The 131975-nt window shown below is 37.5% G+C and overlaps 12 protein-coding genes and 1 long non-coding RNA gene across 18 annotated transcripts in view; 2 read left to right on the forward strand and 11 right to left on the reverse strand.

Annotated features, from left to right (window-relative positions):
* The window catches only part of LOC110860942 (serine/threonine-protein kinase ppk34), a 2626-nt gene extending 2521 nt beyond the window's left edge, over positions 1-105 (reverse strand). Inside the window, exon 1 of the mRNA XM_022110057.2 lies at positions 1-105. This exon is cut by the window's left edge and continues 461 nt beyond it. The gene's annotated coding sequence lies outside the window, so the exon portion shown is untranslated.
* A 29436-nt stretch (positions 106-29541) lies between these two features.
* Positions 29542-30286, reverse strand: LOC118439438. Its single transcript, XR_004837423.1, has 2 exons — positions 30054-30286; positions 29542-29998 (listed from the first exon to the last, which is right to left on the reverse strand). It is a non-coding gene; the product is annotated as an uncharacterized LOC118439438 (long non-coding RNA).
* A 596-nt stretch (positions 30287-30882) lies between these two features.
* On the reverse strand, positions 30883-34994 carry LOC118439444. The gene is made up of 3 exons (XM_035860750.1): positions 34827-34994; positions 34645-34745; positions 30883-33033 (listed from the first exon to the last, which is right to left on the reverse strand). The coding sequence occupies exons 2-3, from the start codon at positions 34696-34698 to the stop codon at positions 31729-31731; spliced, it is 1359 nt and encodes a 452-aa protein (XP_035716643.1). The 5' UTR covers positions 34699-34745; positions 34827-34994; the 3' UTR covers positions 30883-31728.
* A 1100-nt stretch (positions 34995-36094) lies between these two features.
* On the reverse strand, positions 36095-39215 carry LOC118439468. Of its 2 annotated transcripts, none has more exons than XM_035860791.1 (3): positions 39082-39215; positions 38621-38739; positions 36095-37860 (listed from the first exon to the last, which is right to left on the reverse strand). In XM_035860791.1, exons 2-3 carry the CDS (start codon positions 38678-38680, stop codon positions 36580-36582), a joined length of 1341 nt encoding a protein of 446 aa, XP_035716684.1. In that variant the 5' UTR covers positions 38681-38739; positions 39082-39215; the 3' UTR covers positions 36095-36579. The 2 variants fall into 2 exon arrangements, with proteins under 2 accessions (XP_035716684.1, XP_035716683.1); XM_035860790.1 differs by having other exon boundaries at positions 38939-39215.
* A 1235-nt stretch (positions 39216-40450) lies between these two features.
* Positions 40451-46231, reverse strand: LOC118439421. Its single transcript, XM_035860722.1, has 3 exons — positions 45671-46231; positions 45334-45378; positions 40451-41422 (listed from the first exon to the last, which is right to left on the reverse strand). The coding sequence occupies exons 1-3, from the start codon at positions 45785-45787 to the stop codon at positions 41255-41257; spliced, it is 330 nt and encodes a 109-aa protein (XP_035716615.1). The 5' UTR covers positions 45788-46231; the 3' UTR covers positions 40451-41254.
* Positions 46232-64848: 18617 nt separating this feature from the next.
* On the reverse strand, positions 64849-66512 carry LOC118439455. Of its 4 annotated transcripts, XR_004837435.1 has the most exons (6): positions 66402-66512; positions 66109-66174; positions 65866-66045; positions 65538-65591; positions 65016-65124; positions 64889-64926 (listed from the first exon to the last, which is right to left on the reverse strand). XR_004837435.1 is itself a non-coding variant. In XM_035860771.1 (5 exons), exons 1-5 carry the CDS (start codon positions 66468-66470, stop codon positions 64869-64871), a joined length of 618 nt encoding a protein of 205 aa, XP_035716664.1. In that variant the 5' UTR covers positions 66471-66512; the 3' UTR covers positions 64849-64868. The 4 variants fall into 4 exon arrangements, 3 of the variants coding, with proteins under 3 accessions (XP_035716664.1, XP_035716666.1, XP_035716665.1); XM_035860771.1 differs by having other exon boundaries at positions 64849-65117; XM_035860773.1 differs by having other exon boundaries at positions 64849-65124.
* A 1780-nt stretch (positions 66513-68292) lies between these two features.
* On the reverse strand, positions 68293-71628 carry LOC110860964. The gene is made up of 7 exons (XM_022110086.2): positions 71516-71628; positions 70883-70986; positions 70141-70278; positions 70007-70042; positions 69455-69575; positions 69071-69165; positions 68293-68559 (listed from the first exon to the last, which is right to left on the reverse strand). The coding sequence occupies exons 2-7, from the start codon at positions 70970-70972 to the stop codon at positions 68533-68535; spliced, it is 507 nt and encodes a 168-aa protein (XP_021965778.1). The 5' UTR covers positions 70973-70986; positions 71516-71628; the 3' UTR covers positions 68293-68532.
* An 841-nt stretch (positions 71629-72469) lies between these two features.
* Positions 72470-76854, reverse strand: LOC118439441 (thyroid hormone receptor beta-A-like). Its single transcript, XM_035860746.1, has 5 exons — positions 76618-76854; positions 76064-76551; positions 75460-75643; positions 74779-75048; positions 72470-73308 (listed from the first exon to the last, which is right to left on the reverse strand). The coding sequence occupies exons 1-5, from the start codon at positions 76729-76731 to the stop codon at positions 72829-72831; spliced, it is 1536 nt and encodes a 511-aa protein (XP_035716639.1). The 5' UTR covers positions 76732-76854; the 3' UTR covers positions 72470-72828.
* Positions 76855-78629: 1775 nt separating this feature from the next.
* Positions 78630-81972, reverse strand: LOC110860960 (zinc finger protein 268). Of its 2 annotated transcripts, none has more exons than XM_022110082.2 (8): positions 81794-81972; positions 81574-81642; positions 81466-81498; positions 81139-81390; positions 80979-81059; positions 80231-80534; positions 79493-79825; positions 78630-78954 (listed from the first exon to the last, which is right to left on the reverse strand). In XM_022110082.2, exons 2-8 carry the CDS (start codon positions 81611-81613, stop codon positions 78831-78833), a joined length of 1167 nt encoding a protein of 388 aa, XP_021965774.1. In that variant the 5' UTR covers positions 81614-81642; positions 81794-81972; the 3' UTR covers positions 78630-78830. The 2 variants fall into 2 exon arrangements, 1 of the variants encoding a protein (XP_021965774.1); XR_004837437.1 differs by having other exon boundaries at positions 78822-78954; positions 79415-79825.
* A 1769-nt stretch (positions 81973-83741) lies between these two features.
* On the reverse strand, positions 83742-85161 carry LOC118439471. Its single transcript, XM_035860795.1, has 2 exons — positions 84603-85161; positions 83742-84314 (listed from the first exon to the last, which is right to left on the reverse strand). Exons 1-2 carry the CDS (start codon positions 85030-85032, stop codon positions 83968-83970), a joined length of 777 nt encoding a protein of 258 aa, XP_035716688.1. The 5' UTR covers positions 85033-85161; the 3' UTR covers positions 83742-83967.
* A 2432-nt stretch (positions 85162-87593) lies between these two features.
* LOC110860974 lies at positions 87594-89581 on the reverse strand. The gene is made up of 2 exons (XM_022110094.2): positions 88817-89581; positions 87594-88270 (listed from the first exon to the last, which is right to left on the reverse strand). The coding sequence occupies exons 1-2, from the start codon at positions 89145-89147 to the stop codon at positions 87924-87926; spliced, it is 678 nt and encodes a 225-aa protein (XP_021965786.1). The 5' UTR covers positions 89148-89581; the 3' UTR covers positions 87594-87923.
* Positions 89582-100888: 11307 nt separating this feature from the next.
* On the forward strand, positions 100889-102893 carry LOC110860955. The gene is made up of 5 exons (XM_022110076.2): positions 100889-101159; positions 101239-101356; positions 101685-102055; positions 102152-102269; positions 102513-102893. The coding sequence occupies exons 1-5, from the start codon at positions 101034-101036 to the stop codon at positions 102725-102727; spliced, it is 948 nt and encodes a 315-aa protein (XP_021965768.1). The 5' UTR covers positions 100889-101033; the 3' UTR covers positions 102728-102893.
* Positions 102894-104642: 1749 nt separating this feature from the next.
* On the forward strand, positions 104643-106110 carry LOC110860962. The gene is made up of 2 exons (XM_022110084.1): positions 104643-104908; positions 105537-106110. The coding sequence occupies exons 1-2, from the start codon at positions 104828-104830 to the stop codon at positions 105837-105839; spliced, it is 384 nt and encodes a 127-aa protein (XP_021965776.1). The 5' UTR covers positions 104643-104827; the 3' UTR covers positions 105840-106110.
* Positions 106111-131975: the final 25865 nt, after the last annotated feature.

A 131975-nucleotide genomic window follows, 5' to 3' on the forward strand; every position in this document is an offset into this window, starting at 1 on the left:
TACACACGTTGACAACTCAACTTATAACCTAACTGGACCCACTCCCATTTTAGGATAAGAAATATTCACCAATTTTTTGAATCAGTTCACTGAACTCGAACTAGGGAAGAGAAATGTTGCAAACTGCGCAATAAAGTGATATAATAATCATAGTCAAAGTCTGTGCAGGTATATATGCATGTGTGTATGTATCTACTGGTGGCGACAAGATAGATAAGCTAGCTCGAAGATAAGGGCACGATAAGCTTCGGAATGCTTGGCAGCGTTTGATTTTCACAGAGTGGACACCATCCACATCACTGTTTAACAGTATGCATGTATATTCAAGCATAATATTATGTTCACAGAACATTGCAAATAAATCTCTGAATGCAAATATTAATCAAAATACTGTGCTCATTTCTTCATACTGTATACGTCACTCAATGTTCAATATATTTGCACAGTGTCAAATCGTTTAGCGTAGAAACTAATTGTACTAGAGCTTGTTTATTCATTAGTCGGGCTTCAATTTACTAAAAGAGCGAAATATTTATTTTATTATTTTTTTGGGTTTGCTTCATTGCTTATCATAATTTTTAGTGTTTTAAGGGGCTTGAAGGTATTAAATTTCATTTGTCCTTCGTTCCGCTTGCTTATCAAACATTTAATTTCCTTTTATTTAGTTTGCATATAATTAATTTATCTAAGCTCAATTACATAAATTTCTCCGCCTTTCGGACAATAGTTTTCTCCTCAAAAAATAGTGTCCCATTCGTAGGATCGGACTATGTATGAAATATTTTGCCTTACTGCTAGCATACAAAAATGCTTGGAATTTATCATTATTAAAAAATTAATAATAAGTTTAACCCACGAGTCGTGCACTGATGAGAGCTTCACCAACTGCCCGTCTCAGATCTCGATGTCCTTTGGATATGTGGTAGGGTCCTATGAGTATACTAAGACCCTGAAGTGGTTTGACTCCATGGCAGTACCCTCAATTGGGGAGGGCAACCGGGGCAATTGCCCAGGGCGCCAAATTCTGAGGGACCCGAAAAGCGCCCTAAGAATTTCAGTAGATTTCTTGTTATTCACAAATATACCAAAAAAATTATAACGCAATTTACGAGCAGTGCAATTGTTACACAATAATAAACAAACCATCAATAGAGATGCTCAAATATGGCAAACATCGAATCGCGCTTGTAGCTGAGCTTCAGGAACCAATCTCCGTGCCAATTATTTACCTTGTCTAGCTGATTCCATTTGTTCTGCCTGTTTTATGCTAATCTTTTCAGAAAGATTGAAAATATTTAAGCTGAGTGGAAGGACAAGGCGTAGAATGCGGATCTGCGACCAAGATTTATTTTTAATTTATTTTTATTATCATTTTTTACTTTTTAATTTTAAAGATAATTATGGTATAAGAATAACTCGTAAGTATGCTAGAATTGAAAAAAATTACCCCCAATAACTTTCGTAGGCCAAAAACTTAAAATTTCGCCATGTCATTTTTTGCCACCTTAAGAGGTCATTATCTCCAAACCGGCTGGTATCTGAAGACAATCAATTCGAGAAATGATGGTACTTGTACATATTAGGTTGCTAAAACATCATGTACGAAGCTATAATCATTCAAACCAGCTCCAAAAAATTCGACATCGTAAATACCTGTAATTTAAATTATTTGTATACTAGCCTATAAGCCCGTCCTAAAGACGGGCCGCATGAAATTTTAGAACGTTGGTAAGGATTTTTTTGATGTTGCTAAAGAAATTTATTTATAATCACAATGATAATGATAATCATAATCATAATTATAATCAGAATCATAATTATAATCATAATCATTAATCACAATCATAATCATAATCGTAACCATAATTCGTATCTGTTCCATGATTAGTGAAGCAGGAATGTCAACAGCCAATCAGAATGCAGGAATGTCATGGGAAATTTCACGGGACAGACTTTTCGAAATTATAATATAGATATTTTGCTCATTAGACGTAGATTAAACTGTAGCTCGAGTAAATTTTTTATAGGTAATTTTTTTAAGTCGTAACTTATTTTTTATCATCTTCAAAATTAAAAAATAACAACCCTTGGTAATAAAGGCCAAAAATGGCCCCAGATCGGCATTCTGCGCCTTGTCGTTCAGTGAAATCCCTGGACGATTCATATTTTACGTTAATGGCTCAGGTTGAGAATCATCTTTTAAATATACGAAGCTGAATAAATATAAGATATCACCACAGGTAATCCATAGGTAACATATTTTGGGGTGTTTTCTAATCCTTGAAAAATTCGTTCAAAAGTCTTTAATTCGAAAACTTATTTAGTATCCTAAATTAAATTAAGGATTCTAACCTATTCGAACCTTTTCAGGATTAATCCGCACGAAGCATCTCTAAATACAATTAAATGTTATGTCTTGTATGGGTGAGGGGCTACACTTGTGGTCAAGCATATCGTGTACCATTAATTGTTCTGGGATGATTTAAGGCGTTGTCAATGTATTAACTAAATCACCGAAGGAAGTGGGTTAAAATTTCTACAAATTTCTGTAAATTTCTCACAATTACTCCTTGTGAGAAAACTGAATTTTTCGTCATTTTCTGGCAATTTTGTGTTTACGTAATTATTAGAATTTGGCAAAAGGTCACAAAATGAACGAAGAATGCTTGAAAATGTTCCAAAAATCGAAAATATGAACAATTTGAGAAAATATGCCTTGACAAACGGGATCAACAAATTCTTTGAAAGACATTATGGGTTCCTACTTTCGATCCCTCGAATGCAAATACATATTGCACTTCAAATTCTTTAAAAAATATTTTATAGTGTACACATCTATGAAAGTTTAAATACTTAATGACATCGTTAATTTAGTAAATTTAATTAAACCAAATTGTCCAGCCCAAATTTACCTTACCAACTTGACCAGAGCGATTTATGCCAGACCAAAAATTCCATTCCAACTTGACCTCCCTAAGGACCAAAATTTATTTGTTGGGATTTCTATTTTGACAGTCTGAGTTCCAAATTTGATCAATGCTGAAGTTTGTAAAAGAATGCTTTCGAAATTTGTCATATCAAATAAACCGTCGCAAACGCGCATACGGAAGTAGCTTCAGTCACACTTCACCCCAACCATGCCTACGACAGCGCGGGAACACTTTATTTTGCTGTATTTCATCTATAGATTAAATTGCACTAAAAATCTCATTTTACCCCGACCACACCCCCTGGCCCCAGGGGGGCTGGTCCGGTTGCCCCAAAAAGTTGATGGGATGCTCCCCCTGGGGTCCTATGTAATGTCGCAAACCGATTTCGATTATCTTGATCCGTTCTCCGGTAATCCTGCTGACGGACACAGAGGCAGACGGACAAAGTCTTCACATAAAGTAGCTGAAGCTACTTAATAATTAGCATCCGACAGGAAGTTTTCAAAATACTTAAATACGAGTAATATAATAGCCTCGTGGTTGGTAGCCAGGTGATCGAATTTGTGTGACTGAAATCATGCATTTATCGATATTACTTAGTGGGGGCAGGCTAAGTGTTAATAGCTAATAACTTTAAAACCGCTGGAGATAATGAAAATCTGATAAGCGCATTGAATTCCTCGTGCGATTTTACATAAATACCTCACATGAGTTTTTAACAACTTGTAAAGAATGCCAGCAGGAAAAATACTGAAAGGAAGCAATAATTTTCCACTGAAAAATGGAAAAAGAAATAGCTAATTTGAGAAGTGTGATAGGAATCGAATGTGCACTTTAATTTAATCCAGCGGACTGTAAAAACGTTCATGGGGACCGGATCGACTAAGAACAGTCGAAGAAAATTTTTTGGAAAACCTACAAGGACCACACCCATCGTGAAGGCGCTGAAGGACAGAATCCGAAGAAATTCTCGAAATTCCAACGGAAAATAGCCTCACAGCTGACATTGTTGACGCAGATTGTCCAATGAGTACTCAAACTGAACCTTAGGTTTAAGGCTTTGAAATGTGGTACTTGCCACCTCTTGATGATATCCACAAACAAAGCCCTACTAAAGAAATGAAGGGCTCTCCTCAAGCGGTACGCGCCAAAAAAGTGAAGAGGATTCTATTTACAGATGAGGAGATTTTCACATTGGAAGAATCTTTTAACAAGCGAGTTGGCCTAATCTACGCAAAATCTGTCAAAGACATCCCCCAATACAGACAAAAGGTCAAAAACCCACATTTTCCGGGTTTTGTGATGATTTTGGCAGGTGAGAGTTAATTGGGGTAATTCCTCTACATTTTGTTGAAAATGGGGGGAAGGTGGGGGGATAAAATTTCTAAAAAAATGTTTTTTAGTCCGTGGTGCATCCACTAAGTGAGATCCAATTCATTGAAGTCGACTGGACCTTACAGTAGGACTAAGCATCAGCTTATAGTGCAAAAAATGACCCAAGCGTGGGTAAAAAACAAAATTCTGAATTTTACCTCCACTTGGAAATGGTAATTCTACTTTCTGGATTTGAATCTCCAGATTATGAAAAATGGTCAAAGTTAGGGGCAAACGTGTGTTCTAAGTCTAATAGAAGTGTAGAGGTCCGAAAAAATTTTTTGAGCACGGAATTGAACACTTTGTCCAGGAATTCAGTGCGTGCTTCAGCAAAGGACTGCAGGCGGCTTCTTCAGCGCTGCATTAATGCCGGGAGAAGAAATTTCGAAAACTAAAAATTGTTTTCTACTCAAAAATTAGCTGGCTTTCCAATAAAATTAACTAGAAATTTGTAGCACAAAAAGTGTTGAAGCTATGGCGTTTCATTCTATTAACACTTAGCCTGCCCCCACTAAGTAAGGTATGTACATACTACGACAATGTTAAAACCTACTCCAAGCAACTTTGCGGGGCCTTTTAAGATGGCATTAACCTTATAAAAACTAATTAATTTTGACCTGGATACCATTTAAAAACGGAATTAAAAATGGTTTCTATTGCATTTGGGGGCGGATTTACTGGGGGGCAGAATACCATTGAGACCGACTTGTGGGGCGGTGATAAAATCAGTTGGGGACTGAATTAATGCAAACCGATTTTGAATATTCTACTGATGCAGTTATGATTTATTAGAGACCTGGAACTGATTCGACAACAAAAATTAGAACATAATACATTTTTAACATGAAATTGCAACTGAACCAAATGAACACACGATATTAATTTTGATAAAAAGATCGGATTTGATTTTGATAGTACTACAAAAATAAACTAAACGAATAAATCGTCATCATTCATGTCATCAATTTGATGACACTGATTTTGGGATGCATTTTATATTTTAAACAAGTTATTAGCTATAATTTTGTCCTTCAGTGTTCTGTGACTTGTTCCGATCGGTGGTGACACTATTGCGAATATATTAGCTAAAGAGAACGTTGTGATAATTTTAAAAAAATATGAACTGTATCATATTTACAACATGATACAGGTCAGAGGTCAACGCCGACCAATTTATTAGCGGCGCCAATGTTGGATAATTTTTCTGGGGCGCGGCGTGACCTCTGATGCACTTCCTCCGAGTTCCTCCCCGCACTACAACTACAACTCTAAACTCTAAAAAAATTAGTTCAGGCTTGAAGAAAAACCAACGACAAATAAGGAGGAAAGAATGGAACTGAGAAAATTTTCTCGGTCATTTTATTTTTATTTTTTCCTACACCTTATTGATGTAGCCCGGTCTCAACGGAATTCTGTAACCATACACCTTATTGGTGGAATCCGTCGCCAACGAGAAAAATTTGGCCTACACCTTATTGGTGTAGTCCGTCGCTAAGGCGAAAAATTTGGCCTACACCTTATTGGTGTAGTCCGTCGCCAAGAGATCGAAATCGCCCTCCACCTTATTGGTGGAATCCGTTTTTAAAAGGTTAATACCATCTTGGTAGTTAATGGCAACACATTTGGGTGGAAAAAACCCCCACTGGCCAACTACTTGGCCGATCATGCCCATCTCCGAACTCATCATTACTTTTAACCCGAAGATCAAGTGTGCAAAATTTCAAGTCGATAGCATGTGTTTAAAGAGAGTTATCGTGCGCACAGACGGACGCACAGACGGACGGACAGACAGACATCTTGGTAAGTCTATAAGGCCATCTTAAAAGGCCTAAAAAATCTTTCTGTTTATTTAACTCATCAAGTATGTTAATTATGGGCATCGCTACAAGAAAAATTAATAATTACACGTTAAGACGATTCGTTAAAATTAATTAACCTTAAATTGTAACATTTAATTAAACACATTTAATTTAACTTAATGTACAAATTTTTACAGCTTTGGAATTGTATTGTGCTAAGTATGTTTGTAGGACAATTTTACAATTTTGTTAGGCTGGTCGAATTATCAATAAGATTCGCAGCATCTACGCGCTCTATGGTGCGGTCTTTCCCAATAATCTCAATAGCATTAGTGCACCTAATGTCTTTCAGAACATGTCCCGTTCCAGCGATGAATGCATTGTGCAAGTTAGCATTTTCAAGTGTACACGATTGGGTGGATTCTGTTAAATAAATGCATATCTGGCCATATTGTTGGGTAAAAGGTATCCAGCATTCCTTTTCTAGGCCCGGATAATTTTTAAAAGGGAATGATAAGCTCCGGAATGCTTGGTAGCGTTTGATTTCCACAGAGTGGACACCATCCACATCATTGTTTAACAGTATGCATGTATATTCAAGCATTTTATTATGTTCGCAGAACATTGCAAATAAATGCCTGAATGCAAATATTAATCAACATACTGTGCTCATTTCTTCATACTGTTTACGTTACTCAATGCTCAATATATTTGCACAGTGTCAAATTATTTGGCTTAGAAATTTATTGTATTCAATCTTGTTTAATCATCAAGATTACAGATATCTGTATGCATATGTTAAGTAAGTCATATGTACCAAATCCAGAGTACTACTGACTCAGAATTACTTTACCAAAAATTTGATTCCCGCTTCGTATCCCTACCATACTAATAGCGTGGGGAGGATACCAGCGCGGGATGGAAAAGAAAAACTGAGTTGATATTAGCGATGTCTTGTTTAAGAGTAAAGTTTACTCTGGACCCCGTATAGGTTATTTACTTAAGAATTGAGGGTGCATTTACGGTGCAAAAGTGTATCGTTATTTTTAAGAGTGTGAATACAAGTCTTAAAATAGTCTATAAGTACGGAAAGGCTGACCCTTTCGGATAAACATAAATAGATTCAAGCCAATGCCACTTTTTTAGGTGGTATATGGCGGATTCTTATAGAATTCGGTTTACTCTCAACTGGCAAGTGTATTTGATGGTCCAGAGGAATCTTAATTTCGATCAATATGTTCAAATGTCAGGAATGTGCAAAGTTATTTAGTACAATTTTAGAAATTAAGAACCACTTAAAATATATCCACGCTTATGGTCATCTCCACTTTAGTTCTACTGTGTGTCCTAGTGTCTCGTGCGATACAAATATTAATAGTTGGGATGGTTTATGGCGTCACTTGAAAGAATTTCATGAAGGAAATGATGATTCAATTAATATAAAGGAGGTTGAATTAGCAATAGGATGTAATAGCTCAAGCAAGTTAGCTAACTACAAAGAATTCGATTCCATAGAATCTGATCACTTAAAAATAGATGAAATATCTGTTGAATTTGGAATTAAGTTTTTGACGGGCTTACTTCACAATTTATGTTATCGTCTCCCATTCTTAGAGCAGTATAGTACCTACACCTGGAGATAATTTTGGTGACGATTTTGTTTAGAGTTTAGCCTGGGGACTTTTTATTACAAACCCATTGTAAATTTTATCGTCTTAAGATTAATTTTACTACGCATCCCCAGTGTACCAGGGTGTTTAGGCGTGCGGATTAAATTAAAAACTTGGAGTGAATGATTTTTTTTAATTAGTAATTAAAACAAACACTTTTAATGTCCATGGCAAAAAAGACTTACACTCTCAGCAAAATTGCCACCAAAATCGTCTCCTCGTGTAGGTACTATGCAACTCTACCGTAGGGTAATAATTTACCTCCGTCCGTTGACAAGTGTGTTTTGTCTCCCGAGCGGAGGTAAATATTATTGTCACCTACCGGGATACAATTTGTTACTGTCGATTACAGAATGCATTCAACGGAGGTAAGCTGTGTCTCCGATTGGAAATAATTTACCTACATGTGGTGACAATATGGGTGACAAGTTATCACCGTCTTGCGCATATATTTATCTCCTTGCGGTAATAGATTAGAACCCGGGGGAAGCAAATATAGTTTCTAAAATATGTATTTATTTATTTAAATACGATTTGGCTAGAGATTAAAGATCTTCCTCTGCATACTACATATATACATAATATAAATTAAATTGTACATGCTTATATATATGTACATATGTATATCACTTATAATGTTGGTGGAAATTGATTCTCGTACTAGCTGGCTCGAGTTTATTATTCTTCAGAAGATTTGCCTGGTATCTACATATAAATCAAATAAAATTAAAAATATTACCCTGCAGCACTCAAACTAAATAAATCGCTGCTTAACCGAAATAAAAATAAAATAAGCAAAATAAAATGAGGGCCCACCTGTTCATAATTTGACATTTCGACCACCTTTTTGAATTTGACGCACGGAAAGAATTTGGCCTAATTCTGGCCAAAATAAATGAAGTGTCAACTGTATAAATTTTAAGATCACACTCAAAGAGAAATTAAACTTATTTACTACTACTTTAAATTGAGTTTTATCTTACAATAGCAACACCTTCCACGAAGAGTTCCGTGGAACACGCAACGTTAGAGATGAAATTTTTTTTCCAGTAAAATAAGGAAAATATCTTCATCTCAATCTGAGCCATATTCATCTTTGAACGAAATTTTCGCATCCGGATCTAGGAAAAACTTGTTTTAGTGTAAATATTTAGGACAAAACACAATAAAATTACAGCGGAAGCATCATATGAACTATGAATTAAAATTATTTACCTGAAATGTAGAGTAATCCACAATTGGAACCTCTAATTACTAATTTTTTCTTCTGTTATTTTTTCTTGGATGCGAAACTCGAACAATTTTCGTTATTCTGCCAGGTGCGAGAATGATACGTTTGTGAGAGAAAACTTAACTGTCACTGAACTTTTAGTGACTAAACTTTGCGCTTGGCTTTAAGGAGACAAATTGTCACCTACAGAAAATGATTTTGGTAACGAAATTATTTCCACGAAGGAAATAAATTATTTCCGGATAGGATACACTGTTGGTCACTTACAATGTTGACAATTTTGGTGACAAATTTATTACCTAATGAAAGACAGAGGTTGTTACCTTGTCAGGGTAGTAAAAATGGTAATAATTTTTCTTCTAAATTATTGAGAGTGTACATGCGTATGTATGTAAGTATGAACTTGCAGATACAGTACGTAGTTTAAGTCCAAATATGATTTTTAATTTAATATTAAAATTCAATTGTCTCGGGAAAAGGAAGATATTTCAAAACTAGTTTTATTTCATTTACTAACAATACATACAGTTTTTGAAGGAATTGAGATAATAATTACGAAATAATCAATAAATCTACATAATATTAAGTTAAATACTGTACTTACAATAATGTATGTAGAAGTATTTTATTATTATAAGTGATAATTTGTTAACACAATAAGAGTATTCACACTTTGTTTCTCCTTAGTTTTGTAAAATACGAAGGTTACGAAGGAAAAACAAGGCGTCAAGCTTAATAAAAATCATAAGCTGTGGAACGCGACTTTTTACGACAAAATATTATACGCCGTTGATAAGATTTGGGAAAATTAAGTATTTGGCGATATGTTGAAATATTTAGAAGTGTGGATACGAATGAATACCCCTAATATTTTGTATCAATTGTTTTAAGAATGATTGAGATTGTTCTACATAATATCTAAAATTGAAATTTCTAAAACTAAAAATAGTATGGATTTTAGAGGTACCATAGGAGAAAGCATTTATGCAGTGGGCAGTCTCTTATTTCAAAAATCAAACTACAGTATACCAACTATAAAATTCTGAGATAATTTACTTTTCTGAAGAATTATGTAGATTATCATAACAAGAATAGTGCAAAGTTGTGTGTGTGTGTGTTACCTTTTGAACCAAGCGCTTTACTCGATGAGGTGTATCATATTACCCCATATTTATTTAAATTACTGGCCAACGCCACCTAGCGGCACTTTCAGGTACCAGGTTGCACTTCTTGCCGCTAGAGGGCGTTCTTCGCAGAAAGTGTCAAAACATTCTCAAAACGTTCTGAAAGCATTTCACTTGATGATGTGTATCATACTGCCCCATCTTTATTAAATTTGCTACGTAGCGGAACTTTTAGGTACAAGGTTTCTTTTTTTGACGCTAGAGGGCGTTTCCGCTGAAAGTATACAAGTTTCCAAAACGTTGTCTACCACTAGATTAAATAAGCACATCTGCAATTAGATGAGGCTTGGCTTTTGATGAGGGCACACATGTTACAGATTACACCTGAATTGTGATCCTCTAGAGTCGACATCTGAACTTTGAACCTGGGCACACCCTCAGAGTCGTCACGTGACCTTCTGACCTGGGCACACCCACAGAGTCGTCACGTGACCTCTTGACCTGGGCACACCCTCAGAGTCGTCACGTGACCTCTTGACCTGGGCACACCCTCAGAGTCGTCACGTGACCTCTTGACCTGGGCACACCCTCAGAGTCGTCACGTGACCTCTTGACCTGGGCACACTCTCAGAGTCGTCATGTATCTCATATTGGCTGATAGTTATTTAAATTACCGGATAATGTCACCTATCGGCGTCTTGAGAAAGTTTTTCGCCACTGAAAGGTGTTTGTCGCTGCAAAAGTGTAAAAACGTTCGTAAAACGTTAACAAGCCTGAAGTCAATTTGGTGGCGGCGCCAATTTTGAACGATTTTTCGGCGACGCGGCGCCCCGCTGTTATAGGAATATGAAATCAGATTTGTCAGCGGCGGCGGCGCGTAAAATGCTACTGACGTCTGGTGGCGCGGCGGCGTACGATCGGCGGCGTTTGTAGCACACCTGTGATCTGGACACACCCCTACAGTCTTGGTTTGACATTTCAACTGGCTGTGACTTGGGCACCTTAAAATGATCACGTGACCTGCGACGTCGGCACAGACACGTAGAGATGTAAAAAGTGTTCTAGGACTTCAACGCTTTCTGTCGTCACCTAACCTTGCTCTGGGCTTTCGTCCCTGCAGAGGTATAAGGTGGCTATCTCAGATTTTTACCTGAGTAATTGTAAATTGTAATGCCACACAAAATTCCATTATTTAAATGTCTGCTAAACAAATGAACAAAAAATGAACAAAATGCAATCAATTTAGAACAGAGAAGATATCTCAACAGAATTTAGATTGTTAACTTTGTAGTCAATTCTAATTCTACTGAACTAAAATTTGTGGAGTTGTATTAGGGATTAGGGATAAATTATTAAATTCTTAAACTTGGGATGCAAGATTAAGCTTAAGGACTAATTAATCCCAAATCTTAATGTCAATCCTTAACCGTCTATAATGCTAAGAGCCCGCATGGCGGGCTTCGGAGACTAGTTTTTAAGAATTCACTTCTTTCCTTCCTTCCCTTGCTTTTGCATATGTTAATATTTTCCCCGCCATCATTTTTTTTACCTAGCCCCCATGGCATGACATCTTTCCACATTTGGAAACATTGCTATCACCCTGTCCCAAAAGATGGAGGCCTCCTCTTTCTCAAGGAAGTCAAAAACATCCCCACACCTCCCACCCCCACCCGCCGGCGGGAACGGAATGTCCAGTTTTGTCACGGCTAAACCCTGCGAATTTCCATTGAGCAGAAACGAATCGTACAAAAAGGCCTTGCTCGTCGCAAAATATTCCTGCTCGGTTAACACCTGTTGCCCATAATTTGAAGAATTATTTTCCATTTTGGAAATCTTTATCGTTTCCAAAACAGGGAATTGTACAGCATAATCTAAAATCTTTTCCGGATTGTTATTCTCACCCCGTTTAAATTGTAATTGAATCCCTGGCACCTCTAGCGAGTTTTTGCGCAAGGAACTGTCAACTCGTGGATTTTGCGCAAGTTCGAAAATTTCCAATCTTTCCATTATTGGAAAGATGACGGGATGTTTGCCGAATTTGCCGAATCGCTCGGACGGAGCGGCATTTTCGGAAACGAAAATTTTAACATGGGTCAAAGTTCCCGCCGCTATTCGGAGCAATTTAGGCAAATCGGAAGGTCTTGCCCAACACTGGGAGAATTCTAGGCGGCTCAAATTTACAAGGTTGAGGCGCAGGGGATTCCGTAATTTTGCATTTTTCAACAATATGGAGATCAAAGTTGGGGCGAAGCTGAGAAAATGTTCCAGCACAGATTGCCCCCGTTCAATGCAGGATAGCGCGCGTAGATGGGGAAAGAGCGGGATCATTCGAGTTATCATGGCGTGCAAGTGAGGACATCCTTCCGGCACGCTGTACGAGGTGAATTCGAGATGTTTAAGTTTTGAGAAGGTAAATACTGGGTCAAGGGGGGGAATTGATTGAGGGGGAAAATTTGTAAGGTCTGATGGGGTTGGTAGGGAAATGAATAGTTTGAGAGAGGTCGAATTGGGAAAGGAGGTTGTCAAATTTGATAAATATTGAGGCCCCGTGGGATGTCGCAAGGTCAAATTTATCTAGAGTAATCGGATCTTGTGGCCGTGTTCGGAAGTGAAGGAAAGCCACGCGGGTTGCATACATATGGCGGGATTGTTTACGCGAAAGAAACCGATATTTCGGGGACAGGAACCCCGGGCAGTGACGACGTTTGTGTAATCCGTGATGTTTTCGGGGTCGACGGTAAGCCAGCTTTGGAAGAGGAGTCTCTTGCGGGCGGCTGCTTCCCACGTGGAGTTGATCTGTGTGCACGTGAGAAGGACGGAGGTGGGGAGGAAGGTCGGGATTCTTTGTACGATCTGAAAGTTTTATTAATTAAGATAGGCGACGCAAAATAGCAATCCCCTTGTTTGATGACGTAATATATGTACAGTATCTTTTAAGATTTTGGTAAACCAATTAAATTTATCAAATTATAGGTAACTTAATTAGTTGATACAGGTAGGTGTAAATGTTAGGCTATAATTAGGGCTGCCAAATCCGGATACTTCGAATTCGAAAAATTCGGATTTCGAATTAACCGAAATCCGGATTTCATTTTGGAATGAATCCGGATTTCCTTAATTTAAAAACTAATTTTCATTTGCACCGAAAAGAAGCAAATTGTTGGGAAAAGTATAACTTAAAAAAATTGTTCATGTTATTCATCCCAGGTACTTACTTTACCATATTTGATATCAAATTCATATTTTTTGAAATTTCACATTTTCTTAGTACATCAACTTAAAAATATACAAAGAAACTATGGTCGAAAAATTTTAAACCATGATGAAAATTTCAAAAAGACTTAAATTTGGATTGAATATGATAAAGAAGTATTCGACATATATCAAACTCGTTCAAATATCAAGGAAATTGATAAAAACAATAAATAATTTTAAAATCCGGATTTAAATCCACATCTGGGCCCAGACGAAACCGGATAATCCGAAATCCGGATTTGAAAATTTTGAACGGATTTACCAGCCCTAGCTATAATGGCAAATTTTGAAATTTAAAAAATCCTTAAATTTCCATTAGTTAGTAAAATTTTGTCTCCGAAATTCAACATTTTAGGAATTTTGGCATCAATGTTCCACCAGTTTTGATAATAATTAACAAAAATGTCAATCCCAAATCGTGTAACTAATAGAGATTTTATGGGCTTTTCCAATTGAAAAATTGCCCATTGTAGCGTGACATTTAAACCATCCTGTATATGCACATATGTTATTCATCAAATTTCAGAAGTTTTTTAAGAAACGTTATTTCTTACAAAATACATAAATATCTGCATCTGTCCAAACTTACTTCTGGCAGTAAAACGGCGAGATGTGGATTAGGATCACGAGAGTCGTGGGTACGGGCCATAGCAATTTTGATAAAAAATCCTGTCCAGTTATTGAAATAGCTCCAGGTGTACAGCAGTGCTAAAAAAATTACAATACACTGTAGATAATCTGGTAATAAACATTACCGAAAAGCACAAGTATGACTCTACCCAAGTGGTAATGATAAGTTGTACCGTGTGGTAATAAAGATTTACAATCATGGTAACGAATTTTTACTACGTGGCAAAATATATTACCAAATTTATTACCGAGAAATCATTACCTGCGTGACTTTACCGGATTATTAAGAGTGTATGTATTTATTTATCTTGAGTTAGTAAAATAATTAAGTTAAATACATATGTACGTAGTGAAGTACCCGAGTGAACAGACTTAATTATGCAGATAGTTTACTTAATTTTTTTTAATGTTTCTGAGAAGTTTTTCTAAAAACAACTGGCGAGAAAGTGAAAACACCACCACCGTGTGTGCCGGATGAAGTTTGTGCTACAAATGATGACTGAATGATTCATTCCTTCCCCTCCACACATCTAGGGTTGAGTCGGTTGTACACTTTTTCTGATCCAGCCGAACCGGATCCGAATATTTCGGGTACAATATCCGTTTGAACAGATGATGAGTATTTCGGATGAAGAATATCAATTCAAACCGAGACTGGATATTTCGGATGAAAAATATCCGTGAATATTTTTCGGATGGATCCGAACCTACTCTTAATATTTCGGATAAAAAATGTCCATCCGGCCGGAATCCTAATTTTTCGATAGAAGCATATGTATCCGATTATTTCGGTTGAAAACAATTTCTATCTGGACCAAATCCGAATCTTGGACGTAAATTATGTAGCAATCCCAACCGAATCCGATTTTTTTTCTGTAGGAAGTTTTGTACATATACATATGCACCCGGACCAAACCCGAATTTTTTAGTTGAATAAATATCCAACCCGAATGATTCCATTTGGATGGATAATTTATGCGAAAGTCTGAAACCCGACGCAACTCTAATGCATAAATTCTAGCACGGGGAAGGACTACATATTTACATACATATGTATTTACTGGTCATAAAATAAGGCACACAATTCGAGCCCCTTTCCTCCATAAATATCCATTCTGGTCAATCCTTCTTTGTTTGCTGCTACGCGGAGATTGGAGACAAGGGGCAATCCATACATAACGTCATAAAAATTTTCGCCTGTAGCACCCACTCACCCAACGTGTGCATTAAGAGATATGGAATTTTATCCTGGGAAGGATAGGAAGAACTAAACCCGCTAAAATTATGACGTAATACATGGACGTTCCCTTAATCACAATTGTAGCAGAGCAACCCTTTTTATCCTAAGATGCATATCTCAACCACGATTAAAGCAAACCTCTTTGTAAATATATAATCCATCCCAACGGAAATGTACATATCGTCGTACTAATTCCGAAACCACGTAAGTGCACTCGATGCTTAATTCCGAAACCACGTAAGTGCACTCGATACTTAATTCCGAAATAACGTAAGTGCACCTCATGCTTAATTCCGAAATAACGTAAGTGCACAGTAAAAACTAGTGAAAAGACATAAGTGCAATTTTAATATTAATATTAGTTAATTATTTGCGTGTAAATATGCCAATAATTTTAAATGTGATTACTTACCCTTTCCAATTATATTTAAATGTTTAAATAAATCTTACCCTGGTGCTGCAAATCATACTCAAACTTTTTCTCGAAATGCATACTCTTATTAAATTAGCATGGTAAAAATTGTTTGAAATATGCATCCTAATATGTTATACATCTGTTGCATGGGCTTTAACCGGGGCATAATAAGATGCGTCTGTGGCGGATTTATCACTTAAGTCATCTGTGGTCTTGAATTAATTTATAACAATTCGCATATTTTTGCTTGTATCTTTCTAAATTTGGTTAATCACAATTAGCGGCTATGTCAGATAGTGAAATTGAATCGGATTCGGATTCGAATTGCTCTTACCAGGGCACTACCGAGGAAGAAGAAAGCGAAAGCGACGAAATATTTTCGATCGATGAAGTCGTCGAAGCCTCGGGTGTTACGTTTGGTAAGTGTCTCATGGCTAAAAACAATTATATATGCTAATACTCTAATTTACTTTTCAGAAAGCCTTAGCAATTTGGACGAAACTGAATTTGAGCCGTCTAACGTAGCAACAATGGTATATTTTGCCTTGTACCGTTTTTATGTATTTCCGATTTATTGGTGATATTATTTACCTGATTATTGTATTATGTACGTATTGCGAGATTCAACTGGCGGACTAGTTGACTTAAAAATTAACATGAAATCAAATAAAACTTAAATGTTCTAGATTTCACCAGACGCAGCCTATTCCACGCAAGCTGAAACTTCGTCACAAATGAAGAAATGATTTTATCTTTTCATCACGTTTAAACTAAATTAATTTTAATAAATATTTCTTTACACCTTAGAATTCAAATTTGGACATTCCGAGTAACGAGTTCCACGGGGAGGCAATGCAGAACAGAAAAAGGTCCAAGAAATCAAACAAGGCTACATGGAAAGTTCTACAACAACGAATGAAGAGAATGAAGGGTGAATCCTATCTCGGCGTCGTTAAAAAGAACAACAATTCCTTGGCAGCCCAAAAACCCCCAAGATCGATTGGCCGAACCTGTGAATCACCGTTGTGTAAGAAAAGCAAGGCACGCCACTGTCATAAATTCTCGGAATCTCGTCGTTTGGATCTTTTCGAGGACTTCTGGAAGCATATGGATTGGGGCCAGAAACGTTCATATGTTTTATCTCTGGTTGATCAGATATCACCGAAACGGGAAGTAAAGAAAGGGGGAGGATCTCGTAGGTCACTTACTTATGTGTTTTACTTAAAACTGGATGGCGAGAAGCAACAAGTCTGTAAAAACATGTTTTTGAGTACGCTGGGAATTAGTCCAAATCAATTTCGAGGCTGGTTGAAGAAGAAAAAAACATGTCACAAAGAGAAGAAAAAAGGCCCGTTCAACAAAGTAGGAATTGAGAAAGATAAAGCTGCTCGGAAATTTTTGGATAGCCTTCCAAAACTGCCATCTCATTACTGCCGGCAATCTACTTCAAAATTATACCTTGAACCAGTATTTAGATCTAAATCCCAGCTTTACAAAGAATACTCAAGCCAGATCAAAATATGTAACAAGCAACAAGTGTCAATGCCCAAATTCTCCTCCATTTTGGATGACATGAATATCGGAATATTCTTACCGAAGAAAGATAAGTGCGACATCTGCTGTGCTCATGATGTTGGAAATGTTACTGACGAAACATGGAAAAAACATTTGCAGAAAAAGGACGACGCACGCGATGCGAAGGCCATAGATAAGCAAGCTGCCATAGAAGGAAGCTGTCATGTCTTGGTAATGGACGTACAAGCAGTGAAGATCGCACCACTTCTCACTGCCAGCGCCTGCTACTACAAAAACAAACTTGTGGTTCATAATTTTACTATTTATGATCTCAAAAGTCACGCTGCCAGGTGCTGTTTGTGGGACGAATCTGAAGGAGAATTGGTGGCGTCTGTTTTTGCGACCTGTTTAATCAAGTATATTCAAGACAAATTCAACGACGACCTACCAATTGTCATTTATAGTGATGGATGCACAAGTCAAAACAGGAACGCAATCATGGCGAATGCATTATTAGATTATGCAATTAAAAATAACAAAACTATTATTCAAAAATTTCTGGAAAAATTTCACACACAAATGGAAGTCGATTCGGTACATAGTGCTATTGAGTGCAACTTGAAGAAAAAAGATATTTATGTGCCAACGGACTACATCCAAATTTGCGTCGGGGCAGGGCCAAACCATTACCGTACGAGGTAATTTATTTGACCCACGACCACTTCTTGGACTATTCTTGTAACGAGATGCAGAGATACGTCAGTATTCGGCCAGGATCAAAAACAGGGGATCCATGTGTGACAAATCTTCGGCAGCTCAAGTACAATCCAACTGGAATCATCGAGTACAAACTTGACTACCGCTCGCCCTGGATGAATTTTCCAAGAAATCCACGATCGCTTCCAGATACTTCTTTCCCTCCACTATACCAATCGCGTCTAAAAATTCCAAAGAGGAAATATGACGACCTGCAGGACCTTCTAAAAGTGATTCCTGCACAATATCATCATTATTATTCCAATCTGCCCAAGTTTATGTAATTCAAAAAATAGTTCTAATCATTTAATAAATGAATTACTTCGAGATAATCATCGCAATTAATACTATTGCAAGAATGGCATAATAAATAGCCGTGCATATTTAGTGACCGAATTTAAAAGAAATATAAACAAGGTCTAACATAAGTATGTATTCAGAGACAAACACATATGTACATAACTACATATATCGGAGAATATATAATATCTTAATATTGTGAAATCATATTGATTTTGAGAATAAGTTGAGTTAAAAATGAAATTAAAACTTCCTTAATTTCTTTTATGAAAATAGCGTGAAATTAACTTTAGCATATAAAGGAGATAATAAGTCTACAGTCTGTATGTACAAATTATTGCCACCATGTATTTGCGTTCAGTTTGCATACAGATCTTGAACTAATAATTAATTCATTGTTGGAATTACACTTATGTCTTTTCACTAGTTTTTACTGTGCACTTACGTTATTTCGGAATTAAGCATGAGGTGCACTTACGTTATTTCGGAATTAAGTATCGAGTGGACTTACGTGGTTTCGGAATTAAGCATCGAGTGCACTTACGTGGTTTCGGAATTAGTACGACGAATATGTATTTTTGTAAGAAAAATACGCATCAATCATATGAGACTCTCTTATAATTCCGAGTTAAAAACAAATTTTTAGTACTCTTTTTTTAAACAAAATTGAAATTCACAAATTTTCCGGTTTATTATCACTCATTGAAAGCGTCTTGTGCTAAAATGCGATTACCTACATAAGTTAAAACGACGAATGGTTTGAATATTTATGATGAAAATAAAATAATTTTGAATAATTTTATGAAATACTTTAATAAAACGTGTATGAATAAAATACAGTATATATTTCTGCAGAAATAGTTTATTATATTTGAACATATTTATGTATCTAATTCAAGTTCATTCTAGTTTGTAACGCGATTTTCGATAACAAATCCTGCAACGCTTGCCAAATGTCGTAACTGGTGAGACATATTTTAAGATATTTAGAGTATTAAGGGTATTCATCCATACGACTAATATTTATTTATTTAATACCAATTGTGTCATCGACATGAAAGTTTGTAGTTTTTTAATAAGAACTGAGGTTTGGTTTATAAGGTTCCTTTTTTATATTTACATATTTATTTAGCACCCAGGTATGTTTGCTATACATACGTAAAACTAATGTGGATTAATGGGTGTATTGAATACGATCTCGTATCTTCAGATTGGAACATAATTTAGACAAGTTTTAAACTAAATATTTGTACTAGTAGTGAGATGCGCAATTCAAAAATTATTTTTTTTGCTTAATTTACTTCACGTGGTGACCTAAGTTTTTTTTGCTAATGCTATCAACTCGCCATGAATACCCCTAACAAATATACTCCAACTTTGTACATTATTTACTATCTATATAGTTTAAATCACACCGGTTGTGAGTCACTGATCTAGTAGTTGAAATATATCACGAAGTAAGTATTTGCATAATACGTACATACATCTATGTACACTCTTAAAAATAACCGTACCATTTTGAACAGCAACTGCAGTCTGAATTATGTGTGGAAATTAATTGCACTAAATCCAGAATAAACTTGGACCTTTCTTCAATTACGTATCGTTACTTTGGATTTCGCATAAATGCTTTACGAATTTAGAAGTCAGAATGTACTGAGTTTTCACTAGAGTAATTTTTAAGAGTGTATGTCATTCGATGGGGCGCCGTCCTATCAGAATTCAGGATCTGCATGGGTAACATATTTATTTATGCATTTATTTCCTACTTTGAAGAGAAGGATCGATCTCCAGTATTTTTCTGGTGAGGAGATAAATGCACTCGACGTGGTCGACGAAGGGGAGGTTGTAAAGTTTGTACGCGATCGCGGGGACATTTCCGGGTTCCAGTTTTCTCAGCAGGGCTTCCAGTTCTTTTTCGGGGTCCTGGAATGTATGCAAATATTTTTTTTTTGTAAATTGAAACTATTTATTTAACAAATTTGTAAGAATTTTCCTGCTGTGAAAGGAAAATCTACTTTCGTCACACTCTTAACAAAAATGTTACTCTTTCGGGCAGATTTTAAATCTAGTAAAGAATCATAAATCCAGAGGGACGCTAAGTCGATATCGTGAACGACTTATTTTACATGAAAATGCGTATGAGTATTTGCAAAAAATAATTCATTTGGCCAAAAAGTGTAAGGTTGTGTGGCAACATTTCCAGAAATGAGGAGAAAATTTCAAAAATTCGCCAAATGAAATTAAAATTTCACTTGGCGACGAGTTTGCAAAAAATAGTTTACGACGATAATAGATGATCTTTTGCTTCGCATGTTTCGTAAAAAAATTAAAAAAATCTGATTGGTTGTCGCGTCGCAACTCTTCGCAAACATCGCAAAGTTGCGAAGATATGTTGCGAAGCGACGTTTACGGCTGTTAAGAATTTGATGTGAATACCCACATTATATATACATATGATAGTATATTTCGAAGAATAATTTAGTATATTGGCGAAGTATATATGTTCAATATGCATTTTCATTTATCTATATTGCCCACCACTGCAAACTGGAATGAATATAGACATAATTTTCAAATTCTAGTCTTCTTGGATCCATGGTTTTTATCTACATACTGAGCCCACTGTAGCTGTACTTAGCGCTTATCTTTTCAACCGATGGAGATAATGAAAATCGGATAAATTCATTAGATTCCGCGAAAACTGTTGAAGTTATAGCGTTTCATTTAAAGTACAGTTTCAGTGGGCCACCCTGTATAAACTTGGCCCTCACGAGACCGTGGGGACAAATGCATTGACTGTCCCCACGGGGAAATTTCCGTGGGGACATTGTCCCCATGTCCCCACGCTTCCGCGGCCACTGATCCAAACCAGCAATCAATTCTGACTTTTGACCTACAACATATTTTTTACGAATTTTTTTAAAAAATCCTTTCCCCATTTGGTTAACATTGAGGCTACCTTCTGATTGGTATTTCCAAGCCTGTGATCGTGCAAAATGTCCACTTGCAACACAACTAACATTGTTTACTACTATTGTTTACTTTATGGCGATTTTTTCGAACAAAAAAAATTGTGTCATTCAGTGGGAGGAGTATTTAAGTCCGGAAACCGCGAAAACAGACCTTCCTACTCAAGTGGCATTTTCTTAGGCATGGTTAGTCTGACAATTCTGAAAATTTTACACAATATTCTCATAGATGTTAACAAACAATTGACACAAAAGTATTGTTCAAATTGGCTCCCGATCAGGTGGTGGAGCGCGGCAAACTTGAGTAAATAAGGATGGGCGGGCTATTGTATTGTTAGGTAATTGATAAAATATCACCAAATTATTTACATTGTAGACGAAATAATTTGCCGAAAAAGAAGTCAAATATCCCCCAAATTTGTTAAGCGATCGACGTCAGGGTTTTTGTCTTCACTTGATAGATCTACTTTTGCGTTTAGAATGCTTTCAAATCTTTTGTTATCCTCTAAAATTTGCAAATTTAGTTGTTCGATGGTTTTAGTTTGTCTCAGGATTATGTCGTCTTTAATGGCTAGATCATTTTCAAGTCTTCTAAGACGTTCCTTCGCCAAGATTCTGTTCTGTTGGGCTGCTGCCTCGTTAGAGATGGTTTTTGTGGTCGGCTCCTGGTCGGCCATCTTTATGCTGGGAACAATATTTGAGGTGGGTTCACTTCTTTTCCGTGGGCGGCCCCGCATCCTTTTCACAGGTGGTGGAGATGGTGGTGAGGGGAAGGGTGATAAGGGCTTATAAACCTGGTGGGACTGTTGTGATGATCCAGCCGGGGTATGGTACAGTGAGTTTACATTGACTTGCAATGATACGTATGGATTATCCGGTGTTAGTAAGGTTGCCTCCTCCATGGGAGGGATATTAAGTGATTCCATCCCCATAGTCGAGTCGCACCATGACCCTGAAATATTGTGAGTGTCGCTTGGCGCCCATTTATCCCATAGCGAGAGGTCAACTTCATCATGGTTTTCAAACGGATGGACGTGGACGGCACCTATGTTTTTAAATGGATAAACCGGATTCATTAATCCAGGAGAAAATGCTGAGATGTTAAATATTGTTAAGACCCTCATATAGAATAAGACAGTACATTAACTCTAAATAATGCAAACGCATCATTAGTTCATTCATTCGTGTCTGTCCTGCGACCAAGGATGATGATCATGATGATGTTATAAGTTCGTTAGTTTAACGATTGAGCAACTATGCGTACTCAGCGAAAAGAACACGCCACGCATAGATGGTCAACCTATCCCTTCGACACGGTAGGAGTGTGCGATAAGTGTGGACCATTTCACACGAAGAAATAAGTGATTCATCAGAAATCTATCCACCGCTCAGAAAATTCACCTGTATAATCTTTTTTAAAGGCAAAATGAGAAGGAAGAGCTGTCTGAAATGAATAACTTTCTCGTTAAAATTAAAAAGAAAAATAGCTCCAAATATATCAAAAATATGCATCCAGTCCAAGAAAAATTATTTAGTGATAAAACCCAGGAAACAAGTTACCCAAACAAGGATAAAACATGGCAATTTTAACTCCAAGCAGCAGCTTATACTTTCAAATTCATATTTATGATATACGAGCATTTAGTAATTAAGTTTTAATTTTGTAGGCTGACGAAGAAAAATAAATTACGAAACGTGTCGCGACTTTTGGTTGGAATTGCTTCCCCCGCATTTCGTTTTGATTCTGGATTTTAAAATTTTTCCGAATTTTATTAAAACCACTGAATTTCTCCTCCCACATTTTTTAAGGTCCCCGAATTAAGGATTTTTTTTGTTATAATTCATCATATTCCTTAAAGGATTAACGGCTGCAGTAGCGTTACTATACTGGCACGTCTCGGGGTTCAAAGGAGCGCGGAGCTCAAAGTTGTAAAAACCGTAAGGTCTATATTTAGCTTAAAGGTGGATCAAAGTTTTTGAATACGGATTCACCAGAAACCTAATTGGTTTATTTAACAACAACAGGGTTAGCCACCCCATCACAATGATTTTTAGGGACAATGATGACCATACATAGAAAGGAATTAAGCATGATCTTAGTAACACCTCCACATCCCCTTACAACATGGGCATCCAAAATTAATTGACAAAAAAGTATCCAAATGGTCATATTTACCTTGCAATTCCTGATTTGAATCAACCTCGGCTGATTTAGTTGCTGGATTTCTGGTCGTAAACATCTTGGCGCCCTCTTCGGTTAGTTTCCCATCTTTCACAAATCTGAACAAACTGGTAAACTGACTACTAATTTTGCCACCGTAAAGTTCTTCGTGCTTATTTATCAAATTTTGCATAATTTCCCACGATCCACCATGGTTGAACTGCTACGCCCACGTGGTCTGGCAGTCTTCCTTTCCATCCTTCCTATCCCCATTCCTTCACACTCACATTGGTTCTTCCCGTGAGCAGTCACCAAAAATTCTCCCTCCGGTCCTGAAGAAGAACGAAGGTTCGAAACGTTGACCATTGGCCCTTAAATCCGGATTCTACAATTTACAGTGAGTCTCATCCCCGTCCTTACTCCATATTTTAAATAAATCCTTACTTGTATCTCAAATTTTGCTGCATTTGTGGGCATCTAATTTCCATCGGAAGCATCGCTTAATTAGGTCATCGGTTTTCACCTTTCGTTCAAAATTAAGTTTATTACTTTCCTAATCAAATTTTCATCCGATTTTTTACGCATTTTAAATAATTTTTTAACAATTTTTAATATTTTAAGTTGATTCAATTATTAGCTCGTCCAGCGTAGCATGAGAGCTATTGAATTCCTCCTGTCCGTCTGTCTGTCTGTCTGTCTGTCTGTCCGTCTGTCTGTTAATGAGTTTTTTGCATCAATTGATGCTAATTAAATAGGCCCATGTCCAATTTTTAGGTAATTAATAGCACCATTCGTATCGAACAAGCGATAACACAAAATGGTGCCAAACAATTGGGAGAATTGATTCAATACGCACCAAAAGTGCAGAATAACCCACAGAAATACATCCCCACGAAAGGGGTCTAAAAAGTCGAAATCATGTCAAATTTCTGGGTATATTTTCCCCGCTTGTTCTCCACCATTGGTGCAAAACCCCACGAAAATTATGCATTTATTTTGTCCGCTTATTTTCTACCACCGGTGTAAAATTACATCAAAATCATGCATTTTTGTCGATTTATTTTGCACCATTGGTGCAGAAGTTTATGTACCAACTAGTGTTGTCACCGAAGTATTACAGGACGAGCTACTTCTAACGTTACTACGGTTTATTTAACTTCTTATCGCTGGGAATTATTATTATTATTAATTGGTCCAGAATGGTGGACTCGATTTTCTAATTTCTTTCACAATGTGTATTTTTATTTATAAACCTATTTGAAAACCAAATATACCTAGTATCAAATCAACCAGAAGGCTTTTAAAATAAATAGGCCCTTAAAAAATTAACATAATCAAAAACTTGTTTTTTAGAAAACTATATCATTTTCTTCACTTCAACGAGAATTGGTGTTCACCTCAAAGAATGATGCACACTGAATAAAATGGTTGAACAGACTTGCCACACCTATGCATATTATTTAAATCGTTCTAAATCGATTGTAAGGCCGTACATAATTACATCAAAAGAAAAGTAATTAGCAAATCTACAGATTTTGTCCAAATTACGAGAGAAGTCGCCCTATCAAAGAATTTCCCGTCGCCTAGAGTCATCTTTGAGGGTGGGCAAGACCTAACGAATCGCTTCGCCCATCTTGACACATTCATCTCTTGGAAAATCTTTAATATCTTGACCGACTTGACGAAGGGTTTGGCCATCATTTTAAATGGTCCAACAATCACCATAAACATTTGAATTGCTACAGTTCCCAATAACACCAACACTGGGACGGGAGCCACAGACGAAGATGTTATCAAAATGTACAACGTGCAGCTTTCACACACTATGACGCCTCCGAGCAGTGTTTGCATGATTGGTTGTCGCATGACGGAATTGTGCATGGCGGACAATATTTGCACGGTCCGATATGTGATGAGGTAGGAGGACGTGATTCGCCATCCGCTGAACCAATCACTGCAATTTTAAAGAACTTTTTAGAGTTGTATTTTGATAATTTTTGCCCAAATGCAAGGTGCAATAAGTCCAAAGATTTTAAATCTCACTCCCCCAATTCAATGTGCAAGTTTTTGAAATTGCCTTTGTTTAGGTTTCAAGCAAATGCAACTTATACGAAAAAAATTAGTTTTAGCTGCTACATAACTACAGATTTAAAAAAATTACGAATTGGTTTTTAAGGAAATTCATTGCGAAATTTATGGCAAATTAATTAGAATTTTTTCCATATAGTACTCGTCCTTAAAACTCGGTCACTTGGTATTTTAGCGGGGGAGGGGTCAAAAAATAAATTTAGAAATCTGAAATTTGTGTAGAATATGCTAAATATATCTAGTCATATAAATCCGCGACCAAACAAGACTTGATTCCATTGATCATCTCGTATTTAACTTTTTGTATCACCCCCGCCATTAGTGCTTGTCCGGAAGACTTTGCAACTTCATTCTTAATTTTCACAGACCGGAACTTAAATTTTCTTGAAGTATCGACTGTTTCACAAAGCTTGGACTACTTCTTCCTGGATAAATTCCAAATTCTGATTTTGGGGTGAAGATGATGGGCATTTGAGTGACTTTCATATTCCAACGCCAAACTGACATTTTTGTCAATTTCTTCATTCGCAGTTATTGCATGGTGGATCATCGCAAGGTCGGGCTAAAAAATTACATTTTTTGTTTTTGATACTCCTTGATGGAAGGAATCAGACGGTCTATCTCACATTTCTGAAAACAAACCTGTGCGCCCACACAGCCCTTGTGAACTTAAGGGTCCCAAAAATGCCCAAATTCGCCCAACTACGGAAAAATCTGGCATTTTTGAAAAAATTTTGAATTTTAATTTCTCTTCTGTTTTCAGTTGTGGGATATATTTCCCATAAAAAAATTTCCTTCCCGGAGTTTCTGACCTGTTTTAAAGGACGTAATACTCGTCATCAATGGACATATTTTTTGGTGAAATTTTGTTGTAAAGCTTGGGAGGTCTTGCGTTTACCATTTTTTGTTGACCTTCCGTATGTTTTAGTGCAGATTTTTTTGCATACGCTTTGACCCACAATTTATGGGCTTTAATATGATACAAGTGGTTTTTATTAATCTTTTACTTCTTGGCTGCATCAGGCACTGACGTGGAGTGGCATTTTCCAAAAATAAATTCACTTGTTTTTCACTGTTGAGGGGTCGATATGATGGGTTTTCCTCATGGTACGTATATAAGGTTGACATTTTCGGATTCTCCATACTTTTTTATGTAGGTCTTAAATTTTTGCATGCCCACCCCCTTCTCCGCTGAAATGTAGTGAGGCCTTCTCCGAGTCTGTCTCCAACAAATTCTGGTACTTACAAAAAACTGGTTTCACGAGTTCGTCGCTTTGAAATGGTGTACGAAACTTATTTTTCATTGAAAAGGTTTGAAATTTTGAGCGTATGTTATTAGATACATTTACCATATTCTATAAAAATTTCAGATTTCTAAATTTATTTTTTGACCCCTCCCCCAGTAAAATACCAAGCGACCGAGTTCTAAGGACGAGCACCTTATTACAGGTTTTGCAGTCCCAAACATTAACTTTACGTTGCACAAAGGAAAATTTAATTTATCTCAAAACTCTAAGTTCTTGATTTAGAAATTTGTGTAGAAAACAAATTAGTAGAAGTAGACCGAAATACAAATCTACCACGCATCAAATCTTTATTAAATGCGGCCTTTACCTTAGCATTTTCTCGAGAATTATTAGCTTCACAACGGTAGGATATATCAGCACTAAAGGAATAACGAAATCAACGATGGTCACAATTGTAGCTGAAAGCCAGGCTAATAAAATAGCCGAAAATATCCTGAAGAGGATCCCGATATCTCCCTCGTCCCGCCACGATTTACTACACTCCGAGACAAGCATACTCGTCAAAATCGGCGGCATGCAAGGTCGCACCATGGCAAACACGAAGCCAAAAATGGGCATAATGAATATCCCAATCTTAAAGATTGCGACGAAACCGACATAAAATATGTGTACGGTTTTTGTTTCTGCAAATACAGATACACTTATAAAATAATGTTGCTTCTTCGAACAGGGAAATGTAGTATGGATTATATATTATGTAAACTACATACACTAAATCCAGAGTAACGTTAACTTAAAAAAGAATAAATACTTATATGTAGTCAGGATTTAATATGGTTTACATAATATGGAATTCAGAAGGTATGTACTGTACAAAACGTACATTAGTAGCGGAATTTTTAAGAGTGATCAAACGTAACTAACAATTTATGCATCTATTTAGAAAAAACCTCACCTTTCGCGTTGACCTCTCGTTCCATCTGCATCGCAGAATTTAGTAACGCTATAGTCTCTTCTTTAAGGAATGCGAGGTGACCTATGAAAATCAAAACGGCGACATACAGCGTAATGCAGTAGTAAATGTAGACCAATTTCCAAGTTGATATGGGGGACTGATTGTCAGGGTACACCCACTGGCCTAGCCGCCATTTTAAAGTAACGGCTAAATGAAGCAGGATTACTAAAGTTGAAGATACACGTTGGTACCTTTTAGAATTCGTTGTGGCAAACTGGTTTTCATTTATTGAGAATAACAGCGGGTTTGGTAGGAGCAGTATGACTTTAGAAAGGGTAAGTACAGGTGTAACATTGGAACCGGGTATCAGTACGTCACGAAGCGAGGTAAACAACGGAGTCGCGTTGACCATTTTGATTGACTTGAGTGCGTTAGAAAAATGTCGCAAAACTTTCCCGTGGTAATTTTCCACCTAGAAATGTATTTAGAACAGGACCAAAAAATATGTATGTATGTACTCTCCATTCACACACAATTGAAAATTTTACAGAAACTGAAAATTCTTCATGGAAACTGTATATGCAAGTGTTAGTCTCAAATTTTCTCAAATCATGTGGACAGGGGAATTTAACACTGCCCACTTTCAAAATTTCCGTAAATTTCCTACTCTACATATATGTATGAGCGTAGTAGACGTTGCAAAGCCAAATTCAGTTTTAACTATGGCGAAGAATTTATAAATTGTGCTATTTTCTTGATTCTATCGACACTTTCTTATGGTTTTTTCTGCACTACGTACATTCGTACATATGTGAAAAGAAGCCAAATATATGTAGCTTGTCATAAAGTATATATATTTGGGTACATAGCTTTAGCTTAAAACATGCAAAGTAGATTTTCTATTTATATGCAAATATAGAGACATTCTGAAGGTTTAAATAATTTGACATTTAACTCGATACTTACTGCTTTGAAGAAATAGATATGCCTTCTGCACAGCCTAAATGAAAATTATGATGTAAGTTTTAAGTAGCTTATCGACCATGATATAAAATAAACAAGTAAAATTTATGCGTTTGATGGTTCAAACAGAATGTCTGCATTTGCATAAATATGTAAAATCCGTTACATACCTGAAGAGGGATTTCATTACAACGAAAATCGACCGCGCTTATATAACGAATGCCCGAAATGTGTTTCTTTATATCAATTTTATTTAACTAGTAGGAAGTAGCTCGGTAAACTTGAAGTTTTACAGAAGCGACATGATTTCGTTCGAGGAAGAATGCAAATTGAGGAAATTCTACTTTTAACCAATCCAACTTTGCATATGGAATGAATCAATTTGCGTAAAAATGAATTCGTCTGTGTATTTATATTCATTTGTCTTCTTGTATTTATTTTTTACAAGGACAAGGTTCAACCTTGTAAATAGATGCACGTACATACATATTTACATACTCAAGTCCATACCCATGAAATTATCTGTAAGTTGGTACGTTTTCGCTATAACAATGCATATTTCAGAAAACTTTAAAAAACGTCGTATATTAAAAACAACTGTATACATATACAAACATACGTCGGGAAGTATAAGAGAGAAATGTGGATTGTTATCTTGGTTGCGGTCCATGATAATTTTGATAAAGAAATTATGCGGTGGTACGACATTTATGTAACTGAATTTTATGCTACCCGACAAATATGTAACCCGACGAATATACACTGAAATACGTTTACATAAATGTCGTTACATGATTGTCGGTTACATATTTGTCTTTACATATTTGTCACCCCGTCCCTGCCTGCGGTGATACGACAAATATGTAAACGACAATTATGTAACGACATTTATGTTCGGATTGGTACTAATGATATGTATTGATAATAATTAAATTCACAAATGATGACTTTATTTTCTCTGATTAAATATGTATAATATTTAACTAATTACTGTAATGATTAAACTGGGAATTTAGAAAAAGTGGTAGATTTTATGGTAAAATCAATCAATAAAATTAATATTCAGATTACAATTTTGAAAAACACAATTTTTTTCACTGGACACAAGTCCAGTTTGAGACAGTTTAATCATATTTTGACTTAATATGAGGTGACGCAAATATGTAGATAGAAATTCCGGTCAGCGTTTTTGAACCAGAGGAAAATTTCACAAATTTGAGAAATTTCACCCAAGGTACACGTCTGTGATGTTTCCCACCCATCCTGTGACGTTTCTCAGTTCTTGACCCAGGTTTGAAACGTCGTCTCCCACAACCCCAACCACGTTGTTTAACAGACCGGAAAAGGTAGGGTTGTTCAATTTTAAAAAATCTCTTTAAAAAACTCTCTTTTTTAAGATTCAACATTATTACGTAATAAATTATTTACCTGCGCAGCAATAGCTAATTAAAGCCAGAGAGAGAATCAAGATAAGAGTTAGCTTTAACATGTCTGCAATATTTTTATTTAACGAAGTATTTTTTAGAAAATTAAAAAAAAACTTCGAGACGTTGATCGTAGATTGGGAGCAAAATTACGATTGAGCTTTGCTTTTGAGATGATCCAAGTGTAAGCGATCCCATTTCGTCCCAAGTAAGTTGCTTAACATGTCGGTCAGGGTTGTAGTAATAAATTATTTAATAAATAATACGAAAAATCTAAAAACTAAATTGAGTAATTATTTTGTTCAAATAAACTTGTAATTGGGGGATTTAATTTAGTCTTAAAGTAATTAATTAATGTTAAAAGTCTAGAATTTGAATAGGTATTATGCAACATATTGAATTGCGAGATCTATTTTAAACGATCGGGAGGATTAATTTTGTTCTTAAATAGATGTCCGGTATCAATTACATATTCACCTTTCCTTGGTTCGTTCTAGTTGGTCGAATACTGATTAATCAAAATTTTAATCTTTAATTACAACTCTTTAATACATTAGCCTTAATGGTTATACATACATATGTAGAAGTTTAATTAATTTTCAATTGGATAATTAAATAATATCCAATTACGTAAATTCATAAAAGTAAGTAAAGTAATTTATTTTTTAAAAAATCCCGATGATACAAGTGTAGTATTGAAAGCTTGGAATAAATATATCTGCATTAAAATAATCTATTTCTAATAGTAATTAATTTCTATATTGATGTAATTATTTAGTAACCGAGTAATTATGTAATTACTCAATTAATTAGTCTCGTCAGGAAACCGAAATTATTAATAAGTAATTATGTACATAGTCAATTAATTAAGCAACCCTGGTGTAGATTTAGATCCTTAATCATATTAAATTTTTAAGTTGCACTTGTGGCTTCATAAAATTTTTGCATAGGGCATTTGCACGCAATAATGGCACATCATTCCAGCCTTGTGTGTACATGCATGCATACACAAAGCATGCAAACACCGCATGGATCGCGAGTGAATAGCTATTCATCATCAATACCTACGTACACGTGTTTAATTTAGTCTAATTTAGTGTAATTCAAGTCGTAATTTAGCATGGGTTTGGTCGCCTGTTTTCATGCCAAAGTCCAAATTTTGGACTTTGGCAGGAGAGCCTAGGATGCCAGGATAAATTGAATTAAATTACATCAACCTTGATTGGAGGCCAAGTTCGAAGTTAGCGAGGAAAGTGTAATGTCCACCAATGATAGATACGTCCAAAATTAATGTAAAAATCCCAAAAATATGAACATAAAAATATATGTATTTTAATACATTGTCAACGAATTAAATCCGAATTTGGTCCGAAATCCAAAAATTATAAAATTCGGAACGGATTTTGCAGCTCTAAGCAAAATACAGATTATATATTTCTACATATCTATGTATATAAATATAAGTATAAATATACAAGTACGTATATTTATCTCAATATTTTCGACAACCGAAATATGTGATGCACTAATAACGAATTTTTAAAATGTAAAGTCAATGTTTAACTCAAGTTTACTCACTCACATAATCTAATCAACTCACGTTTTGGGAAAAATATGATGTTTTAAATTCTCATCCGGCTTCCCACCTCTTTACATCCCCAAAGTTAATTATCTTTTGTCTACCTTGCCCCCATCGCATGAAATCTCACCAAATTTGGAAAAATTGCTATCACCCTGTCCCAAAATTCGGAGATCTCCCCCGTCTCGATGCAGTCACAAAAGGCTAAACACCTCTCCCCGCCGATCCCTTTATTAAAACAGGGCGGGTACGGAATGTCCAATTTCTTAACGGTCAAACCCTTTGAATTACTTTCGTGGAGGAAATAATTGTACAAAAAGGCCTTGCTCGTCGCAAAATACTCCTGCTTCGTTAACACATTATTCCCAAAATTTGAAAAATGTGGGTCCAATTCCATTTTCGAAATGCGAATCGTCTCCAAAACTGGGAACTGGACTGGATAATCCAACCTTCTTTCCCCGCTATTCTGAAATTTAAATCTTATGGCGGGAGAAACTAAACAATTTCCATATATGTTCCGGTTCGTCACCTGACTTTGCACAATTTCAAAAATTTTTAATTTTTCCATTATCGGGAAATGGATAGAATGAATGCAGAATCGGTGGATTGGATCGCTCGGATCGGCATTTTCCGTCGCGTAAAGTTTCAAATGTTGCAAAGTTCCTGCCGTAATTAGGAGCAATTTAGGCAAATCAGAAGTTCGCGCCCAACACTGCGCAAATTCTAGGCGGGTTAAATTTGCCAGATTAAGTTTAACAGGGGAGGGTAATTTTGGGCTGTTCATGAAGACAGAGGTCAAAGTTGGTGCAAAATTGAGCAAGTGTTCAAGCACAGATTGCCCCCTTTCGAGCAGGAATAACCCGCGAATATTTGGAAGTAAGGGGACCAACTGGGTTAACATGGAGAGCAGGTGGGGACACCCTTCTGGCACGTGGTACACCTTGATGAAAAGATTGTTTACTTTTGGAAAGGAAATATTAGGATTGGGCGGGAATTTTGAAACTGTATCGTCACGTGGGTCTCGAGGTGAGAGGAATAACTTGAGAAAGGTTAAATTAGGGAAGGATTTTGATAAGTGGGATAAATAGTGGAGCCACGTGGGCACCTCGCCTAAGGCCAAACTTATCTGTAAACTTTCCATCTTGCGGCCATGTTCAGAAATGAAATTTTGCCAGAGCGGGAGGAGTAATGTGGCGGGATCATCGAACGGGAAGAACGAAATATTCGTGGGACAGGATCCCCGGGCGGTGACATGTTTTGTGTAAAGGTCAATTTTTTCTGGGTCAAGGGTTATCCGGCTGATAGAGAGGAGCTTCCTCCGGACGGCGGTTTCCCACGTGGAGTTGATCCGAGTGCATGTGAGCAGGTCGCACGTGGGGAGAAAGGCAGCAATTTTTTGGATAATCTACATGTAAGACGTGCATATTGTAAGTGTCAAGGTTCCCACTATTGGTTCAACCAATTAACAATTAATTTTGCATATGTAAAAAGCATGCAAATTGGCAAATTGCATAAGATTTCTAAAACGGAAAGCAGAATTTGATTATCTCTTTTCGTTAGAAAATGACAGCACAAAATGTAGAGGAGGTGAAAAAATGAGTTTGCCACTCGTGCGAAAAATTGATTTTCTCGAATCGGAAAATGGCTCATGACCATTTCATTTTTGAAGCTATGCCCCGGACGAAATTAGACATGCAGTAGAGATATCTAAGGATCGTAAAAATGCAAAATATAAAATTTCGCCGTCTCCACGTGTCCGCCTGAAGACCAATACACTGACGAGAAACTTGAAAAAATCTTTTAGAGGCTACCCCAACATATCCGTGAGGGTTGTACGCAGACAACTAAAAATTTCAAAAACCTATCTTCGCAAGATCGAAGCCAATAAGATAGGCTTCAAAACGTGCAACATTAAAACTGCACCAAAATACAAGGACGACGAAAAAGCTGGAGCTGAAACAAATGTTCCAAAACTTTTTGAGAAAATGTTAAAATCGATTCCCAGAATTTTCTCGTCGTGGATGATGAAAACTACTGCCTTGTTGACCTCGAAGCGTCAATTGTGTAAAGTTCTACTCATGTAGAAGTAAAAATGACGTTCGTTCGAAATATAAATTCAAACCCAAGCAAAATTTCCAATGAAATACATAAAATGGCCGGACATCGACCAAAATTGGAAGGTGTCAAATCCATTCGCTTCCACGAGGAATGTGAACTTTGAACTTTATTTTAAAGAGCGTATCTTCGAAAGATTGACTTCCTCTATCAAGAACAAAAGGGCGTTATTATGGCCTGACATGGATACGTGCTAGAATGCCAAAATAGTCACAGGGTACCTTCAAGGGGAAAAAACCGATTTCGTCTAGAAAAAAGACAACGCTCCAAACGTACCTCAGCGTAGACCCATTGAAAGATTTTGGGCATTAATTAAGAAACAATATACTCAGAAAAAATTAACACCAAAAAATTTGGAAGAATTTCAGCAGGGTATGGAGATAGTCATCATGGACGTTGGGAAAACGTGTGGCAAAGCCCTCAAGAGGGGTGTGCGACAAAGTCCTCTCTCCACCTGCATGGAAGATATATTTGGACCATTGAAGGACTTCAAAACCTCCGTATACTCATCATTAGTATAACACAAAAGTTTCATTACAATTGATTCGCGCATTCATTTTTGCTGATCTAAAACGTTCTGACACTTACAATATGCGGGCGCGTCTTACATTAAAATGACGAAAGATAGTTAAATTGGTGCAATTTTAGCGATTAAAATTTTCAGTTTTTTAGTAGATGCTTTTAAATGCGTTTAAAATATTGTTTAGCATACTAAACAATATTCTACACATAAAATTGCTAAGAGGGATACATGTTTTGGACAAAATTAAGAGCTTTTGATATAGATAAAATGCATTCTGTAATATTGGGAACCATGCTTTCACCATACCATAAAATACGACTTTTTATAAGTTTGAACCTTTTTACGTCGTACAAGTATTAGGCAAATGTGCAAACATACCTCGGGAAGGACAAGGGCGAGATGAGGAATACCGTTGTCTTGGTTACCGTCCATAATAATTTGAATTAAAAATCCAATTATTTAGCTCCAGTTGTGCGATACTTGTAAAAGCAAAATTAAAAGTTATACATCTTGTTTATGAAAATAAATTTCGTTTGAAAATTGATTCACCTATGGCCTACCTGTGTAATTACTTTTAGTTTTACTATTAGAGAATCGGTCACACAGTAAAATGCAAGTTTTATTAAATTTAGTTGAAAAAGTGACGTGGAAACAGTGGATTGTCAGAGATTAAAATTCCAAATGATGGGTCAATGTTCAGTTCTGTCCATTAAACACTTCTGTGCACAGAGAACAGCCGAACAGAATACAATTTAAAAAATATTGTTACCCTTTTAAAAAGCAAATGCACTAGCAATTCCGTATTCAGTAAACTATACTTACAATGCGATGGTGTGAAGTGTAACCCTCCGATTTGGATGAAATTTCTAAATTATGTCGTCCATGTCGATACAACCAACGTTTCTTCAGGCAGTTTGTGCGATGGTCAGAATTTGGCAAAATATTTGAGATTAAAGTTGAAAAATGTGTAATTTTTAGCACGGGAAGACAATCGAAGTTGCTCCGCCTGGTAAAAACCGCCTGGTAACCAGGCGGAGGAAGCAAACCACAACTTCTATTGTCTTCCCGTGCTAAAAATTACACATTTTTCAACTTTAACCTCAAATATTTTGCCAAATTCTGACCATCGCACAAACTGCCTGAAGAAACGTTGGTTGCATTAATATGGACCACTTAATTTCGAAATTTCAACCAAATCGGAGGGTTACACTTCATACCATCGCATTGTTAGTATTAAAATCTTGAGTAAACTTTAGGCATTACTAACCCAAGGATTAAGCGTAGTTTACCAGGCATAAAATTCAAAGTCCTTTTCAACACTTTTCAAAAGGGTAACACTAAATATTGTTAAGAGTGTAATCTTAAAATAGTTTAGAGAATTAGAACCCTTTCGATATATCTGGACTGAGGACATTCCTCCCTTATTTGTAACTAAATCCATACATGGAAATAGGAAACAATCGCATTCACATTCTCCTTCGTATTTAGTAAGCATACCCATAAAATCCCTCAACGAGGATCAGACAGGGTTCCACTGACTTAAGTATTGGAAATGTTTTGTAAATTTTTCCAAAATTAATTTTACTATGTATCCAAAGTGTATGCTTGCAGATGAAAAACTTGGAATAAATGTTTACTTAAAATTATCCGTAATTTATAAAAATCATTATTGTCCATAGAAAGAAAACTTACAAATTTATGCACTAATGCATGCATGTACTTGCAGATAAATGAACTTATGATGTAACTTATTTAAATCCAGATAAGATTTTAAATCTCAAATGAAAATTCAATTTACTCATGAACTGATAGATTTTTCAAAGCTGGTTTTACATATTTAATTTATTTAGTAACAACATGTAGGGTTATAAATTTTTGAAGGAATTGAAATAACAATTACGAAATAATTAATAAATTTAATATGAAGTTATCTATCTAAATGCACTGCGTATGTACAATTAAAAGTATTTTATTATATGTGATGATAATTCGTAAGCACACTGATCCTGAGTGTATTTGCACTCCAATTATCTTTAGTTTAGTAAAATACGAAGGTTACGAAGAAAAAAGACAAGGCGTCAAGCTGAGTAAAAATCATAACATTATACATAAGTTGATTTTGTACGACAAAATTTTACGCCGCTTACAATATGTCGGAAAAGTTAAATATTCTACGAATGAATACCCCTAAAATTTCGTATGTATTGTGTTGCGAGTGATTGCGATTTTTATAATTTATAAAATTAAGATTTCTAAAATTAGAATTTCTAAAATTAGCCTGAACATATTTACAAACTTTCCTCGCCATAATTTTTACCTCGTCCCCATGGCATGACATCTCTCCACATTTGGAAACATTGCTATCACCCTGTCCCAAAAGATGGAGGCCTCCTCTGTCTCAAGACAACCACAAGAACCCGGTGGGAACGGAATGTCCAACTTCGTCACGGTCAACCCCTGCGAATTTCCATTATACAGAAACGAATCGTACAGAAAGGCCTTGCCCGTCGCAAAATATTCCTGCTCGGTTAACCCGCGTTGCCCATAATTTGAGGAATTATTTTCCATTTTGGAAATTTTGATCTTTTCCAAAACCGGGAACTGTACGGCATAATCTAACCTCTTTTCCGGATCGTTATTCTCACCCTGTTTAAATTTTAACTGAATCCCTGGCGCCACTGGCGAGTTTTCGAGCAAGGAACTGTCGACCCGTGGACTTTGCGCAAGTTCGAAAATCGTCAATCTTTCCATTATCGGGAAGATGACGGGATGCCTGCCGAATCTGTCGAATCGGTGGGACGGATCGACATTTTCGGAAACATAAATTTTCACGTGAACCAAAGTTCCCGACCCAATTCGGAGCAACTTAGGCAAATCGGAAGGTCTTGACCAACACTGGGAAAATTCGAGGCGGGTCAAATTTGTAAGATTGAGGCGCAGTGGGTTCCTTAATTTTGCATTTTTTAATAATATCGAGGTCAAAGTTGGGGCAAAAGTGAGAAAATGTTCGAGCACAGATTGCCCCCGTTCGATGCAGGAAAGCGCGCGAAGGTTTGGAAAGAGCGGGATCATTCGAGTTATCATGGCGTGCAGGTGGGGACATCCTTCCGGCACGCTGTACGAGGTGAATTCGAGATGTTTAAGCTTCGGGAAGGTGAAGTTATCCAGGGGGGGATTTGATTGAGGGGGGGAATTTGTAAGGTCGGAATTGTTTGGGAGGGAAATGAATAGTTTGAGAGAGGTCAAATTGGGGAAGGAGGTTGCTAAATTTGATAAATATTGAGGCCACGTGGGATTTCGTAAGGTTAAATTTATCTGGAGGAGTTTAATTTTGTGGCCGTGTTCCGAAGTGAAGGAAAGCCAGGCGGGTTGGGAGCATATGGCGGGATTTTTGACGCGAAAGAAACCGATATTTCGGGGACAGGAACCCCGGGCAGTGACGACGTTTGTGTAATCCGTGATGTTTTCGGGGTCGACGGTAAGCCAGCTTTGGAAGAGGAGTCTCTTGCGGGCGGCTGCTTCCCACGTGGAGTTGATCTGTGTGCACGTGAGAAGGACGGAGGTGGGGAGGAAGGTCGGGATTCTTTGTACGATCTGAAAGTTTTATACATTAAGATAGGCAACGCAAAAATAGCAATCCCCCTTTTTCATGACGTAATATATGTACGTTCTCTTTTAAGCTATTGATAAACAAATTAAATATATAAATTTATTGGTATTTAGGAATCAAATCCGAAAATCCCTAATAATGCCAAAAAATGTTACCCAGCCGGGAATCGAACCAGGGCTCCCTTAAATTCATGTCAAGTGCTCTGACCACTGAGCTACTATTTATGGCAATTAATAACATTATTGGGGCTTTTACTGATCTTTGTCTGTGGCCTTTCGGCTGGGTATAAACTTTTGGATTTATTCGGGATTTTCGTATTTGATTCCTAAATAAATTCGGTTTCCACAAGGATAGAAGTAGTGTTAAATTTATAAAATTATGGGTACTTTAATTAGTAGATACAGGGAGGTGTCAGGCTACAATGGAAAATTTTGCAATGGGGAAAATCCTTAAATTTCCATTAGTTACTGAAAGTTCGTCTCTGAAATTGAACATTTTAAGAATTTTGGCATCAGTGTTCCACCAGTTTTGATAATAATTAGCACAAATGTCAATCCCAAATCGTGTAACTAATGGAGATTTGTGGGCTTTTCCCATTTGAAAAATTGCTCATTGTAGCGTAACGTTTAAACCACCCTGTATATGCACATTTGTTATTCATCAAATTTCAGAAGTTTTTTTTTATAAAAGTTAAGTATTTCTTGCAAAATACATAAATAAATATCTACATCTGTCCAAACTTACTTCTGGCAGTAAAACGGCGAGATGTGGATTATTATCACGGTAGTCGTTGGTACGGGCCATAGCAATTTTGATAAAAAATCCAATCCAGTTATTGAAATAGCTCCAGTTGTACAGCAGTCCTAAAAAAATTGCAGTTACACTGTAAATAATCTGGTAATAAACATTACCGAAAAGCACAACTATATGACTTTACCAAAGTGGTAATGATAAGTTGTACCGTGTGGTAGTGGTTTGGTAATAAAGTTTTACCATCATGGTAACGAATTTTTACTACCTGGTAAAATATTATTACCAAATTTATTACCGATAAATCATTACCTGTGTGACTTTACCGGATTATTAAGAGTGTACGTATTTATCTCGAGTTAGTAAAATAATTAAGTTGCATACATACGTAGTGAAGTCACCACCCGATAATTGTGAATTGTGAACAGATTTAATTATGCAGATGGTGTATGTACCCTTTTTTAATGTTTCCGAGAAGTTTTTCTAAAAACAACTGGGCGAGAAAGTTACGTGGGAACACCACCACCGTGTGTGCCGGATGAAGTTCATGCTACAAATGATGACTGAATGATTCATTCTTTCCCCTCCACACATACATACATATGTACTTATGTACTAGAGTAGAGTCGGTTCTACACTTTTTCTGATCCAGCCGAACCGGATCCGAATATTTGGGGTACAATATCCGTTTGAACAGATGATGAGAATTTCGGATGAAAAATATCAATTCAGACCGAGACTGGATATTTGGGATGAAAAATACCCATCCGAGCCGAGTCTTCATATTTTGGATGAAAAATATCCACGCATATTTTTCGGATGCGAACAGTCTGAAAAATATCAATTCAGACAGAGTCTTCATATTTCGGATGAAAAAATGTCGATCCGGCCCGAATCCCAATTTTTCGATTGGAGCATAGCTATCCGATTATTTTGGTTGAAAACAATTTCTCTCTGCACCAAATCCGAATATCTCGGGCGTAAATTAGCTATCCCAACCGAATCCGAGTTTTTTCTGTAGGAAGATACATATAAATATGCACCCGAACCAAACCCGAATTTTTTAGTTGAATACACACCCAACCCCGATGATTCGGATTCAATTTGGATGGATAATTTCTGGAAGTCGGATAGCCGACTCAACTCTAATGCATCAATTCTAGCAAGTACAAGGACAACATATTTACATACAAATGTATTTAATGGGGCACAAAATTCGAGCCCTTTTCCTCCATAAATATCTATTCAGGTCAATGCTCCTTTGTTTGCTGCTACGCGAAGATTGGAGACAAGGGACCATCCATACATAACGGCATACATAAAAAATTCTCGACTACAGCACCCAACGTGCACATTAAGAGATATGGAATTTTATCATGGGAAGGATAGGAAGAACTACTAAACCCGCTAGAATGATGACGTAATATATGGACGTTCCCTTAATCACAATTGTAGCGTAGTAACCCTTTTTATCCTAAAATGTATGTCTCAACCACGATCAAAGAAAACCTCTTTGTAAATATATAATCCATCCTGATGGAAATGTACACATTTTTGTTAGAAAATATGAAAATACGCATCAATTATCTCTCAATGAGACTCAATGCCGAGTTAAAAAACAATTTTTTTTTGTACTTTTTAAAAAAAATTTGAAATCTACAAATTTTTTGGTTTATCATCGCTCATGGAAAGCGTCTTGTGCTAAAATGTGATTACCTAGATAAGTTAAAACGACGAATGGTTTGAATATTTATGATGAAAACAATTGTGAAATATTTACTTTAATAAAACGAGTATGAATAAAAACGGCATAAATACAGTATATATTAATGCAGAAATATTTTATTATATTTGAACACACATATTTACATATTTATGTAATTCAATTACAGTAATTGTTCTTGTATCGTGAAATGGTGTAAGTACAAATTTTAGGGTTTGTTTGTTACACGATTTTCAATAATAAATCTTGCGACGCTTGCCAAATGTCGTAACTGGTGAGCCATATTTTAAGATATTTAGAGTATTAAGGGTATTCATTCATACGACTAATATTTATTTAGTACCAATTGTATCATCCATGTGAAATTTTGTAGTTTTTCTAACAAGTTCGCAAATTAATTTTTTTGCTTTTTTTTGCGACGTTGGAAATTTAGTTTTATTTGCTAATAAAAAATAATAATGCTACCAAATCGCCATGAGTACCCCCAAGATACTCGAATTTGTACATTGTTTACTATCTATGCAGTTTGTATCCGTAATAAATTGCACCATTTGTTAGTTACTAATCTGGTAGTTTAAATAGTTTACGAAGTTAATATTTGGATAATATATGTATATACATCTACACTCTTAAAAATAACTACCATTTTGAACAGCAAATACAGTCTGAATTATAAATTATTTGTGGAAATTAATTGCACTAAATTCAGGATAAGCTTTGACCTTTCTCCAATTACGTATCGTTACTTTGGATTTCGCATACTTTGCGAATATTGAATTCAGAGTGTGTTTACTACGTTTTCAAAAGAGTAATTTTTAAGAGTGTATCCATGATCATAGCCATGCTACGGAGCGACTTGCTGTAAGAATTCAGGATCTGCATGGATAACATATTTATTTATGCATTTATTTCCTATTTCGAAGAGAAGGATCGATCTCCAGTATTTTTCTGGTGAGGAGATAAATGCACTCGGAGTGGTCGACGAAGGGGAGGTTGTAAAGTTTGTACGCGATCGCGGGAACATTTCCGGGCCCCAGTTTTCTTAGCAGAGCTTCCAGCTCTTTCTCGGGGTCCTGGAATGTATGCAAATATTTTTTTTTGTAAATTGAAATTATTTATTGAACGAATTTGTAAGAATTTTCCTGCTGTGAATTTATATTACTTATTTACTAGCTACGCTCGCCCCCCGGCGCTCTGCGCCTCGCTAAGATATGAGATGGAGACCCATAACCCAAGAGCAATATCCGCCCTCATAATCAAATAGTACGATGTTCCAACTTCAAGTCCGAACGTACACATTTTGCCAATATTCCTAGTATTAATTAGTCGTTTTGCGAAATTATGGCAATTTTTCCGATTTGTTGATTTTTTCTTTCAAATTACGAATTAACCAATCATCATAAGCAAATAATAAGGGAAATGAAAATGTTTTTTAAAATTCAAATTAAAAAATATCAGAACTTATAACAGGCTCTTACACAGGGTTCGGAAAACCCCGGAGTTTTTCCAGAAACCCCCAACCCCGGGGGTTTTTCCGGGGTTATTGGGGTTTTTGTGGGTTTTTGTAGATTTTGGGGCAGGTTGAACCAAAATTCCAAAAATTATGTATTAGGGAAAAACTTATTTAATATACGAATTTATCCGGCATTTCTAATTTCCACCCCACCCACACCAAATCCACCCCCGAAGTGGGGGTGGATTTGGGTGGGGGTGGAATTATGTATAAATGCCGAAGTTATCGTGAAATTTTAATTAAGCATTATCATTTACTTGGACAGTCCAAGTTGGACTGTTGAATCGAAAATTCTTGTTTAACATGTAAATATGAAAATATGCAATGATACTTGGAAATTCAAGTAGCACATAAAAATTGCCAAAACTTCACGATGAATCTGACTATTTAGTTAGGATTGGTCTAACAAGGGAACCTTAAGTACTGTCATCACTCGATTTCCTTCCAAATAGCCTTAATCGACAGATAATTTAGTGAAACTAAAACTTTGTCATAGAACATGCGTTGCAAAATCGCGTTTTCGCGAAATATTTAGCGAGAGCTGCACCAAAACCTGGCATTTTCCCAATGCTTTTAATATAGCCAGCAGCTTTTTCATGAAGTTTATATGTAGAATATTGTTCAACCTGTGCGTACATACCTGTGCGCTTAATTTCAAAGCTGATCACGAATACTGATGTCATGTTTGCCAATTTTTGCAAACTTTTTTTTGCAAAATTTCGCAAATTAAAATTTTGTCATACTCACAAAATTTGCTCTTTTTTGCAAGGTTTTTTAAAAACTCATTTTACTAATTTCGAAAAATTTACGAACATTTGCAAAAATTGAAATTTACATTAAATTTACATCGTTCAAATTTTTCATGAAAACACTTAAAATAACTAATCCTTTTTAATTTTAAGCAATTTTAAAAATTATTTCCCATATTCATTTTTGCAAGTTGCAAAAAAATTGCAAATATTTGCAACATGAAAAATAAATTTTATCACTTACACATTTTGCAAAATTAAAAAAACAACCAAATTTAAAATTGCGAAATTTTGCAAAAAGTTTGCAACAAATGGCAAATATTTGCATCAGCTTATAGCATACTCGTGATCAGGCTTGAAATTACACGGACAGGTTTATAATTAATCAATATTCTATAAAGTTCGTTCGAAGGCTGGTGGCTATATTAAAAGCATCGGGAAAATGACACGTTTTGGTGCAGCTCTCGCAAAATATTTCGCGAAAACGTGATTTTGCACCGCATGTTCTATGACAAAGTTTTAGTTTCACTAAATTATCTGTCGATTAAGACTATTTGGAAGGAAATCGAGAGGTGACAGTACTTAAGGTTCCCTTGTAAGTCGTAGTTTAAGCGATTTTGTTCAATCTGCCTTAAAATCTTACAAAAACCCCGCAAAAACCCAGCAAAAACCCACAAAAACCCCGCGAAAACCCACAAAGACCCATTTTAACATTAGGGGTTTTCCGGAGATTTGATGCCCCCCAAACCCCCAAAAACCTGGGGTGGCGAACCCTGCTCTTACGTGGCGGATGTTTAGAAAAATCTAAAAGCCTTAATAGTTGGAAATTAAGTGTCGTAACCCAGTTACTTGAAGTATACTACCTGAAAGCAATTTTTAAAAATTAGGTGAACACAATTTTTGCTCTGAATTACTTCTATAAAATTACAAAAATTCATTTAAAACAATAATTTTATTTAAAAAAATTATTGGTTTTAGCATTTTAAAAAATTCAGAAATGGCATTAATATATCAAATTTTTAATTTTTTTTCAAATTTAAGGGAAGTTATTCTGAGCAAAAATTGGGTTTAACTTTTGAAATCGGATTAAAATTCGAAAAGTTACTGCGTTATTAAAAATTTGAATTTATAATTTTCTTGTCGAACAGCAGTGAAACAGAGCATCGAGTGTGTATAATTAATAATTAACTCAATGTGTGCATATGCATGCGTATGCACTCAATATAAAGTCTATATATATAGTCACGTAATATATGATGCACTCAATGCACTCATTGCGATGTTGCCGGTGCTAGTGACAGGGCGGTTGGCTGAGTCGGGGAGCGCATGGAGAGCGAGAGCATGTGGCAACCTCGCAGTCAACCAAGACCACGGGTTCTACCTTAATAGTAGAGATTAGAAGGAAAAGCTACTCTTAACAATAATGTTACCCTTTTGGGCAGATTTTATAAAGCATACTATGTAACTCCAGAGGAACGCTAAGTTACCAAGGAGCAAACTTTACTATGGATTTTGTCGTTTTTACTGATTGTTAGTTTTCGAAAAGATAACATTATTTTTAGCGTTGCCCCGGGTACCGGGTAGCTACCCGGTACCCGGCCGGGTATACTTAAGTACCCGGTCTACCCGGCCGGGTAATTTCAATATTCAATTTTCTTACTTAAAATGCGAAACCTTATAAAAAATTTAATCCAATGGATTTTATTCTAATTCTTGCTATAAAATAATACGTTCGGAAAGAATGGTCAACCTTGGCCAACACTTATTCGGAAATTATCATACGCAATTTAAAATTACTTTGAGCGCATTCATGTCAACGAATTATGAATCAGGTTCATTTATGCAATAAATGAAGGAATAAATAAATGTATCATGAGCCTGAGAAGTTGAAATTGATACCATATGTTTACTGGACAAAGATATAGGAAACAAGTTCGAAGATAGGCTACATCGGTCACCTAGATGACCTGTGGGGTTCGTATTGGACTGGGGGAGCAAAATGTAACCACAGTGAGTGTAACCATGGAGAAGGCGACCCATACTGTCCCATACCAATTTTTACCAAATATTACTTTGATCTGAAATTTTGTGTGGAGGTTAAATATGAAGTCTGCACTGCAGAAATTTAACTTGTAATTTTTAAAACTTATAAAATTGTTGCAAATTCTAGAAAAAGTAGAAAAATTCCCGTTATTTTTAATATATTAATATTACCCGGTACCCGGCCGGGTAGCCGGGTACCCGGCAAAGATTTTAGGCCGAATACCGGGTAGCCGGGTACCGGGTAGTAGCACTACCCGGGGCCATAGATCGGAGTACTCCGGGCTTGGAGTACGTACTCCGGCCTCCGGAGGCCGGAGTACGCAGCTTTTTCTGGAGGCCGGAGTACGCGGAGGCCGGAGTACACGTGGCCAGCCGGAGGCCGGAGTACGCATGGCCGGCCGGAGGCCAGAGTACGCAAAATTTCCGATCGCATAGATAGGAGAATTCCGGGCTTGGAGTACGTACTCCGGCCTCCGGAGGCCGGAGTACGCGACTTTTTCTGGAGGCCGGAGTACGCGGAGGCCGGAGTACGCGGAGGCCGGAGTACGCGAAATATCCGATCTATGCCCGGGGCAACCCTAATTATTTTTAAGAGTGCAAGGGAAAAGTATGCTTGGATTTTTGACAGATTTTAATAATCGATTTAATAAATATTATGTATTTATTGGGGAATACGTACCAGTTTTTCTGGAATTGGTGTAAACGGCCAATCGTTATCCTTATCCTGTGGTATTTAAATGAACATGGAAATTATGTAAATCGGTACCTCATTCACTCTAACGTTTATAACTTGGTAATTTTTGAACCTTATTAGAAAGATTCTTATTTCAATTTGTAGAAATGGACAATGATTTGATTGAAATTATGTTCATGTTTTATGCTTAAGCCGCATATCACTTTCCTAACTTTTTAGGATTTAAAAATTTACAAAGGTTGGCGTGAATTGTATACATACATACTCTGTTTACATACATGTACGTGCATACTTGTTTAATCTTAAGAATAAAAGTATGTACCTGTATGTTTGAGGCATCGTCAGATTTCAGGGACAATTCTGAGTGGGAGGAGGCAGTCGTTCTTTTTTTGAATTTCTTCTTACGCTTTCGAGTCTTTAATTTTTCCGTTTCGCTCATTTTCGAAATTTGAATTTTACATTTTTAAGTTTTCCTAACGTATTTACTCCTTTATGTATCGGAGTTTTAAACAATTCAATCAAACTGTATAATAAATGTGTTCTGTAGATCGTTAATTTCCCAAATTTTGCAATGTGCAAATAGAAATAATTAGTTTTGATTAGAACATGATTTCGTGACACTGGAACCTTTCACTTATTATTTTTTTAACTGTGAATTTATTTATGACATGCAATTTATTGAAAATTAATTTACTTTTAATAATGCATGAACTCTTTAGCAAGTAACAAAATGTTGTGAAACGTTTAAATCGGCTTTTCAATTGTGAACATAAAGTTTTGCCCAGTCTTCAAAATTTCATGGGTTTGACGCGTGTCTGCATTTTATTTTTTAAATATTTTAAGCAATTTTATTTTATTACGTGAACGATGCGTTGTGATTCTACTCGTGTTCAGCAGCTGTTTACTATAGCAGCCTACTCACGGGCCTTGTTACCCGGGTAACACAGTTATCCGGGTAGCAGGTTAAGAACGTGCGTACACACTCTTCGCATGTATGTAAATATGTAGAAATTTTATCCCGATATTTCCTTGCATCACGAGCTGTTAGTTTTTGCATGTGTGTGTCGCAAAAAAAGTTCCCGTTACGAATTTGCATATACCCGAACTTATGTATTACAATGTGCGTGAAAATAAATTTTGCGTACAAATGGATAATTAATGAAGCTTTAATTTTAATTGCGCAAGTTTTTTAAAAATTTGTCGATAAAATTTTTCAATTAATTAATATTTTACGCGTACATACATATGTACATATTTAAGAAATTGGGCTTAAATACAATCTAGTGGAAATTTGTCGACTCTAGAATAAGGTTATGATAACATAATTTTAAGTGCGTGGCTCCGAAACCTTATTTGGGGATGTCCCCATATTATGTCATTATTTTGGGTGGAGTGGTTGTTAAAATTCCAAATCCCTTAATATATTTATACGTTGGGTGTGTGGGTGCTAAAAGGGAGAATTTTTGAGGACGTAATGTATGGATGACCCCTTTCCCAACTTTCGCTTTTGATACGCATTTACATACATACACACGCTACTAAATACGTACTAATATTCGACGAGAAGATATTTGAAATATATTTGCGATAAAGAAATATTTTTTCTTTGTTAAATAATAATTGGATTTCAAAAACATATACTCATTATTCATTCATTCAAAATTTATTGATATATGTATTTATTTGTGCTACTTTTCATTTATAGTTTGAAGAAAAAACTAAATTAAATGAACAAACGCTACTGGATATAATTCCAAATGTAATTTTGGAGTAGTGTTTAGAATCTGGTATACCTATATGAATTTGGGCAAGGGATTGCCAAATTGTATAATTTTTGAAAATTTCTAATTGTAATTCCCGCTATATGTTACGTGTAAAATGGTGAATGATAAAGCTTAGAATTTTGTTAGAATATAGTATGTGCTTATGTAAAATTATGACTTACCGAACTTAAACCTTTGCCAGGGAACTTTTCGAGTAAATATGACTTTTTTAAGCTAGTATGTTGGTAACCTAGGCAGCAAGGCTTAGACAAGTTGGGGAGGCTTGCGAATCTTCATTTCAACTTTCTTATAGGAATAGTCAGAACCCTTCCAGTGGTGCCATAACACTCCTACCAAAGATTTCTGTACGATGCTCGAATTACGATATATCGAGTTCAGATTGGCCTATAAACAATATAAACAAATTCTGATAAAGAAACGGGCGCTGTTTTGATGGATAGTGTATAACTTACGCACATTAGAGCACGCATTATACCACCAGCCACTGCGGTACTCTTGGGCACAATTACGGTATTTGTATCCGTCGTTATCATTGTCACTTTTAGTGAACTGAGAACCATTATGGTAATTTAATGAATCGCCTGCAAAATACAGAATAGAAGTCAGACGTATGTAGATAACTTGTGCATATGGACCGGATGTGTTCACATTTGTGTACACATCCACATATTATACATGGTGGCGAAAAAAATATCTGACCAGTCTAGAAAAGCTCCCCATTTTATAGCTTATCGTGTTTTTAGGATCTAAAAGAGCTGAAGTGCTTTTTGGGATACCCGAAGGCAGATTGACTCTAATAAATGGATAATTGAGTGAAAGATTTTCTTCCCAATCGTTTAACTCTGCCAGTGACTAGGCTTTCCCACGGGACGGGATAATCCCGTCCCGTCCGGACGGGACGCGGGACGGGACTCGGGACGGGACAAGATTTTTCGTCCCGAAGAAACTCGGGACGGCACAAGATTTTTCGTCCCGAAGAAACTCGGGACGGGACGAGGTCATCCCGTCCCGGTTCATGCCGGAGTGTGCCAGAAATGGAGTGTTAATGGAGTGCCCCAGAAAAACAAACGGATGAAAACGCATGGAACGAAGGGGTGAATCCTTTGTGTGAAACTTCTACGTCGCTTTGGTGTGAAACTTCTAGCATTTATGACATGGGAGCTGGAAATCAATCACCTGCAGTTCCAGTGTATCCAGCAACCGTGAGTCTGTACTTATCTTGGGTACCCGTGACTTTGAAGACGTCGTACATCGCGTACCTCTTCTCCCCATTCCAATCTTCCAGATCCACCCGCAACTGTGTATACCCCTCCATTGTGAGTTCATGGATGGTTTTCAAACCTGGATTAGATAGGAGTCAACGCAAATTTGCATAATTTTCCACACTTAGCAAAATCAAATTGGTTTAACCTAGCCAAAAATCTCCTCCAAGGCTGCCAAACCCATTCTCGTAGACAATCCAAATTCTTTCGAAATTGGTCCTCTCCGTCCCTGGTGGGGTAGAGGTTCCTCTTCGTTGAACTATGACCCACTCCTTGTCACAGAATATCTATTTGCAAATATATTTATTATTAAATATTCACTACTCTAGAAAGTACCCAGATATCCAGAACACAAAAAATTCAGCACAACACAACAAGATATAATTAATATTACACGTTGATTCCGAAATGTTGAATCAGTAAGATTGTTGTCGTCACCGCAGGACTTTGGTGGTTCCTTGTAAAACTCCGGGTAAGTCTGGTAGATATTTATATAATAAAGTATTATACTATCAGTAATTAAAGAACTTCACTCAGACGTTGTTAAGTTCGTTAACCTCTTACATACATTGTTAATATGGTACTTCAAACTTTCAACTTCAGTCAAGATGGTGGCCACACCTTCAAATAAGTTGGAACTGGTTTTTCTTATCTCCTCCAAAGTTGTATCCTGATCCCTTTGAACAATTAATAGTTGCTCCACAAAGTTGCAGCTCTCATTAAAAGAAGACTAGAAAACGTGATAAGTTTCTAATTTCAGGGTAGCATATTTGATTTGAATTAGATTTTGTAAACATTACATTTTAATATTTAACTAAAAGAGCAAGTGAATCCCGAAATACGCAACTAAAACTTAGCCTGATCCAGAGAGTGATTCAAGATATGTACAAATCCCACTTTTATTTGTTTCATTAGAGCTTTATGACTCGTTGTATAATTTTGCTAATTGACTAAACATCTTGCCGTTTATTTAGTTTGTCTAACGAGATGCTATCGATTATTATACATCATTTTCACTCTTGACACTTTGTTGGACTAATTTTTTCCCACCTTTTCCCCATAGTCTGTTTAGAGCCTCAGCCTTCTGCTTGAAATCTCTATATCAAGCACCCGTATCCAAAATTAATTTAGAATGAAGTCAGGTAGCTCATCAAGAGTAACTTCATTTCCAAATTTCTTTCCGGAGAAGTGTTTTTTATACGGTTGTTTGCAATCTTTCGCTAACTCATCATCAATGCTTCATTCAATTCACCAATTCAATAGGGCAATTCATCTTTGGATAACTCACTTACAAGTACCTCGGATCAAGCCAGGGGACGTCTTGGTTCACAAAGCAAAGAGATTGGTGACTATGCAGTTTACTAACTGCTCCTTACCTAACTGAACCACACATGTAAATTTTAATGATCCCAGGCGTCTCTATCACTTGTTATATCAAAAAATATGTAAAAGTGAGTTTTGTATCTTGAATGACGCTCTAAATTATCATATGGATATGATTACAGCGTCTGATTGTCTACGTTGGCTGATACAAAGTACGCAAATAAAGTAGAATGTTAATTTCCGCAAAGGCGAAACACATTTACCTTTTGCTCTTCTGATACCAGCATATTCGATTCGTTGTCTTTAGAATAGTCTAAAACCTGAAAAGATAACACATAAATACATAATTCGAAATGCTGGTAATTAAATCCAGGTGCTTGCCCCGCACTGCTACGGGACCTTGATTAAATCCGGGGTACTAATTAAGCAAAAACTTATAGCTTTGCTTTATGTATCGATTTGTAACCCTCCAGTTAATTTTATATCGATGCAAATTTTCTATAATCATACGTCAATGGATCTCCGCCATGTTCGACTGGTAGTTTTGCCCTGGTCCATACCGGACGTGACAAGTGCTTCCGAAAAGACACGTTCGCTATAAACGCTTGTTATTTTAAAATGGTAAATTTTGAAGTGGACAAATAATAGAATAATACTTCTGTAAATATAAGGCTTGATGAGTTTCTAACTTCGTTGGTAAGCCAATTTATAGCCAAAATTGAATAAAAACTGATCTACCCGTACCCGTGCGGGTAGTTGTCACTACCCGCAGATAACGGGTACCCGCAAAAATCGTGCGGGTATGCGGGTAACGGGTACCCGACCCGTTACCCGCGGCAACCCTAGTAAAATGTGTGTTGTCCTTACGAAATCAACCTGGGACCGGGATTTCAAAGTCGTGTTTCAGCCTTGTAATGAATGCCACACCCTTCAAATTTGTGTTCCTACATCACGAATTTTGTGGATTGAATTTTGTGGATTGTCAATGCCATTAAATCTAGGTCTTATCTGTGAATGTGCGCTTATCGTCGCCTTCCGCAGGGGTCCAAATAGTCGAAAATCTATGCTTCTAACCAGTTTTGCGAAGTTTAACTCATATCACGTGGGTTAAAAAGCGTTTTATACTGACCCCTGTATGTCTGACGACCCTCCTTTGTCATGCTGGGTTAGTCCCAAAAGTGGTTATCAAAGTATTATCATTCTTATGAAAGTGTAGCGTTCATAGATGCGCGTTTGAGCTAGACACTGACACTTTGTCCACTGACACTCGGACAAAATCAGTGGCACTGACACTGTGTCCACCGACACTCGGCCACAGCGAGTGGCACTGACACTGTGTCCACCGACACTCTGCCACAGTGGCTGACACTGACACTTGTCCACCGACACGCGGCCATAATGAGTGACACTGACACTGTGGACGGCACCGAGTGTCCGCCACAGAGTGTCCGCGCATCTGTGGTAGCGTTGCGAGATTTAGGCTCGTTCAGATTTCATACTAAAACTTTGCGATTTCCTTAAAATTATTTATGTAAGTTAGCATTTTTTTGATGGTGAGAGTGTCCTCGAACTATCTAAACTGCGTTTGCGTTTAAAATATTGTTTATCTCTCCGCTATCTTAACATCTTTCAAATTTTCGGATTTTCACTTAAATCCATCCTCTGCATAGGATACTGCTAGGATACACATTTCCTTGTACATGGGAAAAGGCTTTACCTTTGGTATCGTATTGGAAAAATAATTGCACGACAAAACTCAAAGATGCAAAAACTAACAACAAAAACGGGCGAAAAATCCATAGGGAGAAACTTTCTGGACACCCTCTATTATCGACGTCTGATGTGCAATATAATATACATATATGACATTGGGGGACGTTGCGAACTTACGTATCCCTTCCATGTTAAAACCATTAGTCACTCCTACTTTCCTATCGTACAATGTTAAGCAAACCCCGCCCCCAAAATTGGGTAAGTTGAAACATGGGGAAAATGAGACATGAGGTAAGTTGAGATTCCAAAAAATTCTGGGGCAAATTGAGTCCGGGACATGTTGAGACTTCCGAGGTAATCTGAAATTTGAAACTTAGGTGTGACTAGCCTCTAGAGGCAAAATAAGACAATGATTCTTGAGAGGTAAAATGAGACTTGGTATACTATATGGTATACGCATACCATATAGAAGATTTACATTATAGTTGTTGTAATGAGATGTGAATTTTAAACTTCTAAGCAATTAAATCTGGAGAGAAGGTATTGATATAGGATACAGAAGAAAGTGGTTCCGGTAAGGAGGCGTTTTATTTAGTACAATATCCTGATAAACTTTGCCGAAGCACTCAAACTCGAACTTTTTATTCCCTCCCTCTCCGTTGATGGTCACCCTTAAAAAGTGAGGTTCACTGACTGAAAGCGATCAGTAAGCTTTTACCCTCTATACGCATCGCACACCAAGATCACTACCACTCTCCCTCTCTCTCTCACACACACACATGCACAAATAAAAATACAAATACACGCAGACCTGGTTGTCATCATCATCAACATGTCATCAGCATCAGCACCTGTGAAAAGAGATAATGGTGGAGAGGAGAAAGCGGCGAAACGTATAAAGAAAGTGCCAACCAAGTGCCAACCCACGGAATTTGTGAATTCGCGAAAAATGCTCTGGATCCAGGAGGAGAGTGACGGCCCATTGACTACCAATTCCAAAACCAACAAGCTAGATGTACTGAAGTTGAAGGTGATCATGAAAGAAAAAGAAGGGGGAGAAGGAGAAGAATTTTAAGAAGACGTTGAGGAAGGTGAAACGAAAGCTGGGAAAGTAAAAGCGAACAACCAAATGGAAGAGGAAGAAGAAGAAGAACAAGAGAGATGAATTTTAAAATTACATAGGCTTCCATGTGTTTATTAAAATCTACGGAGTGGACGAAAAAATATGGGACCAACGTACATAGAAAAATTCAGAAAAATTATCTTTATAAACAAATCAGCGTTTTTTCCCGATTTCGCCCTCCCTCCCCACAAGGTCGATGCGAAGTTTCGACCTGTTATGTAATGCATTTTGCAAAGCGAGAGAGAAGGTTGAGACTGAGGAGGGGAGCTTGCGAGGTTGATAATAACAGATCTTGATGCCCTTTGGATATGTGGTAGGGACCCATGAGTGTACTAAAACCCTGAAGTGGTTTGACTCCATGGCCACATTTACGCCCGGCACACCCACTCAAAAATGCCCAAAAACCGCTTTCACTCCAGTTTTCACTCACTCAAATCCACGCCAAAAATCCAATTTTATTCGGATTTTGAAATTTCTTTCACCAATATACTCCCCGATAGTTGCTTTCTTCAATCCAATATCAAACTCAATTTTGCTGATTATTATTTCGCAGGCATAATTTGCCTTGTTGATTGCTACAACAATGCTCATTCAGAAATTTAAATTTTAAAAATACTAAAAATTTCGAAAAAATTGAGTTTGATATTGGATTGAAGAAAGAAACTATCTGGGAGTATATTGGTGAAAGAAATTTCAAAATCCGAGTAAAATTGGATTTTTGGCGTGGATCTGAGTGAGTGAAAACTGGAGTGAAAGCGTTTTTTGGGCATTTTTGAGTGGGTGTGGCGGGCGTAAATGTGGCCATGGAGTCAAACCAATTCAGGGTTTTAGTACACTCATGGGTCCCTACCACATATCCAAAGGGCATCAAGATCTGTTATTATCAACCTCGCAAGCTCCCCTCCTGAGAGAATTTTGCCCCAACCCCGAATTCTCCTCCTCTTGTCAGACCCACGGCAAAATTTAGTTAGGTGGGGTTGTTAATTGAAGTTAATTGAAGTGAGGCCAGTTTTGGCCTCACGTCACCATGTCTCATCTCACGGGGATTAAAAAAAAACAGCGTAAGTTTCCGAGGACTTTTATCATGGCTTACATACGCACTGCTACAAAATTATAACGGGGGAATACCGTAAGAATAAGAATAAGAATACCGTAAGAATTTCGACGAAAACCCTAAATCCAGTGGTCGAATACGACCTGTAAGTAATTTCTAAAGTTATGTTCGACCAGTGTTAGAAAACTGGGGTGAATATGGAAGGAGGATTGGCAAATTGTTGAATATTTCAAAATAATTGCAGTTTTTGCATTACCTTAAATGTATAAAGCTTACAAGGGACACTCATGACCTGTCGTTTGAGTCCAGGGTACCCACTATGTTTTTCAGAATCTACTAGGACCCGAGATGAAGGATTCATCTGGGGTCCTAGTAGCAGCCAAATTCGCCAAATTTGAATGTTTTTATTTTTGAAACCGTCATAACTATTGAAATCCTGGGCGGATTTTCAAAATTTTTTGCAAAAATCATGACAAGGAGTTCAACTTTCGTATCCCATGAAATTTTTTCCAAAATTTTCGCTTTTAAATTTTCGGAAAATTTCGTAATTTTCTTAGAAATGAGGGTTCGTCGGAAAATGCTAAAAATATTTCAAAAATTAGAAATTTTTTATTTTTATTTTTTTCTCATAAATTTGGACTTTTGTGATCATTTTAAGCATAAAATTTTGAAAATCCGACATAATCTGCAAAAGTTGTGGGGGTTTGAAATTGGTCGAAAATGCAAATTTTTAAGTTTGGCGCCACGGCACGGCGCCAAATATGAGTTTTACACGGAAATATGAATGAATCCTTCATCTGGGGTACTAGTAGATTCTAAAAAACGTGTCTGAATTTATGCATGCGTAAATGTAAGCAATCGCAAAAAATATGTTCAGTTCAATTACCCAATAATGAGACGAGCACCACTGAAGTGTTATGGACTGGTCGGTGAAGTTAAGTGTCAAGGTTCCCCCTATTGGTTCAACCGGTTAATAGTTAATTTTGCATATGCAAAAATCATAAAAATTGACAAATTGGATTAGCTTTCTAAAACCGAAAACAGAATTTGATTATCTCTTTTCGTTAGAAAATGACAGCACAAAATGTAGAGGAGGTGGAAAAATTAGTTTGCCACTCGCACAAAAAAGTGATTTTCTCGGGTCGGGAAAAGGCTTGTGACCACTTTATCCGTCAAGGGATACACCGGACAAAATTCATCATACACTATACAGATATAAGGACCGTATAAATGCAAAATCTAAAATTTCCCCGTGTCAACCTGTCCACAATAGACCAAAACACGGACGAAAAACATGAAAAACTTTTTACGGAAAACCCCAACATATCCGTGACGGTTGCACCCAGACAACGAAAAATTTCAAAAACCTCTCTTCGCAAAATCAAAGCCAATAAGATGGGCTTCAAAACTGACAAGACTAAAACCGCACCAAAAGACAATGAAGATTAAAAAGCAGGAGCTAAAGTAAATTTTAAAAAAATTGCTGAGAAAATGTTGAAATCGACTCCCAGAAGTTTGTCGTCGTGGATGATGAAAACTACGGCCCCCCTGACCTCGAAGCGTCAATCGTGTAAAGTTCTACTAATGTACAAGTAAAAATGACGTTCGTTCGAAATATAAATTCAAAGCCAAGCAAAATTACCAATGAAATACATAAAATGGCTGCCGATCGACAAAAATGGGAGCATCTCCAATCCATTAGCTTCAACCAAGAATATGAACTTTGCACTTTATTTGAAAGAGTGTATCATCAAGAGATTGACCCCCTCTAACAAAAACCGGCACGTTTTATTTTGACCTGACATGACTACGTGTAGGAATGCCAAAATAGTGCCAGGGTCCCATGGAGGGAGAAAAACTGATTTCTTGGAGAAAAAAGACATGGGTCCAAACGTACCTCATTGAAAGGTTTTGGGCACTAGTTGAGAAACAATATACTCAGAAAAAAAGCACACCAACAAATTTCAAAAAAATTCTACGGGTTATGGAGAAATTCATCATAGAATTTGGTGAAACGTGTGGCAAAGCGCTCATGAGAGGTCCTCGACAAAGTCTTCTCGCTACCGGTACGGAAGAGGTATTTGGACAACTGAAGGATTAAAAAACTTCGGTCTGGTCATCGCTAATATTCCACAAAAGTTTTAGATTTGATTCGTGGGTTCATTTTTTGTACGTTAAAATAGCTTGACACTTAACTTCACCGACCAGTCCATAATTTACCCGTTTATTACGAAACGTTAACTCCGTAATACCTTCGTCAACGCTGCAGCCTGGTTCTTTGTAAAGCTTTGTGTTAGTCTGACAGCATCATAAAGTATTAGGCTTTTTGGATTTAAACAACTTTGCGCAGCTGCTGTTAAACTCGTTGACGGCTTACATTGTTGGCATGCTATTTCAAATTTTGAAACTCCGCCAAGATCGTGGATACACCTTGAGACACGTCCGAACTAGTGTTTCTAATCTCTCTCAGGATTTCTTGCTGACTTTTCCCCACCGTTGCGAGTTGATCCGTCAAATTGTTAAACACATTTTGCGAAAAATTATGCAGTCGTACATAATACCAAGTTTTAAATTGCGATAAACTTGGCTATGGTGATAATCTAATCCTACCCATATTTGTGCATGTCATTCAAAGTCGACAAGTCCATGATGGTAGTAGTGGTATGTATTAGTCTACCCTAATTGTGCTGAATGCAGGCCCCGATCTTGCCCAAAATCTTACCTCGGCAAAAATTTAGGCGCTCGCAGTTTGATCTTTTATTCAACTAAATATTTATGTAATTGCTAATCTGCGTCGTAAATCCCGAAATTTTTGAAATTAATCTCTAATAATTAATCCCACTTGGATAAATCCCAAGGCTCTGATTAGCATATTTACTTCTTGATTCAGGGGAAAAATTTGATACTGCGGTCACAAATTTGACCTGAGTACAGTGTGTCCACTTAAAAACGAGTCCACTTTTGGGGGGGGGGGTAATAAAAGGATTTTATTTGTACTAAAATTTTTTTTAACATAAATCCTTTTGGTATACAATACCTTAGTATTTAGTGATGCCTCCACACGCAATTTGCATATCTCTAATTCGTTTAGGGAAACTCTGCGTCAGATTTTCCAAAACGGTAACCGAAATTTCCTTCCATTTTTTTGGAAGCGTCGAATTAAAGAAGAACGGGTTCGTGGAATTGGCTGCTCATACGCGCTATTCTTGAGATAGGGCCACAGATTCTCGATTGGGTTCAAGTCCGGGCTATTTCCTGGCCAAGTCCCCTTCCCCCAGACTGTTGAAATGTGCTCCCCTAGGAGGCGCATGCTCTCTTTTGCAGTGTGAGCTGGTGCCCCATCCTGCATGAAAGTTATTTTTTTCTTACTTGGAAAAAGTAGCTTATTGTCCATGGCTTCGAAGTAAGTAGGAAGAATTTTGTCACGGTAATAGGCTCCGTTTACATTTTGACCACTCGGAATGATGTGCAAACGAGAGACGCCCCTCGAACAGTACCCAGCAGCAACCATAATCTGAAGACTTTTTTTCGGTGTAGATGTTGCTGGAACCTCCGTTCTTTTTTCTGTCCTGTACCTTGTGTTCTGAGGATTCCCCGAGGGTGAAGATAAATCCAAGTTTCATCGGTAAATAGTATATGTCGACGTTTTTCTTCACCCCTTTCACCCTCTGTCAAATAGCCGTTTTCGTCCAAAAAGTTACCAAACTTTAACCTATCTTCAATATTTTTGGCAGACAAAAGTGGTTTTTTAGATCTCTTGAAAGCTTTATTTCCCCATGTGGTGGTTTTTAGATGATTTTGAATGGTAGATTTGCTAATCTTTTTATCCATCCGTTTGAATCGATTTGTGAGATTGATGGCGGCCGCACATTTTCGAGTGGAACTGCCAGTTTTTCGGTACATTCTAGTTTTAATCATATTTTTAGTGGTAGGTGACAGTATGGTGGGTTGTCCAGGCCTTTTTTTGTCAGCTGTTGACTCTCGGTTTTTCCAACGCTGGACAGTACTTCTTGCAACTTTGATTTTTTCGGAAATTTCTCTCTCGGAGTATCCCTCCTCCAATAGTGTTTGAATTTCTATTCTTTTCCGTATTCTGTTATATAAATACTTGGTATACATTTTGTAAAAAAATCACCTGTGTAAATAAACAAAGAAAAAAGTTATGCCAATTTGTATTACCTAGTGCTCATGGTAGTTTGGTGGACTCGTTTTTAAGTGGACACACTGTATGCATGAATTAAGTACTAAATGGATTTATTGATTACAAAATGAGCTATTAGAAGTGAACAAATTTGCTTACCTGTAGCCATTGCGTGGTTAATATTACCAACCGATGATCAGACAAGTTGCGGAACTCCATTTCCTAAATGAGGAAAAGACCAAATAACTATGTATATTAAATTAGCACATCATAAATAAGTGTGATTAAATCTAGATTTAATGATGTAAAAGTGCCCGATTTAGAGAAATTAAATCTATTTAAACATATAACAATAGTACGACATAGGTATTCATAATTAGTCTGAGGAAAAATTTCCTCAAAATGTTCATTACCATATTTTTTTATGCGCGACAACACAACGCATTCCGTCCTAACCCGCGCAAAACAGTCAAACCTATTAATGGACGACCTTAAATTTCATTAAAATTCTGATGTTTCACGCCCTTGCTCCCTACTTGTCGGGTGTTACATCCCTTCCAATTAATACTGAAAGCTGGCCTGAGCCAGTTAAACCTTTAGCCTCCCACCCCCATCAACCGTGACATAATTTACGGATGTCCCCTTACGCGTTCTAGCCTTCGCAAAGAGTCAAACATATTACTCTCGGCAACTCACCGTTTTTCCTGCTGGCGGAAGTTGGGAGGGTGGACTCCGTTTTTTTCGTGGTTTATTTCTCTGGACGCTATTTTCACTGTTTATCAGTGAAAATGATGACACTATTTATCACTGTCACTTGTTCTGAACAGGGCCTTATTACTATCAATTAAGGAATCGCCTGCAAAATACAGAATGAAAGTTAGACGGGCAGGATGTGTTCGCATTTGCGTACATAGTTTTATATGTACATGCTGGCGAAGATTTATCTGACCAGCCTAGAAAATGTTCAGATTTATGACACCTCATATTTTTAGCACATAAACGGGCTAAAGTATGTTTTGGACCCCAGAAGGAGGGGTGACACCAATAAATGGATATGTTGGTGACGTATTTTGTTGCCCAATTATTTAAACCCATGAGTAATTATTATTAATCCATTATTAAGCCATATTTTGTTGTATCTATTTAAGACTTTTGTACACTTTCTTGCCGGAGCACCAGATCTTCAGTACGTTCTTTTGTCATCAAGACCAGAAACGTTTAACCCAGAAAAATATACAACTGAAAACAGAAGTAACGAAGGAATGAAATCAGCGTGTGCTAATTAAAAATAATTTATCAAAAAAAATAAAGCTGCTCTTATTGAATAATTATTATTGCTCGAATTTCCAAAAACGCCAGATACGAGCTTTAGCGAAACAAAATATGAATCTCCTCTTCCCCAACCGTTTAGCTTTATATTGTTGATAATTAACTTCATTCTCATGGCAGCCTGACATAGTTACATATGTCCCGTCACGCCCGCCCTTCTGAAATTGGGTCGGCTGACACCTGCAATTTTAATAACCCCGGAACACCTCGTATCAAGCCGTATATATGTGACCTGTTGACAAATTTATGAACACAGCAGGCCACAATTCCTCGCCAAACATTTCTACTGGTATTGAACCTTCTTCTCTTTGGTATGTAAAAGTTTAAAATATTTTGATAGCCGAAAATCAATCACCTGCAGTTCCAGTGTACCCATCAACTCTTAGTCTATACTTATCTGGGGTACCCGCGACTTTGAAGATGTCGTACATCGCGTATCTCTTCTCCCCGTTCCAGTCTTCGAGGTCCACTCGTAACTGTGTAAATCCCTCCCATGGATCTAAAGGAAGGGATAAATCGGCTTCAGTACTTTGTTGCCAGAGCAACATGTCGGATTTGGCCTGTATTCGGGGCTGAATTCAGTAAACGAGTTGAAAATCACTTAGTTAAGACCAGCTTACGACAAATTCAGTACGAGGTGCAATAAAATCATCATATAATTAACTTGATTAATTTTGGAACTTATTTAATAATATTTCTTTAAAAAAATTAACATTAATTCCATAAATACGCAGAAATTTTTGCAACTTCGCTAATCTCATGTACAAACGATTAGTACACAAGCTTTTAAAAGCTGAAGTTGCGTTATAACGCTTGGAGTGGCAAATAGATGCGTAGCACCAAACCCTCGCCATCTCTCGGAGGTGCAATGGAATTGCCTGGAGGGCAACTCGCTCTTCCCGCTCCGTCAGGACCTGTACACAAAAATTTCATTAATAACAATCTATTATGCATTATGATTTACATGTAATTTGTAATTTTGACGCACGACGTAATCGATCAGTTTATGATCGAACAATCGAAAAATTGCCTCCGCAATTTCCAAATCGCCGGGATGCAAAGGCATGGTGCCCTGTGAGAATAAAACATTATGCATTCTATTTAATATTTTTATGTGCAAATAGTGAAGTTATATAATCAGAATCCACAGTCCAACTATGAAACAGCATTTATTTATTGATTAACAATTTTTAGTGAGATACAAGTCTCTTGAGGCATCTTAACGTGAATCAGTCACGTAGAACAATTTAAAAATAATCAGTAACTTATTCTAATATAATGTTTACATAATTTTTAACTATTTTAACTCTAACATAATTCTAAAGACAACTTCAATTAAACTAGGTAATCCCAAATAATGCTACAACTTAAAATACATTTAAATAATTCCAAATAGTTCTAAACACTTAAAATATATTCTTAAAAATTCTAAGGAGCATCTGTAAAATAATTCTAAACCTATTCTAATGCGCTTCGGTAAATATTGTTAATTTGCCAAATTTGTGCCGTACAGAAGTTGAAATTTCTCGCATCTTTTGAAACCTATTTCCATGATCAAATAAGCGAATTTTCAAAAAATGCATCGAAATTCGAGAAATGAGATCAGACAAATGACTAGTTTCAGTTAATGGATCAAAGTCAATTACGTGATGCGTCAGATGTGGGAAAATTGTGGTTTCTAAGCATCGTGCAGTAACCATCATAGAAATCCTACGGTCTAGGTTAGATACCTTCATTAAACCACCAGAAGTTTTGCAAATTTGCCGATAACATGCATCAGTCAGCTCAACTATACGGAAAACGGAATGACAAGGGGTGAATAAGCCTCCGCGATCCTTAGCCTCGATTAGCTTAGCAAAGTGAGAAGGAAGAAGATCAGCGTCTGTGTTAAGAAGTGATTCGGCACAAATCTCACACTTCAACTTCGTCCCAACTACTCTGACCACATTCCTGCTAATATAAGCTAGACAATTCCTATAAAAATCTGAATAATGTGGATCAGAGAGGGCGCTAAGATCTATAATGTCCAACGCATCAATGTCATCCATATCGAGCACCTTCAGTTTCCGAACACGTTTGAGAGGCAACATACCACCAGGAACTTCACCTTCGTCAATCTGCGCAATGCAGTTACCCGTGTTGGTGGACTTGAGGAGATTTTGGTGCCAGATGGATTTCATAATGTTCCTAAACTCGACCACAGTTGGATTGTTGTTATTACCTAATCTTCCCCTCACGGTATTAAAAAAAAGTTCTAAAGGATCTTGGCAAAACCGATACGTCAGCACGAATTTGAAAGGATTAAACTCTCTGATCAGAAGAGCTTTGCTAATAGCAATGACTGACTTGATGGATATCATCATTCCTAATGCAGCCCGTCTTGAATCACTATCTATCAGCCTTTTCTCGTACACCGCACGTTTACCTGACCTCTTATACTCTCTAATTCCCACGTATTTCATTCCGTACACAGTCCTACAGAATTCGTTTAAGATGGAAGTCATATGGTCAAAGTTAAAAATATTTATTGGTGACTTGTCTCCTCTCTGACCACAGTTCCTCGAGTTTAAAATATCGAAAGTCGTGTCTAATAACTGCAATAACTGAAATATGTAGTTCCTTGAGATCCTCTAAAATCTTGCAAATCTAACGAGTCTCTGCAAAATGAAATAGCATCAACTACAGATCTGCTAAGACTTTGGACAGCTAGTTTTACGTTCATTTTATGATTTATAAAATCCACATGATACCTGCCTAGTTTATTGGCTGCTCGAATTTTCTCAACTGTCTGGAGTTCGAAAAGAGCTTCAACAAATCCCCAAGAGACACAACGACCATCCTCCAATGAGATACGACCACCTTTTTCGAAAGAGCGACCCATCAAATTGCGCCATAATTTCATCATATGAACTACGTCATACATTGCGTATACGCTTTTAGAAGGATTGGCAGGATTTGGAAAACTGCAAGGAAAGTCACCATCGATTTCGAAAGAAGCCCCTTGTATTATGCTATCAGATACGCCATACCCTTCAAACAGTGATACGTTAGACGTGCAGCCATCAGAAATTAGCGCCCAAACATTAAATTGCTGCTCCTCCAGTAACACAAAAGCTTTATGCAGAAATGCCCTCTGAGTCTCCCCATTAACTTTATCCGTGTATATGTACCCTATCGGACATTTCCAGCCACCAGATATCCCAGCAATCATGCATACTAAAACATTGCTAGCCAATTGAGGGTTTTCAGGCTCATCAATGTCAGAAGTGCCGTAATCAACGAAGCCAACATAGCAATGCTTAGATGAATCCCAAACTAAAGCTTTCCTTATAGCCATTTCGTCTATGATCATTACTACATCTGTCATGACATTATTTGTGTCAGAAAGTCTAGCCTCGCCTAATCGAGAGATAACGTCTAAATTATACCCCGGGCCACAATCTGAGGATTTCATCCAGGAAGCAATAGTTGATGGGTGCGGCAAAGTTAAGTAGTGACGCAAAAAACGATACGCTTTGGGAGAGTGATAATGAAGTGTAGCCGAGAATTTTTTTATCTCCTCATCATACTCCATTCCACTCTTTCCTTTAATACTAAAGGCTCGTTTTTCATTTTCTACGATATGGAAAAGTAACTCAGGAAACCTAGCATCCAAAGTATCTACCTGCCGATTACTTAATGCTTTAAGGCTTTCTAGACTATCCATGTGAGTCGACTGAGCACGATCTCGACGTTCAAGTTTAAGCTCTAATTGATGATACTTAACTCTAAGGTCTGCCAGTTGTTTTTTTACAGCTTTAAGTTCGTCTGCTGCCTGTCCTGGAGATGCGCAATAACTATGCTCGTTCCTAACAGCTCGCCTTGACTTTGGGGTGACAGTAATAAATGAGGGTGATGAGACTTGCAATGAAACGTCTGATGAAGGGTGGTCGACATCTTCTAGATCATGAAAAAGGCGCTTTCTGGACTTACTAGGGGGAAGATTTGGTTCACCAGGTTGGAGCTGATCCGTGGCACAATGTCCCTGAAGTTTCCCATCGATCTCAGTCACAGAAAATGTGTTGGCACATGAAGGGCAAGAGATGGTTCCAATGGACTTAGCTGTTGATGGTGTGACCTCCATCGGTTCTTCTGGAACTTGTGGGACGTCCAATTGCATTCCGGTAGAATTTACATCGGCTGCTAGTCAAACAAATTATTAGGAGAGGGTGATCGAAAGCAATGCTAAAGTTCTCGCCAAGTGACTTACTCATTGTAGCATCGTGAAGAAAGAGAGTTGGGACAGGTTGTCCTCTGAGCCTACGTCGAATACCGACCGTATATTATTCTTCTGTTAGGAAGTGACGACTACATATCCTGGACTCACGAGTAGGTTCCCACGCCTCATCATTTCTAAGGTTTCGAATTATGGTGATCCAGTTAATTCGCATTTTCTGATGCATGGCCGAATTTGGGAATCTGTTAATTTATAGTTTTGTAATATTTAACTAATTTCATTAAAATGGAGTTCAGGTTGGACTTACAAATGCCATGATAAATCTATCTCCCGATTCCGATCGACCACCTTACAAGAAGGTACAACGCAAGTGCGCTGTTTGTTCACACAGGCCATTGTTCACGTTGGACCTATGATTTAGACGTTTAAGATTTATGAAACTTATTTGTTTATTCAACTACATTCGCGTAAAATTAGAGATTGTATCCTACTTTGGTCTAAAAAGACTTCGGAATTTTAATTACAATTCGATCTTATTTTTCCAAAATGGGTGATAATGCTTACTTTCGGTGCCAATGAATTTGTAGCGTAAAATAATAGAAATGGCTTCATGAAATTAAATTACGGTTGAAACGTAGGTAAAATTAGTCTTAGCTGGGCTTAAAGTCAATATGCACCTTGGTAACCATGGTAACCTAGCACTGAATTCGGCCCCTGCTCCGTAAGACCGGCCGTATCCTAGCTCGCTTGCGATGCAATCAATCCATTACAGTGTACAGAAAAGACTCTAGTTTTTACTCATTGAAAACTGTTTTAAACTAAATTTTAAAAACGTAAAATCGCACCGTACTGAATGGACAACCTCGACTTTCCTTCCACTTACAAATGCACACCATCAAATAATAAATATTCAAATAAATGTACGCAATGAATCAATTCAATATGAAAAAAATATAAAAAATTACCTATGTACTTACTGTGTACTGCTGCGATGGCCAGATACACTTTTTTCAGTATTTCAAAATATAATTTGCAATTATTTGCGAGACTTTTATATTGTAAACAAGTGATGATGATGATGGATTTGATGATGATGATATGAGAGGAGCTACTACTTATGGCCTGTCTCCGCGAGAGGCCTCACCTTCATTCACTTTTATTTCATCTCCAAATTGACTATGGTGTTACGAGGCATTGATCCCTCCTCTGTAAGTTCGTGGATAGTTTTCAGTCCTGGTTTAGGATTCAACACCAATGTAAATAATTTTACAGAATTTGCATAATTAAATTGGTGTAACCTAGCCAAAAATCCCCTTCAAGGCTTCCAAACCCATCCTCATAGTCAATCCAAAATCTTTCAAAATTGGTCCTCTCCATCCCTGGTGGGGTTGGGGTTCCCCTTCGCTGAATTAGGACCCACTCCTTGTCACAGATTATCTATTTGCAAAGATATCTGCTAGTTAATATTTATTCACTAATCTCGTAAGTACATATATATGTAACAAAAAAATTCAGCACAAACACAAGATACATATAATTAATATATTACCCGTTTATTCCCAAACATTGAATCAGTTAGATTGTTGTCATAGCTGAAGGACGTAGTTGTTTCTTTGTTAAAGTCTGGGTAAGTCTGGTAGATATTTCGATCATAAGGAATTGTGCTTTTGAATTAAACTTCTTCACCCAGCCGATATTATGATAAGCTCGCTGCCCTCTTACATTGTTGATATAGAACTTCAAATTTTCAACCTCCATCAAGATGGTGGCTACCCCTTCAGATAAGTTGGAGCTGGTGTTCCTTATCTCCTCCAAAGTTGTGACCTGGTCCCTTTGAAGGGTTAAACTCTGTTTCATTTCTGGTGATATCAGCGGGAAAGTCACGTGCCCATGTTAAGTAAATGGACACATGACTTTCCCGCTGATATCACCAGAAATGAAACAGAGTTTAAAAGTTCCTCGACATATTTGCAGCTGTGGTTAAAAGAAGACTGGAAAACATAAACAGGCGTCAATTACTGCGCTGAAGTTTTGATAACAAAAGCTCCTAGTTCCTCAAATTAAAGTCGAGATTTTAAAATCAGGTGCGTTTGAATTTAAGCGATAACAATTGCTATCGCTTAAATTGCAAACAATCTATAGCAATATAATTGTTTGCAATATAAGACCATGTTTCCAGATATACCTATAAGGTCGATTAATATAAATTGGAATAAATGTTAGTAAATACAAAATTACGGCCACCTTTCGAACTTCGCATGCTGGTATGTGCGACCGGTAATCAGCTTCGTCTGGAACCTAAAATATTGAAGAGTTATTTGCAATTAAACTTCTGGGGACCCCAATTAGATACAAACTTGTAACTTCTTCTAGTTGCAAGAGTTACAAATATCCATTTAAGTGGCACCCAAATATGTCGTCATAAAAACACAGAATTTCACACTCGCACATTCCGCATCGTACTCGTACTGAGTTTAACACTAGCAGAATAGTTGACTTCGTGATAACATAAAAATATATGGAGGTTCTCATAATAAAGCTTAATATTAATGTGAATTAAAAATTTACGCACGTCCATTGATCCTTGGCTTTTATGGTTTTTAGTTTCTTCCTTGTGATTGCTGCCGTCCTGCTTGCCGGACCTGCCCAGATTTTTAATCTCAATTTGCAGACTTTCCAAATGCTGTGAAAATCTAGTCTCCATGGCGGCAAGGTCATCCTTCGTAGGCATGTTTGACAACTGCACGGTCAACTGGATAAGGAACGAAATTATGTTATCTTGAGTAAAATTTGAAATGGAAAATTATATTCTCACGCGTTCCAAAATATTATTCACGTTGCTTCGAAACAGTTCTTCCTCACTAGGATCTGCCCCTTCCACCTGAAACAATAAAACACGTGTCCAGTCAAAACGGTGAGCATGAAAGGGTTGTGTTAATGCACATGCCACTTGATAAATTTTGCGATCGTAATTAATAAATAAAATGAAGCTGGAAAACCGAATATGGCTTTCAATTTTAATATATAATTCGTCTATTTCTGTTTTTTTTACTTAAAAAGTTCATGAAATATGTAAATCTTATTTTATTCGTTGTTTATTCAACTCACCAAGTTACAAGATTTTAGCCAACCTCCTAAAAATATTAGGAGGATAAAATACGACGCAGACTCCATCATTGAGAAATTAGTAATGTCCAACTGGAAAAAATTGGTCTCGTATTTATGGCTTACTTAATTGACACATTGTCTGGTTTAAGTCTTACTTGGGAATGGTGAGTAAATCCGCTCTGTTTGGAAACTAATCCTTGCACACTAAATAATCATACCTTACTTTAATAATAATTTTTATTGACAGCATAATATGTACGTGTTCAGATCTGTAGGAAGTAAATATCTCTGAACATCGCAGTTTACACTAGTATTCAGATTATGAAATCTCGTATATTATTACACTGTCATAAATATACTGGTAATGAACTAATTACCGAAAAGCACAAGTATATAATTCTACCAAAGTGGTAGTGATAAGTTATACCGTGTGGTAATTGCTTGGTAATAAAGTTTTACCATCAATTTTTACTACCTGGTGAAATATTATTACCAAATTTATTACCGAGAAATCATTCCCTGCGTGACTTTACCGGATTATTAAGAGTGTTGGTATGTATGCATGCCTCAGCGAAGTGTTTAAGTGGTGCGTCACTCATTTCCCGTTGAGTTTACCAGTTGTGCATGGAATCGTATCCCGTGTACAAAGATGAATCTTCTTACTTCTCGGCATAAATATGCATGAACAAGATTACTGCAAACTTTATTAAGTGACTGATTGACTTATTGTTTATTAAGTTTTTATTAAGTTGATAAATGCATAGTTGATACATAAATCAAAGTTCTTGGTAATATAATAAATATGCTGGAATGCAGGCTTAGGTATGTATGTACCTATGTACTTTTGATGCAAGTGGCTTATGTAACTTTACGTCCAATTCATTCCAGACTTTTTTGTTGATAAACATGTGCAGAATATTTTTGCATGTATTAACACATGTATGTATACGAATTTTTATATAAGCAAATTACTTTGATGCATGTACATACACTGCTGAAAATCTGGTGTAGTCATTAATTTCTCGGAATTATATATAATTCCTATTAAAATTATACCAGTCCGTAAAAAATTGCTACCGATATGATAAAAGTTTAACGGAGAAGTGTTACTACAAGGTATTGCTTACATATCAACACCACTTTGGTAGGGTCGTATATGTATGAATACCGCTTGGTATTATTTTAATACCGTATTTCTTAGAGTGTATGAGTAAAGCAAGTAAAGTGTATATGTATTAGATTATTAGATACATAAATACTTACTCAATGGAAATATATAAATTGAGCGAAATTATTTTTCATTAGGCGAGATGTCCATGCAAAAAATTTGCGATTGTACATAATCTCATAAAAATGTGCACTTTTTTAAATAGATAAATAAATCGCCTTGGTTTGGTACATGAGTTTTTCATTTTTGTTCGCTGAAATCCGCTTCTTAATCAGTACTCAAGAATAGTACTAGATAAATACAGAGTGATTTAAATGTCAGGTTACTATGGAAAATTTGGCAATGGGAAAAATTCGCAAATCTCCATTTTTTAGTTATCGAAATTTTGCCTCTGAAATTCAATATTTTAATAATTTTGTCCTCAGTGTTCCATAAGTTTTGATAAAAATTAATAAAAATCTCAATCCCAAATCCATAACTAATGGAAATTTACGAATTTTTTCAATTGTAACCTGACATTTAAACCACCCTGTATAATTAGTACCCCGGGGAGGTTATTTGTCTGAACCTTATTTATAGTGTTATCCAAAATGTGATAAGAAATTCTAAAAAATGACAATCTACTAAAATTGATGCTTTGAATAGAAATTTAAAAAAATACGTATGTAAATAAAATAATATGCCAAATGACGCAACCTAAAAATCTCTCACGAACAGGATGTGAAGAACATTAAGAGTATTTTTTATTAAAACGAGACACAATTTAATTTCGTAGGTCTTTTATTAAAAAATTAATTAATGGCTTGATAGATATTTAATTGCTGGTTTTGTTTCAGTTCTTGCTCACGGATGACGTAATTTATAATTGAAAATGGAAATGAGACGATGTTTGTTTTGCAAGTCTGGAAAAGGTTGGGAAATTAAATTAAGTGGAGAGAGTTGAATTTTGTGAGTCCTTGTTTGTTATCCAGGCAGGTTAGGTTGGCAATTCTGGAAATAAAATTTAAAAATGTGGGGTAAAGGTTAACGAATATTTTGCATTTACATATATGTATGTAGAATGACGACAACTAGAAAAGTTAGCATGTCAACATAATTTGCCAAGTTTTGCTAAAATTTGGCAAAACTTTTTACATGAGTTAAACCGTAATAAGCGATTTGCTATTTAATCAGAAATCTTAATTTGGGAAGGTTATTTTTCAAATTATATTTTGAATTGAACAAAGTGACGTCGACAAATGCTAAGGTGAGCATGTCAATAAAAATTGAAATTTTTGCTAATTTTTTTTTGCTGGAGTTTCTGCGTAATTTGCGACTAGCTGAACATGATTAATTTGGAAAGGTTATTTCGCATGTTGATTTTCTGAATTGTTCACTCATGATAAATGGGACAATTATTTACTAACTGATGTCATGCCATTGTTTAAAATTTCACAAAAATGTGTCCAGTTACAAAACATGACGTGGACAAATACAGGCTTGTAAATAAACCTTAACTTACAGCTTTCTCCGCGAAATTACCAAAAACGGTCTGCATGCACATGGTGAAATCTCCATAGCTTTCGCAAAATGGTTGAGCAGGATCGAGTTTGGAGGCTACAAGGAGGATTAAAATAATCTTGAAAATGTGCATATTTTACAGTTTTTAACATTTCACATATCCAAATTTGACAAGGGTGCAAATTTTAGAAATGTTCAAACTTTGCGAATGCACAAATTTTACAAACGTACAAATTTAAAGATTGTCGCCATTTCACAAATTTGAAAGTTTTACGAATTTTGCAAATGTGCAATAATTACTAATGTGCAAATTTTACCAATGTGCAACTATTACTCATTTGCAAATTTTACAAATGCGCAACTTTTACCAACGTGCAAATTTTACCGTGTTCATTGACGCAATCCTCTGCGAGAAAGTGGCCCAGATCGTGCGCTTCTTCCGGAATGTCCATCGTGGTCATGAAGTTCTGAACCGTGGCTGTACTCACCATGCTGCTGTTGTCCATCTGGAGTAAAATGTATACGTAATCTTCACGTCAGTTGGTGTAAACCGGACAATTTTTTGTGACCAACTTTACAACTAGATTTGCATGTAAAACTTAAGGACTGAATAGATCCAAGAAACTTTAGAAGGTTTACAAAGTAACGGTGTGTACTATGCGTAAACTGTGTAAATTTTCAACTAATTGATTTGATATGAATCTGCAAATAAGTAGCTTGGTCACTTTGTCAAATTGATAAAATAATTTTAAAAAACATTTACATTATAAATTGAAACTCACAAAAACTTACAAAAATTGTCCATTGAATTTTGCTCCAAAAATTATGTAGATTTTTTTAATTTTGTGAGTTTACGAAATTTGTAGATTTCCAACTTTATTTATATCGGTTGCAAAAATTGTTTCTGCAATTTTGTAAAAACAAATGTTTCACTTACCAAGCCAATCTTTCCCATGACACATTTTACGATGCACTAAACAGAATAAAATTATAAAAAATTTTAAAATTTTTAGAATTTTAAAATTTCTTTAAGTAACAAATAAAATCAATTATAACACTTGGAAATCTTACGCTCATTTTCTTTTCAAAGTCTTCCTTCGTGCTTTCAGCCTTAACCTCTTTCGTACAGTTGTTAAAAAGTTTCATCATTTTCTTCATAATTCGCCCCATGACTTTCTTGCAGTCGAATTTGTCCTCAAGTTTTTCGCCCTGTTGAAAGAATTGTTTTCCGTAATACGATTATTCATTACCGGCGCAGGTAAACACTATACAATTTAACCGCATGGTAATACTAAATGTATTAACAAGGTTATCTTCTGAGGGGAACAAATTGCCCCCCGGTATCAGTAATATTTTTATTACTAGATCGTTGACATTGGGGGCAGAGCAGGATTTAGGCTCTGTATACATTTATGTTATCCTTCGGTGATAAATGGTTCTCAAGTGGGTAACATTTCACTACACCTCCGCCGGTAACAATCGTATTATAAAATTATTTAAAGTGACATGCGTCATTTGTGAGTGTGGGGTAAATTATTTGCATGAATTATTTGCATAATGGAAATAATGGACAGGTTATGTATGTAGAGGTAAGGGTCATTTTAAATTCTGTAAGATGATAAGCACATCATTGCAGTATTTAGAGGAATAATAAGGGGCCATTCATAAATTGTGCAGCACGAACTGGTACATAATTCGGTATTTTTTTCAATTTTGATGGATTTTTAGAAATCGCTCTAATTATCATTTTGTAATCAGACAAAATTACCCATCCGAAAATTATTCATATTCCACCGACAAATCTGTTACTAACCTCGGGACGTGCATTGCATTGTTGGTGAAGAGCGAGGAAAACTAGACACGTGGCAGCCAAGGCGAGAACGACCTGCTTCTTGAAAACCATGATGTTTTATATTTCTGGAAAGAAAATAAATTTGTGACAAAAATGCCTTGTATGAGTCTAAATTTCAATAATCTGCCACTTTGCAGGCCAATGTGTAAAATTAATCTGCAATTTTAAAAGGGCAATAGATTTTCAATGACGGCAAGGATTTCGCTGTACAAAAGCAATTTACACAGTTCTTGAAGATGTTTTAATCTTATAAAAAATCAGTTACACAAATACAAACAAATTTTGCAGTCTTTTTGAAATCCAAATTTTACAATTATATTTACTGTGATATTTTGAAATTTAGCTAAATGAAAATTTCATTTGGGGTATGCATTACGAGTTGGCAACATAATTTATTTTCAATTTTCGAACTACGTTTGTCTGTCAAAATTCTAGCTTTTGAGATACAACAAGTTCGCGAATGAATTTCCGAGCTTAATTTTTTGCGAAATTTGCACTTTTTACCTAGCAATGCGAACTCGTAATGAAAACCTTCATTATTTAACAGTATTGACGTCTTTAATAAATGTCGGGGCAAATTAGGTGAAAATTTACCTTTTATTAACCGATCTCCTTTGTAATTTTCCAATTTTATAGAGGCAGCCTTATTTCACGGTGTGATTGTTGACGTGTTCACCAGCGTCATAAAAGTGGAAGTCGTATCGTCGCAAATAATGAAATTTATATCGAAAATAGAAATCAGTCAGTCAAAGCGATTACGCATTTTTCTCTCCGCGACCGGAACTTGATTCCACAGGGAAGGAAATGAGAGCACGTGTACCGTAAAAATGTAATTATGGGGGTTGTGACACTTTTTTGCAAATTCCGTAAAAACAGTGCGATTTAATTTCAAGGGGAGTTAATATGTAGTGGTTTGTCATCCATTTCATTTTGTGTGAACAGGTGGAAAAAATGGTGTAAAAGTAGTTATTAAATAACAGAAGCTATTCTAAACTTATGTAATTTTGGGTTGCCAGAATTGAAGTTCATGTACAGTAAGTGACGAAATTAGTAGGTAGTTAGGGGCCTTTCATGAATTACGTGGCGCAGAAATCGTGATTTTCTAGACCTCTCCCCCGTTTATGCATGGGAGTCTTAAACCATCTATATCTTCTCGCGTTAAATAATTTATGTATGAAAGGCCCCTTAATAAGTTTATTAGCTATGAACGTAGTCATCGAAACTTTGCTGGGGGTGAGATAAGCCCTGGATGGAATTTAGCTTGCATAATGGTCACATAATTTTTTTATTGATGTAAAAAAATATGTAAATATGTGCACCGTTTTTAAGAAATGTTGGAAAGAGTAGTGGAATTTGTAGGGAAGTTCAAATATTTTTTTTTACATAATTCATTTTCTCGGTTTTTTAAATATGGCACGGATTAAGTTATTATCACGCGAAGTCCTATACATATGAAGGGGCAGGTATCAGCCTTACAGTTAAATATAGCAGCCAAAAAGTAGATATATATTTTAAAGAATACACATACATATTTTAACATTTTTTTTATTAATTGCATGATGCATGCGATTTGCTTGAATAACGTTCATCAAATTTTTTGGCATTTACGCAAATGTGAAAATTTACAGTCGATACATATTTCATTAGGCTTTAGCTCGTGTCCTTGGAGGAGTGAGCCTGCTACATAAATATAAATTTGTGTTGGAATTATGTACATAGATTGATTAGACTTAAATTTACGTAATTTATACTTGGACGAAATGTATATGTATCGCATTTGCAGATAAAGTAAATTAATAAATTAGTTAAATTAGTAAATTAATATGTACATAAGTAAACTATGTAAATGTACGAAATCCAGAATAACGCAAACTCAAATAAGTTGTATGTACGAATTTAAATATTTATCATTTTGCAAACGTTGGAACGTCTGAAATGACCAGGTTTTCCACCGAGTTGACCAAAGAGTCCCATGGACACGCCAAAAGTTGTGGCATTCGACGCATCAGAGCTTTTTCGACGCCGATGTGCGCACCCTTCTCGTAATAATCTTGCCTAATTCCAAATTCACCGGGTACATTGACAAATGTGTGAATCAAGAAGGGCAAAGTTTCCGGTGTTGAAGCAGGGAAATTCGAACCACCCGTTTTTGGAAACCCAGGTTTTTCAAGGGTGGCAAATTTTTTACAGCATTCTCTTTGCTGTTGTACGAAGGGTGTCCCATTTCCGGGAAAAGGTGGTTCATGATTGACACGTCTTTCACCACTTTTCATTTGAAGGAGGTGCAAATGTTGGTGCATTTTGTCGACTTGATCGTCCGTCATGTTTAAGGGGAGGCCTTGATGGAGATGGCTGATTTCCGTGATTGAGGCAAGTTGTGAGAGTAACTGTTCAAGTAGGAAATGAAGTTATTTAAGAAAGGATACGCTCTTAAATATTAAAGTTATTCATGGACAAAAAAATCAAAATTGCAACTAGGGGATTCAACACCGGTTTTTTAAAACCGGAAAAACCGGAGAAAAACCGGTTTTCGGTGACACCGAAAACCGGTTTTACAAATTCTAAAAACCGGATTTTCTAAAAAATAGTAAATTTTTAAACGTTATTAGTTTTCGAGTTTTGACGCTATTTAAACAAAATTGATAACAATCATGCCTAAAAATAAGGCCTGTAATTATTTTGAAAAACTATTTAATAATTTTTAACAGGGTTTTGCTAGTTTTTTGGGTTTTACACAATTTAAGAAGTTGCAAGAAGAATCACCAAAATGAAAAGCAATGAATTTGAAAAACTACATAAATTATTAACAGGGAATCGTGGGTTCGTATCCCACCGTGATAACACTTTGTAACCTCTTAGCGATTCAGTATTTCATTCATAAATTAATACTAGAAACTTTGAATTTCTATTTACGTAAATTATATTTCTAATAAATTTCGAACGTAGGTATGTATATACGTGCAAAAATCTAGGAAGTTGTAGAATTTTAACAACTTAAAGTTTGGTTGAAAATTGTATGAATGCGTATTTTGAAAAGTCATCCATGTGTACAAATACATATATACGTGCATTTAAGAAAATGTTTATCTTGTCCATGAATAGATAAAAATTTCTCCGGTCGAAATCTAGTGCAAATGTTACAGTAAGTATGTAGCTCGTATAGGCATTCGCCAAAAATGCGCAACCTTGCAAATGGGTTAAAATCTGAAAAATGACACAATGATCTCTTTTTTTATCTCATTTCCTACAAATGTAGTATTTTCAGATCGAAGTACGTGCTTTCGTATAATTTTTCGAATAAAACAAGGCTTCGGTTTAGGTTACATATTTAAAATTAATTAGCATCTTCATATTATGTTAATAGATTATCCATTAATTTTGGATATATTTCCTCAAATAATTAGAGAAGATGTATTTTTGAATTATTTTGACATTTTTCGTGAATCTATCTGTTAGGCCATTGTTTTTAAGGTTAGGGCTTTTAAACCTACGATACCCACATACTCAATTTTTCTACCCGTCTAGTGCACAAAACATTATATTGGAAAAACGGTGAAAAACCGGGTTTTCACCGGTTTTGGTGTGTGGAAAACCGGAAAAACCGAAAACCGATTTTTTATGTATTAAAATCCTTATTTTGTAAGAAAAAATTGACAGGTTTTTAAATCACCATTTGAAGAAACTGAAGAAGGGAAAGTTGAGACACACAAATTCAAAATCGAAATTCGTATGTAGGGGAACGTTAAATAATATGAATGAAGCGTTTTGTAAAAACTATACTCGTAATGCACAAATAAATTTCGAAATTGGTTTTTAAAATTTAAAAAAATCAGGAACTTATCTTTGCAGAAACTTACCCTGGGAAAGAGCAACCTTCCCTTGGCCCTTCCTTGCGTTGAGGTTAAGTATTTCTCCAATAATGAAGTATACAATTCCTGTGCCGAATTTATTGCATGTGTGTCATCAAAATCTGTGCAATTCTCATTTCCACCGGAGTCCGAGAACAATGCGAGTGGGATGAGGAGCATGATGCTCGTCTCGTCCGGGGCTATGCTTCGGATCCTTTTGTACAGGTTGAAATACATTTCCGCCACGTGCTTCGGAATTACGGAGATAAATTCGTCTTCCTGCTCAAATTTGAAATAAATATGTACGAATTTTTTCAACTCTACGATGTGAAGTTCAATACTCTGATTTGGTTGAAACTACGGAATTACGAAATTCAAAATTTGAATTTTATACAGGAAATTTAAAATTTGAAATGCAGAACATTTACTGAAAAGACAAGACAAATTTAATACCAAAAATGGTCAGGGCTTATCCATATATTACGTCATCAAAAATTCTCGATTTTATCACCCACCCACCAAACGTAAACATTAAGGGATAGGGAATTTTAACATGGGAAAGATAGGAAGAGCAAAACCACCCACCCACTAAAATGATGACGTAATATATGGACGTTCCCTCACCGAGTTGTGATTAATCTGCATTATTTGTTTTTTAAGCGAAATATATAAATTGAAAGCTAAAGTTACCGTGAGGACGGGAAATTTTTCAGGAAATTTGTCCGTGTACGAACCAACCCTGCAGTTTTCGATGTCATAGGTTATCAAAGCTCGCAAAAATAACATTTCCAGGACTGATCGCCTCAATAAGTTTGATTGATCGTGCAAACTTAGATTCGCAAATTCGGGCAGCATTCTGGCAAAACAGACGAACCTGAAGATACAAAAACCATAATTTCACATAATTGGATGCAGATTAAGAATTTTTCTAATTACAATTATTCTCACTATCTAATTCGCTAATTGAGAATATAATTAATCCCAAAACATATTTTTACGCACTAATCTTTAATCCACCTTAAAAGCGTGTTTAGATTATTAATTTGTTACCATGATTAGAAGTACCTAAGTTGTTCGCATTTATTAAATGCAGACAAAAATTACATTAATCCCTAATCTAGAAGGATTAATTAATCCTTAATCCCAAAGTCAAGAGTATCTTGAATTAATCCTTAATTCTTAATCCCATCAAGTTGAATTATTTAATTAATCCTGGATTAATCTAAGCCCGGAATAACATTAATCCTTAATCCCACAACAATTGAGTAATCTCATATCTCTGATGTTTCCTCACCTCCTAATCGCCGTAGACAATCGGCCAATATCGATCAAAGATATTTTTGTACAGGTCAAGACTTCGTTTTCTGCCCGTGTTAGAAAAGTGTACGGAATTAATTCGCACGCAGATTGATAAAATTTGGATAAATTTTCAATTTTTTGGGTTTCCTCATCACTTAATATTTTGGTCTTTTGGTCAAATAAAACATTTGCGTGATCGTTTTTTTGCTTAATTTCTTGTGCTTTTTCGTATTGCCGCCACACCCATGCGGGCGACATCCCGATACTGACGCATTTAAAGAATCGACACGGTTTGCACTTTTTTCTCGTAAGTTTGTCAACTACGCATTTTTTTGCAAATTTGCAATTTCCCCCGAGATGTTGGAAGCACGTGGGATCCGGGACTTTGTGGAGGACGTAATAGTGGAAAAAAGACCGGCAAGAATTGCACGAAATGCCGCCGTAATTTTGCGCTTTTGCTTTGTCCCCGCACACACCGCAGGGCTGAAAGGAAATCAAAATTGAAAACATGTTTTTTTTCATAAATTTATTAATCAGTGAAATTTTTACCATGTTTGTCCTAAAAATTCGTCCCTCGAGCTTTTTCGATTTTCTGGGTGCCCTTTTCTTCACTTTGGACTCAGGGAGAGATTTTAGTTCGATGTTATCTTGAACTTTTAGCATTGTGAAAATTTATGAATGCGTAATTAAATTAAGCTTACAAATAAGTAATTAATTTCGTATAATTTTGTGAAATTAAGCTTACAAAAGAATAATTGTATTTGGTGGACATTGTGTATGTATGAAGCGAACAGATCGAACTGTGATAAGCTTATTAATTTCGTGCTTATCATATTGGCAGCTGGGTTTGAGACCTTGGGCGAGCGTACATACATACACTCTTTGAAAATTTGCATTAAATTATTACTGGTCTGAGGAGGGGAGCTTCACCACCTGCCCTTCACAGATCTCGATGCCCTTTGGATATGTGGTAGTGTCCTATGAGTGTACTAAAACCCTGAAGTGGTTTGACTCCATGGCCACAGTTCCGCCCGCCACACCCACGCAAAGGGGCCAAAAACACGAAAAAAGCCCTGTTTTCTCTTGTTCAAACCCTCGCCAAAAATCCAATTTTGCTCGGATTTTGGCAAAATTGACATTTTTGTGATCCCAAATACTTGTGTGATAATATCCAATAGATATCTCAACTTTTTTGAAATTTTGAATTTTTTCGAATAATTCATCAGCCCGAAAATGCCCGAAAATTTCGAAAATTTCAAAAAAGTTGAGATTGCTACTGGATATGATCAAACAAGTATCTGGGATTACAGAAATGTAAATTTTATCAAAATCCGATCAAAATTGGATGTTTGGTGGATTTTTGAAGTTGGTAACTTTTGTGGTTTTAATCCTTTTGAGTGGGTGTGGCGGGCGCAAATGTGGCCATGGAGTCAAACCTTCAGGGTTATAGTACACTCATGGGACCCTACCACACATCCAAAGCACATCAAGATCTGAGAGGGGCAGGTGGTGAAGCTCCCCTCCTGAGTAATTGTGTATATTATTCCCCCCATGGTTTTCGCCCCATTTAAAAATAAAGTGTTTACATATGTGCTGCCAATCCGGTAGAAGTTGGGGACCGTTCATAAATTATGTGACCCAAAAATCGACCTTCTTCAGACTCCTGTCACACGAATGTAACGCAAGACCACTACTATCCCCCCTTCCCCTCCCTCTGTGTAACGTAAAACAAGTCTCATTTTCCCCAAAAAAATGAAAGATTATATTTTTTAAGGTAAGACGTGCTCGACGTTCCGTGTTCTTTTTTATGTAATTACAAATTTGGGGTTTTCTAAACTTTCATAAAAATTTTACTTTAATTTTCCGAAATTTTCAAAGCGCGCGGTTTATTTCTTGCTGAATTTAGCCTGCGTAAACATGTTTTCATGACGTACGGCGAGACTCCGACCCCCTCGTTCCATCGTGTACCCCTCCCCTCTCTCATGACACATAATTTATGAACGGCCCCTTACTACATGTCAAATATCGAGTATGTACATATGTATTTATTTGACTATCTGATTTTTAAGAGTGTATGACAAAGATTATCGTCCAACTGATATCCCCACTTGGGGAAAAAATGTTGTATGTTTATAATAAATACTGGAGTACATATCTACTTTATTTGAATGTATGTTTGCATGTATTTATGCATGTATGGATCCGCACCTTTGTGCATACATATGTATGTTTCTCATGGATTGTATTGTATGCATGTACAATTAACCTCACTTGACACAAAAGCTTACATACTTTAAAACTTCTGTATGTATGTGCATATGTAAATACAGTCTAAATATGTAACTTCTCTACCCCAGAGAAATCGTAAATTCAGAGACAAATCATTACCCTCCGAGGTACTAAATACATATACATATGTATGTATTTAGGTAATTACTTATTATAAGGCAATTTGTTGTTACCGCAGTCAAATTATTGGAAAACGGATGCCATGCCATGTGTTAATACTTCCTTTTAAAAAATCTTGTCCATAGTCTTGTGTATTAAAAATGTTAGAAATATATGTCAAAAATACATACATACATTATGTACTATTTATTTCGTAAAATTTTGCCGGTTTGTTACATTAATTTCATATATTTAAACATGTACAAATTATAATTGTAAAGTTGTGCACACAAATAATACTACAGGGGGACTTAATTAAAGGTGATAAATAACCAATAATTATGTACGTATGTATCTCCTTGAACAATCTCGTTTTAAACGTTGGGTCGAATTTTGCACTCTATTTCGTGCTTGTTTCGATCCCGTAACGTGACGAAGTCGACCCCACACGTGGAACAGATGAATGCCGGAACCCCCACGTGCTTGGACGCCACGTGCCTGCAAATTAAGAACAGAATTCAGTCCTGTCTTAATATGTAAAGTATTTCGTAAAATGAATTATCGATTTGATACATTTTTACTGGGACAATTTACGCAACATTGTAAAATCCGTAAAATTTTAACTTACAAAGTTTTGTAAACTTACTCCCAATCAGATCAAAGACATGTCTGTTTTTTGTAAAATTATGTTACAAAATTTTTCGAGTTACAAATGACTGCGAAATTGAACCCACGTGACATCAAAAATCGAACCCACGTGACATTTGAAAAATCGGACCCAATTGAAAAAGGGACCCACGTGACAATTGAAAAATCGGACCCACGTGACATTTGAAAAATCGGACCCAATTGAAAAAGGGACCCACGTGACAATTGAAAAATCGGACCCACGTGACATTTGAAAAATCGGACCCAATTTAAAAAGGGACCCACGTGACAATTGAAAAATCGGACCTACGTGACAATTGAAAATCGGACCCACGTGACATTTCAAAAATCGAACCCACGTGACATTTCTTAAATGAAACCCACTCACATGCCGAGGTTGCTCGAACTTGCGAAAATTTTTGTACAGCCGACCACGATACAAGGGTGGAGTTTGACGTAGAGCTTTTTGAGTAAAGCGGCGGGATGGATGACGCCGCAGATGGTGGCCTCATGCGCGGCGCAGTGTCGCGCGGAGGACAACGCTTTTCCGCAGACGGAGCACGGGTAGCGAATCTTCTCGTGGAAGGAACGCACGTGTTCGGCCAGTTGGAAGCGGTAGGGAAAGCCGCGCTCGCACTGGAGACATTTGTGCTTTGCGACGATGGGGCGGCTGGGCGCGCGGTGGTTTCGTCGATGCACCGGCGAGGTTGTGACGACAGGGCTGCAAAAATTGCAAAATTAGTATAAATTGCGAAATTTTAGTTGCAAATTGTCAAGTTTTACTGAAATTTGAAATAGAAATGTAAAAAGTGGATAATTTATTTCAAGCTCTTGCCCATAATGGGACAACTTTTCCAAATAAAGCGTATAGCGCAAAATGGCGCAAATTTAAAAATTACTGCAAAATTTTGCGAAATTGAATGAAGACACGACTGGGTTTTAAAATTTGTGAAATCATATTTTGCGAATATTTATCCAAAAGTTTGTATATAGTAAATTGACAAATGAAATGTGACGTATTGAGGAAGGTGAGATTTTTGTAAATTTTTGCAAATATAGTGAAGATTTGACATGTCGTCGAAGCTTGCGAATTAATTCGATTAAGCTAATTATGTAAATTACATACCTGGCCGGTTGAAATGTGGGCATAACTTCGACGTCTTCATACTCCATGAAATTGGTGTCGTTATCATCGTCGTCATTCAGGTCGCTGGAGTCATCGATGGCGTCACTTTCTGCGAAAATGTCGCCGTTCTTGGCGCCACCCACGAAAATGCTGTCCACCACGTCGACAGCGTCCATACCGTAGGAGGATGAGCTCGTCTCGATCTTAACGCAGGGCGTGAGGGCCGTGGTGGTGGTGGGGGACGTGTCGTCGTGGTCTTCATGGGCGTAATTTTCTGCACGGTTGGAATTGCGAGTGGTTTGATCTGAAATATCAAAATTCTTCCTTGATAAATTTGCTAAGTTTGCAAGTAAAATTTGCAAGCAATATGTACATATAACATTAAGGTGAATTCATATCGGACTTTGTCAAACTGGTATTGATAAGTAATTTTGAATTTTGATAAGTGCCAGATTTCTAAATGTACACAAAAATGCAAATTTGAAAAAAATGGTAAATTTGCAACGAGATTTAATTTCGCAAAATATTTGCAGAAGGACACGAAAATTCTTTTTTTGCGGCGAATCCGCATGCGGAATTCGTCGAAACGAAATGATTTCGCGAAATGAAACTCATTTCACGAAATTGTGAATATCCAATTAGTAGGGAAGAATTACGTGACTTGCTAAAATTTAAAACCTGTGTTTATTTGATTTGGGTTTTAAATTAAATAGATAATTGCATAAGTAATTTAACTAATTTTACGTACCATTAGTGAAATCGTCGTCTTTAATTTTAACGGTCTCATGGTGAAGTGGTGTCTTTACTGGATTTTGTTGTTTTCTGCAGGCTGAAATTTTATAGAAAATAAAATTTGTACACAATTAAGCAAAATTTTAAAGCGTAATTAATTATGTAAATTTAAGTACCTCTCCGTTTCTTTAGAATTGCAGTGATTTGTTGTTTGACTGTGATAATTGCGAGGTTTAGATGCCACACTTTTCTCACCTCGTGAAGACAAGTTGGACACGATTTTGCGTAGTTTTTTTCTTCCGTATCGCCAATTTCTTGGAGGAATTTTTTGCACAGAGAGATCTTTTTCGCGAGAAGGGGGGACGGGGAGGAAGGGTTTTGAAGTAAAGATTCGCACAAGAAGCAATAATTGTGGGCTTTATCCAGACCTGGGTTTTGATTTATTAGCAAAATTTATTTTGTGTGAAAATATTTGCAAATTTTGTACTTTTTGAAATACTTACTTGCTTTTTCCATACCGGAGTTTTGATAGCGACCTATTTACACGTTAGGAATATTTATTTCTGGTGGAAATATTTTAAAATTTTGTATTTTTAAAAATATGTACATACTTTCAGGAGAATTTTCGCTGTGTAAATTAACCGTTTCCATTTTCGCAATAAAGTGGCGATGTTTCCACTCTGCAAAAAAAGTGGAAATTTATTTATTGGTTCTATTCATTTAGAAAGGTGATATACTTGTAAAATTTATTCTCTGCGTTTTAAATAAATAGTTTTTGAATTTACAAAAACTTGAGTGGAAAATAAAGAGATTTTTTGAGAAATTACTTACTTTAAGATAACTTTGTATCCTGTAATGAGAGCAGGGTATACACTCGGTGTTAAATTTTACCTCAATTAATTTAACACGTGAGTGTGATATTTAAAATTGTAATTTTAAATTTTAAATATACAAATTTATCCAAAGTTGAGTTTTGTTGTTTTGACGAGCAGATGGTAGTGGAATGAGAGTGAGCTTTGCCGGTTTTTGTGCAAGTTGAGACTGACTTTTTATGATGTGGCTCAACTTAGCCGCCAGCAGACTCAAGATAGCACGCAGCCGCTCATCCGTCAATTTAGCCGCCAGCAGCCAGCCGCCATCAATTTGGCAGCCAGCCGCCAGCAAAAAATTCTCAAATTTCCCCAAATTAAAAATCTCAAATTACCCCAAATTAAAAATCTCAAAGTACCCCAAATTAAAAATCTCAAATTACCCCAAATTAAAAATCTCAAACTACCCCAGTACTTAAAACTATCAGCCTTATCTCACTTTCCCCGATGGCAGAAAATTTTTAGGGGTGACATGAGATTTCTAGTCTCTACCTAAAGGGCTAGCTAGGATTTCTATCTAGGATTGCTAGCTAGGACTTCTAACTAGGAATGCTACCTAGAGGTTGAGGTCTAGCCTTCTGGACCACTTTTTTTTGTGGTCCAGAAGGGTTGAATTCTTACGGATTCTATCCTTCTGGACCACTTTTTTATTGCATTGATGCACTTTTCAGACTTTCAGGAAATTTCTAGGACACACGGTACGCAAATTTCTAGGACACACGGTACGCAAATTACTAGGACACACGGTACGCAAATTTCTAGGACCCACGGTACGCAAATTTCTAGGACACACGTGTATACGCAAATTTAACCTAACCTGCTCGCTTCGCTCGCTAATAAAGAACGAACCCCAATTTGGGGAGTAGAATTTCGAGGAAAAAATTTTCGAAAATTTTTCCAAGTTTTTTTCCGTGAAAAAATAAAAGTACTGCTAGCTAGGACTGCTACCTAGGATTGCTACCTAGGACTTCTAGCTAGGAATGTTAGCTAGGATTGCTAACTAGGACTGCTAGCTAGGATTGCTAGCTAGGAATGTTAGCTAGGATTGCTAGCTAGGATTGCAAGCTAGGACTGATACCTAGGACTGCTAGCTAGAATAGCAACGCTTTCCGCGTACCTAGTAAAACTAACCTAACCTTGCTCGCTTCGCTCGCTTAAAAACGAACAATACCACAATATTTGGCACAATTATAATAATCGATGACCTACTTTACCCCAATAATATTATTTGACACAAAAAATTTCCCGCCGTGGGGGAAAGTGAGATAAGGCCGAGATTTTTAAGTATTGGGGTAATTTGAGATTTTTAATTTAGAGTAATCTGAGATTTTTAATGATTTGGGGTAATTTGAGATTTTAATTATTTGGGGTAATATAATATTTTTAATTATTTGGGGTAATTTGAGATTTTCATTTTGGGGTAATGTGAGATTTTTAATTTGGGGTAATTTGATAAGTTTAATTTGGGGAAATTTGAGAATTTTTTGCTGGCGGCTGGCTGCCAAATTGATGGCGGCTGGCTGCTGGCGGCTAAATTGACGGATGAGCGGCTGGCTTCTATCTTGAGTTCGGCTGGCGGCCATCTTGACGGCGGCTGGCGGCTAAATAGCTGCACGTCTTTTTATGGAATTGAGTGAAGCTGGATGCATATTTGCATTCAATGAATAGAAAAAAAATCATGTAATAAATCCAGTAATATTTATAATTTTAATTTATATTAAAATTCGTAATGCTAATTAATCAACCTTAATTTATATATTGCATGATTTTTTCTTAAGCTATTACATATTTTAAAATTTTCATGCAGACTTTTAATTAAATTTTTAACTACAATTTTAGCCCGAAGGGAATTAATTTTTAGTGGACGCTACAGAAATAAATTATTTCGGGATGAAATTAGAATTTCAAAATTTCCAGGTTTGGCTTTATCACTCTAGAAAAAAAATCATGGATAACATTATTTTACAATCAACATCCAATTTTATTTTAGTTAAATAGTTTTTGAGTGAAATTCGGATTTCGAAATTTAAGGTGTATTATCAAACCAAATTATCTTTTTTATGATATTTCGCCTCAAATTAAATAATTAATTAGTTAACAGTAAATTTTTTTCGGGAGAAATTCGAATTTCAAAATTTAAGGCGTATTCTCGACGCAAATTCCTTTTTGTGTAAAGTCTCCCTCGTCCAGTTGACATATCAAACCACCCCCACATTTGACCGGGCGTTCCACGATGACCCGATCCGTCCCGCCGTACGTTGGGCTGAATCCCTCCCACGAGAGGAGAATTTTCCCGCACAAAGCGCCCGCCTGTGCGCGACAGCCCGCCCCAAGCTCGTAAACTAAGGAGCTATCCGCGCACGCGCAGCGGCCCTCGATGCAGTACAGCCCTTCGTAAATGTTGCATTCCCGCTCGATGCTTTCCAAGTCGCACGTAACCCCGACATCGAAGCGACATTCTCCCAGCGGGGTGGGCAGCGAGCCTGAAAATTAAATTATGGAATTTAGAAAAGCAGGAGGGTTTAAAATTTTTCGACAATTACAATTTTAAAGTAAAATAAAATTTAAAATTTAACATTTAAAATCAATAAAATTTTTCAAGAAGAGGCAAGAAATTACGTTTTTGAACTATATGTAAACAAAAAAATTTATTAAGATTGGATTTTTTGTGATAATTTAAATTTGTCGTTTTCAAGAAGAATTGAGGACTTGAAATTTATTGACCGAATTTGGATTATACGAAAGTTAATCCAAAAATCTGAATTTCTTACCCGGGCTACACGTGCACGTTTTCGTGATTGTATTGCAAAACGAATTTTTGACACATTCCTCATCATATTCGCAACTTCCGGAAACGATCGTCTGGCATGACCGGAGATCGTAATCCTTTCTTTTGTAAATTGCATCCCGACACTCGCACCGGTCATCGGAACAGTAGAAATTTGGCGGACAGGTTGAATTATCCGAGTAGCAGGAATCCCAAGGTCGGGGAAAAGGCGTGGTCGTTTCGCCGGGCGTCGACGCCCTGGGCGTTGTCGTCGTCACGCCGGGCGTCGTGGTCCCGCCGGGAGTGGTCGTCGTCACGCCGGGTGTGGTCGTCGACGTTAGTTGTCCAAATGCAAAATTGTGGGAGCAGATTGTCCAAAAAAGTAGGAACCAGATGGGATTGAAATTTATTCTAGAAGATAAATTGGGCCGCATTTTGAAGTTTTTTAAGAAAAGTTTTTGGTATTTTGAAAATGAAATTTGCCGCAAACTGAGGAATAAAGAGTGGAGAATAATTCCTATTTATGTGTAGCGAACCATCCATTATGATAAGTTCTTATCTAGCATTGTTCTTAGTTTAATGTGATTTTAATGTTTGACACGACCCAATTATGTTTTTGGAGATGATTCAGCACATAGTTGCGTAATCAAATAATTTGAGTCACTTTTTTCAAATACGAATGAGTAATAGTTACATAAATACATAACTATACACTTAAAAATAAGTTTATAATCATATCAAGGCGATAATTTGTGACGGAATGAGGTCAAAATGACATCAGTCTGGTTTAAACGTTGCATTTGTACATATGTGTGTATGTACATACACCCTAAATAAAAATGTGTAAAATTAGTCAAGGTAGGTTGAATAAAAAATGAGGATGATACAACAATTGGGTAAAATTTATACAACGGGTGGATAAATTGTTCATAAGTATGTAGGATTAATTTTACCCAATTGTTGTAATCCTCTTTTTTATTCAACCTTGTGTAAAATTTGTCCAACGCTTGTATAAAATTCGCCCATAGGTTGTGTAAAATTTGTCAAATGGTTGTATAAAATTTGCCCATCGGTTGTATAAAATTTGCCCAACGGTTGTGTTAAATTTGCCCAACGCTTGTATAAAATTTGCCCAGAGGTTTTATAAAATTTTCCCAACGGTTGTGTTAAATTTGCCCAACGCTTGTATAAAATTTGCCCATCGGTAGTATAAAATTTGTCCAATGGTTGTATAAAATTTGCGCAACAGCTGTGTAAAAGTTGCCCAAACCGTTTTGTAAAATTGTAGAAATGTTTAATACATGTAGGGGAACGTGCATTGTGACGTTGTGATTCTTATTTATATGTCCTAAAAAAACGGATAATCTTACCCTTTACTTACATACATATGTCGATGCAATGCAGACATGCTACATTTCCGCAAATTTATGCAAATCCCGTATGAATAACCCTTCTCTGATTAGATTGAATAATGGGACGATCTTTACGTGCACTTTGGTCGATAATTGTCGGAACAAATGTCACACCTCAGCACGTCAGAACAAGATTCAATTCACTCTGGTTGTTCAGTTTTTACTCTACATCGTGGCCATAAAGTTTCTGATGACCATACAAAATTGTCCCACCCGCCCACAAAAGTTGCTGAAACTTTCTTGTTGCTGTGTTCTCGAATCTAATTTTTTCGGATAATATCCCCCACACGTTTATCTTCATTTGTGGAAAAAATTATAAAAATAACCGGACATTTGGATGAATGAGAAGGAGATTCATAAATTTCCTGAAAATTTTGGATTTCCTAAAATAGAGTAAAGTTGTGGATGAACCGAAAGTAAATATGGGATCAAATTCGTATGGGACGATCCACCAGACTCCTAGACATGATTTGGAATAAGATTTTAAAATGAATGTGCCGAAAACCTAGTACTTCGACAATGAAGGGTTAAGCAGTCCAAAATCTCATAGATCGATTTTAACAATTTTGGTAGGCTATCTTTCGTTTCGTTACCCAGCATTTTCTAAAACCAGTTTGCAGAGTCACTTCGCTTTCAGGGGTCCCAACAAAACACTTTTTTGGAGAAAAATATTCAACGTCCATATAATTTTTCCAACTTTTTTGAGGAAAACGGCAATTTGACCGCGAGAGAAAAATGTCGAATTATTTTGGTAACATATAAGACCTGAATCGATGGTCATCCTGTGATGAATCCTCACTATACGAGGTACCAAATTATGAAGAGAAACTGGGTTCACGAGAAGAAGCTGCCAAAAAAATGACTACCATTAACGGTTTGTATTTGGCTCTGCTATCGAAGCGCGAAGATACTGGACGTCATTTTAGTTGGTCATAACGTAGACCGACCCTTATACTCTAACCAAATCTTGTCAGTATACTTCGATACTATGGAGACTAAGCAACGTTTCCCAAATTCGAAAGAATTTCCGCATTGACAGGATGGATCACCAGCCCACAATTCAGATGCTCCTACTCTCTTTTTCGAGTAGAGGTGGTTTATTGTCTTTGGAAAAGTGGGTGCGGCTCCGGAACAGCCCGAAACTGAACCGAATAGAACATTTATGACCTAGACTCAAAATCCAGGCGTCCGACGAATCAGTTCCATGCGATTGTACTTCCTTGACTGAACATTTTCAAAAAACTTAAAACAAATTTCCCAAAATTCGTTTGGAAAATATGTCATAAATTTTCAGGATAAAATCCCAGGACATGCATGTTCGTCTGGAGGATACCCACAATACTGATGCATAACATGCCATAAAAGATTTGGTTAATAAAATTTGTTTCCTGCAAAAATAACAATTATTTCAACCTATAGTTCCCCTCATCAGAAACTTTATAGCCACGATGTATTTGCTTTGGTTTGGTTGGTAATTAATTCAATCCAATTAATTGACGCTTGGTCCTCTAAATAGTTAGTGGTTTATTTTACAAATGTTTGCCGAAGCATGACGCAAGAAGGTTTAAGGACAAATATTTAAATACTGATGAACATGTATTTATTATGTGTGCTTTGATTTTTCTCTGACTTTAACTTAAAACTAAAGTAGATGTAATTTCGAGTTGCAAAATCTAAAGCGTATTCTAAACGTAGATTCTCTTTTTATTGCATACTTCACGCTAGTGAATTAACAGTAAATAATTTTCGCAAGATTGAAATTCGGATTTCAAAATTTAAGGGGTATTTTCACTATTTTCCACACAAATTATCTTTTTTTTTGATAAATAAAAATACCTCAAATAAATACCTCAAATTAATTAATTAATTCACAGTAAATAATTTTTTGCTGGGAAAAATTTAGATTTCAAAATTTAAGGCGTATTCTCAACGCAAATTCCTTTTTCTGAAAAGTCTCCCTCGTCCAGTGGACACCTCAGACCACGCCCACATTTGACCGGGCGTTCCCTGATGAATCGATCCACGCCATTGTTATATTGGCTGAATCCCTCCCACGAGAGGAGAATTTTCCCGCACAAGGCGCCCACCTGTGCGCGACAGCCCGCCCCAAGCTCGTAAACTAAGGAGCTATCGGCGCACGCGCAACGTCCCTCGATGCAGTACAGCCCTTCGTAAAGGTTGCATTCCCGCTCGATGCTCTCAAAGTTGCAAGGGACCCCGACATCGAAGCGACACTCTCCCATCGGCGTGGGTAGAGAGCCTGAAAGTTAAATTATTTAATTTAGAACTTTGTGAACAACATTGTGGTTTAAGATTTGTGGAAAACGCGATTTTCAGGAAATTTTCAGTAACTGTTTTTCAAATAACGAACCTAAACTCTATAAATCCGATTTTTTGTAAGAATGTAAAATAATATTTAACAAATTATGATTACCAAAAAATTGTCTAATTTAGCGTTTTATTCAGAATTTTTTTTTAAAAAAAAACGTAGTTTAGAAAAAAAACGAAGTATATACTTCTTAAATGTTTAGTTCTACTAATCAGAATTTTTGAAATATTTAAAGTCTAACTCGAGGGATTAAAATTTGATTTTAGTTTAATTGAAATCAATTATTCCGGTTTTTTGTAATAATTTAAATTTACGAATGTTAAGAAGAATGGAGAGATTTAAATTTCTTTTTTAATTTTAACTGTAATTAAGGAAGCTTGATTTGAGCTGTGCGAATGAGACATTTATTATTTCTTAAATAGAAAATATGTACAATTAAAAGTTTCTGTAAGAAGAAATTTGTAATTATTTTCTTACCCGGGCGACACGTGCACGTCCGCGTGATTGTGTTACAAAACGAATTTTTCACGCATTCCTCGTCATACTCGCAGCTTCCGGAAACTATGGTCTGGCAGGACCGGAGATCGTGATCCTTTCTCTTGTAAATTGCATCCCGACACTCGCACCGGTCATCGGAACAGTAGAAATTTTGGGGACACGCGGAATTACTGGAGGAGCAGGAATCCCAGGCCCGCGGAAAAGGCCTGGTGGACTCTTGCGCAGACGCCAAATTTTGAGAGCAGATGACGCCCAAAATTAGAATCAAGATGGGAGTTAAGCCCATCCTTGAAAGTGGGACGAAAAACATTTTAATCTTGATGTGGTGTTTTCGAAATTGTTTTTGCAACGAAATTTGCAGCAGAGTGAGAACTATGTATGTATATGTAAATTGGAGAATCCGCCCTATTTATAGGGGTCCGTTCTTATCCACTCGGAATAACCATAGTTGGGACGCAAACCATGTTCAACCCAGATTATTTTTTTACGAACTTTGTTTTAAAGGACCAACTGTTTAAAAAGAACATTTGGTGCGGAACTTAAATACGCAGATGCGAAAATTTCGGCAAGTCCTTGGCGTCACAAGTTCGAGAAAATGCTAAGTTTTTAGGCGAAATCTGTGCAGCTCTTGCGCGTTTCGCGGACGGATTGTTGAATTTTTCGCATCTGCGCAAGTTCCAAGCTATTAAATGTTGTTAATAGCAGCTTAAGAGTTGCATTTCTAAACGAAGGTTGTCAAAAAATGCTCTGGACTGAATATGGCTTGCGCCCCAATTGTTAGTCTAAGGCATAGCATGACCCACTTATATACAACTTTTTTTCAGATAATTTGGGCAGATTTAGCCCATAAATCTTAAATCAAACGATCCGACTCGCTTTTTCTAACATAGGTATGTATAAATGGGAACTTTTTGCTTAATATTTACAATTTACAGATTACAGAGTTTGCTATTATTTACATAAGTGGGTGTAAATTTAACAAGAGTTAAATACGCATTTGCATACATATAAGTACAGTATAGGCGGGAAGTCTTTCCACCCTCATAATTTTTTCACTTAAGGCATTATATTTCTCGAGAAGCTTGAGGAAATGAACTGCAATTTTGCACAATTACTTATCAGGATGGAAGGTTTTCGGAACCATACTTTGGATAACGGCGTGGTACAGGAAACGACAGGGTGAAATTATATACAAAATTCCGACTGGAAAAAAGTCTTTCCACCTTTTGACATTTTCGTTTTTTTTGTGCAAATCTTAAAAACTTTCTTGAAAATTGTTCTCCACCCACCAGGGGATATACCATTCTTTGAAAAATAACGTTTGTATAATGCTCAACTTATTGCTTGTTATCAATATTAGCTCATAATGAGAGGAAATCGCCTTGTGACAGATCTTGGGCAAGACGTCGTAAAATTTCGTGAGGAGGGGTCTTGATACCAAGCAATTTATGATAAACTACTCGTGAAGAAGTACATAGTTGGCAGAATGGTCCAAAAGTACAAAAAAATTGGTACGGCGGCGAAATTCGTAGCTTATCGACGGCCAAGCATTACGGCCCCAAGGATCGATCACGCCATCCTCTTCTCAATTCAGCTAAACCCTCGGTTGCAGCACCAAAAACTAGCTGGAAACGAAGGAAGACTACAACCTTCAAGTTTCTGTGCGAACTGTAAAGAATTATGTAGAATAAGTTGGATTTAAAGACCCAGCAGTGCGGAAAAAACATTTATTTCCTAGGCCCATATGATCAGGGTTATGAAATTGGCTAAAAAGTATCGAAGTTGATACATTCAAGACTGGAAATGTATAATATGGAGCGACTATACCAAGACAAACTTGTTTGGTTCAGATCGGGTCACTCGGATAAGGAGATGACCAAGAGATACAGACAAATCTAAGTACCGTAAATAAACCATTAAGCATTGGGGTGGAAACCGAAAGGTATGGGCGTGAATGTCGTGGAAGAGCGTCGGAAATTCTGAGATAATCAAAGAATCATGGACCCCAACTACTGTTGCGACATTAGGGATTCGAATTTGATGGTGACGCAAGAAATTACCGTGTGGTGACAATTTTATTTTCAAACGGGATGGTGAATTTAAGCAGAGATCAAAGTTTTTGAGGAGTTGATTTACAACAAACGAGATTTAATTGTTGGATTGTACTCTAAAATCACCTGACGGAATGCTAATGAACATTTGTTGTCAATTGTGAAGCTAAAAATTTCGTACCAAAAATTATCAAACCCGAATGGACTGGGGATGCTGTTAAATTTGAATTGGAGAATTTAGACACTTCATGCACAATCTAAATTTTTGTGTTGACGGCTAGAGGTGTTATTGCCTTCCTAGAGGACCTGGGTGAACATTCCAAATGCCAATTTGACTATTCCATAAGAAACAAAAATTCAAAATGAATGTTGCATTAAACTTTAGTCTGGGTGGAAAGACTTTTTTCCAGTCGGAATTTTGTATATAATTTCACCCTGTCGTTTCCTGTGCCACGCCGTTATCCAAAGTATGGTTCTGAAAACCTTCCATCCTGATAAGTAATTGTGCAAAATTGCAGTTCATTTCCTCAAGCTTCTCGAGAAATACAACGCCTTAAGTGAAAAGATTATGAGGGTGGAAAGACTTCCCGCCTATACTGTAGGTATGTATGTGAGCTTATCTATGCAGATATGTCCATAATATTTGTAAGTGAATATTGTGTAGTGTGATAATTTGTGACAAAATGATACCAGTCACATTCCAACTTAAATATATGTATGCAGGAGTAAAGTCAAAAGTAACATGGTTACATACATATCTGTGATCAATTGTTTGCGTAAAGGTATAATCACTCAAAACAAAACGTTGTCAATATATGACTTAACCGCCTTGGTTACAATTGTGATTCCGAGTAGTAATGAATTTTTTCCGTCCGGTCATAACATTATAACTACCGGTATCAAAATCATCATAACTCGGATTCAACATTGTAACCAAGGTGGTTAAGTCATACATATATTGACACCAGCGGTGTTGATTCGACAAATTTTTATTTTGAGTGATCCTGTTTCTTGTAATCGAGCCGGAAAAATAGTTTTTATCGTCCAAAATAGAAAAATACTTATGTTGGTCCCCCAATGCGTTTAAATAGTTATGGGAAGAGCTAACTTTTTTAATAATCAATATTTTCGTAATTGAACTTCATATTCGTGATCCCCATGAATTTTTGAAAATTTTCATATGGATGTAATGCGCGTACCTTTGAACAATTTTAATTGGTTTTCCAAATTTTTTTTATATGAAAACGTAAATTATGTTAATTACCTGTACATATGTAGAGATTGCGCGAATTGAACTGTTCGTATTATCAACTTACTTCCTCAGGATTTATGGAGTCAAATTTTTTTGAAAATCTTTAGTTTCAAAGAAGTTGTTTCGGATTGCACTAAACCAGGGTTTTTCCCATTTCTTCCATTGTCCCCATTTCCCACCTGCATATTTATATAGGGTGGAAGGTAAAAGTGCATTTGTCCCGCTGCCCTGGTCAATTTGGCTTTAGTAATAGACACCCTACATATTTCCCATTGGTATCAAAACGTCTCGTTTATCGCTATTCGCTACCCAACAATAGAACACTAGTACAAAGTTCCGCTGGTGAATTTGTCCCCAAATTATTTATTTACAATGCGTCAAGGTTAATTTTTTTTGAACGAAGGTAAAAACTCGTAAGGGTGTTCTTGTAAGGAGAAATAAACCGTCGCAAACGCGCATACGGAAGTAGCTTCAGACGTACTTCACCCCAAACGGTCCCACCACAACTCGGGAACACTTAATTTCACTCTATTTCACCTATAGATTAATTTTTTGTAAAAATCTCATTTTGCCCCGACCACACCCCCTGGCGACGAGGGGGTGTGGAACAACTCGGGAACACTTAATTTCACTCTATTTCATCTATAGATTAATTTTTTATAAAAATCTCATTTTGCCCCAACCACACCCCTGGCGCCTAGGGGGTGTGGCAAAATCGGGGAAACACTCAATTTCACTTAATTTCACTTAATTTCATTTAATTTCACTCAATTTCACTTAATTTTACCCATAGAATAAATTGCATTAAAAATCTCATTTTGACCCAACCACACCCCCTGGGGCCGAGTGGGTGTGGCACAATCGGGGAAGCACTTAATTTCACTTAATTTCACTTAATTTCACTTAATTTCATTTAATTTCACTCAATTTCACCTAATTTTACCCATAGATTAAATTGCACTAAAAATCTCATTTTACCCCAACCACACCCCCTGGCGCCGAGGGGGTGTGGCACAACTCCGGAACACATAATTTTACTCTATTTCACCTATAGATTAAATTGCACTAAAAATCTCATTTTGCCCCGACCACACCCCCTGTCGCCAAAGGGGGTGTGGTCCGGTTGCCCCAAAAAGTTGATAGGATCCTCCCCCTGGGGTCCTATGTATGATGGCGAAAACCGATTTCGATTATCTCGATCCGTTCTCCTGATATCCTGCTGACAGACAGACGGACAGACAGACAGACAGACAGACAGACAGACAGACAAAGTCTTCACATAAAGTAGCTGAAGCTACTTAATAATTTCGAGTCGAGTTTATTACCTTAAAAAGAGGCTTTCAAATCTTCAACAATTAATTAAATACATATAGTGAGTCCCGATTTTATGCATATTTTAATGTCAAAATTATTCAAATTACATACTTGCATGAATACACTCTTCGAAATTCAGTATTAAAATAATACCAGGCGGTATTCATATGCATATGACTGTACTATTTAACGTGGAATTTATAAATAATGCCGTGTAGTAATAACCCGGTATTAAAGTTTTCTCTATAATATTGGTATCATTTTTTTACAAACCGTAAAATTTTAATACTAAGGAGTAATAAGCAACCTTAACACCGAGAAATCTTTACCTGCGTGACTCTACCGGATTTCTAACAATGCGGATTCTGTAGAATAAATTCTGTTAGTGCCTTAATTAATTACAAATAAAATACATTTTAAAGTAGTCCATTTTAACAATTTTGTTGTTTTCGTATTTATTAGAATATTTAAGGTGTATTTTCCACGCAAATTCCCCTCTGCTCAAAGTCTCCCTCCTTGAGTTGACACCGCAGCCCACGTGCACACTTGACAAAGTGTGGTGTGTACATGCGCTCAGCACCAGGCGAGAATGGCCAATAGGGGCGATACCTGGGTAGAATTTGGCCACACGTGGCGCCCTCTGTTGCGCGACATCCCGCCCCAAATTCGTAAATTAGGGAGCTATCTGAGCAGGCGCAGCGTCCCTCGAGACATTGCAGCCCTTCAAAAATGTTGCAGTCCTCATCCCGCGTAGGGTTGCAAGACGCCCCAAAATCGTAGTAGCAGTGACCCATCGGGCTGGGGAGGAAGCCTAGATTTCAACAATATTCAATTCATTCAATTCACTTTATTGCATAAATAGCCAGTAGCTCTTGCAAGTCACAATTACATAGTTAGTCAAATTTTTAGATTATAATAATTGAGATAGTAGTCAGGGGAGTAGAGGGAAAACCAGACTGTGGTGGTCGGTCTGGAAAACCTCTACCTGATCTGGGAAGGATGCCCAGATCACCATTCGGCCCTGACTACCTGAAAAACCCAGGCTCAACCAAAGAGTGACAGAGATTATAGGCGATTTACATGTGGGGAAAAATGGTGACATCCAAATGAGTAGGCGACGTGCTGGCGGGGACACGACGGGTTCTGGGCTGGAGCGGAGCGTCCATGGACCACAAACTAACCAATGACCCATCAGGGTTCGGCCTAAGTGACCCCATAAAGGGGCCATGAAACTCTCCACAAACTAACCCCTCCCACCGCAGCACATGACCAGGTCATGGGAACCCCGTAGACCTACCCCAGACGCCCCCACCAGCACCGCGCACACCCACTCTTCAGTCGACCACCCCCACATGCTCACCACCCCAATATAACACTCAAAGGTCTCACCTGGGGGAGTCCTCCAAGACGTAGATCCTCCAGTGCACAGGGTCCGACGAGTTCCATCTTCGCCTGATGGCTCAGCTTGTCGTTGCTGGGACGGGTGTGGCAGGGGGTGTCACTAGGCACGCAGGTGGGGGGTGTGAGTGGACGAGGCTCACGTGGCGTAGGGGCCTTAGGACACACTTAACTGGCCCTGGCACACCCGCGACCCAGATGGAAGGAGATCCAGATGCAGAGCGAGAGAGAGATACGTGTTGCACTGGAGAATGCCAAGGAGGAACTCCAGATTTCAACAATAGTAATAATAAAGGAAATTTCGAACATAGCTCGGAATTGGCCATGGTCCACTGGACCAAACTGGTCCATTATGGACCATGGACCATAAAAAAATTCATCGATTGACCAATTTTTGGTCTATCATTGCATTAAATGGACCATGGGCCATTTTTTAGATGGTCCATCCATGGACCATGGACCATGAATCAATTTAGTTTGAGCTATGATGTAGGGGCAGTGTGAAACAGGTAACTGTACGATAATAGGACGTTACCGACGTTAATTCTCCAAATTAATTAGTTTCTAAAATCAAATTAATAAGGGGTTATTTTTCGAAATTTGGAAACCAAAATTTGCCTTTCAGATATAAAATACGCTAGAAGCAGACTTTATTTAGCCCCCAAAAACCCTCGAAAACTCAGGTTTATGCACTGGATGTGCATTTTCAAAAGCAAATCCCATAGGCTTTCCGTACCCTGTCGTAGATCTGCGTTGCACGTGCATTTCCGCGTGAGTGTGTCACAATATGAGTCTTGAATACAGTCCGTGTCCATGAAGCACGTCCCGGAAACGATTGTCCGACACGACCTGAGTTGTGGATCTTTTCTCTTATAAATTCCATCCCGGCACTCACACGTGGACGAGTCACAGGAGAAAGTGGGCGGACAAGGTCCATCAGGGGAGCAGTAGTCCCACTGTGCGGGGGTTGTTTGTCCAGCCGTAAAAAAATTGTGGGGGCTGAATACGGCGAGGAAAAGTAGGAAAAATATGGGGTTTCTTGTGGTGTTCTGAGTAGACTGCATTTTGACGAGTTCAAATTTGAGAAAAAATGTATGTAGTTTTAATGATGGACCGTTTCGTGGCGAAAGGTTTTTATGTTATAGTGAGTAGGGCTTCCCACAAGACGGGACAAGGCAAGATTCTCCGTCTTGTATCGTCTTGTGACCAACTACGGGACGAAATTTCAAGACAAGACGAGACGACAAGCTGTCCCGTCTTGTCTTGCGTCCCGTCTTGCCCGTCCCGTGCAAGACGGGACAACACGGGACGTACATATGTACATGTTTTAAATGGGTTGAATTTTAAATCTCTTCGCAAAATTTAAATTCGCTTCAGGAAACATGGTGCAAATTGTTTTTACTAACTACAGGATAATTTAACCAAGGTTTCCGCTTGTAAAAATCACATTACACAGGGGAATCGAAAAAGTAGGAACAGGACCTTTACCATCCTTAACACACGCGGGAAGTAACGAAAACGGTCAAAAAGTGGGGAAACCTCTATTTTGGTTTAATTGGAAACTGCTTATTTAGAAATTCATGTCCTCAAGACTTGAGTTCATATTCATGTTCGAATTTTATACTAAATTCTAAATTGTGAATTCTGTTGCAATGATGAGATAAAACTATCCGAAAAATATTCGATGCATGTAATTTCAATTGGTTTTCCGTTTTAAAGGAACAACAATTTCATTAAAGTTATATTCGATTGAATAAATATCATCGTTGCGCCAACTTTTAAATTCAGTATTGATATTCTGAGACGAAAGTATCTTATTAAAATGGTCGCAAGACGTCCCGTCTTGCCGAGACAAGACGGGACAAGACGTTGTTTGATCCGTCCCGTGTCCCGTCTTGCTTGCCAAAACGCGAGACGTAAATTTCCGTCTTGTCCCGTCTTGTTATCCCGTCTTGCCAAGACGAGACAAAACTGTCCCGTCTTGTGGGAAGCCCTAATAGTGAGGAATGGAGGATCCCTGAGGGTTAAATAGTCTGGGAAAATTGGGTTTAACCTTGCCCATCCAGATATTTAGACAGGGTTCCGTGTATTCCATTAAAAACCCATATTTTTCCACTGCAGGTGCATAGTAAAAAATGGGAAAACCTTAAGAAAATGGTTTTCACCTTTCAAAATGGGAAAAGATGTATGGCGACGCAAGTATTAAGTTGTTTGAATAGTTATGCTAACTTCTTTAAAAATCAATATTTTCCGAATTGGACTTCAAATTCGTCATGTCCAGAAATTTATGAAAATTTTTATATTTATTTATGCAATACTGACATTTCTTGATTGTTTTTCCAATTTTGTCATTTATCAATTTTGAACCTTGCCCGAAATAAAATGAATTATTAACAACTTATTTTTTAAGAATTTGAGGATTAATACGAATAAGAAGAGATATGTTAAATATGATAAGTGCTAAAAAACTTCCTCATTTTTTCCCAAGAAATTTCCCCATTTTTTTCATTTCCCACCATTTTAGGTGGGCGGTAAAAGTGTGCTTCTCCCAGTTTAAGTACCAGCTGCCCTTGTCAATTTAGTTTTAACCGGGCGAAACCATACTTCGCACCAGGGTAGTTATCTACTCAATTAATGGGATAAGTGTGTTATGCACACGTGTAAAGATATCAGACACGTGGAATGATTTCAAGTACATTTCCTGCTTCTCCGTCGTATGTACATAGATTGCGGATGACTTGTAAATGCGCAGTTGCTCGTATACGTATGTATTTTTGTATGAATTTATAAACCAGAAATTTTACTAACTAACTAGTGCAAAAAAATGAATGTTTAAGAATTTTTTCATTCCTGGGGGAGCAATGGGACAAGTTTAAAATCAATGTAAAATTTAGCCTTTTTCTATTTTACGACCAAACTCGTAAATTAATGAGCTATCTGCGCACGCGCAGCGTCCATCGATGCATTGCAGCCCTTCAAAAATGTTGCACTCGCCGTGCTCCAAAATGTTACAGTAGGTCCCAAAACCATAGCGGCATTCACCCGTCGGTGTGCTGAGCTGGCCTGCATTGGTTTTTCAAAATTATGATTACATAGATAAAGAAAACACACTCTAAATAATTTGGTGACAAATTATCACCCGTGGAGGTACGTATCTATTTTTGGGTAACGATTAAGCACAAATTTTATCACCAACGGGTAAATTTTTTCGGGAAAAAATTTTATCGAATAAGTATGAAGGTTATTAAAATATTAAAACTCTAATGTCAGAAAATCTTTTATAGAAATGTATATTTTTGTTAAATAACGACGTCACCTGTGTTTGGTACACGAATTTTTGACTTATTTCATGCTCGTGTACCTCCGCGGGTGACGATATTTTTTCCAAATTATTTAGAGTGCAAATACTTAAATGTGAATGAAAAATACAAGTTCTTTCAAGGGATTTTTTTTTGCGAAAACTGCAGGCAGAGCCACCTGTATCTAAATATTTATACACACTCTAAATAAAAATAAGTAAAATTTGTTTAAGGTTGAGTAAAAGAGTGACACAACCAAAAGGTAAAATTTATTCAAGCGTTGTCCAAAATGTGGTCAAAGTTGTGTTTGTAAAATTTGGCCAACAAATTTTGCACAATTTTGTACAGATTTTACCTAGTAGATTGAGTCATCCTTTTTATTACTCAACCTTGAGTCAATTTTACTTCTTTTTATTTAGAGTGTATATAAATACATACCTGGGTGACACATGCATTTCCGCGTGAGTGTATCGCAATACGAGCCTTGGACGCAATCCATGTCTGTGAAACATGTCCCGGAAACGATGGTCTGGCAGGACCTTAGATTATGATCTTTTCTCTTGTAAATCGCATCCCGGCATTCGCACCTGGACCTCGAGCAGAAAAAGGTGGGTGGACAAGGTCGCGTATAAGAGCAGTAGTCCCACATCAGTACGGTCGTCATGGTGGGCTCATCTGTCGGTTCGGTCGAATAGTTGGAGGTTGTTTGCGCAGACGCGAAAAAAATGTGGGGACCGAACGTGATCAGAGGGAGGAAGAAGATGATAGGATTTTTTAGTGTGGCCAGCATTTTTGCCTGTAATGTGAGTAATTTGGGATAATTGTCAGACAGTCAGGTATTGGTTTCTCGGTTTTAAAATTGGTACCGCTTTGTATTAAAATTATATCGATCCGTAAAAATTTTGTACTGATAAGGTAAAACTTTTATAGCGAGATATTGCTAAATAGATCCGGTATTATTTGTCAATCCCACTTTGGTAATGAGTATCGCCTGGTGTTATTTTAATACCGGATTTCTTAGAGTGTGTTCTTAAAAATAATTGTGCAATTACTAATTATTAATTGCTTCGTGGGCGAGTCGTGATTGCGAAGTGGAATGAAAAATTTAGGGTCCTCCGGGGATCTTAAATAGGTTCGATTAAACCGGAAAATTGGGCTTAATCTGATTCATAAATGTGGACAGGATGGCACCAGATCAGTCATCTGTGTAACCCGATTAAGCCGGGATTTGGCTCCACGTGTAGAGATATCAAACACGTGGAGCCAGTTTACACAATCCGATCCGATTAGTCCAACAGTTGAATGAAGCAGCGTATACTGTCTGATTTTGAAAAAATCAATGTCAATCAATCTCAGATTGGATTAGCATAAACCATGACAAATTTAGCACTTTCAAAATTTTAATGAGCACTTTCTCCTCTGCGAATGCAAATATATTTCTCTGGCCATTTAGGCATCTTGCCTTATGCAAATTTCATACTGAATAAATTTGTAATCAAGATAGACACTAATTTGGCCAAAATAAGAGAGTATACGCTGGGAGACCTTCATTTTGAGTACATATGCAAATGACAAATACATAAATTCCTGTCACACATTGCACATTTATTTACTCGGAATGAATGAGGTAACGGAATTTGAACAGGGTAAAAGTATGAAAATTGGTTAAAATATTGCAAAATTTTATGGATGTGTGTGTACATATGTATTTCTATACACTCTTAAAAACAATGCTACCTTTTAAAAATGTGAATGTACATATGCTCAATGCTGCATATATTACCTACACACGCGCGTGGACTGTGCTAAGACTAGAGTTTTACATATGCTCATGCATACTTTAACTTGATAAGTAACAAATGATTAGTTTGTTCTGGACCTAAGATAGTTTATTTAATATAGAATTCAGAGTGCATTTTCTTTTCTAAACGGTACCTTCATTTTTAAGAGTGTTCATATGTGTACCATTTCCTGCCTCTTTATTTCGGGATGGCACAGTAGTTGTTCAGACAAGTGACTTTTCAGACAACTTCGTGAAGGAAATGTGTGACACATAATAGTACCTGTATGTATGTATGTACACTCTTAATAATCCGGTAAAATAACGGAGGTAATGATTTCTCGGTAATAAATTTGGTAATAATATTTTACCAGGTAGTAAAAATTCGCTACCAAAATTTGCTACAAATCGCTTGGTAAAACTTTATTACCAAGCTATTACCACACGGTACAACTATATCATTACCACTTTGGTAGAGTCACATACTTGTGCTTTTTGGTAATGTTTATTACCAGATTATTTACAGTGCATGTACATACATACGTACATATAATAAATATGTGTAGGGGAACGTGCATTGTGCCCGTTGACAAAGCATACTTAAATCATTATTATGCTCCGGAAAAGTACGGATAATCGTATTCTTTACTGATGTCTAGGCAAGACAGACATGTAACATTTACGCAAATTTGTGCACATTCCTTATGCACGTCGCCACCCTGATTTGATTGAATAATGGGACCATCTTTACGTGCACTTTGGCCGTAATTTTGTACATAGCTAATTATCGCAACATAATTATATAAATAAGTTGCCACACGCGAGTGGGCACACCTCATCAGGGAACAATGTCCAGCTCTGGTTATTCCGTTGTTTACCTTATCTTTGCTTTGGTTGATAAGCGATCAATCAATCGTGGGTCGGGTGATGAGTGATCAAGTGGTTTATTTTGCAAATGTGAGGGTCGAAACATGACGCAAGACTTTGTCACGATTTGGGATAAATAAATAGTGAGAGTCGCATATGTACATTGTGTTCAGTTTGCTTGATTCTCTCCAAGTTTAACTTGTAAATAATTAAAATTTGAAGAAATATTTTAAAAATGAAATACGCCACGATTTTTTTGACCGTTTTTCTCTTGGGGGTCAGTTGTTGCGTTGGAGAGGAAGGACTTTTCGAAAGTTTGGGACAAATCGGAAATAAAACGTTTTTCAAGTCGGCGACTACGGTTAAATTTTGAAAATTTGAAATTTTAATCGGAGCGATGATTAAAGGGTTAAAAATAATAATGTTGTGATTTGGCACAGGAGTCGATTTGGGGGGCATCGTCGGGATGCAGGGCGGAGGGAATGGAGATGGCGTCGATTGAGACTGCAGAGGAAAATAACTTTCTACTATCACACTCCAGCATTGGATTGTTCGTTAGTAAGTTATAAATACATATTTACTAAAAAATGAAAATATTTTAATTTTGTGATATTTTTAACAAGTCCGATTTTTTAAAATTCGGTCATATCCGTAAACCTGGATTATGTCGATCTTCAAAATCTGGGCCAACTTTTTTCGATTACTAATCGAAACATACATAAGTAAAAAAAGTAATTGATGATTACTTTTTTACATTCGGAAAATAATAGAATTTTGAATTTGAAATAACTTATTTGGAAAAGCTTTTTAATGAGACGATGAATAATCACGATTTTTAATTATGATAAGTATGGAGATTTAATTAACTGATTTTTAAAAATATCAGGTTACTGGACTTCCGCTATCGTGATTAACACGGGTGAAGATATGAAATGGCACTACAGCGGGACTCCGGTGGATTTAAGCTTCATGGAAATCCCGGGAAGTTACATCACAGCTGGTGTGATTTTTAATCGGCTAAATCGTAACTGGAGACTGATCACGATTCACAGCGGGATTGGTGAGACAAGACATCCTTATTTGTGCGAAGCGGTTGTTGGGCGGGAAAGCGGGGCGGGAGAGAGGAAATTGAAAGAAACTTCGCCATCTAGACCAGCTGGTCCAATAATTATGGAATCTGAGAATTCGGGCGTACTTGATGTCCAACTTTTGGGGCAAGTTGGGAACAAAGAGTATCACGTGGATTTGACTTCACAGGTAATCATGTAAATTTGTCGGGTGGAAACATATGTTCAAAATTTTGACAAAAACAATTAGAAATTTTTATTTCAAAAAATGAAATTGACTCCACAGCTGACCTGGAATGAGTCCCGCCACACTTGTGAAGGGCTTGGGATGCAACTCGCCGAGATTGTGACCGTTGACGAGAGCAATTTCCTTAAGACCCATGTCCTCCTGGAACAATGGCATCGTAAGCAAATTTTCAAAATTTTGGGCCAAACTAGGCACAATCTTAAAAATAATGTTGCGAAATCCAAAATTCATTTGGAGTGGGATAAGTTCATTCGAAGAATTCAAAATTCATTTAGATTTGGAATAGTTCACTGAATAAACCCGAAATTCATTTAGATTTGGATAAGTTCATATGGATATGGATAAGCTAATTTGACAAATACAAAATTTGTGTTAACTTAACAAAATTTTTATTTGTTAGGATTTTGGGTGGCTGCACGCGTCTTCACGTATCCGACCGACTTGACCTGGGGGAATGGACAGCCGATCGACTACACTTTGGGGCAAATGGACCCCACCGACCTATATTTTAGAAATGCGCTGACCTTCGTCGGTGTCGAGGGGGACGGCTATTTTGAACCGGAATCCACTCGAAGGCCCTTCCTCTGTCAGAAAATAGTGGGAAGGGACCAATAAAAATTTGGAAATTTTTCTAGAAAAGGGTTACTTCCATTATAAAGAAGTAACTTCCATAATATCCATATTTATGGAAATTTGTCTCAAAATTTTGAACCAGGTAGATATGTAAGAAATTGTTACAAAATAAAGGAATATTTGAATCTTAGCACATGCTAAATACAAACAGAGTCTGAACTTTATTTTAGGAAATTTTGATCATTGTAAAATATAATTCGTAATTGTTCTGACAATCATGCACTCATGCACTCCTAGAAATCCAGTATTAAAATACTCCCAAGTTGTATCCATAAAGATACATATTACTCCACCAAAGTGGGATTGAAAAGCAATATCGAGTAGTAAAAAATGCATGTGTACCTCTGTATTATCGTTTTACCATACTGGTAGCAAATATTTTTATAAAATGGTGACAAATTTCCTCCAGGTCCAACAGACGTTTCAAATTGTAGTATATGTACATATTTTATTGGGTAGGACTAATGAAAATAGGACACATACATATTCTGAATTATTTAAATGTTTAACACGACCCAATTATTATTTTTTTGTAAATAATTAGGACAAATTTGGTGCAAATCTGTATTTCCATAATGACGTGTCAAATTATGTTCCAGGTTGCACAATCTATCAGTTTAGCATTGCAAGGCAAACTACCGTTTATTTTTAGGAGTGCAGGCATTAAAATTGCCAACCGCCTTATGTTAAAGTTCTGCCAAGACGTTTGCTACACACACTTTTTTATAAATCTTTAATACCGAACTCCTATTTACCATATTTACCATAGGATGTTAAAAGTATCTACTTTTGTATCAATACAAGTTTAGTTGGTGCACAGGGTGGTTTAAATGTAAATGTCACGCTACAATGGAAAATTATGCAAAGGGGAAAATCCATAAATTTCCAATAGGATTTGAGATTGAGATTTTTGTTGATTATTAAACTCTAATATTAAAATTGATGACAAAATTCTCAAAATGTTGAATTTCAAAGCAAAATCTAGGCAACTAATAGAAATTTACGAATCTTTCTCATTGGGAAAAAATTTCATTGTAGCGTGACATTTAAACCACCCGTGTACATACTCAAGTATTAATCGTGGGATTATTTTAATACGGTGTTTTTCACAGTACAATTACTCATTTACTCGGTAAATTGAACTCAAGAATGTCGTTCATTGCACGTTATACTTACATAGGATTAATCAGAGCATACATACATATTTAGTGGCTGCTGGACGGGAAAAAGTGCCCCATGAAAACCCACTTCCAAATAATTTGGCACAATTTGAGAGAACAGTGGCCGCGGACATAACCATTACAGGATGGGGGAGAGAGAAGGGTTTATGTATTTATATAACATGTGGAGATGATGTGGACATTGTCCTACCCTTCCATGGTCTCTGGTTCACAGCGATCTGCATGAAATCCAGTCTACTTTGGATACATGCACTGTCCATGAGCACAAACTCTGTCCATGGAAGACAAACAGGTTCCGAAATCATACCACTCTCACTGAGGAATTAGTGAATGAAAATAAATTTTATGCCGAGTACACATACTTACTTAACAAAACCCTTGACTTGACTGTAGATATGGCATGAGTAATCACACCCGTAAAAAGACGGCATTGAAATAATACTAGCCATTCATACATACATACATATATTGATGACTACTCTACCAAAATATTTCGTAAATACTGATACATAAGTATTACAATGTTACCATACCTTTGTAAATATGTGGGTCGCTCTATTCTGCACAATGGTATATTTTTTTTATCGAGGAATCAATAACTCCGTGATTTCTTAGAGTGTATTTCTGTATGTATCAATTCCTGGAAAAACTTGACTCACATCCTGCAGGAATGTAGTTGGTAAATTAATCCTTAAATTTAGTCATGAGATTTGGTCAGATGAGATTTAGTCGAGTCCTGATCACGACGTGACTTGATATTTAACCTAAACTTGAAATTTAATTAGTAAATTGATCGTGACTTGTTGGCAAGAAATATTTTAAACGACTAAATAATATTTTTCTAGTCAGAAAAGTATTTTATACCTATTTCCTTACTTAATAAATAAGAAATTAAGAAATAATGCGGGTAATAACAAAACTGCTAATTTGTCTCGGGTTGGTGGAAACGTTACTATTTTGCTCAGTTGCGACTGGAATTGAGGTAATGAAATCAATATTTGTCAAGATCTTAAAATTTAATTGACAACTAATCAGGAAAATTATCAGTCAAATGTTGCGGTGGAAATTTTGATTTTTTATACATTTTTTTTAATACGAAAAAGTGCGTTCAGATTATAATTTCTGGAGGGCCCCTACATAAATAAATATTTAGTGATTGACAGAAAGTTTGGCGAATTAGGGTTTAACGAAAATATAATTAGGCCAAACGGTAAAAAAATTATTATTAGCGTGCCGGATGAAAAAATTGTAGTAAAATTTGTCGAAAATGACGGAATATAAATAATCTCTTTTGTTAAAAATACTGAAGAATGATTAAGTGTTAAGTACTTTTGTCAAATGGTATTTTTTGAGATTGTTTTCTTTTTACAAAAATGGTTTTGGAAAAACTGTTGATTTTGTAGTACCTGAAATGATCGTGCAAAAAATTCGACGGACCGAAGACCAAGTTTTGAGTTCTGATTCTCCGCAATTTAACACATCGAAGGCTTAAGAATTTGAATTACATGGAGAACAATTTTCCTGATTTACAACCTTTCACACATATATCGACATGCCATAATTTTATTCGATTTCATAATTTCATTTTAATTATATTTTACTTTCTTCAGGATTCCCCATCATCCCAAGCTCAAATAGCCAACAATATCGCTACCCAAATGCTAGATGACGTATTTGAGGCCCGTCACAAACCCGCGATAGACGCCTTGACCTCCTTTGACAGGACTAAATTGGAGGACTTGCGAGACAATCTGATCAATACACAAGCCGAAAAAGTGTCTGCCATCCAAACGAAGCACGATGAAATTAAAGCCATAGGAAAAGAGCCGGGCACGAAAATAGTCAAAGATTTAGATGTGGCGAACAATGTTTTAAAAAACCTTAATAGCTTAACAGTTGACGCTTATTGTTAAAAGCTGTATGTATGAATTTTTATGTAAAAAGTTAAGGAGACAAAGTGTCTCAAATTCCCAGAGTTGAAAGGAGCGGTGTGATTGGATTGGAGGTTATTCTTTATTCTTTTTAGTGTGTTAAGTATATGGAGAGCACGCCGTTCTTTTTACTTACTTAAGCAGACACGCAGTAGTGAAGGTGTGGAATTTTAAGTCGTGAAAGTAGTTATTTTTGGGTTGACAATTAGCCAGTAAAATTGTTTAATAAAGTAGTAGTTTGTTTGTCATTTAACAATACGACCTCTGAAAGTGTATTATTTCCATCAACGAATAATAATACGTTATATTTCACATTAGAAAGGGCTCTTATTAACTTCAACCGAGACACATTAAGTAGAAGCGTTTTCTCGGGTAGAGATTAGTCGGGCGTTCTACATTTTTTGGTGACCTCGACGTGATCGAGGTTGAAGTTATCACAACAAGTGCGGATTCTTTGTGAAAGTTGAAGTGAAGTGTTGGTGGTTCGAGACTCAACCCTTAAGGAGCAGACGTTAATCCTGCACAGGACTGTTCGTGGAGCGGGTGGTTTGCTGGGAGGTCATCGTTCCTGCCAATTGAAGGAGATACTGAGTTTTTGCGGTGCTGTACCCGAAGTACAGCATCCTGAGGTCGTGTTGTTCCAAGAGGGAATAATTTTGAACAAGTATTGATTATTGTTGTTCTGTTGGGTCCCAGTCTTCTAGATCACCATGATGAAGGAGGACCAGGATGACCACTTGCAGAGGAGCGACAGGAACAGGAGACCGCCAGATCGCCTGGATCCGTGTTGGAAGTCGCCGACGCCTAGAAAGAAAAAGGAGGTGATGAAGGTGGGAGCGGAATCTGAACCGACTGATGCTCATCAAGATCAGCCGTCCAGCCCCAAGAAAGAAGGACCGTCATTTATGTCACGGCTACTCGGATTCGGTGGAAAAGAGAAGAGTCATCACACGGCGTCGACATCGAGTTCAGCGATGAAAAGAAGGAGTCAAGCTGAGGCTGCACATCAAGCCAAGATTGCATCAGTGCTCCAAGAAGTATCCGAACTTGAGGAAAAGTTGGAAGTGCACGAGTGTGAACTGCGTTCGGTGCGAGATGAAATTGAGAGGAAGAGCGCGATTATCAATCCGACTCATCCCAATTATAAGGCCGAGGAGGCTGAAAATGTGAAAAAGGAGATCATCATTCTCAACGAGGAGATGGTAGCCCTCAGAAACAAGAATGAAATGGAAAATATCCGGCTGAGAGGAAAGATTAAGAGATTGAAAATTCATTTGGAAACTTTGCAAGCAGAAAAGAAAGCAGTTCTGGCCGAGATTGATGATGATGAAGAGCAACGGTTGAGTAGTAGTAGTAGTGACGAGGGGGGTGACGTTGACCCTGACGAAACAGTGAGAAAATTTGAAGCATGGAAAGAAGGAGTTGCCGCAGCTGCGAAAGAAGAGATGGCCACATCAGCGCAAAGAAAGGAAGAAGCAGCTACGATGGACAATATCGCTCAGTCACTGCAAGCCTTGGTGAAGATTTCGAATAATCCTGCACCAAGGAGCGATATTCAAGAGAGAATGATGGTGCGGCAGTCAATTGGTCGTGACCTTCCTCTCTTCAGTGGACGACCGGAGGAGTGGCCCACCTTCGTCGCCACCTTCAAGCGAACCACAGAGTCATGTGGATTCACAGATGCAGAGAACATTGAAAGGATTAGAAAATGTGTGAGAGGAGAGGCGGCGAAAAGTGTCGAGTGTTTGTTAGTGTCTCCGAACTCGTTGCCGGAAGTGCTGCGAATTTTGGAAGAGAAGTTTGGCCAGCATGAAATAATAGTGAGAAGCATGATCGCGAAGGCAAGAGCATCGCCATCAGTGAAGGAAGGAAAGCCGCAGACCATGATTGACTTTGGAACGACAGTGGTCAATCTGGTGGCGACTATAAAGAATTTAGAAGAAATGGAACATTTGAGAAATCCGGTGCTCCTTCATGAATTGGTGGAGAAGCTGCCTGATAGTGACCGGAAGAATTGGGAAATGGAAGTTGTGAAAGCTGGACAGAGACCATCATTGGAGGACTTTAGTGAGTGGGTGAAAATGTGTGTGAAAATTGCCTGCAGGATGGTACCATTGAAGTCCGCCGACACGAAGAATGAAAATCAGCAGAAAGTCAAGAACAGTCATCAGGAGAGAGAAAGTGTCGCCACTGCTGCCGGCTTATTCAGCGGACAAGCTAGCAAATTGTGCTTGTTTTGTGGTAAGTCTAACCACTACAGCAGTGAGTGTTATCGGGCAGAAAATATGAATTTGGGAGAGAAGAAGGAACTGATAAGGAAGAATAAAGCTTGCTTCAAGTGCTTGCGACTTGGACATGCTGTGAAAGATTGTAAAGTGAAAGTGACGTGTGGAAAGTGTCGTGGACCCCACTGCAAGTCGATGTGTCCTGAGCTGTGGGCGAATCAGAGGGCAATTCAGGAGCAGCAGTCGACAGGGGGGCCAACCACCAACGCCCACAATTCAAATCATTCGTGCCGGAAGGATGTTCTCCTGAAAACTCTAGTGGTCCGCGTCGTTGGACCGACGTGTGGTGCGCCTTCTCTTTGACGAAGGAAGTCAAAAGAGCAACGGTCGGTCATCAACGCTGGAGGCAATTGGAAGTCGAGTCGTAGGGGAGGAATGGGCCCGAAATGTTTTGTTTGGCGGAACTGTGACCGAGCCGAAGAAAGTGAAAGAATGTATAGTGAGGGTGGAGAGTTTGGACGGTGCAGTGAAGAAAGAGTTGCATCTGAGAAAATCGGAAGTAATTTGTGGCAACATTCCACGCGTTCCAGCGGGGCCGTGGATGCAAGAATTGAGAAGAAAGAAAATTTGGTTAAGCGATTTTGAGCAAAGCAGAGTGGACAGCGAAGAAATTGAAGTGCTAGTAGGAAGTGACCACTGGGGGCAGCTTGTAGTAGGGAAACCAATCCCGCTTAATTGTGGACTATTTGCTGTCAAGACCGTGTTTGGATGGACCCTAAGCGGTCCAGTTCCTGGAAGGCGACAGGAAGGAGTAGCAATGGAATGTGCTTCTCTCCATGTTGGTGAAGCGAGTGTCTCGGACTTCTGGGATTTGGAAATCATCGGGATTAAAGATCCAGCCGATGTCAAGTCGCGAGAAGAAAAAGAAGAAGAAACAAGAGAGCATTTCAAGAAATCTGTGTCACGAGAAGAAGACGGCAGATATTATGTGAAGATGCCGTGGATTGGGGGAATAGCGCCAATAATTCCAAATAACAAGGCGGTGGCGTTGAAGAGATTGGAGTCGGCCACGGCGAAGTTAATGAAAACTGGGGACTACAAGAGTTACGACGAAATCTTCAACTCTTGGCTTCGAGAGGGCATTATAGAAGAAGTGAAAAGAGAAGATAATTATGCAGGGGTGCATTATCTGCCCCACCGCCCTGTCTTCAAGCCAGAGAGTGAGACAACGCCAGTGCGCCCAGTTTTCGACGCCTCGTGTAAAGTGGGTCGAGCTCCTTCTCTAAACGACTGCATGGAGAAGGGCCCCAATTTAATTGAGTTGATCCCGGCAATCTTGCTAAGATTCCGGGAGAAGAAGATTGGATTCGTGTCGGACATCCGAAAGGCGTTCCAGATGATTAGTGTGGATGCAGCCGACCGAGATTTCCTCCGCTTCTTATGGTGGGAGGACGAAGAAAAGAAGAAGTTGAAGGAGTTTCGACATTGTCGTGTGGTTTTCGGGGTAAATTGTAGCTTCTTCATCCTTGCTGCGGTGTTGCAGCATTTGTTGGATTCGGTTAAAGGGGATCGGAAGTCACTCGCAAGGAAGTTGATCTCCTCTCTCTATGTGGATAACTGTGTGGCGTCAGTGGACACAGTTGAAGAATATGAAGTATTCAAGAAACAGGCAACTGAGATTATGGCCAGCGCCAAGATGGAGTTACGACAGTGGGAGTGTAGTGCCGTGGGGGCTCCCGGAGTCGGCCGCCCTGCCATGAGGGGGTGCGGACTGGGGGACGATGGTGGCTGCACTCCACAGGATTCTAGAAATACTGCGACAACAATGGTGCTGGGCCTAGTATGGAATAGAGAGAGGGATAGCATTGGGTGCAACTTCGCGAAATTAGAAATAGCCGAGAAACTGACGAAGAGATGGATTCTGTCGTGCGTGCAGAAAATATATAACCCCATTGGATTCACTTGTCCGGCGACACTCAAGCCGAAGTTAATTCTCCAGAAGGCCTGGGCGGAGAAAATGGAATGGGACGCAGAGTTGCCAAGTGAAATTGTGGAAAATTTTATGAAGTGGTATGAGGAGTTGCACTACTTGGCGAAAATCGAGATACCACGTTGGATTATGGGGCAGCAGGTCAAGAAAGATGAAGATATGCAGCTTCACGTCTTCTGTGACGCGAGTCAAGACGCGTATGCTGCCGTGGTATTTTTGAGATCGGAAAATGAAGATGGAGCAGTGACCGTGCAACTTCTTCAGGCGAAATCCAGAGTGGCGCCGCTGAAGAAGTCGACAATACCGAGACTGGAGTTACTCGGGTGTGTCATTGCAGCTCGACTTTACTCATCAACAAAGAAAGCATTGGGCATGGGAGAAGTAGCCAGCTATTTCTGGACCGATTCAACGACCGCCCTGTCCTGGATAAAGAGGAATGATGACTGGGGGACGTTCGTTGGGAATCGCGTCAGAAATATTTTGGAGTTGACGGAAGCTGAAAATTGGAGACACGTTCCGGGGGTGCAAAATCCGGCGGACCTGCCGTCGCGTGGATGCGACTCTCGAGAACTTTTAGAGTCAAAATGGTGGGAGGGACCAATCTGGCTGAAGAGGCCGAAGGAAGATTGGCCCTCAGGAGACGCCATAGTAAACGAAGAAATGGTCAGAGAAGAAATGAAGAGAAGTGCCACGACCACATTGGTCAATATCGAGGAAAAGAAGACTCCCTGGTACGCGAGAGCATCATCCTCCTACCGGAAGAACGTCCGAAATGTGGCGTGGCTGAAAAGACTTGTCAAGCGGTACCGAGGAGAAGCAGTAGAAAATAAAGAGAGTGACTTGACAGTGTCAGAATTTGGAGATGCGGAGAGACATATTTTGAAGCTGGTGCAAATGGAGTCATTTGAAGATGGAGTTGGAGTGATCGCCGGTTTGGTGGTGGAGAAAGACACCGAAGGGATCATCCGTGTCAGCAGCAAGCTTCTCCACAGTGAACACGGGGTGGCATTCCGTCGACCCATTTTGCTACCAGCGTCTCATCCCTTAGTAGAGCAAATGATTAGAGAGGAACACGTCATGAATGGTCATGCAGGAGCGCAATTCATGATGGGACATTTACGAGAAAGAGTGTGGATTCTGAAGGGACGAAAGACAATTACGAAGGTCATCTCTAAGTGTGTCGTGTGCAGGAGATTTGCTGCAAAGAAAGTGGACGTCCCGCCAGCAGCACTACCCGCCGATCGAGTCAATTTAGTGAAAGTGTTCCAAGTGACCGGCGTGGATTTGGCAGGACCACTATTTTTGAAAAATGGACAGAAAGTGTGGATTTGTTTGTTTACTTGTGCAGTGTACCGCTGTGTACATCTTGAGCTGGTCACTGCACTCAGTACGGAGGCGTTTTTATTGGCATTAGAGCGGTTCATCTCAAGACGGGGTCGACCTACAACGCTCTACAGTGACAATGGCACGAATTTCGTGGGTGCCGCCAACCTGTTTAAAGGAATGGATTGGAAAAGGATTGTGAAAGAAACCGGAAACAGAAGAATCCAGTGGAAGTTCAACCCTCCCACGGCAAGCTGGTGGGGAGGGTGGTGGGAACGCCTAGTGAGAAATGTGAAGGACTTGTTGAAGAGAATGTTGGGGAGCCGTAGATTGGACTATGACCAGCTCCAATCTTGTGTGTGTTCGGTGGAGGCGGTCGTCAATGGAAGACCTCTGACCTATGTCACAGAGAATGGTGGTGACTTGGTGCCTCTCACTCCTGCAATGTTCCTGCAAGAGATTAAGAGCAGCGCCTTCCCAGAAGCAGAATTATTGTCAGGAGACGAATTACGGAAGAAGTCGAGGGGAATTGTCGTCCTGAGAGAGGAATTGAGGTCGAGATTCCGGAAAGAGTATTTATCTCTCCTTGTGCAAAAGTCAAGCGAGAGAAAGTTGGAAGATTTGCGCGTTGGGGATGTGGTCCTTGTGGGCGCTGATGGGAAGAAGAGGCTGGACTGGCCTATGGCGAAGATTGTGGAGTTCCTGCCAGGAAAAGATGGAAAAGTCAGGCTCGCGAGAGTGAAGACGTTGAACGGGATCGGGATTCGACCACTGCAGCGGCTTTACCCACTGGAAGTCTCATCGGAAGTGGAAGCCGAGACTTTGAAACCGGAAGTGAAAGTGAGAGCAGTGCAAGAAGCTCTGAAGACGACGACAGAATTGGAACCAGTCCAGAGAACGAGACAAGGACGAGAAGTAAAGAAGCCCGTGCGTTTTGGAAGTGTTTCATTTATGTAAATATTGATGTAATATGTATGTATGTTCTTTTGTTCCCACAAAAGAGGTGGGAGAATGTTAAAAGCTGTATGTATGAATTTTTATGTAAAAAGTTAAGGAGACAAAGTGTCTCAAATTCCCAGAGTTGAAAGGAGCGGTGTGATTGGATTGGAGGTTATTCTTTATTCTTTTTAGTGTGTTAAGTATATGGAGAGCACGCCGTTCTTTTTACTTACTTAAGCAGACACGCAGTAGTGAAGGTGTGGAATTTTAAGTCGTGAAAGTAGTTATTTTTGGGTTGACAATTAGCCAGTAAAATTGTTTAATAAAGTAGTAGTTTGTTTGTCATTTAACAATACGACCTCTGAAAGTGTATTATTTCCATCAACGAATAATAATACGTTATATTTCACATTAGAAAGGGCTCTTATTAACTTCAACCGAGACACATTAAGTAGAAGCGTTTTCTCGGGTAGAGATTAGTCGGGCGTTCTACACTTATGTTGAAAGGGTTAAAAATCAGATTCTTGGCGAGAAGGGAATGGACACAATTTCCATACGAATTGATCCCGACGGTGGTAACGCATTTGTGGCCGTAAACATAAAAACGAGAAAACTTCAGCTAGAAATTGACAATCCTGAACTATTCTCTGCAATGGCGGATCCTAAGAAAAAAATTAAATTTGACTATGACGATTTCAGTTTCCAACCAGGGGATGCTGCGGCCATTGAGAAAACTCTAAAGGCGTCAAAACTACGGGAATTTTATGTAGGAAAGGAACCACAAGTTTTTGTCATGAAACCAATACATAATGCATTTGTGGAAAACGACTTTATCCAGAAGTTAAATGCGGACAAAACCAAACTCACGGAACAAAGGTCACAACAAATGTCAGCCTTGGAAAAAAGGAAAGGGTCCATGACACCGGAAGCTTTCGCACCAGCTCAAAAAGCTATTGACGTCGAATTTGATGTAAAAATGGGAAAAGCCAATGTCCAGTTTGAGGCACGAAGAAACGCAATGTATCACGCTGAAACGCAGCATGTTCAACATGACAAGAAGCATGGGGTAAGTTTAGAATTTATTTTTAAAATTTGCATGATTTGTCGAATTCATAAAATTGTGAATAATAAATATTTAGATTGATTTAAATGTTATTTTGTTGTCACACAGTCCGGCGGTAAATCCATACTCGGTGTTAGCAAATCCTTATGTGAATACTGTGAAGAACATGTAAAAGAACACCAAAAATTTGAATACGTCCAGCACGAAAAAGAAGGAGCCAAAAAGGGAAAAGTCACCAGTTACGATATACCTGTGAGAGTGGAAGTTACGAAACTTGAAGACATGAAGATGACGCGGTCACAAATTGGTCCCGAGGTGGATAAACTAACCGATGCAATTTCGAAAGCTTCGTGCTCTTCCTCCCAACGCCGACGTCGTCGTTCCGCCAAGTCCTGCGTGTTCTTGCTGAGTGACGTCAGTGGTTCGGGGGGGGGGGGGGGAGGGAGAAGAATATTGTAGAAATTAATTCCCAAGCATTTCTCGAAGAATATGCTAAATCGAGTCCGGATATTCGAAAAGAGCTCAGTTCTGTGGCGGAGTCTAGTGACGGAAAAATTTATGGAGATGATCAGGATGTCAGTAAAGTGTCGAAAATAGTTGACCATGAAAAGATGAAAAAACACGAGCTTAAACAATCCTCAATAGCAGATTCACTCGGAACCGGAGATGTTGATCTGAACGGTGTGCCAGAAAATACCAAGATTTCACCTACAAAAACGCGACTGGCTCTTAGTAAAAGGATGTCAAAATTTACTAAGAATTCAGGAAAGGTCAGTGGCACAGTTGGCAAGTTTCTTCTCGCGAAAGGGATAGTTCAGGGAATAGCATCCGGTGACACGACGGGCCTTGCCATAATGGGAGCAAGAATTGGAGGGGAAGCAGCGATAGAATTTGTTGGAAAATTTGGTGGCAAAATAGCAGGGAAAGTCGCACCAAAGCGGGAACCAAATTTGGGATTAAGGCCACAGCTAAAATTGCGGCTAAAGGATTTGGTGGCCTCGCCAAGGCTGCGGGACCTATTGGCTCTGTGGCTGATATTGGATTATCTGTATGGGGACTGACCAAAGCAGTTCAACGCCTCAACGATCCAAACTCGAATAAGTTCGAACAAAAAGAGGCGATTGCCGATATAGTGGGAGAATCGTTAGACATTGCAATAACAGCGGTGACCACAATCGCGTCCATTGCATTTCCGCCACTGGCCCCACTCTTTGCAGTAGTTGGATTTTTGCAAGTTTACTTGTGACTGCGGCCGTTTCCATTTATAAAGCACAAAACCATGTGGACTGTCTAAATTCAAAACTCCCACTTCTTGACTATGAAAAAGATACAGAATTTGGGAGGCATCTCATTGGTCAAGGAGCAACCGAATATATTGAAAACCTGATTAAAACAAAAGAAGCAAATAACTTAGCTGTGAATGCAAGCATTGGTCTTCTCGACAAAAATCCCGACGTGATTGGCCACGTTTTTCCGTCCCGTACCATTGAGTTGATAGGAGGTTGTCGCCTTGACCGGGCCCATTGCGCAATTGACGTTATTGGATGTTGGAAGTGGGAAGAAACCAAAACCGTAGCTTTGAACTGCTTTCGGGATGGCGAGTGTTTAAATTCTCACCACGTTTGTGAGGATAATCCTGCAGTTTACGTACCTGAGAGTGCGACAGGCTATGATTGGTACAAGTGTGAATGTACGAGACCAGAGGACACAAAATTTGGGTATCCAGAGCCAAACAGTTGGGTGGATTTCAGGCATAAGACGCAGCTATACTTAGACCGTGCCGTGCCTGATTCACCATACAATTGCGCCTATGAGTACCTATGTCGTCCTTCATCTATAAGTTCCAAGGGGTACAGGATCTCTCAACGAGACAAAAATTGGGCATATCGGTGCGACTCAGCTATTGGAATTCAGAGAAGGACAAAAACCGGAAAGTATATGTTATATGATTTGGGAGAGGGATCGGATCATGTCTATCTGAATGGCGAAGATATGACTAGTAATCGTCACCTAGTTGGGGATGGGGCAAAACAATATTTTGGTGGGGGTGGCACGGATATTTTTGCAATTACTGGACCCTGTTCAAGTCTTACTGGGACATTGGATGGTGGTAAGGGGGAAAATGTTCTTGCAATTTCGGAAGATTGTGCACCAGGGGAGAAGTTGATGTGGATTTGGACAAGTCAAAACTAAACGAAGTAATGAAGCTTGTCAATTTACAACAAATTTATGGACGAATCGGTGAAGGTGATGTTATAACGGCTTCCTGTGATATTAAATTTATTTCTGGAGGTGGGGGAAGAAGTTATCTTTGGGATTCAATCATTCTGCCCGATAGTTCCAGCTGTATTCAGAGCAACATTACCATAATTGCTGGTACCTACACGTCTATTGTTGCGTCACGCCGTGGAATCGATACTTTGATCGTTGTACCTCAAGGCATCGGGCCCGTTGAGGCAACTACAAAATCAGGCAGAACGACGATCTTTGTAGAAAATTGTGCGTCGAGAATGACCGGAGCATCTAAAGATGGATCCAATATTCAGATTCAATTTGATGGTAAATATCTAAAGGTTAATGAGGAAATTAATGTTGTTCTTCAAGAAGTTTACGGATCACCAACCACTATTACTTCTACTGGGGAAATTGTAGTCTGCTCCCACATGTTGGACGATGGTAAGGGCTGGAGTAGAACCGGATGTCCAACAACATTAAATATATTCCATCCTATTGGAGGTGCTGACTGGACAGTTACGGGTGGGAATCACAATAACACATTTGTCTTAAGCGGGATTGCTTTCTCTGGATATATTTTTGGAGGAGTAGGGATGACCGATGCAATTTACCTAATGAATTCTACAGATTCTGATTGGATTAGTGTGCATATGGACTCTATTTCATATGCATCTTCACAGATCAAATTTAGGAAAATCGAAGAACTACATGGAAGAAGAGGATTGATTGAGGATGTCGTTGTTGCCTGTCCAATTGGATTGGTACGGAGTGGTGGGGGCAGTTCAAGTCAGTTTCCAGACAAGATCTCTTTACCACGTGACCCATGCTGCAGTTACGCGCTGCAAATCTTTTCAGAGGGCTTCACCAACATTTCTAGTGAAGCTGAATTTGGGACCATTCAAATTGTTATGTTAGACGTCCCCTCAGAAACAAAACTACAGTTTTGGATGAGTAAAAGCTTAAAACTAATTATCGACTTCTTGCTTCCTCTAAAGGGTGTTAATAAAGTCCGATCCCATGCATTTTTTGGAGCGTGGTTGTTACAAATTCAGCTGGAACTTTTGAACCAGTGAAGTTATTTATTTCAAATTTTTACCATGGGAGGAACAACTAAACGTGTAAGTCATGAGCATCTTAGAGTTGAGATACAAACATTGCATCAGCAGGGGCTTAAACCTACAGAAATTGTGCAAAAATTGGGCTGCAGCCGCAGAACTGTTTGGAAATGGAAGAATAAAAATTTTGTCCACGACAAAAAGCGACCAGGGCGACCCAGAAAGGTGTCACCTACCACAAAAAGAATGATTAAAAACAGACTTTGCAAGAAAACCGGTAGTTCATTACGTAATTGAGCAAGGGAGTTAAATGACTCAAAACGCTATAAAGAGAAGAAGAAGCAAATTAACTGTGTGACCGTGCAAAAATTTGTGAAAACTACGAAGTGGGGTCACACAGCTTACAAACTAACCAAAAAAACCTCTCATGTCACAAAAATATATCGATGACCGTCTGAAATTTGAAGAACTCCTTCAGAAAAGTGCCCATTTGAGTGAAAAAAGACTTGGTGAAGAATTGCGCAGTCACATCCTTTGGACTGACGAATCGATTATTGAACTATATCCAAAATTGAACCAACAAAATGTTCGTTACAGGACAGAAAACAAATCGGATGTACCATCAAGAGCGATCCCAAAATTCGGGCTTAAAGTTATGGTAGCGGGTGGATTTTGTGCACGTTGCGTGACCCCTCTACATATCATACCAAAAGGCAAATCAGTCAATGCAAAGCATTATATGGAAAAAATATTACCTATCTATTTCGATAGCATGGGGAACAAGGAAATATTTCCGAATGAAAGAAAAATAGTTTTCATGCAGGATGGTGCTATAGCCCATACAGCAAAAGCGAGTTTGAGTCTCATCAAGACGCAAGTTTCAACGGTCTGGAGCAAGGGGGTGTGGGCCGCTAACGGCCCAGATTTGAATCCCCTGAAGAACCAGTGGTCCATACTTAAGGAAAATGTATACAAAGAGCCACAACCCCGGACGAGGGAAGAGCTAGTAAAAAAAAGTTCAAGATGTATGGAATTCGATTTCCAGAGGCACATTGGAAAAATTAGCACAGAGCCTTAAACAAAGAGTTGAGGGCATGGTTAAAGTAAATGGTAACAAGACCAAATACTAAGGTAAATATGTCGAACATTTTTTGTAAGTATCACGGGTAGTTTTTTTTATACTAGCCTTCACTTTTTTACAGGAAAAATGGGATCGGACTTTATTAACACCCTGTACATTCAGTCCATTCAATAGAAACTCCAGCTGACAATAGACTAAAATTGGAGATCGACCACGAGCGGGTCTTCCAGACCTTCTACATGTCATGGGAAACGGAAGCCAGAAAAGAAGAATACTTTAACGAGCTGGAAATTCGTTTCGAAGAAAAATATGGAACTGCAAGTTATCTCTTACTTCCTAATTCAAAGACTAACAATTCACTTGCGATCCATTCCCTGTCTAAATTAAACCACGGCGGAGAACGACCTGGTTCGAATATTATGTCCAACTATTTTCAAATTTATGGAGATACATGGAATATCACAGGAGGAGACCAAGATGACGTATTTGAAATTCATGGGCACTTTTCCGGTCGTATTCACGGAAGGGGAGGGACCAACGACATTCATCTTCTGGATAAAGAGAGAACACATGTTTTGAATTTAGCCCAAAAACACAACAATTTTGGGGCAGAAATAATAAATATTCAAAGGGTATTTGGAGTTGAATTATGGCCGGAACATGTAATTGTTGGATGCGACACGAAATTAGTGTCACTGGAAGGTGGTAGATTAAATGATCCGGATGTCATCGTTATTCCGCCGGAGAAGAAAGATTGTAATCATCATTTGCAAATAGAAATTATGGCAATAGGAAGCAGCGCTATTAAAGGAGGAAATAATTCCTTCACGGTACAGGTTGAACCATCACCTTCAGGTGAATTGAACTTCAGTGCTTCATACAAACTGGGACTGGACACTAAAAAGATTTTCTTTCTAAATTTGCAACCAAAAACTCTGAATTCCTACGCCACGTTCATGGTCAACGGGGTGTACAAGATTATCATACAATTTGGTGCCAAACTCGTGGCATTTGATTTCGGAGCCAACACGGAAAGTGTTGGTCATTTTATTAACAATCAGGACATCATATTTACTGCAAACACAATCAACACTGCTCTCTTAGTTGATAAAACTGGAAGTCTCTTGGCTCTTCACGAAGTCCGTGAGGGGCAGGGAAGCACCAACAACACTATTGAAGGTGCCTTGGGATGTTCAAATCATTGCAACATTTTCTCTGGTGATTGGACACTACTTGGAGGGAATACGAGTGACACGTTCAACATAATGAACAAATTTACTGGCAAAATCGTTGGAGGAGGAGGTGGAAACACGCTCTCATTGGACAATACATTGAATTCTAGCTCGATTTCTGTTGACCTAGGATTTGGTAGTATCACAAGTTTTGGTCTGGTTGAGCTGCACAATATTACCATCTTTAGTGGGAGAACTGGCCAAGGGGAAAATATTACGGTGGGATGTGAAACCCGAATAGTCAGTGCAGAGGGAGGTCGTCCGAACGATCTAGACTATGTTTATATCCCTACAAACAAAGATTGTTCTCAAAACAACGCGTACAATTTGAGTATATTTGTGAATTCTTACACTGTTGTTGAAAACTACGCCAGAAGTGGCAGGTTTGCTTATATTGTCGCTATTGAAGAGAATTTCACAATAAGTACTACCCCAGGCGGAGCTTATCACGAATACAGATTTGAATTCGGTCTAAGCCGACTATCACTTACCTCTTTCACAGGCGGATTTCTATCTGTGGAATTGGTGACTGGGAGGAAATTAACTTTTCTCATTGAATCAACGAATAATCCTAAACTCAATTTCATCGAGCATTGGTCAAGGGTTGATTTTCATGTTTTGAATGGAGAAGTGCAAACATCTATCCTCATCTCATCCACGCCACCGTATGGAAGCTTGAAAACTATTTCAGGGATTTGTGGAGCATCGAACGAAATTGTGATTGATGTTGGAGCAGATGGAAACCTTGGTAAGATAATAGGAGCAGAATTGGACGATATTTTTACGCTGATAACTGCAAACATGGTTGACTCACTGGATGGTGGCAAAGGAAGAAATACAATCAAAATCGAAGACAGTTTCTGCCCAAAGGGGACAATCTTACAATGGAACCTTTTTTCAAGCTACACGAGATAAGCTTAGTGACCTATGGTAAAAGATCAAGCTAAAAATTAGAAATGACGTGGTACTTATCTTTCCGTTGAATGGGCACTTGGAGGTCAAATATTTGAGGTCAAAGTTCACAGTAGCGGCCTGTTTTTTTCTCAAGCGGGCGAGCGGAGGAGTGAAAATTTTCTCCTTCGAGGTCACTCCGCTTCCTTCACTCTCACACGCTCACACTTTATTCAATGCATATTATTTTTGACAAAATTTCACAATCTCGTAAATTGCTTCATACATTCATATAATTTTATATTTGCTATAAATATACGCTATATTTCATAAATTATAAGTTATAATTTATTGAACCCATCGTCACTTTTTTATTACGCATCGGTGGATCGTAGGATTTTAAAAAGCAAATATAAAATTATATGAATGTATGAAGCAATTTACGAGATTGTGAAATTTTGTCAAAAATAATATGCAAATGCATTGAATGAAGTGCAAGCGTGCGAGAGTGAAGGGAGCGGAATGACCTCGAAGGAGAAAATTTTCACTCCTCCGCTCGCCCGCTTGAGAAAAAAACATGCCGCTACTGTGAACTTTGCCCTCAAATATTTGACCTCAAAGTGCCCATTCAACGGAAAGATAAGTACCACGTCATTTCTAATTTTTAGCTTGATTTTTTAGCATAAGTCACTAAGCTTATCTCTTGTAGCTTGAAAAAAGGTTCCATTGTTAGTGGACGCTAGGAACAATGGAAGCATAACGACAATTTCAAACAACACCCTGGTTGGTAACATCACAAATATTCACATAGTTCAAGGTCGAAGTGGAAAAAATGATACTGTAAAAATTGCTTGTGGGACCGCCCTTTACCAAAGTCGTTGTAACACATTGTCCAATCCCAGTGTCCACAATTATTGAACTTGACCCTGACACCGAACTACAGTTCAGCTTATCAGATGAGAAAGATTGGTCCATTATTTTCACAAATTCGACGTTCCACTACCAATTTTTGTCCGTTCGTTCCTTTTCTGTAGAATCCGAACTGTGGTTTAACATCCGAAGCACGATGCAAATTTATCATCTCCATTTCGAGCTAAAAAATTTGGAGGAAATATATTTCGAAAATGATTCAAAGACGATCATTTATACAATTGATGATGTTTCTTACTTCCACTCCATTGACCCATACCTTTCTTACGATCAAGAGTTTTACGCACAACCGAAATTACTAACTAAGGATGGATTCAAAATTCAAATCTCACGGCAAGGAGAAATTGTAGTAAGTTCAACCTTAAACAACGAATTGGGAATGCTGGAAGAAAAGGATATTCATCGCTATACAAATTTAGCGAAAAGGCTTCAAGTTACTCTTTTGTTCGATTGGAACGACCTATTTTTATATGCGGGGCACAAAAATACAACCAACGTGCTCACAAATACACAAAAACGATCAATTCTCTTTGGCGGAGGTTCAACAAATTCAACGCAATACGTTATCCTAGATTTGGTTGAAGACGTCTAGATTTACCCTGGTTTTGACGAGGATGATTCCAGCTCCATACACACCCTTGATTTGACAGAAGTACTGTATGAAATACGAAAAAGTCAGAGCAAATTTGTCCCAAATGTAGAAAAAAATGAAAACGGGGAGGACTTGGTTATTCGAATGCAAGACTATACTGAAAGATTTCCTGGAAATATTATTCTCAGAAATGGAACAAAATATCGGGAACAGATTCACGTAATCCCTGATGCTGTCGTTATGACAATTAAATCCTTGGACAGATCGAAACGGGATTTGGAAGTGCCTGATATTCCTACGTATTGGCTACATCCTGCCCCAGTCGTCATGTCTGAAGCACAACTGACCATTTTGAGCATGGATGACTTAGAAGTTGGACAACAGATTTTGCTTGATGACAGTCAAGAAAGTTTGTCAATTCAAGTCAATTCAAACCGTACAGACGAGGGAGTGACCTTATCATCAGTAACATTGGGGATACTCAAAACCTCAATAATTTACTCACGTTCAGTTTACTCGAAGCGTTTGACGATAGAAGGACAACGTTAGATCAAAACTTGGCGGATACAATTTCAATCGATCTTGGCGCTGAGGAGGGCTCACAAGATTTATGGAAAATCGCTGAGCTGGCAGCGGAGAGCGGGACAGATTGGGAGGATGTACTTGAAGAAATTGAAGACATTCTTTTGGAAGGGCTACCCGAGGTGGAGAGACAATTTAGAATCCCACTGATTAAGAAGGCATGGAAAAGGCATAGATATTTGGTGGTGCTAGGCCTGACTCTAGTTTTTGGGATTTTCTTGATCATTTCTGTAATTCTTATAAGATCCATATTTTTGAAGTTTAAATATACACTTGTTGTGAACGAGTTGGGAGAGAAGAGAAAAATTGATGTTAATCCTGACTCCAAAAATGAGGATGATATTTTGTTAAAATCTTATAAGACGTAGTGTTACATAAAGAATTGAATCTGTTTAACATCTATTTACATATGTATGTAAATACATCACAGTTTTAAATTCTGATACGGACACTTATCTATGTAAGACACTGGTCGCTTAGCTTTTTCCAAATTAATGCTTGTAATACGATAATAATCTTCTGCGTATAACATACATATCTGCACTTCAACTCCCTGTGAATACAATTCTGTAGTCAATTAAACAAAACCATGTAAGTCACAGTTTCTATAAACAAAACTTCTAATTGTAATCGAAGGGTGTGGGATTTTCATAAATACTGTGTTTCATTTATCTTGTGTCTGGTTATAAGGGAAGTAGGAAATACCTGCTTATACTTTATCATACAAATCGCTCTGCATGTTTATTTTATTTCAGAAATATTTGTACGTTTAAACAATGTCACTTACATAATTAATCATATGTTAGTTTAACATTTTATTTTAACAAAACAATTATTTATGTATGTATGTATTTAGGAGTTAATTACGAACTTAGAGAATATCCCTGCTTTCAGACAATATTGATATTTAAGCCGTTTTTTCATACGAACGAGCTCCAAATAATATTATTAAATGAAATATTTTATCAAATTTGCACCAAAATTGCGAACCAAGTCAACACATATTTTAGAAAATAACGAAAGAAAAGAATTTTAGCTCCTACAAATATATAAGTACAGTGTGACCATTTTTTTAGCAAATGATTCTCAAATTCATAATCCGGTTATGACAGGAGCAACTGCTCTCATAATCATATATACATCAAATTCAGCAGGGAATTGTTTAAATCACTTCATCGTTAAAAGGGATTTATCACGACGAAGTACATAGAATATTCTTAGCAAAACAAAGTTCAATCCGAGAAAGGTACAATGTATGTATGCACGAAAATATGTAGGTATTTACATATATATGTCTGGGTTTCTATTATTTTGAGACAAACTACTCGCCTCACGATTACACATACACAGATAAATTTCCTAAGTCGAGTAAAGCTGCATAATTTCTGCTGCGTACACATATATTCCCTAAAATCACTCAAACCTTTCGCTCATTTACTCAAAAATATTGTAAAATTAGAGTTATAAACTTTCAATACACGACATAAGTAAATATGGAAGTCTCACTGTTACAGTTGTTACAAGTAACGGAAATTTTTTCGCTCTGTTTTGTCACTTTAATTATGCCCAATTCCAATTTTGATTTCACCACAATGCATCCATTATTCGTGTACCTGGAACATTTAACTCACCAAAAACTCAACCGCAACACTTACTATCCTTCGTCAAGATTCATTTTTGAAAATACTACCCTTGTCAGAACTCACCATGAAAAAAGATTCTGTTGGGCTAGCATTTTTCTAGAATCCGGGTCAAACTTTTACCATCGAGATTTTGGAAATTCTCCACTATTTCCAAAAATTTGGGGATCTATTGGCCCAACTTATTTCATTCTGATGGCCAATTCCGAAGAAATAGTACAAGCCCAATTGGACCTGATTTATCTAAAGGTTTTAAACACCGATCTAAATTTCATGGGAAATCGTGAGTTTTGTCTGGTTGAAGGTGGCCCAGATGTAACGCTTCACTATCTAAATCGATACCATCTGCAAGATAGAGTTTCTAACCCAAATCCAGTACCGCGTCAACTAATCGAAGAATTTTCAAAATTTGCCGAAATTTCTTGCCCACTAAGAAATTTAGCAGAATGTTACTCCCTCCTAGACAAAAATGCGGACCTCGTGGCTACAAAGTTTAACAAGTACTTCTGGACATATGCAAACTGGATGGGCGATATTGAATGGGAATACATTTATGGCACAGATTTCCGAAAAATGCAAAATAAATACTTTTTCGCTAGTAAATATCCCAACTGGTTTTCCGTTGCGGACGATTCCAAGGGTATGGACGATTTCATCGCGTACACTGTATTATCAGAGACACTGTACAACCTAACAATCCCCAAGTCGATCAACTTTAAACAAAAGTATTTATATTATGGATCCTCCGGTTTTCGGTATACAAAGGGAAACCATCAGATTATCATGTTATCGAGGAAATCTTGTAGTTTCATATCGTGTTATGGTATCCAACATGAAAAGTCGTAGGAACTGTTTACCATCCCGTTTGATAAGGTTACCTGGATTCTAATTTTATTAGTAATCCTTGCATTTATTGGAATGACCAGCTTTCTAAGTTTTACTCAGGCCGAGGCTCCAACAATCTCGAAGTTCGATCTTTTCCTCGGATCGTTTTCAATTTTACTAGAAGTTTCTATATCGCCAGGAAAGATTATCCCATCAAAATTAATTCCTCTGTTTTGGCTCTGGATTATTAACTGTGTCGTAATTACCAACATGTACAAAGACGTCTTTACCGCCGAAGTAATCAGGCCATTCCATCGAAGTCCGTCATGGTCATATATCTACGATCTTGAAGCGTTAGGATTTAAGCTTCTTCTCCCACTTCAACAGGTTCCATATTTTGAAAAATTGTATGCGAATGGCACTCGAGTAGATTCTATTTTGTCGGTTGAATTTGGCGCCAAGTTCGAACAGGCTGCAGCTTACGGCGGGAATTTAACTAGGCTGGCAGGCTACAGACGTCTAGGAAAACGTTTACTGGGTAGCGATCCAGCCTATAATGAGTCCCAGGTTGCCGGGAGGCGAAGAAAGACTCGAATTTGGCAAGAGGTACATTATAAATGGCCGTACGATTTATACACAAATTTGTCCAGATGTTCCCAGAAATTTGGTTATATCGACTACACTGAAAATATTGTTGAGATTTTGCCCTTTTTAAACGGTAATGATGACGGAATCGTCTTTCTTAAGGGGGCAGACGATGGATTTCTTTCGTATTATGTGGGTCTCCAGGTCGATTCGACACACAGGAAGAATTTTGTCTATGGTCAGTTAAAGGGTTTGACTTCTTCTGGGATTTATTACTGGTGGGAGAAATGGTTTAAGAAAACTAGGCCGAAAAAGTTATTCATGCATTATGCGAATTGGACAAGACCGATGCTTCACGAGTTGGAGAGGAGAGATTTTGGGGAAAAGTTTAACACTATTTGGCAGATTTGGGGGTATTGTTGTCTAATTTTTAGTTTGGCATTGATTTTCGAAATTGTTAAGGGTTTTAGTGTACAGAATTTGATTGAGTGGATGTTATTTCGCTTGACGAATAGTACATTAGCAACGTAAGGTTCGTGTACTAAAATAAACGTTTTTCCTTTTTTTTGAAAGGATTTCAGTTTTTAAGAATTATTAATAAAAATAAATTGCACTCATAAAAAATCACGTTGACCATTGTCGTCTTTATTGATTTTAAATTCCAACAATTTAACATAAACGAATCCATCCTCAGCCAAATACTCAACTACTTTCTTTGTTTTGGAGCATTACGGTTTTCAAATTTTGGTCCCTGAGCTTTTCGTGTGTCGAACTTGTGATATTGTTATCGACGATGTAGTGCACGATGAGAAAACTTGGCTGCCCATCCCGAGTAACGTTCCTATCCGACAAAAGATGCGATGTTCCCAAATTCCAAAGTCTGTATTCCTTTGTCGTTTTGTTACCCGGAAAATCCTTCCCGGGAGAAATCAACCATACGCTTGCGATATGCTGTTTGTTGGAAAGTTAGAAAAAAACTATGGTCACAAGAATGAACTGTACCAGACGAAATGTAGCCATAAGGTGAAACAATTAATGCTAAAGAAAAATTGTTAGCACATGATGTGCTGCCCATCCCCTGCCCGCGAGGGGAAATGGACCGATGTACCCTATGAGTTGACCTCTGGGGTCATATGACCGGTGCCCTATTTTGATTATCTAAATAACCAGATTATGAAGATTTTAATATATTTAATTCTTACCTCATCATTCCCTACGAAAAACAGGTCAACATCAAACCAGAGCTGGAATTATTTAACCATTATTATTCAAATCTCTGGGACAATTAAGGCGTATAATTTGTTTTGAACACACATTGCTATATTTGTGGACATAGTACTCGTAGATTTCTCCCAGATCCGCATTGGCTTGACTGGTTGAGATAGATCCAGACTTAAACTTGTCCCCATCCACCTTTATGTACAGTTCTGAAATTGGGTAATACAAATGAATTTATAGCAGAAACTAGTTACAGTGGGATTGTGTGGCAAGTTACATATATCAAAACATTAAGTCAAAATTAACGGATCACTTTTTTTGGGGGGTCAAAAAAATATTACACACTTTGTACACTCTTAGAAATGGGGTTGCGATTATAACCAAAAAGTAAACGTACGTGACTCTACCGCCGTCCCCGAGTGGTTACAATTGTCACCGATTAAATATAAAGTTTCACCGACTTGGTATTAAATTGTCACCAGAGCTAACAAATTTATAACCAGTTGGTGACAAATTCATAACAAGGGTGGTAGAGTCACATTCGTTTACTTTTTGGTTATAATCGTAACCGCATTTCTAAGCGTTTATACACTCCAAAATATTAATGTTTTCAAAATCTAAGAGTGATGCTTCCCGCCGGAGGACGATATTAGATATTTAACATACCTGCATTTGGATTGGACTCCTTTTTTGGTACATTTCTGATAAGTTAGGAAATCATATTTTACACTGGAGGTAACGTCGCTTCTTAATATATACATAAGTAGATATGTACTCACGTAATTGAAAAGCAGAACTTATAGTTCATCCCTGCATTGGCGTCAGGCTCTATCTTTTCTGCGAAGACTAGGACCATGGGAAAGACCAAGGTCGTAATTAGTACGCACAAGGAAACCATAGCAACGGGCATTGTGCTAAACATGAGGATGAAATGAAGTTAAGCTTGGCATACACAATATCCACTGAACGGAGAACAATGGAGCGATAAAAATTGGTTCATTTTCTGCCAACAAATAGCGTCATTGTTGTTAGAAATGCATAAATAAATTCTTAGCCTCTGATTCAAACAATGGTTAATTCCTTTTGTTTGCACTGTATTTTATTATCTGTTTTTATTATTGTGTTATTTTTTATTAAAAAAAATTGTCATGTGATTCCTAATTTCTGGCTTGTTTTTTAAAAAATATTGTATACGAGTTATGTTTTTGCAACTTTTTAATATGTATTTCGCTACGTAGAAATCCTTAAATATTGTAACATTAAGTATGCTTTGATTTAAAATAGGCAAAATTATGTACATGACATAATAATTTTGCAATCCAACAACAGATAATTTCCTCAATATTTGTGGAACTGCTACAAATTTGGATATTAAATATCTAATTCAATTTCTTGTTGATTAAAACCGCTTTCAAATTTTTAGCCGTGAGCCTCTCATGTGTCGAATTTTTGACAAGATTGTCCAACATGTAATGCACGACGAGAAGGGTCGGCAGCCCATCCCGTTTAACGGTGTGGTCAGGTCCTGTAAAATTGTTTTTATGGTTCGTAAACCCGTACTCCTTGGATGTGCTGCTGTCCACAAAATCTTTCCAGGGGCACAAGTCCCACACGCTTCCAACATACTGTTTATTCCAAGGAGCGAAAAAGGAGAAAATAAATCTCAAAATCGTTATTCAACTTACAAGGGAACTTTTTATCAAGCTACACTGACGATGAGATTTTTTAGGGAGTTATGTCAAAATATCAGGCTAAACAATATGAATCATATGGCGCTTATCTTGAGGAAAAATATTGGGGGGCAAAGTTCACGCGCCCGTCTTGTTTTCGCCCATTGGAGGAAGAAGGGAGCGGAAATTTACTCTAAAATTATACTTTTCCATTAATAATGTCCCTTACTTGACTTACATAAAAGGGGGCATTCAACGCAGAGATAATTGCTACTTGCATCCTAGCTTTTTTACCTTGGTTTTTTGACATGACTCGATAAAAAGTTTTCTTGTTAATGACATTGGTTCCTAAGCTGGTAAATTTAAAAGGCGTGGTGAGGGTGAGACAAGTTCTGCTCGAGTTCTACTCGTGCGACCTGGGTACTAGGCTGTATTAGGTGTGTTATATTAGAGAGGGTGAGCGAGAGTCAGGGTTACAAGTGATATACATATATCACTGAGTGAGATTTAGTGAGATTTAATGATATATATCCAGAGACTGGCGGATTAAAGATATCGGGATTAAGGATTGAGATTGAGGATTAAATTTAAAATCTTGGGATTGAGATTGAGGAATAAGGATTAATTTTAAAATTTTGGGATTAAGGATTAAGATTAGGGATTGAATTTAATCTGGGATTGGGATTAATATGGGATTAAATTTTGGGTAGTTTTCTGGAATTGGGAATTAATTTAGTCCTGGATTAATTGTTTACATTAAATTTCATTATGCCAGATTTTTAAATTAATTAGATGAATCTGAACTTCGGAACTAGAAATATTTTGAACATTTCCCTTCCCATGCAAAATTAGATCGCTTAGAGGTAAAATTTTTAAATAGCAATTAAATATTTTTGCACTAAAAATCATATACGGGCAAAAATGCTAATTTTACTCTTGGTACAATTTTTAACGCAAAGCTTTGACCAGAGTTTGGTTAGAGCACTCACATTTATTTATACATATGTACATATGTAAGCTCACACCACCGTTGAACATTGCGCATTAAGGATACCACGTTACGAGTAGTTTTGAAAAATGTTGTGCAGTATTTTTAAATGTGTTATAGAAATGGACGAAATGCAATAAATTTTCGGAAAGGGAGCGATCTTGAGAGAAGTAAGCTTTTCGAGTTTTCAGTAATTGCAAATTTAATCCAATTTTAATCCCATTCTAATCCCACTTTAGGATTAAAGTTGGCATAGTGGGATTGACGATTAGGGATTAAGGATTAAAATTCTAAAACTTGGGATTAAAGATTGAGATTGAGGATTAATTAATCCCCAATCCTAATCTCAATCCCCAATCCTTAATCCGGGATTGACCAGTCACTGTATATATCAATCATCTCACTTGGGGCTGAGTGAGAAATATGAGAAATAATGAGATAAACTTGTAGTTCATGACCCCGTCCTCTAGGTGGTGCTAGTGCATGGCTCATAAATCTCACTATATCTCATATTTCTCATGTCTCACTATTTCTTATTATATCTCAGTGAGATGAGATTTACCAGGGTGAGATGAGATTTCTGCAACCCTGGCGAGAGTACTATGTACATGTGAGCAAGAATATTTTATGGGAGGATCCTAAGTCTAATTAATTTCTAGCGGCAGATTTGAAATTCTTGTAAATATGTTGGGTAAATTCGTACAGTATAATGCTGCTTGGAGACGGAGATTTGTATTCCCGTGTTTGACTAAAATTCTTACAATTTTTGAATTTTCCCGTTTTGCACACAATCTTATAATTGTGTTTACTCTTACCTCATTACTCCCGACGACATGCATATGAAGATCATATATTTTCTTGGCCTAGAAGCGTTTTAAATTGTTACTCAAAATTGGGAAGGGGGTAATACATACATATATTTAACTAATTTTATGTATGTATGTATGTACATACGTTGTTATCTTTGTTGACATAGTACTCGAAAACGTCGCCAATATCTGCGTTCACCTGGTTGGTCGGGATGTATCCAATGTTCAACTTGTTGCTCATCACGTCTTTGATGTACAGCACTGAAATTGGGTAATAAGCACAAATATTTAGTACTAAATATTTTATCTCCTTGTACATATAAACCTGTTCAGTTACATTCATTTGACCGATGAGCATGAATTCCCTGTCATTTGAGTGAAAACGACTGAAAGATTCTGTCATCCTGATCAAGGGCAGTGAATGAAGGATTTTTCACTCCTTTAATTTTTCACAGTATGCTTAATATACATACATATGGTTCAAGTCAAGTCAAGTCGAATGAAATGAATTTGAACGAAAATTTTTAGTCAGAAATCGGCATGACTGACTTTTGAATGGCCAAATTGTTTTGAACAGGTCTGTATGTATGCGTGCCATTGATTAAATGGCATTACAGTGGTGTGCACATTAAAAGATGAGTACAATTTTTAAGTATATACTTTTCAATCATCATGCTTCTTCAGTGACCCCGGAAGCCTATGGTTTGACCTAAGTTTCGCGAATAATTGAACCTTACCGGTAAGGTGAGAAATTGATCGTAATTCTCCGATAACCTTAATCGGAACGAGGTCACTGAGGAGGGATAAGTACTAAAAAATTCTACTCTTAATATTTTTCCGTCCGGCAAACTATCCTTGCTTTAAAAATCCAAAGCTCCCAACTTGTAAGTTAAAGATGTTCTTTACCTGCGTTTGGATTTGACTCTATTTTTGGAATGTTTCTGAAAATTTTGGGAAACATATTTTTCATGGTGAATATTCTAAAATGAATATATATAAAATAAATCTTTTAAGGAACGTGATTATGTGATAAATATGTATGTTTGCACAACGAGGAACAAATACCCCATTTGAAGCCACCTCCCTTGACCAGTTTATCTCTTTAGGGATACTCAAAATACCTTGCTATTTATAAATATTAAAGAGCTGATACCAAAGTAAACAAAACAAATTGTAGGATCGACTTGAAATTCAAAAGTTAAGCCGTAAAAATGTACATATTTCTACTTATTTTTAGCGTCATGAAATTTTTTCAACACGAGATCACTTGACTGGATAAATTGAAACTTATTAATTAAAAATCTATACATATTTACATACCTATAAATGTATTAATCCATTCAAAATTATTGCATGGATTAGGTCTATAAAGGCCACGACGATAGAAATAAGTAGAAATATATTAGCAGCATTTTGAGTATCCCCAAAGGGAAAAACTGGTTGAGGAGATCCACAAATTATGTATGTCACGCAAAAGTCGCGACTTTCTTGGCCCCCTTCCCCCCCTAATATGTGTCACACAGGCACAATATCCTTGGAATGTTAGACCCTCACTCCCGCGTTACGTAATTTATGGACCGTCCCTTCAGGGAGAGAGGTGGCTTCAAATCAGATATTCGTTTTGCGTGGGTCGCAATCACCTCATGGAAAAGCAGAATTTATAGGTTGAGCCTGCACCATGATCAGAAGACGAGACCCGGACCGTGTGAAGGATCAAGGACGCAACGAGTACGGACAAGGAAACCATTGTAACGTGGAAAGTGATCATGGTTGTAATTCTGTAAACGAACTGAGGTTTGACAAAATCGGGAAACTTCAAGCCCTCAGTTGAACAATAGAACCATTAAAATTAGTTCATTTCCTGCCAGCTTATTGTGTAATTTACTGTAAAGTAGGCATACATATTTTCTAAGCATCCGGTCTACATACGTTAACGTTAATTCGTTTTATAGTCATGACGTAGGTATTAAAGAATGCAATTTCTTAGATAAGAAATTTGCAGAAATTTGCAGAGATGAAAATGACTCGGAAGAAACTACGAGTTTGTGAATTAAAATTAGACTGTTTTGTGTATGCATTTATTTTCTAAAAGAGAAGGGGACATAATTATAAAGGCAAAGCATACATATGAACATTTATGTTATGTTTCTATTAGAAGGTGTTCTTGACGCTTAAGGTGACCAGTTAAGTTAAAAAATGTAGCGAAATTAGACTTGAAAGATGAAAAATTTATTATTATGTGGAC

Source organism: Folsomia candida, unplaced genomic scaffold (genome assembly GCF_002217175.1).
Source record: "Folsomia candida strain VU population unplaced genomic scaffold, ASM221717v1 Fcan01_Sc036, whole genome shotgun sequence".
Lineage (NCBI taxonomy): Eukaryota > Metazoa > Arthropoda > Collembola > Entomobryomorpha > Isotomidae > Folsomia > Folsomia candida.

Bases quoted from the DNA above. Each gene is read 5' to 3' on its own strand.
- LOC118439444 (XM_035860750.1), bottom strand. From the start codon at position 34,698: ATGGACGGTAACCAAGACAACGGTATTCCTCATCTCGCCCTTGTCCTT. The intron at 33,034-34,644 runs GTATGTTTGCAC...TCTTACATGTAG, and splicing joins TCGCCCTTGTCCTTCCCGAG to ATTATCCAAAAAATTGCTGC.
- LOC118439468 (XM_035860791.1), bottom strand. From the start codon at position 38,680: ATGGCCCGTACCAACGACTACCGTGATAATAATCCACATCTCGCCGTT. The intron at 37,861-38,620 runs GTAAGTTTGGAC...TAAAACTTTCAG, and splicing joins TCGCCGTTTTACTGCCAGAA to ATCGTACAAAGAATCCCGAC.
- LOC118439421 (XM_035860722.1), bottom strand. From the start codon at position 45,787: ATGAGCGAAACGGAAAAATTAAAGACTCGAAAGCGTAAGAAGAAATTC. The intron at 45,379-45,670 runs GTACATACTTTT...TAAATACCACAG, and splicing joins ACGATGCCTCAAACATACAG to GATAAGGATAACGATTGGCC. The intron at 41,423-45,333 runs GTACGTATTCCC...CATACATTCCAG, and splicing joins CACCAATTCCAGAAAAACTG to GACCCCGAGAAAGAGCTGGA.
- LOC118439455 (XM_035860771.1), bottom strand. From the start codon at position 66,470: ATGATGGAGTCTGCGTCGTATTTTATCCTCCTAATATTTTTAGGAGGT. The intron at 65,592-65,865 runs GTGCGTAAATTT...TCAATATTTTAG, and splicing joins AAAGCCAAGGATCAATGGAC to GTTCCAGACGAAGCTGATTA. The intron at 65,118-65,537 runs GTGGCCGTAATT...CAAAGGGACCAG, and splicing joins CAGCATGCGAAGTTCGAAAG to GTCACAACTTTGGAGGAGAT.
- LOC110860964 (XM_022110086.2), bottom strand. From the start codon at position 70,972: ATGGTTTTCAAGAAGCAGGTCGTTCTCGCCTTGGCTGCCACGTGTCTA. The intron at 69,576-70,006 runs GTAAGTGAAACA...ATTTTACTCCAG, and splicing joins TCATGGGAAAGATTGGCTTG to ATGGACAACAGCAGCATGGT. The intron at 68,560-69,070 runs GTAAGTTAAGGT...TTTTATTTCCAG, and splicing joins GTAATTTCGCGGAGAAAGCT to AATTGCCAACCTAACCTGCC.
- LOC118439441 (XM_035860746.1), bottom strand. From the start codon at position 76,731: ATGCTAAAAGTTCAAGATAACATCGAACTAAAATCTCTCCCTGAGTCC. The intron at 76,552-76,617 runs GTAAAAATTTCA...ATTTCCTTTCAG, and splicing joins GAATTTTTAGGACAAACATG to CCCTGCGGTGTGTGCGGGGA. The intron at 75,049-75,459 runs GTAACTTTAGCT...AAATTTGAGCAG, and splicing joins AAAAATTTCCCGTCCTCACG to GAAGACGAATTTATCTCCGT.
- LOC110860960 (XM_022110082.2), bottom strand. From the start codon at position 81,613: ATGGAAACGGTTAATTTACACAGCGAAAATTCTCCTGAAA. The intron at 81,060-81,138 runs GTACTTAAATTT...ATAAAATTTCAG, and splicing joins AATTCTAAAGAAACGGAGAG to CCTGCAGAAAACAACAAAAT. The intron at 78,955-79,492 runs GTGAGTGGGTTT...CTTAATTTGCAG, and splicing joins AGTTCGAGCAACCTCGGCAT to GCACGTGGCGTCCAAGCACG.
- LOC118439471 (XM_035860795.1), bottom strand. From the start codon at position 85,032: ATGCGGCCCAATTTATCTTCTAGAATAAATTTCAATCCCATCTGGTTC. The intron at 84,315-84,602 runs GTAAGAAATTCA...TTTAATTTTCAG, and splicing joins AACGTGCACGTGTAGCCCGG to GCTCGCTGCCCACCCCGCTG.
- LOC110860974 (XM_022110094.2), bottom strand. From the start codon at position 89,147: ATGTTTTTCGTCCCACTTTCAAGGATGGGCTTAACTCCCATCTTGATT. The intron at 88,271-88,816 runs GTAAGAAAATAA...TTTAACTTTCAG, and splicing joins GACGTGCACGTGTCGCCCGG to GCTCTCTACCCACGCCGATG.
- LOC110860955 (XM_022110076.2), top strand. From the start codon at position 101,034: ATGAAATACGCCACGATTTTTTTGACCGTTTTTCTCTTGGGGGTCAGT. The intron at 101,160-101,238 runs GTTAAATTTTGA...GATTTGGCACAG, and splicing joins TTTTCAAGTCGGCGACTACG to GAGTCGATTTGGGGGGCATC. The intron at 102,056-102,151 runs GTAATCATGTAA...TTGACTCCACAG, and splicing joins ACGTGGATTTGACTTCACAG to CTGACCTGGAATGAGTCCCG.
- LOC110860962 (XM_022110084.1), top strand. From the start codon at position 104,828: ATGCGGGTAATAACAAAACTGCTAATTTGTCTCGGGTTGGTGGAAACG. The intron at 104,909-105,536 runs GTAATGAAATCA...TACTTTCTTCAG, and splicing joins CAGTTGCGACTGGAATTGAG to GATTCCCCATCATCCCAAGC.